Below are 134,930 nucleotides of genomic sequence, written 5' to 3'. Positions count from 1 at the left end.
CAACTTCTATAAGAAATTGCATTCAGCATTGTTAGACTGTAGTTTTTAGCATCATACTTTTACACCTTTTATGTAATGAACAGAGGCAGGAGACCCAGAATTCAGCCAGACCAGCAGAGGTTCCGAACACCTTTTTTTAATAACCAAAATCTAGTGATGTTACGTGATGTGACGAGGCTTCGAGGCGTGTGTCGAGTAATGGAGGGGGCATTTTCGTAAAGCGCGTATTGAAGCTTGCTTCATTTAGGGGAGGAGCCAAAAACGATGACGTCCGAAGCCTCGCTGCCCGGCTGTACCACGTGACTGCTTCGGGAAATGGTTCAGATTTTGCCAGATGACCGGTTCATTCAGAACCAGCCATGGCTGCACGCTGGATCATAAAACAGTTCTGCTTACCAGATGCAGTTTAAAACGCCACTTGGTCTGTTTCTAAGTTTCGTTTTTATTAATTCTGCATTTTTTGACTACATGCACCGTATTTCTGTGCCTCAGCGCTTGCTTCTCTTCCCCCCTCCATTCCCTCGGAGCAGGTGCTTTTATCACCGTTCACCATTCAAAACGTAAATCACTACGTTTAATGTCCTCACATCGGTAGCAACGTGCGCCAGTTAAAGTCAATAGGAGAGTTAGTAGTTGATTCATGCTCTTTTGTTTTTAACAACATAGAACCAGTGGCGCTTCGGTGGGCTTGCTGCCTCGCGCTTTAATTCAGGTGCACACTTTTAAGGGTCATTTTAAAAAACTTGTAACATCAGGGGCTTCATCTCAGACCTATCAGTACCCCTGTTCCCTTTATAGAAGCCCTTTACAGTATTTAGTTATGCATTTTCCCCACTGTTTATCCATCGCACGCAGTGCACCACCGGAGGTAAAATCCGCCCACCTCACCGCCCAGAGTGCACTGACGAGAGCAATAGAGATTTGTCTGGTCAGCGCGGCGACTGACTGAGAAACCGGTTGCTGTAAAAGGTGATGATAATGTTATAAACTGCAACAGTCTAGAAGTGCATTGAGCTGAAAGGAGGGAGACATCAGCAGCTGGATCGTGCGTAAAGACGCAGCGTGAACCTCTGTGTGCTTCAGTGTTGCTGCTGAGGGGAAAATGTTGACCATAATCCTGATCCAGCTAATTGGGTTCTTCCCACACACCTGTTGTTTATGATTAATATGGCTGGATTGAGTTATCTGAGATGACTGCGCGTTCATGCGTTTGTTTAAAAGGGGAAATGTATTGATAGTAGAAACAGTGATCAGCAGTGGATTTGAAGATGGCCGCCGTGAGTAATGTGAGTTGAGACCTTCTCTACACAAATCCCAGCTTGTAATACTATATATGGCATAAATGCTCCATTGAGAAAGATTCGTAGTCGTTTTCACGACATCTATAATCGACTACATAATTGGTGAGATAATTATTATCTACGAGTGTGATTTGGCTCAAGATAAGGTGCCTCGAACGCTGAGTTGCACATTGTCTCCCTGAAGCCATGGCAAAACGCGAATCAAGGGAATCCAAACGTGTCCGTGATCAATTGTCCTCTAGTGACTTTGACGAAAATGCAACCTTTACCCCGGATGATCGGAGAATGTTGCAAGTTATGATTGACAAACTTGGAAAACTGGACATTTTGGATGAACTAAGAACTGACGTCTCAGAGCTGAAACGCTCAGTTGAATATAGTCATGCTCAAATGACGGAGATGAAAATGGAACAAACTACGCTAAAAGAAGAGGTAACGAGCCTAAAACTTGAAACAACTAGACTGGCCACGGAGAACGAGAAATTAAAGGCGGATTTGCTGGAGCTCCGCTGCAGGAGTATGCGGGACAACCTTCTGATCATGGGAATTACCGAAGTTAAAGGAGAAACTTACAGCATCGCGGAGAACCTCATCAGAGTCTTTCTGCAGGAGCAACTCCACATCCCGGAGGAAGAGGTCAGGGAGATCCAAGTGGAACGAGCACATAGGATTGGCAAGCGCAAGGAGCAAGGAAAACCGAGACCTATGGTTGTGAAGTTTATCAACTCCAAATGTAAAGATAAAGTGCTTGCTCTCTCCAAAGAACTAAAAGGCACCCCATTCTTCATAACCAGCCAATATCCAACTGAAGTGGTGGAAAAACGACGTAATTTAATTCCAATCATGAAGTCCTTTAGGCAAAAAGGACAACAAGCTCGTCTTGTTGTCGATAAACTTTATGTCAATGGTGAGCTGTACAGATGCGGGGAAACATGTGAGGAACAATAACAAAGTCGCATGGTGACTGCGTCACTGCGACGTTGCCATGGAAACGACTAGACAGGCAAGATTTGAACTTTTTGTTGGAGCTTTTCAGTTTGATCTGGGACTGACAATGTAGTTATATGTTGGGAAACGGTCAGCGGAAGTTTTATTTAATGGGGTATGTGTTAGTCTGTCTTGTGTGCTGTGAGTGTGCATGTGGTGTGGATGGGGGCTTTGTGGATTTATTTTCTGTAAAATCGGTTTCCTTGGAATTGGCATGTGATGCTGTTATTTTTAGTTACAAGACTCTCAAGTTTATGAAATTTATGGTATTAAAAGAACCAATAAAATGTAGAATTAATCTACTCAGATCTCATGGTTTATAAGAATGACAATGAAGTCGGAATAATTAGTTATAATTGTAATGGTCTTGCGGACAACAAGAAAAGAAAACTTATATTTATGTGGTTGAAAGAAAAAACCCATGATCTCTTTTGTCTTCAAGAAACACATTCAACCATTTTAGATGAGGATAAATGGAGAAAAGAATGGGATGGTCCAATTTTCTTTTCACATGGTCACAGAAACTCAAAAGGTGTTATGATTTTGATAAAAAAACAATTTCTTTTCCAATTTAATTCGATAGAAAGAGATTCACAAGGACGCTGGCTATTATTAAATATAATTATTCAGGGTCAAAAGATGTGTATTTTCAATCTGTATGGGCCAAACGTAGACGAACCTTCTTTTTATGAAGAAATATGGGATAAGTTGCAGGAACAACAAGGAGAAATTATTATTGTGGGTGACTTTAATGTTGCCTTAGATAGGGTACTGGACCGAAAAGGTAATTCTTCAATAGATTATCATCCTCAATCTTTACAAAAGATCCGAAATGTTATGGATGCATTTGATCTAATAGATATCTGGAGATTTAAAAATCCTAAGGTAGTACGGTATACTTGGAGAAGAAAAAACCAGGCAAGTCGTATTGACTATTTTCTTATATCATTTTCATTGTTAAACAAGGTAACTGCAATATCAATTGATGACAAACTGCGCTCAGATCATAATTGTATAGGTTTAAACATTGTAATTGAAGATAATATACGTGGGCCTGGATATTGGAAGTTTAATCAAATGCTTCTACAAGATGATGAATTTATTAAGAAAACTAAGTATTTTATTAGTGATTTTTTTAAACATAATGTAGGATCTTCAAATCCCCAGATAGTCTGGGAAGCCTTCAAATGTTGTTTTAGGGGCCATGCCATTGCTTATTCTTCGTGGAAAAAACAACAACATAAAATAGCAAAACAGGTATTAAAGAAAGAAATTGAGGATCTACAACAGGTTATTGATGATAATGATTATCCGACAAATGAACAATTGAATTCATTAACAACCAAACAAGAGGAGTTAGCCGATTTGGTTGAAAAACAGTTACTGAAAAGTTATGATTGCAACAAAGCAATTTGGATGAAAAAAGGTGAGAAGTGTTCAAAGTTTTTTTTTAATATCCAAACAAGAAATCGTTCAAAAAAGAACATTTCTAAGCTTATTCAAACAAATGGAAAAGTATTGACTACAAACACCATATTGTTGAATGAAATAGAAAATTATTTTAAAAATATTTTTTCGAATCCGGTAACTCATTCTGACACAATACAATTTTTTCCAGAAATTTATGAAAAAAAATTGAGTTCTGAAGAAAGTAGTTCCTGTGAAGGCCTCATTAAAGAAAAAGAACTTATGGAAGCTATTAAGTCTTTCCATCCAGGGAAAACACCAGGATTAGATGGAATACCTATTGAGGTTTATCAAATATTTTATGAAGAGGTTAAGAAGCCATTACTGGCTAGTTTTAATTATTCATACATAACAGGTGTTTTGTCAAACTCTCAAACAGAAGGTCTTATTTCACTGCTTTTGAAACAGGAAGCAAATGGCCAATATAAAGACCCAGCATATTTAAAAAATTGGAGACCAATAACACTTCAATGTTATGATGCTAAGATCCTGGCAAAATGTTTGGCTTTACGACTTAAGTCTGTTTTACCAAATATTATCCATCAAGACCAATCAGGTTTCTTACAAGGAAGAAATATAGGAAATAATATTAGACAGTTATTAGAAATCATAGAAAATTATAATATAGAGAATAAAAAAGGATTAATTTTTGTTGCCGATTTGGAGAAGGCATTTGACAAAATTAGCTTAGATTTTATATGTAAAAGTTTATCCTTTTTCAGTTTTGGCAACTCAATACTACACTGGATCAAGACGCTATATAAAAAAGCTAATTGTAGAATTATAAATAATGGAAACATGTCGGGGAAAATACCTTTAGTAAGAGGTCTTAAACAAGGGTGTCCTTTGTCTCCATACTTATTTATTATTGCAATGGAAATATTAGCGATTAAAGTCAGATTAAATAAAAATATTGAAGGGCTCATTAATGATAATATTGAAAGTAAAATAACAATGTATGCGGATGATACAAGTTTCTTCATTAGCCCTGATCCTCTTTGTTTACAGAACCTTATAAATCTTTTGGACATCTTTTCAGAGCAATCTGGGCTTAAACTTAACTATGATAAATGTAAAATATTAAGGATTGGAAGTTTAAAGAAAACATCTTTTCAAATGAAATGTAAAGTGCCTGTTATGTGGACAGATGGACCAGTTAACATACTTGGTGTTGTGATCCCAGAGAATCTGGAAGATATAAATTCAGTAAATTATGAAAATCGACTAAGAAAGTTGGATAAAATTCTGCAATTGTGGAAAGGGAAATATTTAACTTTGTATGGTAAAATATCTATTGTTAATTCTTTAATTATTCCTCAATTTATTTATTTATTTTTGTCTTTACCAGCTCCATCACAAATTTTCTTTAAGTGTTATGAGCAGAAAATCTTCGATTTTATCTGGGATGGCAAGCCAGAAAAGATAAAAAGAAAAGTTTTGTACAATAACCTTAACCTTGAAGCTATGTGTTTGTCTTTAAAAGCATCAATTGTTTCAAAGATGTACATTAACAATGAGTGGTACACAAGTGTCCTATTGGACAAAAAACATAACATGTATCATAAAAACTGTATCCTTTTTTACAAGTGATACCTTCCCATTTTCCATATGTAGAGAGTCTGTTGGGAAACATCTCAGGGTTCATAAAGGAAACAATCCACTCATGGTGGTGCTTTCAATTTTATGTACCAGAAAAAAGAGAGGACATTTTGCAGCAGATAATATGGATGAATTCCAATATACTAATAGACGGAAAACCTTTCTTTTGGAAAAACATGTTTGAAAGAGGTGTTATCTTTGTTAATGACATTATCAATGAGAACGGTAAAATTATGGAGTATGAGGAATTTAGAACTTTGTATGGTGATGCTTGTTCAAAGTTTTTCTTTAACCAGCTCATTGGAGTAATTGGAAAAAAATGGAAAAAGATAATTAACAATGGAACTACTAAACTATATGTTTGTAAACCTCCAATAAGTAACTCTAATTGGCAAAAGGGAATTAAAATAAATAAAAAAATATATAATTTTTATTTAATAAAAAAGTCACTGAGGGTTGCCCCATATAACACATATAGAAAATGGGAGGACTACTTTGACTGCCCGCTGCCGTGGGATAAAATATTTAAACTAATCTATAAAACTACTGTTGATGTACAAAATCGTTATTTTCAAATTAAAATTATATATAATTTCTTACCCACTGGAAAAATGTTAAAATTATGGAATATGACAGAGTCAGATGACTGCCGTTTCTGTTGTCAGGAGTCTGAATCCACCCTGCATTTGTTTTGGTATTGTCATATTGTGTCTCAATTTTGGGTGGAAGTTGAAAAAATGTGTTTAAAGATTGGTTTGTCTATCAAGCTTGATGTGGTTTCTGTTTTACTGGGAGAGTTCATCAACAGTCATGATTTAGTTAATTTAATCATTGTACTTGGTAAAAGGTTTATTTTTAAAGCCAAAAATAGTTTCTCACTTAGTATTAATTTCTTTAAAACATTTATTCAGCATTTCATAACTTTAGAAAGCTATATGGTTGAAACCGATAATGAAGCTAGAAAACATAACAATAGATGGGAAGTTCTCAAATGTTTATACTGAAAATGTAATTTGTGGATGAATGATTTCATTCAATGTGGGTGAATGAATGTGAATAAGTGTGTGTGTGTGTGTGTGTATGTGTGGGGGGGAGGGAGTGTGGGAGGGAGGTTTTTTGGGTTGGTACATTAACTGTGTAAACGTATTCTGTGTTGTGATTTATGTTGATTTAATAAAAAAAAAAAAAAAAAAAAAAAAAAAAAAAAAAAACAGTGATCAGCAACGCTGCTATTGGCTGTTCAGCATGGCCAAAGAACGCCCACAGTTTTTCTACCAAGCAGAACACGAGCTTTTAATGGAAGGTTATGCCGAATTTGAGTCATTAATTAAAACCACAGGGAACACCTCAAAGTCTGCTAAAGCCAGGAGAGAGGGCTGGCAAAAAGTAGCAGACAAATTAATGCGTAAATACTGTCTATGGTAGATGTTTCTATCACATTCTACAGTATGTATTTTTGCTTTTTAATAATTTCATATTTACTTTGTTCTTTTATGTCAGAGCCTCCAAAGGACCCACTAGAATATGGGGACTAGTAAAAGTGAAATACAAGAATATTCTACAAAATGACAAAAACTTGTTGTCAGGACCCAGGTGGCATAGTTCTGTATGAGCTGGGGTTTTTGCAGGCTTTTGCCTGGGATCCAAATGAGGAGGGCATTGCAATACATTGCAAACTTGACCTTAAAGTACTTTATTTAATTGTTAGTTTGTTGTTTACATGTGCAGATTTGTATCTGCATGCTTTCATTTGCCGCAGCTATACTTGAATCTCTCCATCGTGGAACGGTGAAGGATATTTTTATTCCACTCTATGCATGAAGGTTGTTAGAAGCATTACAGTCAGCTGAGGATAACAGAATTGGATTAGGCCATTTATAGCCCCTAAAATGGTCACATTGACTAAAAGAGTAAGATTCAGTTTCAATTCAATTTTATATATATAGCGCCAATTCATGAAACATGTCATCTCGAGGCATGTTACAAAGTCAAAATCAATCAGATTATACACATTGGGTCAGATTATACAGACTGGTCAAAAGTTTCCTATATAAGGGAAGCCAGTTGATTGCTTCAAAGTCCCGACAAGCAGCATTCACTCCTGGAGAAACATAGAGCTACAGGGAGAGTCGTCTGCATTGTCCATGACTTTGCAGCAATCCCTCATACTGAGCAAGCATGAAGCGACAGCGGAAAGAAAAACTCCCCATTAACGGGAAGGAAAAACATCCAGCAGAACCAGGTTCAATATGAACGGTCATCTGCCTCGACCGACTGGGGGTTACAGAAGACAGAGCAGAGACACAATAAGACAGACAAAAGCACACATTGATCCAGTAATCTGTTCTATATTAGATGGTAATAGCGGGTGATCTGTCTTCCCTGTATGATGTCACAGCTAACAGAACACCACACCAGATGTACCTACTATGAAGAAAAAAAAGAGAGAGAACAAAAAGTTATAAGCAGAAATGATGACAAGCAATGCATAATTGAAGAACAGTAGAACTCGATAGAGTAAGAAAAATAGATCCTGATGTCCTCCAGTAGCCTAAGCCCATAGAAGCACATAGGTAGCTCAGGGCAACATAAGCCACTCTAACTATAAGCTTTGTCAAAAAGGAAAGTTTTAAGATTAGTCTTAAAAGTAGACAGGGTCTCTGCCTCAAGGACCAAAACTGGGAGTTGGTTCCACATGAGAGGAGCCTGATAGCTAAAGGATCTTCCTCCCATTCTACTTTTAGAGACTCTAGGAACCACCAGCAGACCTGCAGTCTGAGAGCGAAGTGCTCTGTTAGGAACAGATGGGGTAATCAGAGCTCTGATATATGATGAAGCTTGATTATTAAGGGCTTTATATGTTAGAAGAATAATTTTAAATTCTATTCTTGATTTAACAGGAAGCCAATGAAGGGAAGCTAAAATTGGAGAAATATGATCCCTCTTGTTGATTTTCATCAGAACTCTTGCTGCAGCATTTTGGATCAGCTGAAGTCTTTGAACTGCATTTTGTGGACTTCCTGATAGCAAAGAATTACAATAGTCCAGCCTTGAAGTAACAAATGCATGGACTAGTTTTTCCAGCATCGCTCCTGGACAGAATGTTTCTAATTTTGGCGATATTCCTGAGGTGAAGAAAGGAAACTCTGGAAATCTGTTTAATATGGGATTTAAATGACATGTCGTGGTCAAAAATAACACCAGGATTTTTTACTTTATTACCAGAGGCCAAGTTAATGCCATCCAGATTAAGTGATTAAGAACTTTATTTTTTGAGGACTCTGGTCCAAAGATTACAACTTCTGTCTTGTCAGAATTTAAATGCAGAAAATTTAAAGTCATCCAGCTTTTGATGTCATCAAGACATGCCTGCAGTCGAAGTAATTGATTGGATTCATCAGGATTTATGGATAAATATAGCTGAGTGTCATCAGCATAACAGTGGAAATTAATCCCATGCTGTCTGATAGTTTTTCCAATCGGAAGCATATATATAGTAAAAAGAATTGGTCCAAGGACTGAACCCTGTGGTACTCCACAGGTGATCCTAGAGTTTGAGGAAGATTTATTAAAAACATAAACAAACTGGAATCTGTCCGACAGATAAGATTTAAACCAGCCTAATGCTTTCCCCTTAATCCCTACAGTATGCTCAAATCTTTGTAGGAGAATATTGTGATCAACTGTATCAAATGCAGCACTGAGATCTAACAGGACAAGTACAGACACAAGTCCATTATCTGAGGCCATGAGAATATCATTAGTGACTGTTATAGAATACAGGTACACAGGCCTGCTCCTACATATCTATTGAAAGCCCATCTTACCCCGATTCCAGATTTGGCCACAAGTGAGAAAACATTGATCAAGAGGTAGAACAGTGTAATATGCATATTTAATTTATTAGAAATTAAATATGGAGACAAAAATTTACATTACCAGTCATCTATGTCCATTCCCTGGCCCATGCAGCTTTTTGTCTGATCTAAGTTTTGCCAAGACATCCTTTTTTATCCACTTAATGCTCCTCGCGCTCAGGTCAGGGGGAGGATGGTTGACCCCCTCTCCTTCTGACCCCCCCCGGGGCAATAAAACGCCTTGTTATTCTACCCAGCAACAGAGGGGAGACACACCTTCTGCCTGACTAAGATATTTTCTTAACAATTTCCCTCTGTTTTGATCCCACAGATCAAACTAATAACTAGGCCAAACTAAGGTTATATCCGGGAACCCTTAAACAAAGTGTAAAAGGTAAGATGCAAAATTGTAACCCACTGTCCCCTCTGTTGGCGGCTTATGAAATCAAAGTAAGTTCAAATTTACCCCTTAAATATAAAATAACCCAAGTATAAGCTAATAAACTACTAAACCTATCTGAATCTCAAGCATACTAGAATTAAGAAAAGTAAGCACCTTTATCAGGGAGGTGCAAGGCTAAAATAACTTTGCAACTACCAAAAAACTGTTATATGACCTAAATATAACTCTAGGAGTGCTAACCTAGATTAGCAAGATGTCTTTTTAGAAATTAATATAACCTGTGAAAGCACTACACTCAGATCAAACCACAAAATAAAGACCAAATTATCATGCAATGCAAAACCAAGATTCTAACACTACTGGCATTTAACATCTTAGGAATATGTAACTTATAAGACAAATACAGTGATTACAAAATTCTTTTTTTTTTACACAATGCATTCAATTGTTGTCATGAGGTCTTGCGTCTCAGAGATGTCTTCTTCTTGCCCTTAAATATAATGGTTTATAGAGTCATTGTTCCAACCGCCGATCCCCACACATCTGTATGTGAATAATTTTATTAAAAATACAAAACAGAAACAAAATAAAAATCCAGCAGCCTCATGCGTGAGTGGCAATTCGGCACTTCAATTAGCTCCAGTGATGTTTTCCTGGAACCCTCTGGTGGCTGGTACACACGGCTCCACCATTTGATGGGCCCCTGATCCTTGGCCCCCACATCCATCTTCCGATGACCTTAGCGCACACTCCTTCAAGGTCGGGGGTAGGTGGACCCTCCTTCACATTCTATGTCTCCAATACAACCTGAAACTTACACAACAATCTTTTAGATATCAAATATCGTGTGTTACCTGTAATTCCAGGAGCTGACGTTGGCCCCGAAAAACTCCTTTCAGTCATATTGAATTGTATCCTATAATGAAATTAACTGAACACTCCCACAAGAAACAAACATCACAGCTTTTTACCCCATTTTCAATTTTAGTCTGTGCACAGACTTTAGCCAATTGTTTTTAGAATCCCCATTAATCCTTACCACCTTCCATTGTTCCATCTTCATCCTATGGGAAACCTATATTAGAAATGTAATAGTTAATGAGACACTTTATCACAATTTCTCTCTCCTCTCCTTCCGTAAACTATGGGCCTGTTTTTGTAAAGTGCCTTCAGATGACATGTTTCATGATTTGGCGCTATATTTGTCGCTTCAGCTAAAAACCACTAATCAGGCCCGAAATCTGGGAGTAGTGATGGACTCAGACATGAACCTCCAAAAGCATCTAAAGACAGTTACAAGGTCAGCTTTCTATCACCTGAAGAACATTTCTAGGATTAAAGGACTGATGTCTCAGCAGGATCTAGAAAAACTAATCCATGCGTTTATTTTTAGTCGAATTGATTACTGCAACGGTGTCTTCACAGGTCTGCCTAAAAAGTGGATCAGACAGCTGCAGTTGATCCAGAACGCTGCTGCCCGCGTCCTCACTAATACTAAGAAAGTAGAGCACATCACACCAGTTCTAAAGTCCTTACGCTGGCTCCCTGTATCTCAGAGAATAGACTTTAAAATACTTCTGTTAGTCTATAAATCCTTAAATGGCTTAGCTCCTAAAAATATCACAGACTTGTTATCAGTGTATCAACCATCCAGACCACTAAGGTCTTCTGGCTCCAGCCTACTCTGCATACTTAGAACCAGAACCAAACATGGAGAAGCAGCATTTAGTTCCTATGCTCCAATTATCTGGAACAAACTTCCAGAAAACTGTAAAGATGTGGAAAACCTTAGTTCCTTTAAATCAAGATTAAAAACACATTTGTTTAAAATTGCCTTCAACTGTCCTAGTTAACTGAATCGCCACTTTTTTGTTCTATTTTCTATCTATATTTTATTCCTACTTGCTTTTATTCTGTTTTATTTTGCTATATTTTAATCATGTAAAGCACTTTGCATTGTCTTTGTACTGAATTGTGCTATATAAATAAATTTGCCTTGCCTTGCCTTTGCCTAAATAAAATTGAATTGAATTGAATTGAATTGTTTCCAAAACCTATCTGTTTAACCCTTCCAGGAACCCCGAGGGGGCTGAGCTAACCGGCCTCATGCAGTCTTTGTCTGACACTTCGCCTATTAAATCGAATTTATGGTCCCGGCCTGTTTCTTAGGAGTCAACTGAACAAACATTCAGAGAGCAATGGGAGAATTCTTTCGGGTTTTTTTTAAACAACCGTTATCTAATTTTTTATCTAATTTACAAAGCAGTCACATACCTCCCATTGGGTCCTGGAAAGGACCCCCCCCATCCAAGTTTCTGTTCTCTATCCCTCTGTTTGAGAACAAAATTAATTTTGTGACAAAACATTAACAATGAGCAGTATTTAGTCATCATAGGGAGTGAATTAACTGCAAATGCTCACCCGTGGTAAAGCAGGCAGAAGTTGCATAACATCAGTGTATCTAAATGAAATAATAACTACGAGTTTATGTTCTCAGTGGCACACAGCAATTCAGCTTTGTGAGAATGCTGGATGTTCCAAGTTATTTACATACTGAGACAGGGTGGTGTATCTGGGCAAAAGACATATAAAACATTGTTTTTAACCTGAATGAAACACCTGGTAATATAGCAAATCCTGGTAAATAGCTGGTTTAACATAGCTGACAACTGTTATATGTACAATAGAAAAATCTCAATACTTGTGAGCCAATAAGGAATAACCTAAAAGATTGTTTAACCTAAAAAGTGTGTCTGGTAAGGAATAATATTTGGTTTAGAAACAGAATGTGTATCTCAGGGCAGATGTGCATACCAGAGAGAGGCCTCGTCGTAAAAATGGCTCCAGGAAGTCCGAAGCTGATAACAACTCCCATTCTGGAAATTTATGGCATGCAGTTGTTAACCAGAGAGACAGTTCCACCCAGTAAATCTCCTGCTCATAGTTGTACACTGTCCACTGTTTAATTGTGTACATAACAAAAAGTGAATAAACATGAATATATTGTCAAAACCGCAAACCTGTGCACTGGGATACGCTCAATTGGCTGCCTTAAGACATTATTAACCAGCTCCGATCCATCTGCCCAGGAACTTAAAAGATGGAGAGAAAGAGAACACAGGCCATCCAGATCACATCCCATTAAATTTGTTCAGTAGTATATGGCTAGAAATAACTGTATGTGTTTTACCTTAAAGATATTTGTTACCAGACTGTGTGTGGCTCCTGAGATGGACTCGGATTGACATGCAACAGTTTAGGCAAACATGAGATTGGAATTAACACTTCATATTCAAGGCTTCCATGTGTGGAACTCTACATTTCTTCCCCACGTGTTGCAGTGGCAGCTCAGCGAAGCACCTCAGTTACAAAAGTCCCCTTTTCACAACTCAGTGGCTCCAATATGTGCAGAAAGTTCATACAGTCACTTCCCTTGACAGCTTGGGATCTGCGCTGTTCATGAGCGTGGGCCACTTTTGCAGGGTGTGTAAACATTGTTCATGGGAGCGTTATCCCCTTGCTGGGGTACTGTCCTTCTGGATGTGAGGTCGTATTGGGACTTCATGCCAGGATTCGGTGACTCGATGCCAGGCTGACTTGCTGGAGGTGTGAAACAGCATCATGCCCAGTGTCCAGCGTGAGTGACTGTAGGTGTTCGAAAAGTTCTGACATGTCCACCTCATCCTTTCAGTCCTCTGCTCCTGTCTGCGCTGATCCGTCACAATGCCATCCGCGTCCATGTGCAGGAACAACAAATCTATAATGAACTTGAAGGACAAAAAGGAACAGGAACATTATTTCTCCAAATAATTCACCCATAATGGACTGATTTGTTTTAGGATCCACACCTGTGTGTCTGATCTATCCTACTGATTTTTTCCGGTAGATGTTGTGAGTCCCAGCTGCTAAAGTGTATAAAGAAAATGCTGCGTAACTACATCTATCAAGGAAGAAAGTATAAAAAACACTAAAGTTAGATTTTAAAATGGCTCTAAAATCAGTTTTGTGCCTTTGTTTAGAAAATTTTTAAGTTAAATTCTGCCAGCCACGATTGATCACCAGCAACGATGTTGAAAAGTTAGCTACTCATTTGAGGATGACTTCAAAACTGACTCATGACTAAATGCAGGGTTAACAAAATCTGTCAAATCAACCGCAATATCCTTTTGCCCACACCATTAAGCTTCATTTTAACCTCAATTTTAAACTTTTTTAGTTTTGCTTACTCGTGTTTTTCCAGGCCTGCAAATGAGCAGAAGCTGAAAGGGTGCTATTTTCTGCTCTCTATTAATCAGCTAGATTTAAGTCTGACTAATTATATCTATCTATTTATTTATGTATTATAACTAGGGCTATCAAACAATGAAAACATTTTAATCACTATTTAATTGCAAATTATATTTTATTTCTGAAAGTATATACATTCATTAGGCATTTTAAAATGCTATTTTGCAATAGATAACGCTAATTAAAATTATACTCCTACAGAAGGTATCTTCCCTTTTTTGTTTTTTCCCAATTTATAATCCTATAAACAGATGTTTAATGTTCTCCCAAATTCCCAACAACTTTTCCAAACTTCTAACCTCTTTCTAACTTTTAGGCTACAGTTTAAAATAAAAAGTTTCTCCAAAACTCGCCGAGATGCAGCCGGCAGTGCGCTTTCCAATGCAACTCACCCAATCAGCTTGCAGCCAATACCTCAAATCGCATTTCTCCGTTCAAACTTCTCTTGCACTTCAACAAACATCATTAATGCATCAACCTTTTTTTTCAATAATTTCTAAATTCATAGTTTTTACCCATATCTTTAGCCAGATTCTTGCTCCATAATGAACACTTTTAACTTAACCAAATGAAATCTGCTCCACAATCACTTATCTTATTTTGAGGCCCAGAGCCAGGGAGAGGGGAATTCACACCCCAGCAGAAACACACACAGAGACACCCACACTTTGCTGAGCCGCAGGACTCAATCAGTCTGTGCTTCTCACTCACACTCCGTGGATCCCATTCACAACAGAGACATTCAAAATGTTGGACAAGACATAACAAACATTAATATTTAGACACAGACAGCTTTGCACACGAGGAGGGTCTACTCTAGTACCCTTCCGCTTGACGGAACGTTGTTTTATTTTAATATCTCCTCGTCTAACCGTCGTAATCCTATTGTTTTCCTGGGGCCCCTTTAAAATCTCTTATTCTTCTATAACAGCTTCACTATTTAGGATCTTAACTGTTCTTAGCCTCAACTTTTAAAGATGTTACATATTCTCCGCAGTTCTCTATTCCCTGCTTCTTTATGAGTGTCCCAAATTCTCAAGAGGTAGCGCACCCATCAGCCCTAAAATCACCAGTTTGTCAGTCTGGTTTGCGTGTGGCCAATCCTCCAGACATATTTTTTGTCTTTGTTTTTTTTATCTTTTTAATTTTGTTTTATTTTATTTTTCGACAGCCTCACCATTTAAGATTTGTTGTATTTTATTCTCTTTTATCATTTCTATCTTATTTTACGTTTGTCTGACGCAGACACATAAATCCCATTCAGTCCTTTCTCGGTTTCAACATAAATTCTTTTCAATCCTATCATATTAATAGCTCTGTTCAACCTCTGATATTTTGAGAAGAAAGCGTCTCATCCACAGCACCACATGATAATTTTGCTTAAGCATCTAACATTTCGCCAATGGAGAATAAATGTCTCCTTACCCGTTTTGGGTCGACCCTGTGGTAATGCAAATGATTACTTATCCGTGCCCAAAGTCAAGATGTCTCTTTACCCACAGCCAAATCTGACATCACGGCACCATGTTATAGATTGGGTACACCGGCCTGCTCCAACATATCTATTGAAAGCCCATCTTACCCCGGTTCCAGATTTGTCCGCAAGTGAGAAAACATTGATCAAGAGGTAGAACAGTGTAATATGCATATTTAATTTATTAGAAATTAAATATGGAGACAAAATTTTACATTACCAGTCATCTATGTCCATTCCCTGGCCCATGCAGCTTTTTGTCTGATCTATGTTTTGCCAAGACATCCTTTTTCATCCATTTAATGCTCCTCCCGCTCAGGTCAGGGGGAGGATGGTTGACCCCCTCTCCTTCCGACCCCCCCCCCCCACCCTTCCCAGGGGCAATAAAACGCCTTGTTATTCTACACAGCAACAGAGGGGAGACACACCTTCTGCCTGACTAAGATATTTTCTTAACATGACCTTCACCAGAGCTGTTTCAGTGCTATGATGAGCTCTGAAGCCTGACTGAAACTCCTCAAGTAGGTCATTACTTTGTAAATGTTCACATAGTTGATTAGCAACTACTTTCTTAAGAATTTTAGATAAGAAAAGAAGATTAGATATAGGTCTGTAATTTACTAACTCGTTTTGATCAAGAGAAGGTTTCTTAAGTAAAGGTTTAATAACAGCTACTTTAAAAGCCTGTGGTACATATCCATTTACTAAAGATAGATTATTCATGTCCAAAATAGGGCCACTGATCAATGGGAATATCTCCTTAAACAACTTGGTTGGGTCCAACATGCAGGTAGAAGGTTTAGATGAAGCTAAAATTTTAGATAGCTCAGAAAGCGCTACTGCTTTTAAACAGTTCAGACACTTTGCAGGTACTAAATATTCCTCCAACGCTGCCTCACTTACTGAGGATGAGGTAATCGTGGTTGGGAGGATGCCAATTATTTTATTTTTAATGGCATCAATTTTATTCATGAAGAATCCCATAAAGTCATCACTGCTAAGAGCTAAGGGAATGGATGGATCAACAGAGCTGTGGCTCTGGGTAAGTTTAGCAACCGTACTAAAGAGAAATCTAGGATTATTTTTATTCTCCTCAATTAATGATGAAAAATATGCTGCTCTAACTCTGCGAAGGCTCTTTTTATACAACAATAGACTGTCTTTCCAGATTAGGTAGGATTCCTCTTGGTGTGTAGGACGCCATTTTCTCTCCAATTTCCTAACATTGTGCATCAAGGAACGCAGCTCTGAATTAAATCAGGGAGCCAGCTTCCTGTGAATTATCAGCTTCTTTTTCAAGGAGCTACATAATCTAATTAAGAACGTAATGAGGAAGTCACACCGGTAACAAAGGTGTCGATTTGTGAATGGGAAGAAACAGCATTGCTGCCATCTACCGGGCATTTCTGCAATACTGACGATATTAAAAGGGGGACAGACTCTTTAAGTTTTGATACAGCATTATCCGATAAAGATGTACTATAATGGAACGCTCTTTTGGGGTGGAGAACTCAGATTAAACTCAAAGGTTATTAAAAAACGGTCAGATAGGACAGGGTTGTGATGAAATATTGTTAATTCTTCACAATCAATGCCATATGTCAGCACAAGGTCTAAAGTATGTAACCAAGAGTGCATCGGTTTATGCACATTTTGAACAAAACCAATTGAATCTAGGATAGTTTTAAAGGCTACATTACCTTGTCAGTGTTTAACACCAAATCAGATAAGAAGTCTGACAGCTGATCCAGAAACTGAGTGTAAGGGCCTGGTGGACGATACAAAACAACAAACAGAAGAGGTTTTATTGCTTTGCAGTTTGAATGAGGGAAACTGAGGGCTAAATGTTCAAAAGAACTGTAGTTATTGTCAGGACTCAGCCGGCAGGGCAATGCAGCCTGCTGCCGTCTCTGCTTTCTCCACAGGTGTTTGTGGTTGGCTGGTGGGTGGAGTGCGCACACCTGCAGCTCGTTCAGCAGCACCGGAGCTGCATTATAAGAACTGCGCTCGAACAGCGGGAGGATGCCAGAGTGTTACCGTTGTGGTATGCCTACTAGCCACGACCTCTCGCCAGTAAACCTAGCTCCCGTGCTAACAATCGCCCTTTGTGTCTCCCAGGTACCTCCTTGTGTTCCTACGTCCTCCCTCGTGCTCTGCTGTCTCCCTCGAGGCGACTCCTCCTGTGTTCTCCTGTTTCTTCTCGAGTCGACCCCTGTTCCCTGGACATAAGGCTCCTTCTGACGTTTCCCTGGTTCCTCCCGCTGTTCTGGATCCTTGAGTCCCCCGGTGCTGCTCGGACCTCCTCACTCCGTTCCCCAGCTGCCCGGACACCTGCTGCCCATACCTGAGCTGAGTCCACACTGCCATCCTCCCCAGTCGGGTCTATTGCACCTCGTGGTAAGCTTACGTCCCCTAGTTATTTACTTAGTTACTTCCCGAGAATTAATTATTTCCCTTACCTCCCAGATTGATCCAGTTCCCTGGTCCTGGGTTCTCGTTCGAGCCATCTCCTGCCTTCGCTGATTAGCTCTGCATCCGTGTATACTCCTGAGTCAAATAAAACCTTTAAATCTTACCTGTTGTCACGGAGTGTATTCTGCATGTGGGCCCGACATCTTAAGGCAAACATGACAGTTATTAATTGGCCTGGGACTAATTAATAAATCAGACTGAAAGATGGTTGCCACTCCTCCTCTTCCCACAGATCTGGGAATGTGAAAATTTGAATAATTGGAGGGAGTTGACTCATTTATACTAACGTAGTCCTCTTGTAGCCAGGTTTCTGTGAGACAACAACATTTGACATGTGTTTCAACCCATTCACAATGCAAAGTACAAGTTAACCAGAACATTATTTTATGAAATAATATTCTGAGGACCGGTTTGTCCAGTAAAATCATTTAATTCAGAATTGCTTGCCTTTGTTTATGCAATTCTACCTCCGGGAGCTAGGGGTCGCTGCAGCGAATCGGTGGCTAAGTGGTTACAACATAAATTTATCAAAATTGCCTTTACCAACATTAATATTCGATAGTAATGCGGGGATAAGGCTTATAGCACCATTGACGGATGGCGGAGCCGAACGATTAGACTTTGTGCTTTAAACAAACTCCTTTTGAAATGTCCGAAACCGGATGTTAGCGAGGCTAATAGCATTAAGGCTAGCGTGAGCTACCCATTAGCCCTTTTGTTCTAAACATCATGTGTCCAACGGTTTACAAAACATTTCCCAATAAACCTTTCACTTCACCCTCAGCTCGCTGCCCAAACCTGTCCTTTGTCCCGTGTCAGTTCTGTCCAGTTTGGCCATTCACGGAAGGAGCGTTGAAGGAGGGAAGTTGTTGGTGGGCTAGCGTTAGCTCTGCAGCAGCATGTGGGCTAACCACAGCATGGGGATGGAATGGAGGTCTGTAGGTCCTCCAGGCAGCCTCTTATGCGGTTGCAGTCCGATCTAAGCAGATTATCCTTGTGAGCATTTAACATTGGCTCTGCTGCTGGCTTTCAGCAGAATCTGGGGTTCTCTTCCCGGTACAGGCTAAGAAAAAAAATATAACAGAGCTGTTTCACATGCAGGATCTTTTGCTCCTGCTACCGGTGATGATGTTAAACAGCATACTTTGTATTTCCTGTGTTGTTTATCCGGATTCAGTCAGGTCCTCTATTAAAATCGGCAGACGACCCTGGATCAAGCATGGCTGGTCCAGGCACCTTCCTTCAGATGCTGGCTTGTGTATTGGTCAGGCACGTGCAGGGCCCATGGTCCTAAGCAGCTCATTCCTGGTCTGAGCAGGAGGTGACCTGCGCAGCTTGGAGTCTGAAGAAGTCTGAGAGGTGAAGAGAGAGAGTCTGTGTCTGTGGGAGGAAGGTTTTATAGCAGCAGGACCCCTGGTGAGATGAAGGGCCGTCCAAGCCTTGAGGGTCTCATGCAGTGGCGGCTGGTGCTAAAAAAACTGAGGGGGCGCATACAAACAAACAAATGAAAAACAAACAAAACAAATCTTAAAAAATAGCACTATTTGAACATGAATTTTGCCCTCCTTTCCTTCTGCCCAGCAAATTTCTCAATTATATTGAGAAATCTAAGTCAGCCTCAGATCACGTGCTTGCCCAAGTCAGTCATCTCTGTGACTAGTCTTTTCTCCATTGACAACATGGCCAATGCATTCAGCCTGTCCTGAGTCATTGAGTTTCTCAGAAAAGTCTTGATTCTTTTCAGAGTTGAAAAGCACCTTTCAGCTTCTGCTGTGTTCATGGGTGTGGTGATGAGGACCTTCAAGAGCGTGACAGTTTCTGAAAAGACTTCTTCTAGATTGTTTTCCTGATTATAATAACATTTACTGCCATTTTTAAGGTTGTGTTATGAAATGTGTTACAGGATTTTTGTGGGACAAGATTATACAAAATTCAGTAACCAAATGTTTTATTCCCCATTACCCATAAACTTAAGTACAACTTAAATAATTAAATATCTTGCTGACAAACATATCAACATACCTACACAGCATAGACACAACTAAAGGTATTTCTAACTACAAAGCACATCTTCCTAATATATAAAATAACATTACTATAAACCATGGGCGTAGGTTTGTATAGGGACCATAGGGACATGTCCCTACCAATAATTCGATGTGAATAACATGTTTATAATTTACAATACATCGTTGTTACAGCAGTCGCTTATTTTCCTCTCGCAGCTCCGCTGCTTGGCGGCTGCTGCTGCAGCTCCGTCTGCCAGCCTGCGTGTCCAGTCGGTCTTTCCTGTCGCTTTAACTTAGCAGCGCACGTAACTGTGCTGTTTAACTCCACTCTCATTGGTTGTTTTGCCTTAAGTCCCGCCTTCTCTCTCCTTGGTTGGCTGTTTTCTAGTGCGTGCATGTGCGTGCATGCTTGCAGCGCGGAATTTAAATTTAATTCACACTAGAATACTGTGGTTACTACAACGAATATTAGACTACGAAACTAGTCCCAATAAAAAATATATATATATTATCCACGCTATAACAGGCGATAGAAGAAGCAGGAGAGAGTAGTTTTCATTTGTGGAAATGTAAGTAACCAACGTTAGCATCTTAAAATAATATTTAATTCTGAAGTATAATACATTTTATCAACAAATATATTCTGTGTCAGGCAGGAGTTCTGAAGACTGCTGGAAAAATCGACAAGCAAAGAATGTAAGCTTTCAAAAAATCCCTTTAAGGCGGTTCAGATATAAATAGCAGGTGTTATTCGTTTTATAGAGTATAACAATACGAGATGGTGCCTAAACATTGCTATTTTTTGTTTAGAAAGCATAATTAGGGTTCCACATAATAATAGTGCTATTTAATTGACTATTTCTACTTTTGGAAGTAGGATAAAGTACAAACAGAGGAACACATTGGTTTGATTTTACATAGATTTCCACACAGTCCATAAGTAAATTAGTACAAACATTAGTGTCCGGTAAAAATGCTTGAATCTGGCTGTTTATTTTGCATATTATTACATTATGGATAAGATGGTGTTATATTTTCTTTTAATAATTGTTAAAAGCGATTTTATATTTGAATAAACTTAGGCTCATGCTTAGTGTTGTGATTGTAGATGATGCCACCAAAAATGAAAAGAGACATAAGGAGCTATTTTAACACTCAGACAGTAAGTATCATAGAATGATATAAAAGGTTGTGTTACATTTAATCCTTTAATACTAAAAACACACTTGTATAATAGTAACATTATATGATTATAGGAAACACAGATATCCAGTAATAATGATGCAGGACAGCTTGGAGGTGAAGCAGCTGGCCCTTCAGTGCTTCAGGTGATGTCTAATTTATTTTAATTGCAAATTAAGGAGCAGCTTTTTATTTATATACAATATATATATATAGTGCTTATAAAATTTGTATTAATGTAGCAAAAAATGCTGCTTTTCTCTTTAAACGAAATGTCCCCTGATGCTCACGTCAACTATAAAAAAATAGTGGCATGCATATTGCGTAGGACCAATGACATCAAACCAATGAAACTTGAGACCAGTAGTGTCCCTACCAAAGTTGAAATCAAACCTACGCCCATGCTATAAACCAGTGTAACAGTGATTTTCCACAACAACTCACCTCTGCAGCAATCCTTTCATGGTCTTCTACACTGAGTGTCCGACGGTTCTTCACTGGCTGACTACTACCTACACTGCTTTGTCCAACCATGGAGTGGAGAGATCACTTGCCTGCTGCTGAATTTGTAAATTAAGACGATCCGGTCCAAGCTCCTTTATCCTGTTTTTTTCTTCAAGTGAACGCTTTGTAAAAGCATTTTTTTGTAAAGACAAAATAGAATTTTCTCTCATTTTGAAACTACTCCACTTTGCAAACGTAAACGTGAATCAACCTAACGAACTGCAGCTCCGCTAATGAGTCGAATCGGGGATTGTCCAATCACACAATGTTGTTGTGCAATTTTACACTGTTTAAAGTTATTTAATGTTTCATAAATAACTCTCTGTCTGTTAAGTATTGTCTGGTGATGATCAGCTCTTAAGCTGATATCAAGACGACGGTTGAAAGGGATGAATTCGAGCACTAGCGATCTTTTAACAGCAAAACCTGCACACACATAGAATAAAGGAGTGACAGCTTCTTTTCAAGTTCAAGAATTTAATAACAGAAATAAAATGAACATCCAGAGAGCATCACTATGTAATGCTGTTTACCTGAATTAACACAATATTTCGATTAATCCTCTCTACTAGGCTAGTGAAACTTAACTAAACTACTAAGCAAAATGAAGATAAAAAGCTAAGCTAAGGAACTATTTACATGCAGAAACAAACAAAAGACAAACAAAAGTGGTTGGTCATAATCAGAATACTTCAGTGAATCCTGGTTCACTGCAGATCTGATTAACAAAAAAAATGGAATGGAGTTAAAACATTTGCCATGTATTTCAATCCATTCACAATGCAAAGCCCAAATTGAACAAAACATTATTTGTTAAAATAATATTCTGAGGGCCGGTTTGTCCTGTAAAATGATTTAAACCCTTACAACCGAGTTTGTTAATGCGATTCTCCCTCCGGGCGCATGGGGTCGCTGTGGCAACTCGGTGGCTAAGAGGTTACAACATAACATTGCCGAAATTGCCTTGAAAACCGGCATTAATATACCATATTGATGCGGGAATGAGGCTTATAACACCATCGGAGGATGGCAGAGCAGAACAGTTACGCTTTATGCTTTAAAACGGACTCCTTTTTAGGGGTCCGAAACCGAATGTTAGCAAGGCTGATATCCTGTTAGCTAGCGGACGCTCGGCGTTAACAAATGAAAGCTTTTGCTTTAATTTTAGTCGTATTGAGTGGTTGGATAACATAAACATTAATGTCCCATCAATGTATGAAACCCTTGTGGAGGTAACCTTTCTGGTAAAACCTTAAAACGCACTCGACAGTGACATGGTACCAAATGCTAGCAATGCTATATTGTTAGCCTTTTGTTCAACACGCCAGGTGTACAATGGTTTACAAACATTTCCCAATAAACCTTTTTACTTCACCCTCAGCCCGCTGCCCAAACCTGTCCTTTCAGTTCTGTTCAGTTTGGCCATTCACGGAAGGGGCGTTGAAGGAGGAAGTTGTTGGTTTCTTCTTGGCAGGCTAGCGTTAGCCTTGCAGCAGCATGTGGCTAACGGCGTGGTCTGAATCGGAGGCCTGGTCCTCCATGCAGACTCTGACCCCGGTTGCAGTCACAAATTAAGCAGATCTCTCCTCGGCATGGGGACGTTGCTTCTGTGCCGGCTTTTCAGCTCTGCATTGCCTGGAACCAGCTCCGTCTGTGGTGCGCTGAGAAAGCAGAACAAAGCTGGCATAGACGGATTCCTTCACTTCGGCATCTGTTTTAAGCAGAAGTGAGAGACTTATCTTTGAATTGGCTGGCAGTTTCTCCCTATGCCAGGGAGGAACTGAGTTTCAGAAAGGCTCATTCTGACTTAGCTCGAGGCCTCTTCCAGGCCCCATCGATGGTTCCCGGAGGCCTTCAGTCACATGGCTCCCCCCTCTCCTTGAGTGCTGGTCCTCAGTGTGTCTCAGCAGCTTGGAGTCAGGAGAAGAGACGAAGAGAAGAGCGGGCAGAGGTGTGCTGTGTCTTTTATCTGTAAGGAGGTGGTCATAGCTGACCTCCTGGCGAGAAGAAGGGACGAGCGAGAGAGGGGGAGAGGAAGGCTTCTCCTGGCCCCCCCTTATCCTTTGCAGCAGGAGTGGACTTTCTTTGTTGAATCATCCACTGTTCAGGATTCAATCTGAGATCACTATCATGGCATAACAATGTTTTTTAAAAAATTAGCCAGTACTGACACTCTACCAGTAATGACACAACAGAATGGGTGTGTCCGGGACGCAGAGCGCAGCGCCCTTTGGAAAACCCTAAATAATCAATTAAAAGTCAGCCTCAGATCACGTGCTTGCCCAAGTTGCTGCGCCTACATTCACTCCCATTAGACCGGCGCCCTGCACATAGGAAGGGAAGTGTGCACAATGTGAGCAATTAAATAGAATTATGTATTTACTATTTTAATAAATTCTAACATGTCTATTGGACACACAGTATGAATAAATACATTGCTAAGTACTTTGCAGTTCAGAAATCATTTATTATCTAAACGATTTAAAGGGGGCGGCGCCCGAGCGCCCCCTACTGGCCAGCCGCCACTGGTCTCATGTTGCAGCCAGAGTGGAGTTCCTTTGTTAAACTCCTCCACTGTTTAGAATTCAATCTGAGATCAATTATTCATTATGACGTTATTATAGCATAACAAACAACATCAGTCACATTGACATTGGAAACGTTTAGACCTTAGTGATGATCAAGTCTAAAATATGTCCCTTTTTGTGTTTGGTTGTTTTTACATGTTGAGTCACATCAAAATGTCTAAGTGTGTCATACACTTCTTTTGCACCTCTGTCTTAAGGACTACAGTTGTAATCAACACAGATCACAGATAGAGGTCAATAAAACCATTGAAAACATTTGTTTTGTCAACTAGGTTCAAGTGTGTATTCTGAGTTTTTCCAAGATTGGACACTATTTTGTGATCCTTAGAATACTCTGAGATATAAGACACCAGGTCAAGGTCATAGATCATCAGTTTTGTGTTTTTCTTGTTGCATGAGTGTTTATTCCCGTTACAACTACACTGCCTAATATCAATGTTTGTGGCCCTGTAGCTGGCATTTCCATACCCATCATTTGCTTTTACATTCATTTCCAGTGGATGGATTTTCATTACCATAACTGCTATTTTATATAGAAGCTTGTTGTAGTCCTCTGTGGTGAAGGGAAGCATCTTGTACTAATTATCTGGCATTGGGTGGTCCTTCTCCATATTAACTTCAGGGTGATGGACTATCATTTCTGTAATAGCTTTTTCTCAGACAAGTTTGTCTAAGTCCACTGTGGTGTAAAGAAACATCTTGTGCAGATTAGCTGACATTGGCTGGACCTTCTCTCAGATGCAATTTGAAAAAAGTAAAGTAGCCCACACAGCGGAAAAAATAAATAAAGATCCTTGAGAGTCACTGAATTAGAGTTGTTTAGTCCAACTTTTATGTATTTTTGACAAAGATTTAAAATAGTTTAGAGCAAAAGAATGCAAGCAACAGGGAACCCAGTAAAGACTGTCCTCTCGTCACATGCCATTATTCTAGCAATATAAACACAGTATTCAAAAATTACTAAATGAAAATAATTGCATACAGAAATAATTTTCATTCTTACTCTCAAAACTGATAGGAAGGTTTTGAATTTCTGGATAATGGTAATGTGACAGCATACATTATATGTACTTTTGCATCAACAAAGAAGCAGATTTCTTACGTATAAACCTTCATAAAACTTAAATAAAGATTGAGGCTTTTATTGCGGTGAAACAGTAATAAATAGTCTGCAAATTCTCAGTTATCCGGGTCATAGCAACAACAAGCGGGCTTAAATTGGAGGCAACCGGTAAATCCTTTTGTCTCAGATTTAAGCCCGTTTGCAGTCATAAATAGGCTTAAATTGGAGGCAACCGAAAAGTCCTTTTGTCTCAGATTTAAGCCCGTTTGCAGTCATAAATAAGCATATCTGAATGGAATATGCAGAAAATTTTGTGATTCCAACAGGCATGTCATCAGACCCTTAGTGGCTGAAAAAATTGGATCTATAAAAATGTACTGTTTGTGTTTTTGTATAGATGGTATACTGGACACAGAACATAAAATACATAAAAACATAGGGTTTTGTTATTCAAATTTGGCTACATCCATACAGAGCCAAAACTGTATGCACACAGAAAATTTTGAGCATGAAGATGAAACCACATTAGGCCATAGGCGCCATAATAGGCGTTGTAAACGCTATGCCATGGTGGTGAGCAGTGAAGTGATGCTGCCATATATGTAAACAAGGAAGAAAGAAGAAGAACAAGGAAAGCTTAAGGAGAAAGAAAAGAGGCATTTTTGTGGACTGATGACAAGGTGGTTTTCACGAAAACAAAAAGCTTTAGTGTAAAATCCTCAATAAATTCAATAGTGTCTAAAACAAAACTGCAACTCCGAAGTCCACTAGTATTGTTGTTTGTTAGCGGGTCTGTGTTAAGAAAGAGGCACAGTCTATGTTAGCTTGCATACTCAGCCTCAGACTTATCCAGCCTGGGAGCAGATTTCAAATGTCGTCAATTTAACGGCTGCTTCATCTGGATGGGACTCCTGTCAGAACAAGACATTTGTTGCATACAGCAGAACATGGTTTCATCCGGAGGGGGCCAAGTCATCACTGTTAATAAGTGCAACCACTAGATGGTTGCAAACTGCTTCCAAAATAATCCTTGGTTTGTGTGGAATGTATAATTTAGGATTAGTTGTAAAATATAGGCTAGTCTTGTTTATATGCCCTCATAGGCTACACTGGTTTTATAGGAAACTCTATAGGCAACAGAAATGGTAAACCATTCTTAATTTAACATCTTTTGTTAAATTAAGACATGACCTTAAACCAAGATTTGTGTTTGTGAGTCTTGATGGCCATGAACATATAGCTGACAAAAATGAAGCTTACAAAAGGAAGATCATCAATGTCCCATGAAAGTCTAAGGAATGGAGACAATTCATTGAAACTCTCTGATGTGAGACATTCTGACAATGGAAGATACAGATGCTTCTTACCGAAGGAGAAGAAAAAACATTTTGTCGAGCTCATTGTTGGTAAGTGAAGAATAAGGTACGACAGAATATTTGTTGTTCTTATTTCATACCATGGCCTTTGCAAAGATGTTTTCCCTAAAAACTACATCAGTTGTGTCAAACAGCTACAGATACAATATAGCAGACACCATTTTAAACAAACACACACTTCTTCGGGCTGATAAGTGGACTAAGACCCACTGATTTAAACCAGTAGATCAATTTGCTTGTTCAACGTTCACTGTCCTAATTGCAAATGTGTTTTCACATATGGGTTATTATTGCAATTCATAAATACAGTGCATACTTCAAAGAAATTTGGAGTGATGATTCTGAAGTAGGGAAAAAGCTTCCCCACAGCTTTGGTTGGCTGTTCCTCTTTTTTTTTTATTAGTGAATTTATTAATTACTTTGAAGTTTAAAATGTTTTTAGGAAACTAAGAGCTCAACGTTGACCGCAGATGCAAGGTTATCAGTGGCAGGTTTATTTAATATAATTGTTTTGGAAATATAAATAAAAATCAAGTGAATAAATTAATCAGTATTTTTAAATAAAATGATTAATTTTACTTTTTAAAGTATTGTTGCACAAAATAGAGTAAATTTTAGTTTTCAAAGTAACCTTCTGAAAACCACATTCCGACTGCTCACGACTACTCAATGGATTCTGTTTTAAAAATAGCAATACTTTCAACATCTTAAATGCTGAGTTTAGAAGCTCTGCTGTTCAATCACTCCCAAAATCTAACAGGGAGCATCTAGTGGCAGATCACAATGACTCTTGAAGGATGTGATTCTTCAGCTTATCTCTCTTCTCTGATTGTCAGGGTCCGTCTCCTCACCTGGTATCAGTTTAGCAGAACTTGATCCAAGCAACAGTGGAGTGATGCTGGACTGCAGCTCTGCAGATTGGTATCCAGAACCTGAAATCTTCTGGCTGGACGGGGAGGGAACCATCATGTCTGCTGGAGCTTCAGAGAAAACCAGAAGTCCTGATGGTCTCTACACTGTCAGCAGCAGAGCTACTGTGGAAAACAGACACAACAACAACGTTACCTGCAGAGTCCAGCAGAAGGACATCAACCAGACCAGGGAGACACACTTTTAAGTCCAAGGTAGAACTTTTAGCAGACTTTGATCCCCAGACAGTTCAGTTATTATTTATTTACTTGGTTCTCTTCATAGATGTTTCAGATGGTTCCTTCGTTCCTCAGCCTGACTGTAATGTTTCTGTCAGCTTTACTGTGATTTTGGGCATCATGGTTCTTCTAGGAGCTGCTGCTTTCCGCTGGAAATGCCAACAATCTAGACTCTGTAAGTTAATATATTTTTATCATACAAGGAGGTTTCATCTGTGACACTGTGTTTAGGTACTTTCAAATTGTCCCACAATAAATGAAGTTCTCTAACGTATTATACATACTTTGTTAAATAAAAACTTAACAAATTCTAAACCTGATTAACCTAATTAATCACATTTTATTTCCTGTTTCTGCAGTGATGAAGAAGCTGGAAAAAAAGTGAATGAAGAGCAGCGGCAGCAGGAGGAGGAGCAGGAATAGCAGCAGCAGCAGCTCTAGGAGGTAGAAAAGAGGAAATTGGCTGAGAAAAAGTCCAACTTGGAGAAGGAGTTAGAAAAGAGAAATGAGGACCAGAGAAGCATTGATCAGCAGATTGAAGCATTAATGAAGATGTCAGAGGAACTGAAGGAGCAGAATAAACGTCTCACTGATCAAAGAGAAGAGGCAGAGAAAATGGCTAACGAGAACGACAGGAAGCTTAGGGCAGTTGATGATAAAGTAGAAAACCAGACGGAGAACAAGACAGAAAAGAAAGCACAAGGATACTTAAAACTGAAATAAATCATATCAGAGAGCAATGATAGACTGGATAAGACAAAGCAAAGTCATCAACAGATGGAACTGATGACACAGGAACTAATGAATAGAACTTCTGATGAGGTCACCAAGCTGAAGGAGTTCCAAAAAAAGTAAAAAACAAAGCAACTGGACTTGTTTTCCATTGTTGAAGACGTTTCACTTCCTCTCCCGGAAGCTTTCTCAATTCAAAAAGTCTGGAGTAATGTGGAGTAACAAGCTTTATACCATTACCAAACAAAGGCCTTGCAATGGCTTAGATAACATGCAAATTCAATCGAAACAGGTTCACCCCTTAGTAATGGGCGGTCGTTAAAGCCATTAAGCCAGCAGATTGAACCGAAACTGGTTCACTCCTTTGTAACAAGGAGTCGTTAGGGTTGTTATTGGCTTGGCTTAAAGGAGCGATGTTTTGATCATTCGAATGAGGGTGAGAATTGAGGTGATTGTCCGGAATTAATCCTATAGCTGGATTGTAAGTTTTTGAGAGTTGGAACCTAAGGCCTCCTCCTCGGTTTAAGGTTGGTTTTTCTCTCTTGACGTAGATGGCTTCCTTCACACCCCTTTCACACCATCTGTCTTCTTTGTCCAAAATGTGAACATGTTGGTCCTCAAAGAGTGTCCTTTGTCCTTAAGGTGTAAGTGGACAGCAGAGTCTTGTCCCGAGGAGGTAGCTCTCCTGTGTTGAGCCATGCGTCTTTGGAGAGGTTGTTTGGTTTCTCCAATATAAAGATCAGAACAATATTGGAGAATCCAAACAACCTTGTCTCAACTCAGTAGATTTGATTATATTTCATATAAGGGGCCTTTTTCTGTTTAAAATATATAAAATGTTGACGTTTTCTGAGGTTCAACAATAAAATAATTTACATGATGATACAAACACTTATGGCACAACACTAGAAAATTCACTTATACAGGAATGTAATGGGACTGATATCTTTTTCAATAATTTATCTGTAGCCTTCGCTTTTTTGTTCTTAATTTCAAGGCACAGAATAAGATGTGACCTCTTCACTTACAGTATATCAGGAACACAGTTTAGTTTAGACAAAACAGTATCAATGCATGAAATGTGATACCATTTGATTTTTTTATTAATAGGAATACATTTTTTTCTTGTTTTGTTTGATTTGTGATATTTACCTTTCTATATTTTTTTTATTTTATTTTATTGAGCCTTTGAAATTCTGTGCATCAAGAAGGTTACATTTCTTGATGCACAGAAAGGATTCATAGGACCAACCGGAGTTGTTCCAATTAATCTTTTAAAATTCCATTCCCTTCCTATTTGTCTTGTCTTTTGTTTTAATCTTATCCTTTCCTTATATTTCCTATAATATAATAAAATATGTTCTACATTTTCTATTAATTTACATTCTATACATTCATCTGTTTCACTTCCTCTTAATAAAAAAAATGTTTTATTTAACCCAGTATGATCAAACCTTAGTCTTGTCAAAATAGTCTCCTCTCTTAAATTCTTTCTAATCACACCCTTGGCATTAATAGATTTTTGTACACTATAATAATTTCTTCCACTTTTTTCCATGTTCCATCTATCCTGCCATATTTTCCTTATTTCTTTTTTTGATTATTGTCTTAGCTTCTCCTTTCCCATACGGTATGTTTATAATATTATTTGTTCTAATGATTTTTTTTGCCATTTGTTCTGCTCTTTCATTTCAGTTTATTCCTACATGGGCTGGATCCCAACAAAACTTTACATTTATATAAAGTTTTTGTATTCTGAATAAACTTTGATGAATTTCTAATAATAAATCTTCTCTTTCTGATTTCATATTTTGGATACTGTGAAGGGCTGCCAAAGAATCGACACAACAAACTGCTCTATCCAGTTTTTAATTTTTTTTTCTTCTTCTTCGAGTGGGAGGAGTGTGAGTGAAGGAGCGGAAGAGAGAGTGCGTGAGAAAACTCTGAGTGGTTTTTCTTACTTTTTTTCTGTCCTTTTTCACTGGGTGAGTGTAAATATTGTGTATATAGTTGTTTTACTTTGGTTGTTGGAGTTTTTTGGTGGGGTTTGGTGGCCGTCGGGTTTTGCCCGGCGGCAGGTCGGCGTCTTGAACGCCATGATGGTGGGTGGTGGTGCTGGCGTCTTCTCCGCGCTGACACGGAGGAACGGCATCAAGGTGGGTGCCTGGTCTCCGTGCAGCGTGGAGGACGCTTGTTTGTCGGTAGGTGAGGTTATTGGACATGGTTCCATCAAGTCAGGTGTTGTTTGTTGAGCGGGTTGAGCAGGCGAACCTGTTGGTCGAGTCGGGCATTTCTGTGAACGGCTTGTTCCTTCAGGTGTCGCCGCTCACGCAGCCCGCTACCAGGGTGATTTTATCAAATGTCCCTCCGTTCATCAGCGACGAGTTTCTCGTTAAAGAGCTCTCTCGTCACAGAAAGGTGGTTTCCCCCGTTAAAAAGATTCTGTCGGGGTGTAAATCACCTTTGTTGAAGCATGTTGTCTCCCACCGGAGACAACTCTTCATGATCCTCAACAAACGTGACGAGGAGCTAAATCTGCGTTTCCGGGTGAGAGTGGATGAATTTGACTACGTCTTGTTCGCCACCTCGTCCGGCATGAAGTGTTTCAGCTGTGGACAGGAGAGACATTTGATAAAATCGTGCCCAAACAGAGCCGGGTCGGCTCCGTTGGGCTCCGCGGAGCAGCAGCCTGCAGCAGCCGGGGAGCAGGTGGGTGTGTCTAGCGAGGCTGGAGCTCCTGCCGCGGCGGAGGAGTCTGGCGGTGCGGGGAACTCCAGCGTAGCCGCGGAGGAAGCTGTAGCGTCGGCTCCGGTCGCTGGAGATCAGCAGAGGAGTTTAGTGGAGAAAAACTCTGTGGATGGAACATCTGATCCACAAAGGAGTGATTGTGTGGTGAGTGAGGGGAGCACGGTGGTCATGTGTGGTGGTGGAGAAAATTGTGTGACTGGTGAGGAGGTGGAGAATCAGGGTGAGATGGAGCAGGATGGTGTGTGTGAAGATCAGGAGGGTGAGACTAGTGTTAAGGTGACTGGTGTGTGTGAAGAGCAGGGAGGGAAAGGTGAGGCGGTGGCAGGTGGAGGAGAGGCGAGTGTGGAGGAGCCTGTAGTGGCTCCTGTGGAGGAGAAAGGTGAGGGGGTGCAGTTGATGGAACAGGAGGCGCCTATGAATTTAAAAAGGCGTAGTAGAAGGAAAAATGTGATGACTGCTGTTCAGAGCAGTAAGCAGGTCAGCAAGCTGGCTACAGAGAGAAAGGAGGTGTCAGACAGCAGCGACAGTGAGGGTGAGCTGTCTGACAGCAGTGAGGTGTCTCTGTCCCAGGGTAGCAGTGCAGAGGCACGTTATCCTGTTGAATCTTTTAATAATTTTCTTCAGGAAACAAAAGGATTAAGAGGGATAAAAGTAGAAAAATATTTTCCCAATTTAAAAATATTTTATTTCTCTGCAAGGTATTATATTAGAAGAAAAGAAGAGTCTGGGTTTTCTGATCAGGAGGTTTTTAGACTAAAGAAAATTATGGGAAAAGTGAGAAAACAATTTTGAATATAATGATGAACACTAGCTTCTTATTATTAATTTTATTGTGCATATTTTATTATGGTGTTGTTTTTAGCCTTTTACCCAACATGGATAATTTTAAAATAGCTTCTTTAAATGTTAATGGAGCTAGGGAGGCTGTTAATCGCACCATGATTTATGAAATAGCAAAACAGAAAAGAATCAGTGTTTTATTTTTACAAGAAACGCATAGTGATATTAGTAATGAACCAGACTGGCGCAAAGAATGGAAGGGAGAAGCTTTTTTTAGCCACGGCACCTCCCAGAGTTCTGGGGTGGGCCTCCTCTTTTCCTCGGCTTTTACCCCAAACTCTTTTAATGTAGAAAGTATCGTCCAGGGAAGGTGTCTTTTAGTAAAGGCTCAGTTTGACCATTTTAACGTAGTTTTTATCAATATTTATGCTCCTAACGTCGGTGCAGAGAGGAAGCGTTTTTTAGAGAAAATTGGGGAGAGGTTGGGAGATTGTGGGTTTGATGATTATGTTTTTTTTAGGTGGGGATTTTGATTGTACAGGAAACGAATTGTTAGACAGAAATGACAAAGAGCCTCACCAAGCTTCCCAGCAAGCCATGCGGCAGCTGGTCTCGTCTCACGGCCTGGTGGATGTATGGAGGAGGATGCACACAGGCTCCAGACAGTACACTTGGTCCCACAGTAAAGAAAACCGCCTCTCTTTAGCACGTATTGGTCGTTTTTATTGTTTTAAACATCATTTTAATGTGTTTAAAACATGTCAGATTTTACCAGTAGCTTTTACAGACCACTCTTTGCTTTTAGGGAATGTTTTTATCACAAACATTTTACCTAAAAGCGCCTACTGGCATTTTAATCTGGCTTTAACTTATGATCGTAGTTTTAGAGAAGCTCTAAGTTATTTTTGGACTGTTTTTAGACAAAGAAAGGGTGATTTTACTTGTCTAAGGCAGTGGTGGGACCATTGAAAAGTTCAGATCAAGCAACTTTGTCAACAGCATACTCTTAATGTCACTCGTGACGTCACCAGATCTATCAGAGATCTGGAGATGAATATAGTGGAACTAGAACATTTAAGTGAGTCCACAGGAAATCGAGAGCATATTGAAGCTCTCAAATCCAAAAGGCTAGTTTTAGCCAACCTGCTGGAGTCTAAAGTCCAAGGCGTGTTGGTCAGGTCTCGGGTTCAGAACATCACAGAGATGGATGCTCCCTCTAGCTTCTTCTTCAGCTTGGAGAGGAAACGCGGGCAGAGGAAGGTGATCCATTCCCTACTATCTGACACAGGGCAGCAGGTGAGTGAACCGGGCCAGATTAGGAGGAGGGCTGTTGAGTTTTACTCCTCTCTGTTCGAGAGAGAGTATAAGGAGAATGAGGAGCTGTTTGGGGAGTTCTGTGGTGGGCTGCCCCAGGTCTCTGAGGACACCAACCTGCAGCTGGAGCGCCCTCTGGGGGTACAAGAGCTCCACACAGCCCTCCTGAATATGCAGGGTCAGAAGGCCCCAGGCATCAATGGTCTCACGGTAGAGTTTTATAAAGCCTACTGGGACATCCTGGCGAAAGACCTGCTAGAAGCTATGGAGCAGGTCATCCACCGGGACCAGACCTACTGCGTCCCTGGCAGGTCCATGGTAGATAACGTCTACCTAATTCGGGATGTTTTGGAGGTCTCCGGTTCATTGGGTTTAAGAACAGGCTTGATCGCATTAGATCAAGAAAAGGCATTTGATCGCGTCAAACACGGCTTCCTGTGGAAAACAATGGAGAGGTTTGGGTTCGGTGCTGGTCTGATCGCCAAGATCAAGGTGATGTACAGTGGAATTGAGAGTATGCTAAAGTTTAACGGTGGTCTGTGTGCTCCTTTTAGGGTGCGTAGAGGTGTTCGCCAAGGCTACGCCCTGTCCGGGATGCTCTACGCGCTCTCCCTGGAACCCCTGCTTCAAAAGATACGTTCTAGTGTTCATGGTTTGGTTTTACCTGGTTTTAACAGTAGAGTGGTTTTATCTGCCTATGCTGATGACGTCGTTGTTTTTACTAAAAACCAGCAAGATGTCGACGTACTGAACGAGATAACAACTAAGTTCTCTGTTTTATCTTCTGCGAGGGTGAACTGGGGGAAAAGTGAAGCCCTGGCAGTGGGCGAATGGCGTGAAGGGCTCCCGGTTCTCCCTCAGGGACTTTTATGGAAAAAAGATGGTTTTAAATATCTCGGTCTGTTTTTAGGCAGTGAAAACACTGAAAAAAAGAACTGGGAAAACATGGAACAGAAAATAGAATGTAAACTAGAAAAGTGGAGATGGCTACACTCCCACATGTCATACAAGGGAAGGGTTTTGGTTTTAAATAACCTTGTAGCATTTCAGCTGTGGCACAAACTTTCCTGTTTAGACCCACCGTCTGGTTTGTTGGCCAACATACAAGCAAAAATGGTAAACTTTTTTTGGAACTGGTTTCATTGGGTGCCACAGTCTGTGTTGTTTTTACCCAGAGAAGAGGGGGACCAGGGCCTTTTCCACCTGGCCGGGAGAACAGCGGTTTTTAGATTACGTTTTGTTCAGGAATACCTGGCAGAGCCCTCTGACTTAGTGTGGAGGGACGTGGCCAGCTGCATTTTTAGACGTGTAAATAACCTGGGGCTGGATGCAGCTGTTTTTAACTGATTTAAATCTTTTAAAGTTAAGGTGATTGCCGAGGTTTTATCAGGGTGTTTTTAAATCATGTGCCCAGTCCCTCCGGCTACCTCTGTTTGGCTGACGTCACTTCCTGTTTGCGGTAAGGCGTATTGTATCACTTCCTGTTTTTACTGCGTGAGCAACGGTTTGTTGCTCCAGATTCTCTCGCTTTTATCTTTAATCTCTTTGCTGTAACATCTGTTTCTAACACATAAGCACTTTTAAAACATTTTCTGTTGCTGCACATCACGCTTGGGAACTCCTCGTGTTTCACGGTTTGCTCTCTTGGCGTGGTAGAAGGGCGCTAGCCTAGCTTTAGCCTTGCCTAGCTTTAGCTCCACAATGGCTTCCTCTCCTACTATTACTTCAGCTTCTCCGTCTCTGACTAAGTCTCCCCTTATCTCCTGCTCTCTGTGTCAGATGTTTAGCTATTCCCCTGCCTCCTTTAGTGATAATGGTACTTGTAATAAATGTAGTGTTTTTGTAGCTTTGGAGGCGAGGGTGTCAAAATTAGAGTCCCGGCTCCGTGCTATGGAAAGACCAGCTGATAGCCGCCCCTCTGCTAGCACGGAGCCACATAGACCTAGCGTTAGTTCACTTAGTGGTCCTCCAGAAGCACCCGAGCAGCCGGGTAAGCAGGCCGGCTGGGTGACAGTTCGTAGGAAGCATAGCTCTAGATTACAGCCCCCAGTTCACCACCAACCCGTCTGCATTTCAAACAAATTTTCCCCACTCAGCGACACACCCGCTGAGAAGCCGGTCCTGGTGATTGGGAGCTCAATAGTCAGAAACGTGGCACTAGAGACACCAGGGACCATAGTTAAATGCCTGCCAGGGGCCAGAACGGGCAACATAGAATCTTACCTAAAACTGCTGGCTAAGGATAAGCGTAAATACAGTAAGATTGTTATTCACGCTGGCGGTAATGACACCCGATCACGCCGATCGGAGGTCACTAAAGTTGGTGTTGCTTCGGTGTGTGAGTTTGCTAAAGCAATGTCGGACTCCGTAATTTTCTCTGGTCCCCTGCCTGATTTGACCAGTGATGACATGTTTAGCCGCATGTCATCATTCAACCGCTGGTTGTCTAGGTGGTGTCCTGAAAACGACGTGGGCTACATTGATAACTGGAGAACTTTCTGGGGAAAACCTGGTCTGATCCAGAGAGACGGCATTCATCCTACTTTGGATGGTGCAGCTCTTCTTTCTAGAAATCTGGCCGGATTTATTAGTCCTCCTAAATGCTGACAACCCAGGGTCCAGACCAGGAAGCAGAGCCGTAGTTTAACACACCTCTCTGCAGCTTCTGTACTGTTACCCATCCATTATCCTATTGAGACGGTGTCTTTCCCACGGCCAAAACTTAACAGATCAAAAACTTATCTAAAAGGAACAAATCATAAAAACCTAATAAAAATCAATACGGTTCACCTTGAACCTAAAAGTAAAACAATTAAATGTGGTCTATTAATTATAAGGTCTCTCCCTCCAAAGACTTTGTTAGTTAACAAATTGATTTCTGATAAACAGATTGATTTGTTTTGTCTCACAGAAACCTGGCTACAAGAGGACTACGTTAGTATAAATGAGTCAACTCCCTCCAATTATTCAAATTTCCACATTCCCAGATCTGTGGGAAGAGGAGGAGGAGTGGCAACCATCTTTCAGTCTGATTTATTAATTAGTCCCAGGCCAATTAATAACTACAGTTCTTTTGAACATTTAACCCTCAGTTTCCCTAATCCAAACTGCAAAGCAATAAAACCTCTTCTGTTTGTTGTTTTGTATCATCCACCAGGCCCTTACACTCAGTTTTTGGATGAGTTGTCAGATTTCTTATCTGATTTGGTGTTAAATACTGATAAGGCTATTATAGTGGGTGATTTTAACATCCATGTTGACACTGAATGTGATAACCTTAGTGTAGCCTTTAAAACTATCCTAGATTCAATTGGTTTTGCTCAAAATGTGCATAAACCGACACACTCTTGGCTCCATACTTTAGACCTTGTGCTGACATATGGCATTGATTGTGAAGAATTAACAGTATTTCCTCACAACCCTGTCCTATCTGATCATTTTTTAATAACATTTGAGTTTAATCTAACTGAGTTCTCCACCCCCAAAAAAGGGTTCCATTACAGTAGATCTTTATCGGATAATGCTGTATCAAAACTTAAAGAGTCTGTCCCCTTTTTAATATCCTCCGTATTGCAGAAATGCCCTGTAGATGGCAGCAATGTTGTTTCTTCCAATTCACAAATAGTTTGTAAACGGTATGACTTCGTCATTGCGTTCTGAATTAGACAATGTAGCTCCCTTGAAAAAGAAGGTGATTATTCACAGGATGCTGGCTCCTTGGTTTAATTCAGAGCTGCGTTCCTTGAAGCACAATGTTAGGAAATTGGAGAGAAAATGGCGCTCTACACACCAAGAGGAATCCTACCTAATCTGGAAGAACAGTCTATTGTTGTATAACAAGACCCTTCGCAGAGTTAGAGCAGCATATTTTTCATCATTAATTGAGGAGAATAAGAATAATCCTAGATTTCTCTTCAGTACAGTTGCCAAACTTACCCAGAGCCACAGCTCTGTTGATCCATCCATTCCCTTAGCTCTTAGCAGTAATGATTTTATGGGATTCTTCATAAATAAAATTGATTCCATTAAAAATAAAATAATTGGCATCCTCCCAAACATGATTACCTCGTCCTCAGTAAGTGAGGCAGCATTGGAGGAATCCTTAGAACCTGCGCAGTGTCTGAACTGTTTAAAAGCAGTAGAGCTTTCTGAGCTATCTTAAATTTTAGCTTCATCTAAACCTTCTACCTGTATGTTAGACCCAATCCTAACCAAGTTGTTTAAGGAGGTATTCCCTCTGATCAGTGGTCCTATTTTAGACATGATTAATCTATCCTTGGTAAATGGATATGTACCACAGGCTTTTAAAGTAGCTGTTATTAAACCTTTACTTAAGAAACCATCTCTTGATCAAGATGAGTTAGTAAATTACAGACCTATATCTAATCTTCTTTTCTTATCTAAAATTCTTGAGAAAGTAGTTGCTAATCAACTATGTGAACATTTACAAAGTAATGACCTACTTGAGGAGTTTCAGTCAGGCTTCAGAGCTCATCATAGCACTGAAACAGCTCTGGTGAAGGTCACCAATGATATTCTCATGACCTCAGATAATGGACTTGTGTCTATACTTGTCCTGTTAGATCTCAGTGCTGCATTTGATACAGTTGATCACAATATTCTCCTACAAAGACTTGAGCATACTGTAGGGATTAAGGGAAAAGCATTAGGCTGGTTTAAATCTTATCTGCCGGATAGATTCCAGTTTGTTCATGTTAATAATAAATCTTCCTCAAACTCTAGGGTCACTTTTGGAGTACCACAGGGTTCAGTCCTTGGACCAATTCAATTTACTATATATATGCTTCCGATCGGCAAAATTATCAGACAGCATGGGATTAATTTCCACTGTTATGCTGATGACACTCAGCTATATTTATCCATAAATCCTGATGAATCCAATCAGTTACTTCGACTGCAGTCATGTCTTGATGACATCAAAAGCTGGATGACTTTAAATTTCCTGCATTTAAATTCTGACAAGACAGAAGTTGTAATCTTTGGGCCAGAGTCTTCAAAAAATAAAGTTCTTAATCAATCACTTAATCTGGATGGCATTAACTTGGCCTCTGGTAATAAAGTTAAAAATCTTGGTGTTGTTTTCGACCAAGACATGTCATTTAAATCCCATATTAAACAGATTTCCAGAGTTTCCTTTTTTCACCTCCGGAATATCGCCAAAATTAGAAACATTCTGTCCAGGAGTGATGCTGAAAAACTAGTCCATGCATTTGTTACTTCAAGGCTGGACTATTGTAATTCTTTACTATCAGGAAGTCTTCAGCTGATTCAAAATGCTGCGGCAAGAGTTCTGATGAAAATCAACAAGAGGGATCATATTTCTCCAATTTTAGCTTCCCTTCATTGGCTTCCTGTTAAATCAAGAATAGACTTTAAAATTCTCCTTCTAACGTATAAAGCCCTTAATAATCAAGCTCCATCATATATCAGAGCTCTGATTACCCCGTATGTTCCTAACAGAGCACTTCGCTCTCAGACTGCAGGTCTGCTGGTGGTTCCTAGAGTCTCTAAAAGTAGAATGGGAGGCAGATCCTTTAGCTATCAGGCTCCTCTCCTGTGGAACCAACTCCCAGTTTTGGTCCGTGAGGCAGACACCCTATCTATTTTTAAGACTAATGTTAAAACTTTCCTTTTTGACAAAGCTTATAGTTAGAGTGGCTCATACCCTGAGCTATCTCTATAGTTGTGCTGTGATAGGCCTAGGCTGCTGGAGGACATCAGGGTCTAATTTTCTCACTCTACTGATTTCTACTGTTCTTCAGTCTACTGTTCTCCAGTTTTGCATTGTATTACATTGAAATGACTGTCGTCATTTCAGCTTTTAACTTTTTGCTCTCTCTCTTTTTCTTCATAGTAGGTACACCTGGTCTGGCGTTTTGTTAACTGTGACATCATCCAGAGAAGACGGCTCACCCGCTACTACCATCTAATGTAGAACAGATTACTAGATCAATGTGTGCTTCTGTGCTTTTTTTGTCTCTCTTGTTATGTCTCTGCTCTGTCTTCTGTAACCCCAGTCGGTCGAGGCAGATGGCCGTTCATACTGAGCCCGGTTCTGCCGGAGGTTTTCCTTCCCGTTAATGGGGAGTTTTTCTTCCCACTGTCGCTTCATGCTTGCTCAGTATGAGGGATTGCAGCAAAGCCATGTACAATGCAGACGACTCTCCCTGTGGCTCTACGGTTCCCCAGGAGTGAATGCTGCTTGTCGGGACTTTGATGCAATCAACTGGTTTCCTTATATAGGACATTTTTGACCAATCTGTATAATCTGACCCAATCTGTATAATATGATTGAACTTGATTTTGTAAAGTGCCTTGAGATGACATGTTTCATGATTTGGCGCTATATAAATAAAATTGAATTGAATTGAATTGAATTGTTTAAATTAAAGCCATCCCAAATGACTAACTCTCTGCACTGGCTTTTACAGGAGCCTTTAATCTGTGGGTCCAGGCTGGACATGTGTGACGGCGCGGGACCAGGGCTGTCGGAGGTGCTGCGCCGAACCAAGACTATAACTATGAAACAACTGGTGGAGACTGCAGGACTGTCCCTCTCCAACATCGAGGCCATGGGTTCCGTGATGGTGGTACGGTCTGCCAGGCTGGTGCGGCGCTTCCTGGACCTCCTGAGGGGAAAGATGTCGGCCAAGGAGAGGAGCCTCCTCCGTGACTACTGTGAGGGACAGAGCCAACCAGACCCGATGGACTCCTTTCCTGGCCTGATCTTGGATCCTGGGTTCCCAGAGAGAAGTGGACCTCTGCTCTCCAGCCTGGACCCACAGAAGATGGTTTTATCCACTATGGACCAGAAAACTGTTTATAGAGTTTGCTCCAAAGTGATGAATCGAAGACACTTCGAGAGCCGCGCAGTCTGTGTATGGACTGATAGACTTGCTGGTAGAGCACCCCAGTGGAGGACTTCATATAAGCCTCCAATAAAAAAGAGAACTGGTGATCTCCAATGGAGGATTTTACACGGTGCCATCGCCACAAACTCTTTTTTATCCGTTATTAATCGGGCTGTTTTAAATGAGTGTCCTTTCTGCAGTATGTCTGAAAATGTTTTTCATGTTTTTACGGACTGTAACAGACTAAAGACCATTTTTAGCCTTTTAACAAATGTTTTTAGTCTTTTTGGCACTGTTTTTACTACTTCTTTATTTATTGGAGGAGTGTGCCAAAATAAAAGTAATAAGGCAAAGGCCAGACTTTTAAACTTTTTAATCAGTGAGGCGAAGATGGCTATTTATTTGTCCCGTAGAGACAGACTGCAGGGAGGACCTCACCTTGATGCTTTGGCTCTGTGGAAGTGCAACGTTAAAGCCAGAATTAGGCTGGAGTTTCACTTCCACAGAGCCACGCAGAACATGGAGGATTTTATGCAGTTGTGGGGTTTTAAAAAGATTTTATGTGAAGTGTCTGAAAGAGGAGAACTTCAATTTAACAAGCTCCTGATTTGAGAATTTTATATAAATGACACTTGTTTTTAACTAAACTGTTTAATTGTTTGACCTTTTGTAATTAAAGTTTTGTTAAAAGTTTATTGGCGGATTGCAAACAACTTATAGGTGCATACCGCCACCTACTGTACATGAGTGTGTAGCTCTATGGTTCCACCTACTATATTCTATTTTTTAATTTTGTGTTATGTAAAAATAAAAACAATGCTTTATTAATTACCATATTTTCTTCCATATCTCCATCTGTCCCTAAAATTCCTTTAATACTCCAATCTATCCCTTTTTCCATAATTACTTTCCTCATCCTCTCTTGCCGTTGCATATTTAATACAATTGATCAAAACATGATCCACATTTTCTTTTTCTGCACAACCCTCACATATATCATTATTTCTCTTCCCTATTATATACAAAAACTCATTCAAGTACGTGTGTCCAGTTCTTAGTCTAGTAAAAATTATCTCTTCCCTTCTGCTTCTTTCTCCATAATTTTTACATATTACAGATTTTTGAACCCTATATAATCTTCTTCCTTCCTCATCTTCATCCCATATTTTTTGGCATATATTTTTGTTTTTCTTTTTAATTATTGATTTACCTTCCCCTTTCCCAAATGAAATCTGATCTTTATTCTGCTTTCCTAAAGTCTTTTTAGCTAGCTTGTCTGCTGTTTCATTTCCTTTCACCCCTTCATGTGCCGGTACCCAACAGAACTGAACATCTATTCCACATCTAAATAACCTAAATAAATTCTGATAAATTTCTATTACCAGGTCTTTCCTATTATTTCCTCCTGAATGAATACTTTCTATTGCAGCTTTTGAATCTGTACAAATTACCACCCTATCCGGTCTAACCTCCTCCACCCACTGTGAACTAAAAATAATTGCAACCATTTCTGCTGTGTATATAGATAAAAGGTCTGTTAATCTTTCACATATACATATATTAAACTCTGGAATAAATATCCCTATTCCCACATTTCCCTTTGAATTTTTTGACCCGTCTGTGTATATTTTTAAATAACTATAATACGATTGTCTGATATATATGCTAGATTTAACCCCAACTTCATTATGTTTCCATTCTCTTTTCATTTCATGTATTTTTAAGTCAACTTTTGTTTCTGAAAACAACCATGGTGGCATAGCACTAATTGGGTTATTTTGTGAGAATGTCTTATCCTCCAACTCGTACATTTTTGCCCTTTCATTCACATTCCATCCAAATCCCTTTCTTGTGAATTTAGAATATTCCCAACAATTCTTTATTATGCTTTTTGCTGGATTTCCTTCACTACTGCTTTTAACTCTGATCCAGTGATATTCTGACCCGTCTTATTTCTAACAGAGTTTCTCCAGCCTCTACTAAAAGAGCATTAATGGGGGTAGTCTTAGTTACTCCAGTAGCTATTCGTAATGCCCTATATTGTAATTTGTCTACAATTTGTAATGATGTTTTTGCTGCTGCTTCATATACTATACAACCATAATCTATTGCTGATCTCATAAGAGCTCTATATATATTCAATAGTGACTGCTTATCAACCCCCCAATCATTCCCAGCCACGGCTTTCATGAGATTTATTACTTTCTTGCATTTTGTTTCTAGCTGCTTAATATGCATTTTCCAAGTATATGAACTATCTAACCATAATCCTAAATATTTGAATTAATTTACTCTTTTTATAGGTTGATCATATAACTTTATCTCTCCTATATCAATATTTATTTTATTACTAAAAATCCTATAACAGGATTTACTTACCGTCAATTTAAATCCCCATTCATATGACCATTTTTCTATTTTATTAACAGCTATTTTAATATTTTTAACTAAATGTGAGACATTCCTTCCCCTCATCCATATAGCTCCATCATCTGCATAAAGTGCTGATTTAATCCATTCATCTAGATTTAAGAATATATCATTAATCATAATATTAAAAAATAAAGGACCAATTACACTCCCTTGAGGAGTGCCGTTTTCTACATTAAAATCTTTTAAACATTCGTCCCCAACTTTGACTCTAATTTTCCTTTCTGTAAAGAAAATTGCTATCCAGTTATACATTCTTCCACCTATTCCCATATTTTCCAACTTTATCAATAAACCTTCCCTCCACATTGAGTCATACGCTTTTTCAATGTCAAAGAATACTGCTATTATTAATTCCTTCATTTTTAATCTTTTTTCTATATCATTACTAATTCTCACTAATGCATCCATTGTAGACTTTCCTGTTCTGAATCCACATTGATAACTACTTTTTATCTGCCTCTGCTCTAACATATACCCCAATCTTTTTACTAATATTTTCTTCATCCATTTACATAAGTGAGATGTCAATGCTATTGGTCTAATTATTTGGATCTAAAGAATCTTTTCCTGATTTATTAAATGGGAGGATTGTTGCAGTTTTCCATTTATTTGGAACGTCACCTTCTCTCCAAATTTTATTAAAAAATTGTAATATTAATTTTAATGTTGCTTCTGGTAACCTTCTAAACATTGCATAACATAAATTATCCTTCCCTGGAGCTGAATATCCAGTATCTTTAATAACTGTTTTTATTTCATTCATACTTATTTCTTCATCTAATGCTGAAACCGATCTTTCTTTTTATAAATATCATTAGATTCTTTTAGTTTTTGTTCTTTTTGATTTCTATGTATATTTCCTAGATGCTCCCCACTATGCACTGCTGCAAATGCCTCACCCAAAACGTCTGCCTTATCTTTATTTAACACCACAATTTCTTGACCACTAACCAGTGCTGGAATTCTAACTTGATTTCTTCGGTTTTTCTTCTTCTTCTTCTTTTCCTTTTGTTGGCGGATCGCAAACAACTTATAGGTGCATACCGCCACCTACTGTACATGAGTGTGTAGCTCTATGGTTCCACCTACTATATTCTATTTTTTAATTTTGTGTTATGTAAAAATAAAAACAATGCTTTATTAATGACCATATTTTCCTCTATATCTCCATCTCGCCCTAATATTTGTTGTGCCAGTTCAGACGTGACAGAAAGCGGTAACGGACTACGTTACCCATGATGCAATGTGGTCAAAATGGCCACCAACTCATGTGGTCAAAATGGCCACCAACTCCCATCACGCAACACGGCAAAATGGCCGCCGATCAAGGAAACGGCATCAATTCGGGACGTAACGGACTGCGTTACCCATGATGCAATGTGGTCAAAATGGCCACCAACTCCCATCACGCAACACGGCAAAATGGCCGCCGATCAAGATAAGGTTGCTATGGTGATGGCTATAAAAGCCGATCACACACGATGAGCTTCCTTCTTCCCTGGCTTTTGGCCAACCCGAGAAGACACACACACACAGCTGATTCCGTTGGGGTGATTCCCACGCCACGTGTTCGATTGCTCGCTGGACCGAGATTTTTCGACGCAACGTTTATTCCCTGCTTTATAACAGGAGGTCGACTTAAATAAGTACTTTTAAATTCCCTCTGATCAAAAGACTGAGAGACGCCGCATCTCCCACTGATCGAAGAGGACCCCGCTTTTGTCTGGCCAACAAAGCGACCGAACCCGGAGGAAGAAACGAAGGAGCTTTTTTTTTTTTTTCCCCCGTGCCGCTGCAGCCTGCGGTCAACTGCGCTCGTCAAGACGCGTCCAGAAAGCCGCACACTCGGAGCGCTCCAAATCCAGCCCCGAGGCACCTCAAAGTAACGGGGTTTTCCCCTTTTATTGCTGTCTCACCAACAGGGTGTTTAGAAGTGCCTGGGCAGGCGGTAGAACTTTGTAGGTGTTGGTTAATGCTTTTATTCCACGACGAAGTTGGAATTATTTTGCTGAACATTTTCTTTGTATGTGCATGCATTTTACAATTGATTTGCTGTGTTGATTTGTGATTCATCAATAACCCCGCCGTGGGTCACTGTTTCAGTTTCTTTTCCATCTTCTTCCCTGCTTCCCCCCCTCTCTCTCTCTTCGCTTCTTATCAGTTTAATCTCTTTGTCCGAGCTCAAGTCGCGGGCTTTGCTTTAAACTCCCAGTTAGCTGCGCCCTCTCTAAGCGAAGCATTATCCCATCAGCGAAGCGTGGTTACGTCATTAGGACCTCCCCTCATACGTCATCGTAGCAGCCATCTTGGGAGGGTCACGGGTATCTGGACTGTAGGGAGCTTAGCTGAACTAGCTTTGTGTAAGACATCAAAGCGTCCAGTGAGATTCCCGAAGCTGTTCTGTCTATCAATGCTGATACGTGAAATGCCGGTGTTTCGAGGGCGGTGTTAAACAACTTTGAGTTAAGTTAAGATCTGCTAACCGCTCATTTTAATCCATTGTTTATTTTTGTTTTGTTCTTTATTTCCACATATATATTTTGCATGTTTTAGTTTAGTAATGAGTAAGAATTCCAAAGTTGTTTGAATCAGAGAATTACTGTAACAGGGAATTGCTTTTGATTCAATAAAACCAACCACTGCGGAATAGACATTGTTTTGTGTTCAGTCCAATTCACAGTTGCCTGGGTATTCAGAAATCAGAGCTAACCTCCTTTGGAGTTAACATCTGACATTAATACAGAGACAATATCATTGGATGGTGATAAGGAATAAGGATTTAAACTCTAATTGCAGTTACATTGGGGTACTCACAGCCTGCTGGATAAACCTGGTCGGTTAACAGTCCGACCTGATCATTTATTCCAGCATAAATGAGTTCATAACAGCAAATTAACTAATGCATTAGTGACATAAATACTTACAAGCTTATAGCTAACATCACCACCATTTGAACTATATTTGTTATAGCGGAAATTTGAGTTGAATGATTTATTATTTAAATTATAATACCAAATTATAATTAATAATAATAATAAGCATATTCAACCAGCTTATGGCATAGCATAAATTGGCGTCCCTGGTGTGGGCTGGAGTCTACTTATTGGCGTTCCTTTAGACTAAATCGAATAACCAGCAACTTATGAATTTAATGAACACAATCCATATTCCAGCATTTTGACTGCTCACCTTGCCAAAAGGGCTATTCAGTCATAATTGATTAAGGAGGTATCATTACTAAATATATACGTGTTTGTGGTGGTTTGAGGTTGTTAACCTGAGGTTTGAATATTGATTTCTGGACTGGAAGTCAGCTAGATTGAAATAGACAGCAGCCAGCGTCTGCTACTTGTCAATCAGAGTCTGTGTCGTGTTCTGCTTTGAAAAGAGAGACCTTGCCTCCATCTGGTGGACGTTGTTTGTAATTGCAGCATAATTGTTTGAAAGAGGGATACGATTCCCCATCTGCTAGACATTGTGTGTAATTACGGCTCAGTCTTCCCAAAGTGAAGGGCACCCTGCCTCCATCTGGCGGCCAGGATAGGTAGTTGCAGTCACGGTTTTAAAGACAGCTTAGATCGCTCAGTGTTAATTTTCCCCAACTTATTATCATATCTTAAAAAATTTTTTTTCCCTTCTTGAATTTTTTTTTTTCTACTTTTATTATTATTTTATTTTGAAATTTTTTTTCTTTCCTCTCTTATCCCTTTCTGCTCATCATAAGTGGTCAAAATTGAGCTGTGATTTTGAAACTAGGGATGCAATTTAGCGGTTTTTAACTGTCATTCTTTGCCACCTCTGAAGCTCCAAAACACTGCTATTTTTCCACACATGTGTAGAGCACCTGTTCTTAAATAACTTGCATCACAAATAAAGCCACAGCTTTATCACTTAGTTACTGACCGAAAGGTTAGTGGTCCATGTCACTCAAAGTTAATATTCTCAAAGTTAAACACGCATATTAACCGTTCCTAAAACTAAGGAGTTGTAAGTCGCAGGGTTGATTTTCCCTTGCGCAGCCTAATTAAACGCACATATTTGAATCCACTTCCCGCGGTAAAGTGAGTCATAGTGCGTGTTTGCTGTTAACAGTTAAAGTGAAGCCACTTAACAGTTGTTGTTAGCAGTTTGTTGTTTAGCGCTGAGCTAAATTAAAGTGTATGCGTTGTTGCTTAGTGCTAAGCTAAAATACAGCGTTGTTATTTGTTGTCTGTCGTTTAGCGCTGAGCTAAACTACAGTGTTGTTACTTGTTGTGTTGTTATCCATAGCTGACACAGAATGGATAGTGAAGATTCTTCAGTGTTTAGGTCTGAAGGAGCTGAAGGTCCAAACCATTCCATTGGAATGGAGGCCCAGGATGTCATTAGCTCACTGCTTAAAATGACACCGGACGAACAAACCCGTCTGAATCAGTTTAACATAGGAGACTGTGAGAGGAGAATTCAGAAATTGGTGGAGGAGGTCCAGAGCAAACCTAAACATAGATTGGTAGCAGATGTTTTGGGTGAATTAACTGCGTTATACCACCGAAGGTTAGCGCTAGAGACCGATCTGCGTAACAGAGAGGTTGAGATGCGGATCGCAGCTGAGGAAAGAGTTAGGGAGCTAGAACAGAGAAGTGTTCAGGGCAGCTGTCATCTCACAGAGGAGCGAGAGGAGGATCGCATTAGCTTGCAGACAGAAGGATCTGAGTGTGAGAACTCCAAAGGAAAACATGGAGATCACACCTGGAGGACATTGGATGAACTGGGCCCTCAGACACCTTCTGAGCGAAGGGTAAGCGAAGGTCAGGACAGATATAGCAGTGTGATACAGAAAGAAATGCCTAAACAACTTACGGTGGCAATCAGGACTGATCCACATGATGTAAATCATGGGAAAACACCTGTTTCCCACCTGACCCCTGACACGGCTCGCTATGATCTTTTCCCCCCACCAGGGCGACGAGAGCACCGTTCCTGGGACGCAGGTGAACCCCACTCCTCTGAACTGCGTCCACAGACAAGAGTTCATGACAGGGGGGGTCCCCCGGCGTCCCACGAACGGCCGCCGATGCCAGGTAGGTGGTCAGAACTGGAGCCTCCCTCCCACCGTGGTTACCACAGGCAAGAGTCGTCAGGAGAGGACTCAGATGGACCAGCTCCGATCCCTGAACAGGGACTGCGGATGCGTCAACTTGAGTCCCTGGCCCGAGACATAGAGCGTTTTGATCCTAGCAATACAGAATCCACCATTGATGACTATCTCAGAGAGGTAGAGCGCTGTCTGCTAGACTTATATAGCCCCTCAGCTCGAGAAAAGTTGAAGCTTATCTGGAAAACCACGTCCAGAAGTGTCCATGTTTTCATAGAAAGCCTCCCTCCAGCTACACGTGACCGTTATTCAGCTCTTTGTCAGGCTTTAAGAGAAGAATATTCGGCGTTTACAGACCCAGCTTCGGCCACTCTTGGAGCTTTTGCAATTCAGCAAAAGAGAACGGAAGCACCAAAAGAGTACTACCGTCGCTTGCGGGCTGCTTACTTTCAGGGACGAAATGCTCCCGGCTTGGAGGAAGACCACACTTTCAAATCTTTGTTCCTCCATAATCTTCATGAAAGCGTGCGTTATGAGGTTACCATGCATTGTAGAACCAAGAAACTTACCATGCAGGAAATCAGGAAATATGCGCAGGTGGCATGGGAAACACGTGTACGGCCCTACAAAGGAGTCGACAGTGATAAAAAGGTTCTGCAGATTCAAGCCGAACCAGAAAAGAGTTTAGGTCTGGAGGGACATGAGATGCCTCCCTTCAAACCTAAAACTAGATTTGGTCCTAAGAAGCAACATGGTTTTGAGCCGCAGCAGAAGAAAGCTTCCCAGGATAAGAGAGGTCAGCATGGCAGCATGGAAGGTGAGAGGTTTCAAAAATGGCACAGGCCGGATCCAGCTCGATACGGTAAGCAAACTGACAGGCCAGAAAGGTCGAAAAGCACACATGACAACAAAGGCTGGAACCTGCGCATGGAGGAGTCAATGAGAAAGGAGATGGAGGAGACTTTTCGCAGGTTGCTCGCCGAAACAGTGCGTCAGATCGCGCCGCAGCCGTCCCAGCCATCATCCAATCCTGCCGACCCTCCAGGTAAGCCAGGCCCAAAACCCCCGTCAGCATGACTAGGCGTGGACCAGGCTTCCCCTTCTAACAGAGTTTATCTGATTAAGTGGGGGAACCAACCGAAAATTCACCAACAGCCTTCTAAGATCCCATCAGCAGGTGATCAGAAAACCACTTTTCTAAGGTTTTTAGGTGAGCTAAACCATCATGAAAATGCACACCGCTTATACTGCTCGACAGTTATCGGAGGATGTGTAACTGCAAATGCTCTTTTAGACACGGGTTCCGAGATCAGTCTAATGTGCTCAGATTTGTTTGATGAGGTGACCAGAGCTATGGTGTCTCTTGGGAAACCGTTCCAGGTGGAGACCTGTAACGTGGGCATCACTAGCTACACTCAGGATCAGTCATGCATCACCAAACGGGCGTGGTTAGACATCACTTTCCGTGACATGACCCTGGTGCACCCCATCTACATATGTACTTTGGACACAGAACCTTTTCTTGTGGGTCAGGACCTGTTGAACAGGTTAGCCCCACTCATTGACTGCTATCATGGTCATCTTTGGGCCCAAGTGGGGACTCCCAAGCCCCTCACTTCTGGAAGTGGACTGTCCGTCCCTATCCACCAGGTGACCTGCTCAGAAGAGCCCAAAGAACTTTTAGCACCATTTCTGCCTTCCACAGAGCCGATTTCGAAATCCTCTGACACACCCCTGCTTGAGCTGAACAATCGCTCAGCTTACCTGTTAGTGGAGAATCCAACCCACATGCCGATCCAAGTGGTGGCGAAGGAACCTCTTGGGGTGCTCATCGAAAGCTCTTTCCACGACTTTGAGCTGAGCATTCCCGTCATCGGAGACCTGCCCTTATCCTTGACCGGCAGACAGGACTCTCCAGACACCGTGTTTACTTTTCCTTCCAACATGATCCAAATCAGGCGACACGAAGCTCTGCCTGCTGGATCTATTTGTGCTGCAACGCTTGAAGCTGAAGGAAATCTGTTGGTGTATGCGACAGCAACCGACCCAACAGAACCAGCACCAAATCAACCAGGAGACCGGGACTCACCCACTGAGCCCTACCCTGGTTTCGAAACAGAAATTATGCAACAGCTGGAAAAAGCTGATGCACTGACCACTGAAACAGAGGAAACAGCACTTAAGGAGCTGTTTTATGAGTTTCAGCCCATTCAGCCCAAAGATTCAAACGAACTTGGGATCACATTGACACATGTCCACGACTCACCAGTAGGAGAACACAGAAGCTGCAAAGCTAATCTGAAAACTCTCCCACAGGTGACGTCCCGGCCTTCAACGGCCCAGGACACCCAGGAGTATGTACAAGGCTGCTTAACCTGCAGCCAGTTACAACCCACACGACCACTAGACCAAGCCCTGCTTCAGCGAAGGGGGGTTATATTTCCATGGTCACATTTGCAGACTGACTGGATCAGTCCAGTCCCCAAATCGTCAAGAAATAACAAATATCTTTTGACAATAACAGGCAGTTTCACAGAATGGGTCGAATGTTTGCCGGCACCGAATGACACCGCTGTCACCACAGCAGCCCTGCTGCTAAATCACGTTTTCAGCCGGTGGGGCCTTCCCCTGTCCATCGACTCGGACAGAGGAACGTCAAACATTATGACCGTGCTTTTCAACATGTTGGGCGTGGAAGTTAAATTCCACATCACCTACCGCCCACAGTCATCCGGACAGGTGGAGCGAATGAACTGCACCGTGGCCAGCATGTCAAAGGAACATGCCAGCAGCCATGACAGGGACCGGGATACAAAGCTTCCCCTGGTCCTAATGCTAGTCCGCTCTACCTCACCATGCTCCACAGGGGTGACACTTTTCCAGATGATGACAGGAAGACAAAGGACACTTCCCCTGAATCTCATCTACCAGCCCGAAGGCGTCAGTGTGACAACCGTCTACACTGCACACCAGTCCGTCACTGACTTAAAAGACCGTCTCCGAATGACTTTCGCGTGGCCTCGAAAGAACCTAGGAGCCCGCGTGCAAAGTCCAGAGTACACATGGGTTCATTCGAACCGAACTAAACCGTCCACCAAACTCTCCTCACAGGGAACGGAGCCTAACTCCGCCCCCGCCGAAGAGAACAATGCATAGCATTAAATAGGACAAGTGCATGTTTAATTAGGACATTTTAAACATGCACTAACAAAGCAAATGTCCATACATAACTTCACGTCTATAATTTCACACTCAGCCATAACACCATGCATTGCTTTGGAAACGCTCACAGAAGTGGTAAAGAATGACATGATGTATACTCAGGTTGTTAGAGATTTAATGCAGGACCTCACTCGAGAGGTTAGTTCATCCATAAATAGCCTTACTGAAGGACTTTGGTTGAAAAGGTTCTCAAATCTGCCTCTAGTGAAACACTGCAACCACCACAAATACACCTGGCGTACAGCCTAGGTAGTGCAATTCCAATATTTGTAAATCCTGACAACTTGGAGATAGGATTTATGCTAAACCTTCCCATCATTGAAAGAGCTAATGTGTATAGGCTTAAATCAGTATTGAATGTCGGTTTTTGGCAAGGTGAGACCCACGTACACCTACAAACTCCCTCAATATTGGCCTATCATGATGCTGACCCCAAACTTTATTTAGTCCCTAATTTGGATTTGTGTACCAAAACCAAAGACATCCACTGGGTATGCCCAAGCAACCCATTTATCAGAGACGTTACCCATTACCTGTGTGGTCTAAGGAATGAATCTCCTGAACAAAACTGTCAGGCTAGAATGACCCTTAAAGATGCAGGTGTGGAAACCAAAATTGAGCGGGCAGGTAACCGCTGGCTCGTTAGCACCCCAGAGGCAGAAGCCCTGTTATCCTACGAGCAGCATGACACAGTTACTAGACTAAAACTGCCCAACCAAACCATTTTCTGTTCCCCACCTCAAGGTGCTCCAGTCCACATTGGAAACATGGTTCTGCATCACCTTGACGTTGATAAATATGACTCAGAGATTGAAATAATAGATGTCTTTAAGGGATACAATTTCAGCATTGATGTCGGCATTGAAAGACAGCTTTTACTTGCAGGCACCCAGCTGATTAAATTCAGTCTCACTCCATCAGAGTTGAGCTCGGTCCCTCTGCTTCGCTTCCCCAGAGCTACAGAGCCGACCGACACTCACATTATGACCATTATTGTGGTTCTCCTTGTATTTGGATGGGCCATCACTACCGCGATGGCGTATGCAGCATACAAGCAGATCAAACAGTTGCAAACCAGGATTGACGCCCTCACCTTTGTCGCTCCCAGGTTCGTAGCACCAGCTCCTTGAAGGCCATAAGCTGATTAAAGTACGAACCACTGTCTCTTTCCTTTCCCTTTTTCCCTCTCTCCTTTCTTTGGTTCAAAGTTCAAACCTGATGACCAATGAATGTATTGACAATGGTGATTGTGAAGTTTGCATTTCTTTTTTTTTTTATTACTTTATTGTTGCCTTATTAGCCAATAGAAATGACTAGCTATAGCTTAGTCCTGCCCAGGCTAGGTCACTGACCCAGGCACAATGAATGCTTCGTTTTTCCTCCTCTTGGATGATGAACTGAACTGCATGAATCCCAATGGACTACTAGAAAGACTATTAGGTTGTTCCACTCATGCACAACGGATTTTCGTCACGCCAGAATGGACTTGGTTGTAGCTTTAAAGACTGTGACCAGCATCCCACTCTTCAAAGCTAAAGGGGGGTATGTTGTGCCAGTTCAGACGTGACAGAAAGCGGTAACGGACTACGTTACCCATGATGCAATGTGGTCAAAATGGCCACCAACTCATGTGGTCAAAATGGCCACCAACTCCCATCACGCAACACGGCAAAATGGCCGCCGATCAAGGAAACGGCATCAATTCGGGACGTAACGGACTGTGTTACCCATGATGCAATGTGGTCAAAATGGCCACCAACTCCCATCACGCAACACGGCAAAATGGCCGCCGATCAAGATAAGGTTGCTATGGTGATGGCTATAAAAGCCGATCACACACGATGAGCTTCCTTCTTCCCTGGCTTTTGGCCAACCCGAGAAGACACACACACACAGCTGATTCCGTTGGGGTGATTCCCACGCCACGTGTTCGATTGCTCGCTGGACCGAGATTTTTCGACGCAACGTTTATTCCCTGCTTTATAACAGGAGGTCGACTTAAATAAGTACTTTTAAATTCCCTCTGATCAAAAGACTGAGAGACGCCGCATCTCCCACTGATCGAAGAGGACCCCGCTTTTGTCTGGCCAACAAAGCGACCGAACCCGGAGGAAGAAACGAAGGAGCTTTTTTTTTTTTTCCCCCGTGCCGCTGCAGCCTGCGGTCAACTGCGCTCGTCAAGACGCGTCCAGAAAGCCGCACACTCGGAGCGCTCCAAATCCAGCCCCGAGGCACCTCAAAGTAACGGGGTTTTCCCCTTTTATTGCTGTCTCACCAACAGGGTGTTTAGAAGTGCCTGGGCAGGCGGTAGAACTTTGTAGGTGTTGGTTAATGCTTTTATTCCACGACGAAGTTGGAATTATTTTGCTGAACATTTTCTTTGTATGTGCATGCATTTTACAATTGATTTGCTGTGTTGATTTGTGATTCATCAATAACCCCGCCGTGGGTCACTGTTTCAGTTTCTTTTCCATCTTCTTCCCTGCTTCCCCCCCTCTCTCTCTCTCCGCTTCTCATCAGTTTAATTTCTTTGTCCGAGCTCAAGTCGCGGGCTTTGCTTTAAACTCCCAGTTAGCTGCGCCCTCTCTAAGCGAAGCATTATCCCATCAGCGAAGCGTGGTTACGTCATTAGGACCTCCCCTCATACGTCATCGTAGCAGCCATCTTGGGAGGGTCACGGGTATCTGGACTGTAGGGAGCTTAGCTGAACTAGCTTTGTGTAAGACATCAAAGCGTCCAGTGAGATTCCCGAAGCTGTTCTGTCTATCAATGCTGATACGTGAAATGCCGGTGTTTCGAGGGCGGTGTTAAACAACTTTGAGTTAAGTTAAGATCTGCTAACCGCTCATTTTAATCCATTGTTTATTTTTGTTTTGTTCTTTATTTCCACATATATATTTTGCATGTTTTAGTTTAGTAATGAGTAAGAATTCCAAAGTTGTTTGAATCAGAGAATTACTGTAACAGGGAATTGCTTTTGATTCAATAAAACCAACCACTGCGGAATAGACATTGTTTTGTGTTCAGTCCAATTCACAGTTGCCTGGGTATTCAGAAATCAGAGCTAACCTCCTTTGGAGTTAACATCTGACATTAATACAGAGACAATATCATTGGATGGTGATAAGGAATAAGGATTTAAACTCTAATTGCAGTTACATTGGGGTACTCACAGCCTGCTGGATAAACCTGGTCGGTTAACAGTCCGACCTGATCATTTATTCCAGCATAAATGAGTTCATAACAGCAAATTAACTAATGCATTAGTGGCATAAATACTTACAAGCTTATAGCTAACATCACCACCATTTGAACTATATTTGTTATAGCGGAAATTTGAGTTGAATGATTTATTATTTAAATTATAATACCAAATTATAATTAATAATAATAATAAGCATATTCAACCAGCTTATGGCATAGCATATTCCTTTAATACTCCATTCTCTCCCATTTTCCATAATTACTTTCCTCATCCTCTCTCTTTCCGTTGCATATTTAATGCATTTCATCAGAACATGATCCACATTTTCTTTTCCTCCACAACCCTCACATATATCATCATTTCTCTTCCGTAGTATATACAAAAACTCATTCAGATATGTGTGTCCAGTTCTTAATCTAGTAAAAATGATCTCTTCCCTTCTGCTTCTTTCTCCATAATTTTTAATTATTACTGATTTTTGAATCCTATGTAATCTTCTTCCTTTCTCATCTTCATCCCATATTTTTTGCCACATTTCTGTTCGTCGTTTTTTCTTTCTCTATCCATCGTAGTCCTATAATTATCGCCTCCTTCTGCTCTGCTCCACTCTGCTGATTTGTGGAGTAGTTTCACCTGCGCTGAGCTAATTATCCCTGTGTAAGTCTCACCTGCTGCCTTGTCTACTTATGCCTGCCTCTCACAGCCATTCAGCAGCAGATTGTCTCATGAAGTTTAGACCAAAGTTCAAGCTGGATGACTCCCCCTTGGGCACCTGCATCTATTAATTGCCTGGTCAAGCATCCGTGCGCCAGCGAATCTTTGTCCTCATTTTACAATCACACAAGGCTGTTTAACACCTGCTCCACACATGGATTCTACTGCTCTTCAACTGAGCTTTGATCCTCCAAGTCATCTCCTCCTTCACGCCCTCTAGCTTCATCTGATTAATCCTCCCCTACAGCCTCCACCACTTGTGTCCAGACCCCGGGGGAAGACTTAACTAAACCTAAAATGAAAATCCAAGCTCATGGACATTTGCATCTTTCACGTCTTCTGCCAGGGTGTGAACACCAGAGAACTTTTGCCTCTTTTGTGTCTGTGTGAGTCTCTCCAGATTAAACTTGCATGGTGTGAGCTGCATCCCAGTATAATGTGCAATGCCTGCCCTGATATTGTTCCTGTTTGGACTGGATACCTCATCGGCTTTTTGTTCTGGTCACTATCTTGCACAATATTGGTTCCTGCAATTCTCTGTATATCTCCTGCCTGGGCCTCTGCTCCACTTTCTGCCTCCAGCCTGTCACCAGCCTGTTCAGCCATCATCACTGCTGTGAGCAGCCTTTTATTCTGCAACCTGCTCACCCTGGACCCTAGATCGCTATATCAACTTAAGGTTCACAAGTCAAGAGGTTTTATCAATATTTGTCATGGTGCAGCCTTGTCTGCTGCACCATGGACATTTCATGGCACTCTCCACCTTCCATACAGCTCCTGATTCCATGCTCAGTAATCATCTACACCTGTCAGTCACTAATCAGCCAGCACTCAGCACACCTGTCAGCCTCCCTATTTAAGCTCCCTGCATTCAGTCCTCCCCTGTCGGTTCGTTCTGTTGGTTTCTGATTACTCTTGTGGATTTTGCTCTTTGCTGCTCACCTCATCTTGTTCTCATCCAGCCTGAGTTCTCTGCCTGTTTGCTGTGACTCTGGTCCTGCTCTCACTCCAGTCGTGCAAGTATTCATCCAGTCGTGCTGCTGATCAAGCCCGGTTCCCAAGTCTCCATTCTGCTGTGCTCTTGATCAAGTTCCGGTTCTCAAGTCTCCATGCTGCTGTGCTGCTGGTCCAGCTGTCTTCATGCTCTGGCTCCGTCCTGCTCGCCAGCTCCAGCCATTTACAGCTCCAGCCTGGTCTGAACTCTGGTCATCTTCCTCCACAATTCATCGTCTTCAATAAACTCTCTTTTTAACTGTACTCTGTGTGTGGTTACGTTCAGGTTCATCTAAAAACATGACAGAATGAACCGACCATTTGAACCCGAAACCCGCAGTTTCATTGCAGGAACCGGCAAAATGGATCCTGCCCGGACAGCAGCGCAGCGAGCACATTCTCCAGGAGAACGCGGGTCTCCTCATGGAACAGGTTCGAGGTTGTCTGGATATGATCGCCACGCTCAGTCCACCTTCGAGGCGGGTGAGTGCAGTGGCTCAGGTGCGGAACATGCTGAGGAGTGAAACAGAGCTCTTACCATATTTTGAATTCTCGGGGGTGTACGAAGAGCTCGACTGGAATCAACAGGCTGCAGTTGCCCAGCTCTTCAGCAGGCCACTTCCACCCAGACCTCCGCCCTCCAGCCTGTCCGTCTTGGCAGCTGTTTTTGGCGCTGCTGATTCGGCCTCCTCCACGTCAGCGGCTCCTGCTGCACCTGTTGCTGAAGCTGCTGCTTAGTCTGCCGCTGTTCCAGTCACAGATCCAGCCTCTGTCCCTCTCGCTGTTGAGGCTCCTACTGCTGCTGTCTCTGCCACAGCTCCTGCTGCCTCATCACCACCTCATCCCTCCCGGCGCAGACGCCGGGTCCGCCGGCACATGACCTCCCCCGAAGCCCAGCCAGATGCTGCTGTTGCAGCCGCACCAGCTGAAGTTGACGTCACCTCTCTTCCCCTACTCGGTCACCACCTCCACGACACTCAGCTTGCTCCCCGGGTGAAGTCTTCAGCTGCTGCTCGGAGGTCCATGCCTCGTCCAGCCAAAGCGCCCCAGATCCATGAGACCCAGCTGTGGGACTTCTTTTACGGGGATAGGGATGACCTGCTTCCCTATCGGGCCACATCAACATCAGAGGCTGAGGTCTCCGTAACCCAACCACCGGCTTCATCAGAAAGCCCTGTCCCTGCTCAGCCCGCAGCCAAAGCCTCTGCACCTGCTCAGCCCGCAGCCAAAGCCTCTGCACCTGCTCAGCCCGCAGCCAAAGCCTCTGCACCTGCTCAGCCCGCAGCCAAAGCCTCTGCACCTGCTCAGCCCGCAGCCAAAGCCTCTGCACCTGCTCAGCCCGCAGCCAAAGCCTCTGCACCTGCTCAGCCCGCAGCCAAAGCCTCTGCACCTGCTCAGCCCGCAGCCAAAGCCTCTGCACCTGCTCAGCCCGCAGCCAAAGACTTAGTTGTTGCCCAGACGGCCACAGAAAGCCCTGGTCCTGCTTCGCTGGCTGCACCAGAGGAGCCTGGTACAGAGAATCTGGTTGATGCCAGTACGGCATCCAAGGCGGCTCTCGAGCACGGCAGTCTGCCGTCCAACGTGGAGACCCAGGAGGGTCCGTCGCCTACATGTGACGCAGTAACCCAGGAGGGTTCACCGCTTACCATCAACACGGGGACCCAGGTGTGTCCGCCGTCGACGCAGAGACCCAGGAGGGTCCGCTGCCCGCCGTCGACGCGGGGACCAGTTCTGTAGGAATCTCTAATATGATTCAACTCAGTTTGGCAATCAGCTCAGTTTCCTCGTAGATGCAAGGAAGCATCACATCCAATCCTTCCAGCTCAGGTTGCGTTAGAATTTCCAGAATCACCAGAGCAGCTGAAAACACACACATGCTAGTTTGTCAACTTCCTGCACTGCTACTTACATTTCTATGCTTATCATTAAAATATTTTTACTGACTGTTCTGCACATGTGGCTTTCACTGAAATGTGGCAAACCTGGGGAGTGGGTGTGATTTCTTTCTTAGGTTTCTTAGGAACAACTTTATTCTGGAGTTCTCTGACATTTCAAGAAGTTTAGTTCCTGTTTGGACTACTGAGGTTGTCCTGGACCACACCCCTAGCTTTACAGTCTTTATCTGAGACTTTGCTCCCTGCAGTCAATGTAGAAGAAAAGAGACATGATACGGCTGAGCAGGTACAGTTTATTAACGTTATATATATTTTTTTTATTTCTTTATTATTGTATTTTGCAATTTATGTTGATGAAATCCTGTAGTGAAGGTAAACAAATGTGATGTCTGGAGAGGAAAGAAAGTAAAAACTTAAACTATTCTGTTTGGTACTTGTGGTCATCAGCAGTGCTAGTGCTCAATCTTCCTAATACCATGTTTTATCAGAAAATATGTTTCTATGACCTCATGCAGCATATAAATTCAAGTTATTTGGTTATGTGAAAACCTTTGTAACACCTTCGATCCTAATGCATGAAACTGTTTTATGATCAAGAAACGTTTATGGCACAAACCTCTAAAAGCATTTTGTCAATGTTATATGTTCTTTCATTTTTACCTACAGGATGGTTCAAATGCTGGAACAGTTGTCTTTAAACCCCGTATTCAAAGAAGTTCTTATTGGCAACGTCATGTTTGGATTCCTTCTTCTCATAAACACCTGCAATGGTAATTTACTGGAAATAATGGTGAAAGTTAATTAGTTACTGTCAGCTGCCAAATAAATGAATTATTGTATTTATTGCAAGGAAACAAATGCTAGGTGGTTAAAATCTCTGCCTGAGATGACTTCCAAAGCATTTTATTATTATAATCAGGTTTTCTTTTGCAGGTCAGTCCCTGGAGACAAACCAGCCTCAGCTGGTGACAGCAATGGTCGGTGAAGACGTTGTCTTGCCGTGTCACCTGGGAGTTGCTGTGAACGTTGATGAGTTGGTTCTGGAATGGGGAGACTGGACCTCAGTCCCAAATTTGTGAATGTGTGGTTTGAAGGGAGTGAATATACAGATGACATAAATACGGCCTACAGGTGAAGAACGTCACTGTTCACAGACAGACTGAGAGATGGAGATGTTTCACTGAGACTCACCGGTGTACGACTCTCTGACAACGCAAGATTTAGATGCTACTATCCAAAAGAGAATAAAGAATATTTTATTAACCTTCTTGTTGGTAAGTAAACACGGTACAATTAGTGCAGGTAATTGCTGTTTATTTTTGCATGGAGATGTGGAAAACAATGTACTGAGCTTCAAATAAGAGACACGATTTCTGTTTAAGTCTTTAACGGCAACACCTAAATTTGTTTGCTACCTTAAATAAATTGTGCTGTACAGTGGTGCTGTTTGCATTGTTGCCCCGCATCAAGATGGTCCTGGGTTAAAATCCCAGAATTAACCTTTTCTGGACTGTGCTTGCATGTTCTCCTTGTTCCTCTGAGGGCTTCTCTCCATCATCTATCCACAGCCTAAAAGCGGAACTGTTAAGTTTTGTTATTGCCCCGGACTCTTTATTCGAGAGGAAACAGTTCTCCGAATTGTGCACAAGGAGACAGAAGGTTAAGATTAACAACATTTCTTCCATAATAGGCCAAATAAAAGTAACAATGTAGTGACACAATCTGAATAATACAGAGAATCAGTTTTACAGCCCCGGCGCTGGACCACTGGTCGGAATTCTTTAGAAGAACTGACAAAGAGTGGCAAAAAGACAACACTTTCAATCTCTTCTTATACTCTAAGCTCCATCCCTTCAGTATGTTTCCCTTTGTGTGTGTCTCAGCCCTATCTATTAGTAACCAGACACACATCTGGTCTTTATAAAGAATATAGTGTTGCTGCAGCTGTATGCATGAAAAGCAAAAAGCGGGAGCTTATTCCAAATAAGGCCAACATCCTACAGTCTAAAGACAATACAGAGCGTACAGTCATGGTAGAGGTTAACATTAACAGTATCCACTTGTAACAGTTTATTGGCTACTCTTTTTTTTTAAGTCTGCGTGATTTTCTGGGCTGTGTGGCTCTTGTTGCCCTGTGATAGACTGGCAACCCATCCAGGGTGTTAGAGACAGATACCAGAAGACTAAATGACTCTGAACTTTTGGCTATGATTTACTTTGTGGTGTGTATTTAGTTAAATTCCTCATCTATTCTTCTTCCTTCTGGTCTAAATACATACTTGCCGTATTTAGACTTTTCTAAAGTTTTTTTAAATCCTCAACTCACACAAGGGAGGTATTTGCTAAAATCATTCAAAGGAACTCCTTTTAACTGAACTGTAGATGAAGAGACAGGAATCCAGAATGTATGAGAAGTAATTTATTCTTGTTTGCTGCACTTTGATTTAGAAACTACTTTTTCATTTAGACTGGTTTTCAAACATGTTCCTGAACTATCCATCCACTTTGCATATGTGCTTAATTTCTGAAAAGATGTTGGTCCTTCTCTCAAGTAGTCAATAGAGAGAGGCAGGGCACATTCTGGAAATCATTCCCCCCAAAAGGGAAAGAAAAACAAAACAAACCACCACCAGAAACACATGGGGAACACAACCATGCACACAGACATTGAGAAGAAGGAAAAGAACATCAGACCAACAGTAGAACATGGTGGGGTTAGTGTGATGGTCTGGAGATGTTTTGCTGCTGCAGGACGTGAGACCTATTTCACAAAAGCTGAATTTGGAAATCCGGGAGATAAAGTCAGGCTTGACATAATATGATCAGCACAACCCATCTTTATCTTTAAAACCCAATAACAACTCAGTAGGTGCAACTACTCAAGCTAGGTGTAAGTAATCCAGCTAAATGTGCGTCCCCGGCTGTCTTCAGACAAAGAGGTCGATCCCAGATTTACTAATGCTACAGTAGATGAGTTGTGGGCAGCAATCTTCAAACCAAACCAGCAGCATGTTTTGATGGAGGCTGATGAGTAACTGAAGAAGGAAAGAAACACTGCTGCTATTACAAGGAAAACACGTTTTTTTGGAGCTACTTGTATTGCAAAAAAAGTTAGACCACTTTCTCTGATCTATCCGATACTGACTTTAGAGGGCGGTGTTCCAATGATCTTTCTATAACTCCTGAATCAGTAGACCAGAGGGATGAAACTTTTTTCAGCAGACAGCCTTTGCAAAGCAATGTTCACCTCATGTTAGATTTTAATAAAGGCATTTATTGTTAATACTAATAATGTTTGCATTTAAAACACTAAGTATGGACTCTAAAACAAATTGACAGAAGCAACATTATTGCTTCTTTATCAGCCATTTCTCTAATTCCCTCAAAAAATTAAATAGTCTATTAAAGGCCTTTCTGTCAAACTGAGAACAGCAGTGGTCAAAAACATCACTGAACAGTAACAATAAATTGTTGACTTTATAATTGAATAAAGTCAATAATGGTGTAGGTTATATTAATTTTTAATTAATAAAAGTAGTTGAAAAAGTACTTAATACCAATGTGTATGAGTGGTATTTTAATGCAGGCTCATACCAAATACCCATAAAATACCAAAACACACAGTTAAGGAAACATGATCACTGATAAACTCATTGGTGTCTGATCAGTGTAACCAATTACTGAACAGAGAAGGTCCAGGATCAACTAAGCCTGGCTGTCAGCCTGGTCAGGAGCAGCTGGCTCTACAGGGTAAACCGCCATGGCATTTTGTGTTGGTGAGTTCAGGCTTAATTCAGCCAGTATATCTGGAACATCCTGGCTTAAAGGCATACTATGCAACATTTTTCAGTTAATTAATATGTTCCATACCGTTTTGGATGATTAAATGAGTCATTTCAGGTTGAACAAAGGTTTTCTCGGCCGCCCTGGTGGTCTGTGGGGGAAATACCGCAGGAGCCCTCGGCCCGCACCCACAGGCTCAGAAGTCTCGTGTGCATCGTGAGAGTCTGTCTTACTTTACGGCGACAACTGCTACACGCCCCCAGTGAAAGGCATGCTCGTTGCTAGCGCAGTGGCGATATTTGTGCAGTTATTATGGCGGAACCAGCGAGAAAACAGCGAAAGCCCATGTCGGAGCAGGCAAGAAAGAGGAAAAGGGTTCTGGACAGAGAGAGGAGTCGTACACGGGTGAACATCGGGCAAGCTTTTTCTGAATGGCGAGAACTAAAAGAAAAAGATTGCTGCAAGGCTGACGCGGACCTCGCCTTTCTGCTGATGCGATTGTAAGTAACATTGTAGGGTTTCCCTCACGCTACCGCCTCGCCGACATTCCAAAAAAATAATAATAAAAAAATAAAACTAACTCGATATGCGCACAAAGCTTGTCTCCCCCCGCTCCGCTCAGCAAAGTTTCTCCCCCCCCCCCCCCCACTCAGCGGCGAAAAGTTTTTCTCTCTCTCTCCCCCCCCCCCCCCGCTCCGCTCTGCTGGTCAGCGGCGCAAAGTTTTTTTATTCATCTCAGACGTTTTAGTATGAATCTTATCATACAGAAGAATTTAGCCAGGGTTAAATATTTGTTTCATTGATCTGAACTGCACTGAAGCATAACCTTTATCTCGCTGTACTACTACTTTCTGTAGAGATGAAGAAGCTCAAGGAAAAAGTGAAGCAACTCATGAATGAAGAGAAACAGAATTTTGCAGCGAAAAAGTCAAACCTTGAAGAGGAGTTAAAAAAGAGAAGCAAGGATCAGAGAAGCATTGATCAGCAGATTGAAGCATTAATGAAGATGTCAGAGGAACTAAAGGAGGAGAAAAAATGTCTCACTGATCAAAGATGGGAGACAGAGAAAATGTTAGAAGAGAACGAGAGGAAGCTTAGGGCAGTTGATGATGAAATAAAAAACCAGAAGGAGAACAAGACAGAAAATAAAGCACTACAACTCTTAAAACTAAAACAAATCATGACAGAGAGCAATCACCAACTGCTTGACAGAAATATGAGGTCACCAAGCTGAAGGAGAGAAAACAGGAATTAGATAAACATGTTGAGGAAATAAAAACACAGCTGGAAGAAATGGAGACACAGATGTGATTTTAGAGCTGAAACAGAAATAAAGCTTGAGTTTTACATAATTTAAGAAAATAAACAATATATGCATAACTTTAGTTTACATTACTTGGGAAGAAAAGGGAAAAAAAACATGTATTGAAACATAATACACTTTATTGATCTCAGTTAATGTTCTGGAAAAACTCTTTTATAAAACAATACAAGCCACAAAAACAAAGCTGTTAGGGTTATTAAAGATAACCCCCTTTTATCCTAGAACGAAAACCACACAACACAAGTTTAGACTGTTCTATAGAAAAGGACAGAGGATAAACCCAAACGGAGAACCTTTCTCCCTGAAAGTCTGGAATCATCTGTGCCAGGCCATCTCTGTCCTTTTGCCTTTATTGTCACACATCAAAGAAGGGGTCAGGAGGATTCAGGAATTTACAACATGGGGGTTGAAAACAAACATGGGAGCAAGCTTTGTTGCGGCCTTATCTGGGAGGACCATTTGTTCTCCCTGTGTAAGGTTAAATACAACAGAACCTTCCTGAAAGCAAACTCTTAAAACAAACCAAATGCTGTAACTTAGATAGAAATAAAATGATTGCATTCATATGTCTCCAACAAAAGCTGTGATAATCAAATAAAAACAAAGTTAAACAATGCTAACATATAAATTATCCACATGTATTTTGAAAAGAGGATTTTATTTAATGAAGAATCTAATTGACTTAATTCAACTTTATTCTTTTGGCATTTCAAAATACAATTCATTCGGTCAAAGGCTCTTACACATCCTAAAATGCTAATGATTCAAATAAAGTGACAAAATCTAAAGTGCAAAAGATATAAAAAACACAATAAAGCTCGCAAAATCGAGAGCAGATACATAAAACTAGCAATAAAAGCACTACTCATAAAAAGTGACCTGCTGACCTGAGTAAGCGAGAAAAAGCGTTCAGATGAAGCAGAGCTACAGATCCTGGTGGTCACTGACAACAAATGTTTACTGAGCTAAAAATATGTGACTGTCAGTGTTAGAAAAATATAAATGTAATAATTTTATTTTTATCAAGCTACAGGCATTTGGTTTGTTTTAAGAGTTTGCTTTCAGGAAAGTTCTGTTGTTTTTAACCTTAGATAAGGGAGAGCAAATGGTTTTCCCATATAAGGAATGTCTCCTTTATCCAACTTTGCATGAAGCTGGTGATTTGATCATCACCCGCAATGAAACTTGCTCCCTTCTTTGTTTTCCAACCCCCATGTTGTAAACTCAAGACTGTGATTAAATCCTCCTGACCCCCATGTGATGTGTGACAATAAAAGGCAGAAAAGACATAGGTAGCGGGGCAGTCGAACTCAAGCTTGTGAAAGAACAAGTCTCATGCTCCTGGTTCTTCTGCCCTCTTTCTGATGGAAGAGTCAAAACTTGTGTTTGTGTTGGTTTTCTTTCCAGGATAAGGGGGTTATTAAACTTAACTCTATCAGCCAGTAAAGAAAAGACATCATTAGCATATTATTGAGTAGCATGAATAGTTAAACAGTTCCCAAACTGAAGTTATGATACAAGAACATATTATTCTTAATTTTTTTTTGAATTTTTTCCAATGTTATGAGGGAAGGAACCAAATATTTCAGGCAGTATTTGATATTTCCTAAAAATGTTTGTTTGTTTTTCATCCCTTTTAAAAAGGGAGGAAATATGTTCTCTTACTTCAGTGACAGCATGTTTGATAGCGGAATATGTAAAGTACTTAATTAACATAGTAGCTAAAGCTGATTATTCTATACAAAACACAATGATCAGATATTATATTATCCTGGATTATTTCATTAATCCAGGAATGTGTCTTGTTTTACAAAAGAATCCACAATTTATCAGAACAATAGGCTACAATCATCTTTTCAGGAAATCATAGTGATCTTTGATCCTTTTTATATCAGTCGTAAATACATATATTAATAAACATGATTTGTGGGAAAACCATGTTTGGTAGCTGACTGATTTCTGTCAAGTTAAAGTGAACATGGCAAGGTGGAAAAGAGTCTCTCTCATGCTGTTCACCAGGTGGGCCACAATTGGGCGAAATGCTCCACCATCGCTAACGGCGAGAAAAATCTGCTTCTATTTCATGATTTGAAAATACTTAGTAAGTTAGCCTTTTTTGAAAAACAATTACTAAGATTGTTTGACTAAGAATGCATCTGAGTGAGAATGTTCCTTGGAGGATGGGCCTCCATGTCCTTAAAGACAGCAGCGCACCAACTACGGGTTGCTCAAGTGTGAGTCACCAGAACTGACAAAGGCTCCTGGATAGATCTCAGCCAAATCTCTCTAAGGAAAATCCTTCAGCTTTGCCTCACTGGCATCAAGGAGGAGGGTGTCACCAGATCAGGTGTAGCAGCCGAGATGACACCAGTGGTGTTTTTTTGAAAGCTGTAGCTCTGATAGCTCCAGACTTTTCACTGAATGTGAGATTCACATTGGTGGTGCTGTTGTTGGACAACATCTTTTTTATGGAAAGAGGTGGCTCGCAGTCCATGAAAGGAGCTGCTTTGGTTGTGACCAGGATAGCATCTGCTTGGACCTCCAAAGGAAAGAGTTCATCCTCTTTCTGGTACCATGCAGTGACACCACCATCTGATTGGATGATACACCGAACCTTAGACTTCAGATGAATGAATGATGAATGATTGAGACATGAGATGATCCTTCCCATAGGGTTAGGGTTAGTATTGTCAAAGATTGGGTTTACCGGCCTGCTATTACATGTCTATTGAAACCCATCTTATCCCGGTTCCGGATTTGGCCACAAGTAAGAAAACATTAATCAAGAGGTAGAACAGTTTAAATGCATATTTAATTCATGGAAATTAAATATGGAGACAGAGTTTACATTACCAATCAAGATGATTTCACCGCGCGGTCGAGAAGTCTGTCTGAAGTAAGTTTTGGACAAACACTCTTTTTATCAACTTTAAAACTCCTCCTGCTCGCTCAAGGGGAGGAGGACTGACCCCTCTCCTTCTGACCACCCCAATAAAACTCTATGTTTATCTTACGCTGGAGCAGGGAGAGACAGACACCACTCTGCTTAACTAAGATATTTTCTTAACAGTACCTTTTTATCAAAACGATAAACTGGTGTTAATAGATGCATTCACACCATATAAAAGCCACTTTCAGTAATATTAATTCTTGACATAGTTTGACACACATCAACACATATATTTTCACACAGAGCTGCAGTTTAATCATAATTCTACTGTTGATGTAGACTTCAGGGTTGTGATTCCTCATTTATTTACAGGTCAATAAAACTCAACCACCACCATGTTTACCATTACCAAAACCCATTATCCCTACGGATCACCTCAGAGAAATATTCGCTTAAACATAGTAAACTGGAGGTATTTATTATGAAATACAATCAATCATTTTGTAAGGAAAAATCTTCAATACATAAACCACGTAAAGTTTGACAGTGTTGACGTCATGATCTTAAGTGGTTGTCAGGCTTCGCTTGATGGTGTCATGGATGTTAGATTAACTAACAAACTCCCTGTGCTGATGCATTTTACACATATTTATGTGAGAAGACACACATTTGAAGTAAAGTCAACCCTATATTGATGATGCACAGCTGGAGCAAATTGCATGCCATTCTCCAATACCAAAGCTGTCTGCATAAAGATAATGTCTTGATAAAGGTGTTATTTTGGGTTTAAATGTGATGTACCGGATTCGGACCCAAGATTCAACCACGACAGGTCAGTGACGTTTTCAATGTTTATTAAAAAGCAGGGTTGATCAGCGCTGGCTCTAGAGCGTGCAGCTCTCGCTAACGGGTTGGAGCTTCCTGGAGGCAGAGGGACAGGTTAGAGGCTGCAGTGACGGGTTAGCAATGTGGAGCAGACTGAGAGACTAACCTGATAACGAGAGGAGCCTGGGCGCAGAGAATCAGCCAGAAACAGGGGGGAGAGTTCGGGGACAGGAGCCGTAGAGCGACCCTCCGGCAGTAAGGGACTTTTCAGAGGCGTTGTCCAGGGGCAGTCCGGGTCCGGTAACGGGGAGTCCAATAATCCAGCAGAGGTACAGAGGGGAAATCCGAAGAGCAGGTCCAGGTCCGGTCCAGGTCCAAAAAACAGGCAAGCTCAGAATAATCGCAGGGGCAAGGCAGAAATCCGGTAATCTCAGGCAGGGGTCAGAACAGGGAACAGGCAGGCTCGGAAACGGAGGGCAGAATCGGGTCAGACACAGACAGGCAGAATAAGGAACGCTGGAATGCTCTTACGGGTGGCTTGAGACAATCTGGCACTGGAGGCTAACTTGGACGGAGCTTATATGCAGGTGAAAACAGGTGAAGCGACTTTTGGGGGTTTGGAAGAGGCGGCCAAAGTGGCGGGCAGTAACAGATTCGGGGTGACGGAGAGTCTTGTACGACTCAGCAGGAATCTCCCCTCCCCTACTGAGCCTGAGCCCTTAACTGGACAGGTTTGGACGGCATGACCCTCTCCACCGCAGTAGAGGCAGAGTCCTTGTTGCCGTCTGCGTTGTCGCTCCTCCTTCGTCAGGGCTGACCTCCCCAATTGCATGGGCTCGGGGTCAGTTAAAACCCTAGGGGGTGAGAGCGCGGCTGGGACGGCCTCAGAAAGGCGGGGAGGAGCGGTCCGTACTGCACGGCGGTCCCTTCGCCGCTCCATGAGGCGGAGGTCAATTCGAGAGGCCAAATCCTCTAATTGCTTAAGAGAAACGGGAAAATCTCGAGTGGCGAGTTCATCTTTAATCCGGTCGTTTAACCCCGTTAAAAACACATCCATAAGAGCGTGTTCTTTCCAAAGACTCTCTGCAGCCAACAAATGAAAGTCTATGATGTACTCGGAGACTGTTCTATCCCCCTGCCTAAGGGATAAGAGCCCCCTGGTGGACTCACGACAGGGTAAAATGGGGCTAAACACTCTTATAAGCTCTCGGGAGAATCCATGATAGGAGTGGCAGATGTGGGAGCCGCTCTGCCACTCGGAAGTACCCCAGAGCTTGGCTTTACCGGCCAGTAAGGAGATAACATAGGTTATTCTGGCTCTGTCAGTAGGGAATGAGGACGGTTGTAATTCAAAATGTATCTCACATTGAGTGAGAAAAGCCCTACATTGGTCTGGATCTCCTCGAAAGGGGTCGGGTGGAGCGAGACGCGGCTCAGGGATTGTCTGCGTCCCCGGGCGTGACGTGGCAGCCGGCGATGACGTTTGCGGAAGTGCGGAAGCAGCCTGGCCGCGGAGATGATTTAAAATCTCGGCGACTCCGGCTTCTAACAAAGTAATGGATTTATCAACCCCTGCTCGCCACTGACCATCAGGTGAAGGATCCATTTATTTGCCAGATTGTACTGTCATGTACCGGATTCGGACCCAAGATTCAACCACGACAGGTCAGTGACGTTTTCAATGTTTATTAAAAAGCAGGGTTGATCAGCGCTGGCTCTAGAGCGTGCAGCTCTCGCTAACGGGTTGGAGCTTCCTGGAGGCAGAGGGACAGGTTAGAGGCTGCAGTGACGGGTTAGCAATGTGGAGCAGACTGAGAGACTAACCTGATAACGAGAGGAGCCTGGGCGCAGAGAATCAGCCAGAGACAGGGGGGAGAGTTCGGGGACAGGAGCCGTAGAGCGACCCTCCGGCAGTAAGGGACTTTTCAGAGGCAGTCCGGGTCCGGTAACGGGGAGTCCAATAATCCAGCAGAGGTACAGAGGGGAAATCCGAAGAGCAGGTCCAGGTCCGGTCCAGGTCCAAAAAACAGGCAAGCTCAGAATAATCGCAGGGGCAAGGCAGAAATCCGGTAATCTCAGGCAGGGGTCAGAACAGGGAACAGGCAGGCTCGGAAACGGAGGGCAGAATTGGGTCAGACACAGACAGGCAGAATAAGGAACGCTGGAATGCTCTTACGGGTGGCTTGAGACAATCTGGCACTGGAGGCTAACTTGGACGGAGCTTATATGCAGGTGAAAACAGGTGAAGCCAGTAGAAGTTGATTGCAGAGGGGTGGAGACTGGACAGGGGTGTGAATTGTGAGCAGAATCAGCTCCAGTGCCAGAATCATTACATTAAAAGAAAAAAACAGCTGCCTTTAAAAAAAATCCTGTCTCTGATGCCACAGGAGGTGGAATTTACTTTGTCTGCTTTAAGGGACATCTATCACTCTTGACTGTTGCACTGAAGGTGACATAATCGTGTTGGCAGTGGGGAGGATTTTGTGGGACGGTGAATTAGCTTCCAGCAAGAGAAATAGAATTGAAATTAACAGGATGTAATCACATGTTTCTTTTTTATCTAGACATATACACAATACTATATAGCAGGGGTCGGGAACCTATGGCTCGCGAGCCAGTTATGGCTCTTTTGATAATTTCATCTGGCTCGCAGATAAAACAAAATATCACCGCTATTGTTTTCATCCGGGTTTTTCGCGCATGCGCGCCGGACTGGAAGACAGAAGGCGGGCGCAAACAAAGGAAACGACAAGTTCTCTACGTATTTTTCTTCTTTAGATAACGTATCACAAGATCGTTTTAAGAGTAAGTTGATGGTTGATATCACGACATAGGCACCAGAAACCCCCGCAACCCCATGAGGGATTAAGCGGGTCAGAAAATGGATGGATGTTCACGGACACAGACCGCTCATCAGCAGAGAGGAAGACCCGCCCGGTAGGTTAAAAAAAATTGTTCACAAAGGATTATTTAGGTGTTTTTGTCTTATTAAAATGGGTGAAGGTGTCGGCAACGTTGCAACGGAAACACAGAAGTACTAGCGCGCGTAAACCAGGGCGTAATGCAGCCGCCGGGAGAAGCAGAGCAGCAGGCTGCTGCAGTCTGCGGCTCTGCTTCTCCCGGCCCCATCTAGGGATCGCCACCTCCCCACGCCGCTATTTCAGTAAAACAATGACCAGTGCAAAATGAAGTTGTATTTACCGGAGATGAAGTGTAGACTGCACATTCTGTCGGGGTGTGATGGCTCCCCCAGTCGACTGGGATTGTGTGCCTGGGTCTTTCTTCATTGAAAATATCCATTTCTTTTGTCTTTCTTCGTCCTTCGGTAAACGACAGAAACGTACATCCAACGAATTGGAATGCCTCTGTGTGCAACCGGGAGCACAACAAGTCGTAGGCACTGTTTACATTTCGAAAATAAACTAACTAAAAGCACGCTCTAATTCACCCGTTTTGTAATGATAGAATGCGAGAACAGTCCTGTGTTTGCCTACAAGCGGGACCCGGAAGTAGCGCGGACGTCGTGACGCGTGACGTCACATGTGACGTCACGCGTGAACTACCCTATTGGCTCTCACTGAAATGAATTTCCAGATTTTTTGCTTTCATGGCTCTCTGAGTCAAAAAGGTTCCCGACCCCTGCTATATAGTGTACATAGCGTGGATCGCACAGCAGTAGTTAGTAGCACTAATCTTTTTGCATGGTGTTTGCATGTGCTCCTTTTTTAAGTGTGAGTTCTCTCATGGTCCTGTAACGTCCTCCCACCGTCCAAGAACATCACTGTTAGGTTATTTGGTTACTGTAAATTGCCCTGTGGCATGTGTGTTTGCTTTGATGTCTGTCCTGTATGCCTTGTGGTAGACTGGTGACCAGTCCTCTGACCCAACAACCGCTGGAGACAAGCACCAGCCTCCCCACCCCACCACCTCGCATGGATAAGCAGGTAGAGAAAATGGATGGATGATAATGAGTTTTCACGTGCATAGAAGGTTATTATTGACAATGTATAATATTTTACACTCTGAAACATTTTTTCATCAATTGTTGCTTTTTGTTTCAAATAAAGCAGTGAAAGCAGATAATTATATCACAGTCTTCTGATCAGCAGCATCACTGTTTTGAAGGCACCCCTAACATTATCCTCTAGGTCAGCTGAAAACTGTTCTCATGTAAGGTCCCAGAGCTTTCTGCTAGGTAAATGTAATTAATCCTAGGAGCCGGAACCGATCGTTCACACAACACGGGAGTACGTTTTAATAAGTTTATTGAAAAGGAAAGAAAAGCCGCACTGACTGGTTTCAGGAAGTGGGACTGGCAGCACTGCGGGGGAGAGAGGCAGGTTAGTGGCTGAAGGCTGGCATGGGGAGAATGTGACAGCTTCAGAGTAGCCACTAATCCTAATTGGATCCAAAAGTGGCGTTGAATACTATGAGAAAACATCTCTTTCGAACGGGGCAGGCGATGAGGGAGAATACAGAGACAGTCTGAGATCAAACACAGATGAGCGAGGAAAGGCAGAGGCACATAAAGAGAAATCCAGCAGGCCAATTCCAAGGTCCAAATCCAAATTCCACGTTTGACAAGCAGAGACACAGACGGGCTGGGCTGAGAGGCAGAGTCAGGGAGCAGGAAAGGGTCGATGTCCAGAAACTGAGAACCATCGGAGTGATCCGACAAGGACAAGGCAAACAGAAGGAATCCAAAACTATAATCCAACGCAGACAAGCAGGCAGGCTAGGAATGCTGGAAGGTCTACTCACACGAGGGCTTTCAAGAATCTGGCACTGGCACTCTGAAGTAGGCAGGCTTAAATAGTGCCAAACACAGGTGCCAGTATTCATAGGATAGAGCAGGCACCATCCTGACTGCTGAGAAAGACTACAGCAGACAGCCATGGGAACCAATCACTGCAGGAACAGTAAGCTTGGCTGTGAAATGATTAATAAAGAAAGAAAATCCATCTTCTTATTTATTCTAAATGTGTGGCTGAAGAGGGCGTTGCTGTAGCAAGACGAGACAAAGAAAGGTGTAAAATCTTCTAATCTGCAAAATGTTCTGGGCAGGATTCTCCATCATGTATTTACTGCTTTGTGAAACCTGTTTAGAAAGGATTAGTGAGAGTAAAATTCTCCAGAAAATGGCAGAGATGTCACTCCCTCATGAAATGCCTGTTCACTGGTTAACGACAATAAAACCTGACAGCTTCATGTCTTCATCCAAGTGAAATATGTTGGAATTGCAAGAATTTTCTAACTTCGTTTCAGACACGTTCATTCAGAACTTTGTGGTTTGGAGTAACTGATGCCGTTTACAGGTTACAAGGTATGAAAAGCATGTCTTTGTTTATGAATTATTCCTGACATTACATCATAACCGTTCAGGCAAAGAGAATGACTCACCTTTCTAACCTCAGCTTACTCAATGTGCTGTAGGCTTTTGCCTTAAATCACATAAACTTACCTAACAGAATACTTAGGTCGGCACTGCGCTGTCAAAGTCACATACATTTATCTTTAATCCAATAACTCATTCAAAAAGATCTAATAATGTCAGAAATATCTTGATAATTTTCTTAATTTTTTTCTTAACTCTTTATAATTTTAGACATTATGGTGCTGTGCTCTAGTAAGTTTTAACATGTCCTAGCTCTTGTAAAAGGGGGCCACCTTTATTAATAAAGGATTTAGCTCCTCTTTTATGCAAGAAGTTGCTAATCATGTTTCATGTAATCCTACAGAATAAAGGTGTGTTGCTAATTTTAACAGCTTTTCTTCATCAGTTTCCTTGGAATTTCTTTGATGTTTTCTTGTGAAAGGCAGTTAGGCTGGCGACGGTTAACTCTGTGAATTTCCTGGAACATTTCCTTTTTTTTTTGGTCTACTCCAAGGATTGTTTGACAAATTTATGTATGAATAATTAAATTAAGTAACTTCACATATTTATTTTACTATGTTCACACCATGTAAAAAAAAATTTAAGTTTTGTGACTTGGAAAACATGCAAACATAAAATAATCTCCACAGAACAAAGGTGTGTCTACAGAACTGCTGTCATAAACCGTGTTGATTGATAAACGGCCACACAAATACAGCAGTTAATGACTCAAGAAGATGTGTGGAAGGCTTAAAGTGGATCTATCTTTTACTCTGGTGCCATAATATAAAGAACAGAAAAGAATAGACAACTTTACTGAATCTATCTACTGTGGAAAACAATTCTGTAATTTTTATTTGTTGTTGTTATAATCACTAATGTGACACTCATTAATACCTTTAATAATTTCTACAAAATAAACAGATCTGTTTCTTTTACTTTTGTAGATTGTCATAACATGTAGGTATTTTTAAATAGTAGCTATTATCCTCCTTCTACCTAGGGACATAAAAATATATAATTCAGAGGTGAAGTGCTCTTAAAAAAGCAGATGACCATAAGAAGACTCCGTCTAAAATATCATCTAAAGTGGTTGCAAAAATGTAATGTTTTAAACAACTGGATCTGTGAGAAGTAATGCTAGAGAGGGACCTGAATTCAGTGAAAAGCATAATAAAAGCATGTCAAATGGTTGAGAAAAGTTTTAGGTCCTACTGGAGGGATTGAAAAAGTCCAAACATTGCACCTTTTGTACAACATGCAAGACATTGAATAAGAGTTAAAACTAACACTGCACATCACCCAAACACATTGTGAATATGGGTGACCCATGCTGGTAACAGAATCATGCTGTGAGGATGCTTTTCAGGGAAGCTTGCCAGACTTTCTGGTAAAATGAGCGGATGGAAAAAAGAGAATTCCTGCAGGAAATCAGCTAGAAGTTGCAAAAGACTTGAAACTGGGGAAAGGTTCACCTTTCTGTTTTGTTTTGTTTTGCTTCAACATACCTAAATCTAGTATTTTGATAATTAGCGAGGTTCAGTGGCTCTTCAATGCACAATGAGGACGTAATTCACTCATGTCTCCCGGGTGCATTGAACCAGAGACATATGTAAACTTTATATGACATTGGCTGGGAGGACTGGAGTTTGAAACCACTGGTTGAGATCAAGGCATAGTCACATATAAAATGGGTTATTCAAAGTCTAGACCTGAATCCAACTGAGAATCTGTAGCAAACATTTCCATTCACAGATGTTTTGCACCCAATCTGACTGAGCTTGAGGTAATTTGAAGGAAGCATTACTGCTCTCCCAGCATCTTAGGCACCCATAAAAATCATTCTCTGTATCAAGCAAATAAGGTTGAACCCCTTCTCAGATGATCTTTATAGTCCATCCATTCATCCATTATCTATGCACGCTTATGCCTCATGGGGTCATGAGGGGTGCTGGTGCTTATCTCCAGCATTCAATGGGAGAGAGGTGGGGTACACCCTGGACAGGTCGCCAGTCTGTCGCAGGATCTTTATTGTATTATTCTCTATATGTCAGTTCTAATGACCCCCTCTTAAGTCTGTGATCTAAATATTCACCATGCAGATTCTTTTTTCACATGAAAATATGCAATTTTTAAAAAATCACACTATGTTTTCATGATTGTAGTGATGTTGACCATCCAGGGGGAAGAAAACGGAGAAATAAAAACAATACCAAAAGAAGACTAGTCATCCAGCCCACCCGAACAATTCAGACCTCTCCGGATAGAACCATCACCGAGAGCTGGGAGGAAGGGGGGGGGGGCATTACCATACGATATTAATGTCCATACATTCCCCGCGCTCAGGTATCATTCCAACGCCCCCTTGGAGTTAACAAACCAGATTGAGGATTTCACTGGATCGCCCTGGTTCCTCCAACTTTCATCGGACCACCTACCACCCCGCCGCTGCTCGGGCCCCTCATGGATTCCACCTGCAGCCCAACGGCCGCTCTGCCACCTACTGCCATCTAACACCATCTCGGGACCTCAATCACCGGGTCCGTCTCTCCACTCTTACCACTCTCCACTGCTAGGTCGCAGTGCTCGGTGGTAAGCCTAGGTCCGTTATTCACATTTCTCTGCGTAAAACCGAACTCTCTCCCTCTCACCCACAGATCGCTCGAGCCGGTCCTCGCGTCTTCTCATGGGGTCGCGGGGGGTGCTGGTGCCTATCTCCAGCATTTCAATGGGCGAGAGGCGGGGTACATCCTGGACAGGTTGCCAGTCTGTCGCAGGAATAAGTAAGTAATTCTAGTTAAAACATTTTTAATTGAAACAATCCTTCACATTAGTGAGATTGGTAAAGATTTCCATCTGCCAGATCATCTTATTTCTTCTTTAAAAGCGGGATTTGGTTAAGTTTTGTTAAATCTACCAAATTAAACAACAATGTAATACCCAAATATCTGTAACTCCCTGACTGTAGTTGTAAATCTGGGCAATTCTGTAAAGTGCAGTTAATTGGCACTATTGTAGATGTTGACCAATGTATAGAGTAATCTCACACTTTTGAGAAAGATTCTAGTTATCAAATAACTTGAGAGAAAGTGTTGGAGTACTGAAGATAGAGTAATACATCATCTGCATAAAGACTGCTTCTATGGTAGATTTCCAATCATTTTATATGGTAAATAACATTTGTTTGTCTATAACAATAACAATTGTTGTGAGGGGGAAGTGACCATCCTTGCCTAGTGCCCCTCTGGAGACAAAAGCTGGAAAATGTTTGGTTATTTGTCCTGATACAGGCTGTTGAGAAACTGTATAAAATATTTAACACATTTATGAAAAAGTCCCCAAACCAAATTTAATCAGCAAATACTGCTCATTAAGAAGTAGTCCAAATGAACGTAGAAATCATGGACATTTGAAAAGAAAGTATCTTCCTTATTATTAGGATGAAGAGATTGAGATGCATCTCAACAACCATAATCACTCCTGTATTGTTTGACTGTATTTAATGATTGCCAGCTGTGGTGAGTCCTTGCTATATTCAACATATCTATTCCTCATTTAGACAAAAGTTGAGGTCGCCCCCAATAAATGGAGAGCAATCCAGGTGTTTTGAAAGTGTATGGAAATGTTTGTGAAATAAGGAGGGGTCATCAACGTTTTGGCCATATATAATGATAGCTTTTAGGTATGAACATAGTTTTCTATTATTATAAATCTACCCTATGATCTATAATTTTGTCTAATATTGTAAAACTAACGTTTTTGTGGATCAAAATTGCTACTCCTCTTTGTCTAGAGTTATAGCAGGCCGCAAACACATTAGGGAACTCAGGTAAGTTAAGATGATTTACAGTTGTAGCTGATTTATGAATGTTTTTGCAAAAAGACAACGTCTGTCTTTAATCTTTTAATCTGGTTAAAAATCTTCAACTTTTTTTATTTGGTGCCAGCTCCATGCACATTCCATGTCACAAACCTTAGATTCACCATAGGTGTGAGTGGAAAGCTGACGTTGGAAAGTGCATGTCCCTATGGAAATAGATATACATATACCTAGATGACATCAGATAAAGTGTGTGTGGTTGTCTGATCAACAGGAAAGCAGCAGATGAATAACATAAAGCAAGACAGATAATTAAGAAGATGCAGATTGTAAGAACAAATTTCAGCATCAATGACTCGTTTCCTTTGGAAACATTGATGCTAAAATTTGTTCCTTGCAGCTCTCCTCCATGACTTACGACCTGCTCTTTTTGTTTGTGATCAGCTGAGGCCTGGTTTTATTGGGTGTCTTATCTCTCAGCCGATGAATGTGGTAGAAATTGATGTGTTGTACCTCATCAATCGGGATTTTCAGCAGCTGCCGTAAGAACTCACAGACTATTTCCTATGCATCTTCCTCTTGCTGCTCCGGGATACTGGCAAAGACCAGGTTATCTCTCATACATATTTATCCCATCGGTGAGCTTCCTGACTTTATCCCTCAGCCATTAATTCTGGAATGAATGGCTAGTTAGCTTCTTATCTATGGATTCCAGAACGTCGCTGCATCTGGAGATGTAGTGGAAACAGCACTGGTTGAACTGGAACAGGACTGTTTGGTTGATGGTGTGTTTGTCGTTGTGGTACTTTTCAGCTTCCCAATTACAATGCTTTCAAAACACTCATCCACGTAACTCGCAAGGTTAGTCAAGGTCTCCTCATCCTGTGTGTTTTATTATGAAATGCGTGATCTGCAGCACCTTTTGAAAAGCGGAGCCATACTTTCGACCGATTTCTATCAGCCATGCTTCATGCATGCTTTCTTTACTGGACCAGCAGCTACTAATGTCATTACACTCTTTTGCGTATAATGATGTGTTCATTTACACTCACTCTTCCAGTGCCACAGTGACGCATTTAGGTACCGAAACATGGTGCCGTTTGATCGTACGTCAATCGGTACTCGGTAGTATCAACGGGATTCAGTTGGTGCCTATAAAAGTACCAAATTCAGTGTCCATCCCTAATGCTGAAGTAAATTTTTATGTCCTAATGTAAATTTTACAGTGTTGAATGTGAGCTGAAAGAAATTGTCCCTTTCTATGTACAAATTTTGTAAACATTTGCATGCACTGAAGACTTCATGGTCTAATTGTAATGGTTAATTGCTTTATTCATCTAAACCTTCTGTTAGACAGTCTGAAATATGTGCTGTTATGTGTAAGTGTGGGAATGTACAGAAAGTGTATGATCCCTGCAATTTTAATCACGCTGCTTCTCGGGCCACACCTATAGTTTCATGGAAAGGCAGGCAGGTCCGTTGGATCTCAGATCAGTTGTGAAACAATATTGCTCAATTTCCAGAGAAACATTATTTCAACATAATTTTGCAGGCGGAGCTAACACATTTGCTAGCAGAAGTTTTGGTACATTTTCAAAATATGTATTTATGTAGCATAACCGCTGGAAAAATTTTGATTTCTAAAAAAGTGACTTGTATTCTGTTTTGTTTAATGCATAATTTAGAAAAACATGACGACGTCAGAATATGACAGCTTTGGCTGTACTGTTCTTTTAAGTGTTTTATTCACTTGATCATGGCCTGACAATTGGTGCTGGAGCAGTGTTGAAAGAAAAAGCATGGCAAGAAGTTTGCTTTATGGCAGTCACTTCTCTCCAACATGCAGCACAATATATGCTACCCATGGTGAATGATAATGCTACTCATGGCTAGTTTCACCAAAAGAAAGTACCTTTATAGTCCCTCAGATGAAGAATTTACCTCTGTTTTTAACCCATCCCTTTGTGTGTAATGTGTTACTACACTGAGTGGTGAATGGGGAGCAATCTGTGTTCAAGAGGTTTGTTTAGAGACCCATGGTGGCAGCTTGTGGGGGTCAAACCAGGGTCTTGCATCCTTTTAAGAACAGAAACATGCTGCTTTAACCACTGAGCTATCATTCCTCCAGGAGAGGATCTGTTCTTGGCTAACCAAGTGCAGAAGGTCTGTTACTACCACCACTGAAGAAAACACCTGGAGCAGACATCCACTTAAAGCAAGAGAAAGTCCATGCGCTACACCACAGTGGAGTGCAGAGTCCAAATGGTCTCAGGTCGCCCCTGACCTCACACTTTATCTATTGTGTGGGGCTGTAAAAGTAATGCAGCTAATAACTCTGCTAATAAGTCCAGTAACCCGTCACAACTCATATGAAAAAAATATGATCAAGTTGCAGTAATGTCGGGGGTGAGATCTCTGTTTCTGAAGGCAGCACGAAGCTGACTAAAATGGACACACTTGTGTGGAGTTATCCAGCTAGACTTGTGTTATGTTAGAGCATGATGGCAAGCCATCTCGGTGAAGTGAAGTAAATTTTTAATTCTTCATGCTGAAAGTATTTAAATTATAATTTTTATGAATAAAATCAGAGACACCAGTTTATGTGTGTATGTGTGTTTTTAAGTCATTCAGATGACAGCAGATTAAAAAAGACAATGAGGATATGATGGAATGTAATGGAATAAAAACAGAGAACAGAGACAGGAAAATCAGTTTCATGTTGGTGTGGACGAGAAATTTAATGAGCAAACAATTCAAAAAATTTAAATACACAGTTGGGACACAAATGAAAAAGCTTAACTCAGAGAACTAACCCTAAACTAACCCTAAACCTAACCCATATCAGTATATACATAACGCCTAATCTTCCCCTAAATCTAATTGACACCCTAGTCGTAAACCTAATGCCTAGCCCAAGAAAAATATCCTTAGTTTAGTAGTAAAACATGCAAAAAATGTTCTTGCTCAAGTACACACACAACACAACACCATCCTTTTCCAATGAATATTGAGCAACTTTACAAAACCTGATTGATCACTATCTTGCTTTTCCGCCCTCTTTCAGGTATATAAGAGGATGGGTTCATTGCACAGAAATTAATTCTGGGTCCTTGCTTCTGAAAAACCACAGACCGGTAAGAAATATTTATTCTGTCACAATTGTCAGTCTTTGTAATTAGAGAGAAACATACGTCCCATAAAATAAGAGGTTATAGTAGTTGTTTAAAAGCTTTCATAATTTTAAACTATGAAATTCTAAATTTTATTCAGCAAAAAGATGTTTTAGTTTCTACACATTTTTGTCACAGAACAATTTGAGTTATGCAAAATGTTAACATATAAACATATTTACTAATCTTATTCAGATGTTTAAGAACATTTTAGATACATGTTGCAAGTTAAATGGAATAGCTATATACCAGGTAAACATATTTCCCAAACAGACAAACATAAAAACATTAAATTCAAAAAAGCTTTATTTAACTCTGCACTGTAGGCTTATCTGTCTAATATTTGTATCAATGTGTTTATCCATCAGAAAGGACCTGCATCCCGACAAAACAATGAACCAAATTAAAATAAAACAGCATTTCTGTGAGTATTTTATTCATCAAATATTTTTTTTAAACATGTTTAATTTAGCAACAGTGTTTCAGCAACAGAACTGTTTGGGTTTTATTTTGAAAAGTAGGGGTGAGTACAAACCAGAGTAGTCTTAGGCCCGCTCTAAAGTCCAGATAAATGGGGAGTGTGGTGTGTTGCTAAAAAAAATTGTTTATGAAAAAAGTAACATGCAGCAAGATGTTTATATACAGTATATCTATGTAATTTCGAAAGGAATTAGTATCAGAATTAGTATCAGATGGTGAAAATTAGAAGCTAACCAGAGAGACAGGTTAGGCTGACCAGTGTGGGGACAAGGTTCGAGAAGCACTCAGAAATGTGCTGAGGAAGAATGTTAGGGTGTGAAGGAGACGGGGTCACCTGTAGGCAAGTACAAGCCAATTACCCCCTGAAATGGTAAATGGCTTCCATTTAAACCTCCAAAGCGAGTCACACTATGGTTTTAGTCATTCACCCATTCACACACACCTTCACACCCTGGTGAGCTATGTAAGTAGCTAAAGCTGCCCTGGGGCAGACTGACAGAGGCGAGGCTGCCACACAACAGCGCCACCAGGCCCTCTGACCACCCCCAGCAGGCAATGCGGGTGAAGTGTCTCGTCTAAGGACACAACGATGGAGACAGAGGAGGGGATCGTATCTCAACCAGCGACCAGCCAATTACAGGATGAACTCCCTAACCTCTGCGCCACTGTCGCTGCTGAAGGAAGCAGTCAGACTATACAACAGACTGTACAACTGAAATTATTTTACTGTATTAGATGGATAGCTAGATCATCACTTCCCTCGCTGCAGGTGAAAAATACACTGATATGCTAACAAATGCTTGTGACTTATTTTGCTCTTTGTACCTCCAGTTGCCTTTGGCTTGTTGCTGCTGCTGCTGACTCTGCAACAAAGTCACTCTTCTTCTTCTTCTTCTGCCAACCAAACATTGGAGCAATGTTTAAGTGATACAGACTATGAGGAAATGATGAACATACTAGAAAAGGGGCTCCCAAAGACACAAACGCCGTCTCGTTTCGTTATTGTTGGGGCTGGCATGGCCGGACTCACTGCGGCCAAACTGCTGCAAGATGCTGGACATAAGGTACGAGTGACACAAGAACTCATCTTATTTTGTGGTTTTTGGGACAAAATCTGGAATTTGTTGTCACAGCGACATAATAACTTAGGAATTTTCCCATGATCTTTCAGAAGCAGCATTTAATGATCTGTTTTGTTATTTCTAAATAAGGTCACCATATTGGAGGCGACTGAGCGAGTTGGAGGACGGGTGTTGACCCACAGGAACGAAGAAGAGGGCTGGTATGTCGAATTAGGGGCCATGAGGATTCCATCTTCTCATCAGTGAGTTAAAATGGTTTCAGATATATTACGTTTCCAACTGACTGCATCAAAACCTGTTGATATGTTGGTTTAAAGCTGTACTTGGAAATAAAATTTCAGATTGAGGTTAAAGTCACCATGATAAAATCTCTTAACAGAATTCTCCACAAGTTAATCCAGCAACTGAATACTACCGCAACGCCTATTTACTTGAATGCCTTCAACATGACTGAAGGAAACACCTTTTACCTGGTGAATGGGAAGAAGCACAGGACTTCTGAAGTAATTAAAAACCCCGACATCCTGGGTTATAATCTACTCCCTGGTGAGAGGAATAAATCAGCCAGTGATCTGCTGGATGAGGCTTTGGAGGAGGTAAATGAGAGGGCACCCCACACCCAGCGCTTTTTGATAAACAATTCTGATTTTTTTTGTTTACAAGATCACAAAACAACTCTGAAAATTAACATGTTTTGTGGATCTTCTTTCACATGTTAGTCGGGCACGGGTTAAATCTGGTAAATTTATCCTAAACCATTTTCTGCATCCTGTAGGTGAGGCGTGTGGTGGAAAGCAAAGGGTGCATTGAAGCGCTGAATCAGTTTGATCCCTTCTCTGTAAAGGCAAGTTTTATTTTGTTCAATCCAGGGTTAGGTAGTAGCAGAAAACTGATTTACATATGTATTTATTCATTTGTGTTGTGTTTTGTGTTGTTCTTTCTGTTAATTATCCTAAAAGCTTTTCGTATGGACAGTAAATACTAAAAGAGATTTTTCTCAACAGCAATATCTGGACGAAAAAACCAATTTGAGTTCAGAGGCAATCAGGATGATCGGCGACATACTGAATGAAAACAGCATCATGGACAAGGCTCTGACTGAGATGATCATTTTTCAGCATAAAGGCAAAAATGTGACGTAAGAAAAAAAAACATGTTTTATGTAAGAAAGTACATATTGATGTCATATTTCCCTAGGTACCCATGTACCAGAGGTCTTAAGAAATTATTTTTTTAAGGGATGAGAGTGTGCAGAGTACTGCTTTTATAAGGTACCAATAAAGACCAGTTATCCATCAGTGGTGAGAAGAATTCCCTGTATTCTAGCTGCCTTCCTCAGAGATCCAATTATACTATGCTGCCATAGATTTTTGTCCGATTTTTTTTGCCAGGTCAAAAAACATCTGTGGTATCAGAGTCACAACTTATACTGAACATCATTAAAATTGCTTTTATTTTTTCACCAGATCTGTGCAAAATGTTGCAGCAATGACCCCATGATTACTAAAATTATTACTACACTGATAAAGAGTCGTCCACCTTGGTTTGATGAAAGGGTTTTAATTGCTAGGATGGTGTGAAGTAGTTTTGTCCCCCCTGATTAACTCTGCCATCATAACCATTTGATCGCTAGTGATCGCTTATGGTCCACACAAAAGGAAAATGGCTGTCCCTGTGCAGCAGAATATGTCAAACTTTGCACTTTCCATCCCTATACACAGAGAAAACATACAAACCGAGGTTGTGTTTAAAACAAATCTGGTCTCGAATAAAATGTGGTTTAAGATACATAGGGTTAGAGTTTTTATAAGACCACAGGTGGGTAGGTTATGTTGGACTAAATGCTTCTCTTTGATTGGTAGCAGGGATTTAAAACTTAGCTCTAAATGTCTGCGAACAAAATCAACAAGCAAAATATTCACTAATATCCTTACTAAATGGTGTAAAAATATTTACTCTAGAGATTATCACCCTTTGCCTGCAACATAGCATGTTTTCCGATAAATCACTGCTGCAGTTACATTTTTATCACGCCCCTCATCCCAGCCTTTAAACTTTTGTATTAAACTTTTTTATATTAAACTAAATGTATTCCTCTGTTATTCCTCTTTTAATTGGCATTGTTAAAAAAGGCCAAAGGTATTGCGGAGTCACGTTTGTAAAACGATTAACGAAGGAATTGTTTTTAAATTTACCTTCAGGCAAGTTTGTTTGTAGCACATTTTTATAACAAGATAGTTGATGAACAGAACACAAGGAAACACTACAGAGGAAAGCAGATTGCAGTGGAGTAGTAGCAGCAGGTTGAGAAATTAGACAAGTTAGACTACAAACTTCCACATTAACATTTAAAGGCAACTCTAGACAAAAAGGTTTTTAACCTTGATTTGAAGAAACGTTTACAGTCATCCAGGAGTTTGTTTCAGATAAGTGTAGCATAGGAACTGAATGCTGCTTCTCCATGTTTGGTTCTGGTTCTGGTTCTGCAGAGCAGGCTGGAGCCAGAAGACCTTAATGGTCTGGATGGTTTATACGCTGATAACAAGTCTGTGATGTATTTAGGTGCTAGGCCATTCAGAGATTTATAGACTAACAGAAGGATTTTAAAGTCTATTCTCTGAGATACAGAGAGCCAGTGGAAGGACTTTAGAACCAGGTCCATGTTCTCTATGTTCTTAGTCTTAGTGGAGTAGTGTTCTGGATCAACTGCTTAGTGACATTCTAAGCATGAAGGACAAATAAATCTTGGTTGTAGTAATAACCTGAGTGATTCAGGTCTAGATAAGTCATATGTAGGTAGCTAATGTTTGTGATCACACACATCTAGTAGATGCCCTTTGTTCTCTGAACTTAACTAACTAATCTTCTGGAAGGGTTGCCCATAAATCTAATTTTTATACAAACTCAATCATAATGTAAGATTAGGGTCAATAATATTTGTTAAGAGTTGTAATGTGTCGGCTTGAATGCATCAAAATCTACTAAATTATTTTCTGAATGATTGTTAAACACATTTTTAGACTTAGACTTTTTGACTTAGACAAACTTTATTGTCATTTTGTATGCACAGAGTGCGTACAGAACAACATTTCTTTTGCGTACATCTTGAGAATTTCAGTGAATTGCAGTGGATTTCAGAATAAAGTAACTTTGCAGGATAGTTTCAGGATAAAGTGCAGCAATGGTTTCACAGTACAGCAATTGAAATGTAAACCATGTGGTAGAGTCCAGTTATAGCTTCAGCAGTTCAACATTTACAGGGCAAAATCACACAAAGAAAGTAAAAGAAACCCACTGAACACATTTGGTAACAACATTTTTCTTTAATCTCCAGATTAAGTGAAGTGACTGGTGGGATGGATCTGATCCCCAAAGCTTTGTTCCAAGCTCTTAAAAGTAACACCACCATTTTCAACGCTAAAGTCAAGAAGATCAGCCACTCAAACAAAACAGTAACAGTGTCTTATCAGCCTGAAAACGCACAAAGCAGCCTCAAGAGCATCGAAGCTGATGCTGTTCTGGTCACATCCTCTGCTAAAGCAACTCTCTTTATTGATTTTGAACCACCTCTTACAAAGCCTAAAATGGCGGCTTTGAAGTATATGCACTATGGAAGCTCCACCAAAGTAATCCTCACCTTCAGCGAGAGATTCTGGGAGAGAGATGGCATCTATGGAGGAAAGAGCGTCACAGACCGGCCATCTCGATTCATCTACTACCCCAGTCATGGATTCCCAGGAAACAAAACGATTGGCGTCCTCCTGGCTTCCTACACCTGGGCTGAAGACTCCCGCAACTTTGTGAGTTTGACGGATGAAGACCTGAAAGAGGTTATTTTGAAAGACCTGGCACTGATCCACGGCGAGAAGGTTTGGTCTCTCTGCACGGGCGTGCTGGTCAAGAAGTGGATTCTGGACCCTCACAGCATGGGCGCCTTCGCTCTCTTTGCACCCTATCAGCACGTGGAGTACGCCAAGCTGCTCTTCAAGAGCGAGGGCCAGATTCATTTTGCTGGTGAGCACACAGCGTTCCCTCACGCTTGGATTGAGACGGCTATGAAATCTGCAATCAGGGCTGCTAAGAACATGACGAAGGCACCAAGTCCTGCGGATACAGACACGGCCAGAGATGAGCTGTGAGCTCTTTAACCTTGTATCAGTAGCTGTTTTTGGGAACTTTTTTTAATTTGTTATTAATGATTTTTAACTGAAACCTTTTCACCATCATTACCTCTGTATGTTTTAAAGTAGTATAAATGTTGGTGGTTTTCACTACCCGACTGGCTCCAGATTTTTGGTCCAAGTCACTGATGCAATAAACTAACATTAAGCAGATAAGAGTTCAAATTAAAACATCTGTAAAAAAGTATAAATTGCTTTATTATTTTAGTCACATTAAATAAATAAGAACTATAAGGTCAAAAACGTTCTGTAGTATATGTCCTTAAATGAGTTTTTCCTTTCTCATCTTTCTTTTTTCAAGATTCAAAGTTCCCATTAACAAAAGAATCCTTGCAACATTGTTCTGAGTTTCTGCATTTAAAAAAATAATTAAAAAATAACTGCATGTGTGAAGTATGACTCTTTTTCTTATTTATGGATCAGGATCCACTACTGTAGCCCCACTAGACACGGTAAATTATTGTGATGTGCTTAGATGCATTTAGTTTGAATTAAGTTTCTCACCTGAACAGAACAGAGACAGTGCAATCCAAAAGGTCTATTCATCTTGAGCCTTTCCATATTTTGTCATTTTCCAACCACCGGCTTTATGGTAAATTACCAGGTTTACTTAAACTGGGTGGAGCAAGAGTGTAGATAAACCCATGGTGCATCTCGAGAACCTGCAGATTGACAGTTGTTGGTTAGAACAACAGTTAGTTGTTCTAATAATCTGGTTTTCTGAAAAGGCAAGGCACTTATCCCCACATTGCCTACCGAGCTGCGTCTCAGTGTATGGGGAGTGTTGGCCTAGCGTTTAGAGCAGTGTGCTTGCACTCAGAGAAGGATGCAAGTACCAGGTTCGATACCCGGTCCCGGCACTCTGGGTCCCTGAGCAAGACCCTTAACCCCCGATTGCTCCCTGGGAGCCGCACATGGCAGTGAACAAATTTCGTTGTAATGTATGTTTCAATGACAATAAAGATGATATTACCATTATTTTGTGCTTAATAAATGAATTTTAATAATGTATGCCTTCGCTTTGTGTGTGTTTTTTGTTCTATTCCCTGTTCGTCTTTGTAAAAAAAAAAAAAAAACAATGTGGCTACTGTAATGACGAGGTCTTCTCTAGTTTATGATGTGTACACCAGAGGGCGCTAAAATCTCAATTGATAATTTAAATTTTCTAATAAAATAAATGTTTAGAACAAGATTATTTGTATAATGAAATTCACCGTATATTTAAGGATGAAATATTTTTTTCCGGTCCTGTTTGAACAAGCAATAAAACTAACAGAGTGCATTCAGACAATACAGATAAACGTTACGCAATGATATGTTCCCGGACTTCTTTTTTTTTTTTTTTTTTTTTTTTTTTCCAGTGTCCTGTCTAGCAATGTGGCAATAAGAATTGATATCTTAATGCCAAGTAGAGCTCGACAGATTTTGCTTTCACAAGTGGAGCAAACAGCTTTCGCCATAATGCTCCGCTTGATTTGTGCATGTAAATAGCTTTATTGTGATTCCTGCAGGGAGAATTTCAAATTATATGGACACTACAATGGGAAAGTAGGAGAGTAAAAGAAAAACAAGAAGAGAAAAAAAAGAAAGAGAAGAGGTGAAAGAAAGAAGAGATAAAAGGAAGAGAATGATAAAACGTCCTCTGTCTGCTTCATCACCTGGAAAGAGACGCAAAAAGAACAGCACAACCAACAGACATAAAGCAACAGATACAATCGAGTAACACCTTGATACCATTGCTAAATCATATGTATTATTATTTAAGCTGACATGTGTAATGTGATACCTGAAAAAAGAAAGTAAAAGAAAATAAATAAATAAATTATAGCCTTTCTGTTTATAAGTGAACATTTAACCCCCCCCCCCCCCCCCGAGGAAAGAGGAGAGACGACCCCGAGGAAATCCCCTAGCCACCGCAATGCCAACGCCCCCAAGAGCCGCGGGGACATGCCCGTGGGCTCCGCTGGCAGCCAGCCGCGCTGAAGTGGTCCTGGCCATGGGCCCCGGGGGGCCAGGCCCCGGGGGGCCAGGCCCCGCGAAGCCGCCGCCGGTAATGGGCCGGAACCCGCCCCAAACCCGAGGACGTCAATGCGCCAGAGGGCCAAGGCCCCCGCCAGCGCAGCGGAGGAGGGCAGGACGTGGGGCGATGGGCTCCGCACCTAGCGGAGACTTGAAATGTTCTTGGGAGAGGGAGCGGACCACACCCATACCTGGGGGAAAAAAAAAAAAAAGGGAAAACTCATTCACACCATCCCTCCCTTGTGCCCCATTCGCCACACACAGACAAAAAAAAAGGATGCTGTACACACATTCCCACATAGCATTCACATCCAAAAATCCCAAGTGGGGTGGGGTCACCATAATTCAACAATACGACTGCCTGTGCCCGACCCCCGGTCCTGCCCCCAGACCAGACGCCCCCCGGATCAGGCCCCCCCAAAGAGGGGGGGGCCAACACGACCCGTACAGGCCACCCGACCAGAACCCCCCCCTCACCCACTATATAAACCCCCTCCCACCCCGGCATTACCCTAGCCACCCCTGCCCCCCATCCCTTCCTGGGGAGAGCAGAGGCGTCAGCCCCAGACCCGGCAAGCCGCTGGCTACCCGCAGCAGCCCCCCGCCAAGACCCTGGACACAGTGGCCCGCACCTCCTCCAGGCCCCAGACTCCATGCCGCGATCGGAGATCGGGGGTGTGCAAAAGACCCCCGATCCTCCCTAAACCTGCTCAGATGTTGTGTTGTTGCATGTTGTTCTCAAGTGCGTTTGAAAACTGGGAGCGCTGAAGGGGGTGCACGGCACAGCCCACCCCTCTCCGGAAGGAAGCTGGTGCCAGCGCCCCCCCTCCAAGCAACTACCCAGAAACCCTCAATGTCTAAATGCGAGAGGGGGTGAAGGGAGCCGCCCAAGGCGAGGCTCACACAACATAAGCCCCCCCCCCCCCCCCCCCCATATCGTGGCCTACATGAATGTGCGTTGTGAAAATGTTTTAAGTGAGAGTGTGTCTAAAATGCATGATAAAATTGGGGAGAGGGACGTCACCAGAAGGTGGCAACCTCCAGTAACGCACCCTCCCCAGGGACCTACATGTGTGGCGGCGTAATGGAGCAGGCAGAGGGAGGAGTCCGGGGATGGGGAGCAAAGGACTGGGAAGCAATCCCAGGGAGCCAGCGGCACCACCATAGCCTGGGGCTGGGTAGAGGCCGCAGGGCCCACCAGCAAACCACCCACCAGGACCAACACCTCAACCCCCCCCCCCAGCCCACCCACCAAGCCTACTGGCTTTAACCCCCCCCCCCCAAAATAATAATAATAATAATAATAGTAATAATAATAATAATAATAATTATAATTATATATATATATATATATATATATATATATATATATATATATAAATAAATAAATAAATAAATAAATAAATTAATTAATTAATTAATTAATTAATTAATAAGATGGGGGACCATGGCCAGCCAGCCCGCATGGGCCATCCAAAACCCCACCCCCCAGGCGAAACCCGCACCGGGAGACTACACGGACCAGGACCGGGACAGGGGGCTGGACACAAGCCCACCAGAACCACCAAACCACCCACCAGGACCAACACCTCAACCCCCCCCCCCCCAGCCCACCCACCAAGCCTACTGGCTTTAACCCCCCCTCCCCCCCCCAAATAATAATAATAATAATAATAATAATAATAATAATAATAATAATAATAATTATATATATATATATATATATATATATATATATATATATATATATATATATATAAATAAAAATAAATAAATAAACAAATAAATTAATAAGATGGGGGACCCTGGCCAGCCAGCCCCCACGGGCCATCCAAAACCCCACCCCCCAGGCGAAACCCGCACCGGGAGACTACACGGACCAGGACCGGGACAGGGGGCTGGACACAAGCCCACCAGAACCACCAAACCACCCACCAGGACCAACACCTCAACCCCCCCCCCCCCCCCAGCCCACCCACCAAGCCTACTGGCTTTAACCCCCCCTCCCCCCCCAAATAATAATAATAATAATTATATATATATATATATATATATATATATATATATATATATATATATATATATATATATATATATATAAATAAAAATAAATAAATAAACAAATAAATTAATAAGATGGGGGACCCTGGCCAGCCAGCCCGCACGGGCCATCCAAAACCCCACCCCTCAGGCGAAACCCGCACCGGGAGACTACACGGACCAGGACCGGGACAGGGGGCTGGACACAAGCCCACCAGAACGTCCACCAACGTCCATTGCTTCATTTTGCGTATCATTTTTCAAAATAAAAGCATGATGAACCCTGTTTAACAGTTAAACCTAAAATCCAGAAATTTCTAAATTTTCTTTTGTTTGATCAGGAGATGCATCAGAATCACATATCAAAAGCAGACTAAAAGCCATTGGAAGAGGCAAACTCTATGTGTAACTTAATATTAAGAACCAGAACTCCCAGGAAGAGATGATTTTAAACAAATTCTGTTTTTCAGGAAGCAAGTTTCAAGCTCAAAGGGTCTGCCCCAACAATCACTCAATTCCCAATACACTAAAGTAACACGTATCTTCATTGTCAAGTAAGTCCATGACATAAAAGAAAACCCAATACAACCACTGATGGTAAAGGATTAGATTGGCTACAAATTATTTTAATAATTCAAACATGACAATTAAATATGATTTACTAAACATGAGTTTGATGAAAACTTTGTAACAATATTGCATTTACTAATTTTTGGAAGTTTGATCAGACTAAGTGACAAGGCTTTTACAGTTTCACCAGCAGATGTCACTAGTGAGCGATGAATGAAGCATTGAGTAAAGAACCTTTTTCCAAAGCAAAGTGTTGGAAAGCTTCATGAGGCTTCATTTGCCCATCATCACAGGAAGAATCCAGCAGCAGGCAAAGACTTAACTTGAGAAACAGAGGTGGCAGGATTCCAACAGCAAGCAGAGGCAAATCAGGTAGACAGGCGAGGACAGAGTGGAGTCTGAAGACGGACCAGTAGGGAAGCGAAGACTGAGGGAGGCTTATGTAGGGAGGCTGGCAGGTGGAGTGAGTCTGACGAATTAATGACCAACAGGTGTGACTGACTGTAGAGGAAGTGAAGAGTAAGCTGAGTGAGAGGAGGAGGAGGAACTGAAAACTAACAGTAAAAAGGTCCGATCAAAACTAAACCCTGACAGTATTAACAATTTTAGGTCAGTGGCCTTGTTTTCATTCCTCAATTGAATGCTTTCCTGTCTTTTCCTCCTGGAAATGGTTCAACATATAGATTAAAAAGTGTAAAGTTTCTATGCTAGTCAACCTTAAATATTAAACACTGAATAAATGTACTAATATTGGTAGTTGGAATTGCAAGAATGTCTTGTTGGGCTTTGTGGTTAAAATTGTGTAAACTGCAACGGCATAATTTTGACACTGTGGGAAAAGTTGAACTTGACAAACTGAACATAAAAGATACTTTATTTTAGGGGGAAACACTTTATTACAATGTTGCCTTTCATTATAGGCTTATCTAAGAGTAAATGAAAAATAATGTACCATTCAATATTCAGTGTTACAGTATCTTAACAATAGTTTGGCTTCCACCACAGGTTGGAGTCATGGAACTCTATGGAATGGTTATCAATGCTGAATGGTGTTTTTTACACTTCCTTTAACGTACAACAAGCAAATAAGGAAAGAAAAAAACATAACTTTCTGTAGGAAAGCCCAAAGGTACCACAGTATGTACAAGAGTGAGTTTGTGTATTTATTTTAAAATAAGAATACAAAACAAGTGTATGATTTTAAAAGGTCTTAGCTTAACCACATACAATCCATGCAAATCACTGTAGAATAAAACTGAATAACTTTCCCTTCAGCCCATTAAATGACTCCTGGGCTTGCTACAAAGGAAGTGGGTTTCATAGATTCTGCATGTTGTCCCAACCCGCCATTATTCTGATGTAGAGGGCTTTCACTATCCCACATACTACATGTAATGTTAATGTTTATTTTATTCAGTTAGCACATTTAACTCAGCACAAAGTTGACCAAAGCGCTTCACATAAGTATCACTAGAGACAAGTGCAACCCAAACAACAAATGGAAGCAGAAAATCACTGTAGCCTCCAACGTTAACAACACAATTATGATAAAAGAAAGCTACATTATAAAACATCTCAACCTAACCTAAAAAACTCATGCGCATCATCTTCTAAATGATGGCGGTGACTGTAAATGACTTAAGTATTCTGTAACCATATTAGTTTGGATATGAGCCACTGCAGTGGAGCATATCTCACAGAGCTCTGAGTTTAGAGCTCATCTCTCCCTTGGTTGGAATCAGAATGCTTGCGTGCCTCTTTGTTAATATTCACAGCTGCCCGAATTGCAGATTTCATAGATGTCTCGATCCAAGCATGAGGGAAGGCCGTGTGCTCCCCGGCAAAGTGAATGCGGCCTTCGCTCCTGAAGAGCTCTGCAGCGTAGTCCACGTGTTGATAGGGTGTGAACAATGCAAAAGCACCGTGGCTGTAAGGATCCTGACTCCACTTCTTCACCAGTATTCCGGTGCAGAGTTTCCGAACACGGTCACCATGGATTGCAGCTAAATCTTTCAGAAGAACCTCCTTCAGCTCTTCATCACTGGCACCGAGAAACAGGAGCGAGTCGTCGGACCAGGTGTAGGAGGCCAGGATGACGCCGATGGTGGGATTCTTTGGGAAGCTGTAGCTCTGGTAGTAGATGAAACGAGAGGGTCGGTCTGTGACGCTCTTTCCGCCTTTGATGCCGTCATTCTCCCAGAACTTTTCACTGAATGTGAGAGTGATCCTGGTGGCGCTGTCGTAGTGAACCGACCTTAACGCCACCATCTTTGGAACAGACAGGGGGGGATTAAAGTCCATGTAAAGAGCAGCTTTGGCGGTAGTTGTAACCAGAGCAGCATCTGCTTGCACTTTGGTGAGCTGTTGATTTTCCTTGTAGACTACAGTAACATTGTCATTGGTATGGTCGATACCCTGAACTTTAGCGTTCAAATGAATGACAGGAGGAAGCACACTAAGGAAAGCATTCGGGAGAAGGTCCGATCCACCAATTACCTCAAGGTACCTTCAGATGAAAAACATTAAGCTGTGTTATCACGTGCCTTACACAATATTGACTATTTGGACAGGGAATCACATTTAGACCTCAAAAACCTCATCAGTGTAAAGTCTTACCATAACTTTGCCTTTTTTTGGATCAGGGATGCAATTACAAATTTATTATTGAGATAAAAGCTTTCAGTACCATAATCATGTCCAGCATTAATAAACTATTTGGCTACCCTGGCTGTGTTAAACAAACGTTCCCTCAACCTGCACCAAAAATCTGCGACTGGTTAAAATGAATATGGTTTAAATAAAATTCAGCTCCATCAACAACATATGAATCAAAACGTTTCATGGTCTTGAGCTTGAATAATCTTAAGCAGCTATTCAGCCTTACTCGACTTTATCATTGACGTCCGCTTGGTCACGGAGCATCTCAGTCAATGCTGTGTACATGAGGCTCTGCTCATTAAGTAGGTCTCCAATCATCCTGATCGCCTCGTTGCTCAGACCTCCAACTTCTTTTAAATATTCCTGTTGGACAAACACACTTCCATGCTTTACGCAGATTTTGTAGCAATTGAAAAACATTTACATAGCTGCACAAAAGATGCGAAAAAGAATCTCACCAATAATTAAATCTCAAATTAACTGTACTAAATCAAAACCTTTTGAAATGCTGGGTTCATCACATATGCGTCATCATATAAAGAAATTCAGTAACAGATATGAAACTGTCATGATTTAGGTTTTGTTATGGTTTATGTTTATTTGATTAATTAGTTCACTCACCAGCCTTTATTCAGTTCACCTGCCATCATTCTTTCAACTCTTAGTCACCACCTTGTTACTCCCCTTCTCCAGTCACCATCCAATCAGCTTCAGTTTTATTTACAGTCATTTCCCTTCCCCTGATTAGCTCCACCCATTCCAGTAATTAGTTTCACTCCATTCACCTGCTCACTCCCCTACTTATACCTGCCTCTGCCTCCTGCAATCTGCCAGATCAATTCAAGCTTTTTGGTGAGTTTTATCCAGCAGGTTTTTCTGAGTAGTCCTGTGAACATTGACCCAATCGGCATTTTTGACTTCTGAGCCAGCCTGATCCTTGAACCTGTGTTTCCTGCCCTGTCTGACTGATTTTGCCAACCTGATTCTGCCTTTTGATTATCTGAGCTTGCCTAGTCCCTGTCTGTATTCCTGCCTTTTTTTGGACTGCCATTTTGTGTATACGACCCTGGAGCCTGCTTATCCCTGTGTGACCTATTTTTGAGCTTTATTAAAGCCTTTTTATTTACCTCACTTGTTTTGGTTTAAATACTGGGTCTCTCTGTCTCTGATTCATGACATGGAACAGTCATCTACTCTTTTCCATCTAGAAAGAAGTACAGCCTGAGGGGTGGAGGTACGTCATGTGGCTTGGAACTGATCATTAATTAACTGGTCAGATTGATCAAATCTTAGATGATCTTGGGGAACCCGTGACAATGGTCACACTGCAGGTCTTGATGCTCAATTCCAACTTTTTTGCTCTAATCGGATTTTTCTTTTGAGGTGGCCGTTCTTACTATGATTAAATGTGGCTGCTGTCGTACTTCTGTCTGAACAGTTCAAGGCCACAAAGCGACCCACATGCAGAGATGACAGAAGGAGACGTCACAGAACAGCTGCACTGTTTACAGTAGTGATGGTGAACTAGTAGTGTTCAATAAAGTTTTGTTAAGAAAATCACCTCAATAACATAAAAAATATGGATACCGGCCAACATCTCTCCTTGTTTTTATTAGACAGTTGTTTAGTAATGTGAGCCAACAACATTAAGACCACATTATAGCAAGACCAAATAAGGTAAGAAAATAGCAGCACTGCTATTGACCATGGTCTTCTATGGAGTGCTAACTGCTACTATTGTACGTGGATAAGTAGTTGAAGCCAGGAGAGAGACAGATTAAATGTGATATGATCATTCAGACTTTGGAGGCTTTACAAAATATCTGATACGTATGCAAATTATTAACACATATGGAAGTGGCACAAAGCAGATTTTTGGGGGTGGATTTGGGGGATTGGATTACAGCCACAATTCCCTGCAGTGTGAATGTAACCTTAGTCTAGGATTGTGAGACTTTCAACATCATTTAACATGCCCCTCAGGAAGACAAGTTGGAAGCAGAGAATGGCTCATCGAAACCCCACAGATCATCTAGGATGACTAAAGGGCAGCATTCTAACCCATTTAGTCTGCTCACGTGTGAATAAATGAATTTTGTTGTTTGTGTTTTGTGTTTTGGTTCATCGTCAGGTCGCCAATGCACTTTGAAGGAGAGGGATGTACCCAATGGCACCTTTTGTTGCTCCACCCCTCTGATTGGAAGAAGGGTAAATAACGAAGTGGTTGTAGCATCTTCAGAAATGTTTGTCAGTGCTCTGCTGATTGTGCCTCATGACTGTTTGGTAAGAAATCACTTCTTTAATCATGGTTTTGTGGTTTTTTATATTGAACACAAGGACCTCTTGTTAATGTTTTTTATTAAGGATATTGCAGTGTGGCCACAGAATTTTGTAACAGGGTGCTTGCATTTCACTCAGCTACACATGGGCTTGACGACATGTCAGGCATAGTTTGTAATAAAATGTATTGTATAAAATGTTTTCTATCATGAAGTGTCTGATATTGACTTGATTTTCGTGTTTTAATTGCAGAATGACTGTCTCCTGCTGTCCTTTTTATGGGTTAGATTAGCTTGTTGGTTATTGTTTGTCCGTCCTGCCCTGCACTGTAGACCAGAAGATCTGGGGGTGCATCTTGTATGGGTGGACTAACAACTTCCTGTTATGTATGTTTGTTTTTGTCTTTTAGGGCAACATCTCCACTTTATAGTAAATACATTTCTTGCATTTATTTAACAGGGCTGTCTGGATTGTTTTTTTAAATCGCTCCACAAATTTTTTTATACATGTGTGTGTGTGTTTGTGTGTGTGTGTGTGTGTGTGTGAGAGAGAGAGAGAGAGAGAGTGTGTGACTTACAACATTAAGTAATATGTTAAAATGGATACTTTATGTGTAAACAGATTAATATTTGATGAAATATGTTTAATTGAGTTATTTCTTCCAGACAATACATCATAACAAGTAAAACACATGCAGGTAACAGTAAAGTCATTAAATAAATATGTGTTGTTTCTTATAACGTTTTACAAAAGATATTTTGTTACCTTAACAGAATATCTGTCATATTTCTTCAGGGCTTTCTCACAGCCATGCTGTTTGATATCGTTTTTGATCTGCAAAACAAAATAAACATTTGCTTTAATAGATGGAACTCGGAAGGAGCTTCAAACTTGTTATAGTGATAAGAAAAAAAAAACAGGAATAATTTGTGATTTCCTCCAAAATGTAAAACTTGTTTTAATTAAAACAGTCCTAAAAGGCCTATTTAACTTTGACTGTGTCATTCTTTTGAATTTATCATGTTTCTGTGTGTAACAGTCCTAGTAAGTTAATTTCAATGAATGATTACTATAACTGTAACTATAACTAACTGCAATAACTAATGTGCAATTCTATTTAATATACTGTGCAATAATCCTGAAAGAAGTGACTTCTGCTGCTATTACACCTGAATATATGTCAATACAAATGTGTATAAGTCACCGTGAATGTACATAAGACATCCTCTGCCTTATTTCTCTTTGTATTTTTATTCTTTTTCTTTTTTACTTTTTTTTTATCCACTGTATAAACGAGGACACACTGTATATAACCTATGTACCTTTTCCTACTTTTGGCACCTTCTTCTGATTATTGACTACTGAGCCGATGTGTCAAGTGAATTTCTCCAATGTGAAATCAATAAAGCCTATCTTATCTTAACTTCACTGAATACAGCACACATATATATTTAAACAAAAATTGCACCACAGACACAAACATCTACAATTGATGCTAAAGTGAGATTTTTATTCAAAAGTCATTGATTTCATTCAGAGACTTTTGAATGTTATTTTTTTATCTGCTCAGCTCACTGAGCCATTTCAAGGTCAAGTGAACGTTCAGTAAACAGTAGATATTGTTATTGGAAACTCTCTGCACTGTTTTAACATACAGTATATATACTGTATGTTAAAACAGTGCAGAGAGTTATACATCAATTCCTGTAAATATTGGTTTTAGTTTTTTTTTATTAAATCAATGCTCTAATCCTGCATTCATTTTGTAGTGTTTATACAGTATATATATATTTTTATTATAGTCTAATAAAACAGAATGCATAGATAACTTTATATTATGTCCGATTACATGGGTTTTGTTCTTTTGTTTCTTTGGTGTGTACATAGTTCTTTAGCTTTCTTTTTATCTTCATTTTGCTTAGTAGTTTAGTTAAGTTTCACTAGCCTAGTAGAGGATTTGTTGATTGAAATATAGTGTTCAGATAAACAGCATTACATGGTGATGTTCTCTGGATGTTCATTTTATTTCTGTTATTAAATTCTTGAACTTGAAGAGAAGTTGTCACTCCTTTATTCTATGTGTGTGCAGAGTTTGCTGTTAAAAGATTGCCATTGCTTGTCTTCATCCCTTTCAACCATTGTCCTGATATCAGCTCTAAAGCTGATATTCACCAGACAATACTTAAAAGACAGTTATTTAGTAAACATTAAATAACTATAAACACTGTATAATTCCACAAAAGGTGTATTCACACATGGAAAGTCCTCTTGACCACTTTTTTGGTCTGGACAAACAGTGGACTTTATCTCTTTATTTTTTCGTTTGCTGCAGTTTGTGTGTACACTGAACTTTTTGCAAGTGAACTCATTTTTCTTTTTGTTAAGTTTGGAACAGTGTCAGAGAATGCGTTATTGAAGCCACAGCAATCCCGTGGCATGCAGGAAATGGTGTTGCTAAACAAAAGGTATGACTATGCTCACCACTGGGGTGGCTTGGTCCAAAGAGATGTATGTTTTCTGCTGTTGAGTTGGATCAAGGCAGTTTCATATTCACGCCAGAAGAGAACCAATTCAGAGTCCATTTGTAAGCGGACCACAACCACCTCAAAAAGTGGATCTCATTCAGGTTTTTTGTTTTGAACCAGGGTCCGCTTGAGTGTATTCACACCTGCTCAAAAGGTCCAGAGCAAAAGGGGAAACCAACTTGGATCCGTTTACAGCGGACCAAATTTGGCTGGTGAGATACACCCTCAGCATTTGAGTGGTGATTTAAAAAAAATGAATACCGAATATTTTTGTGATGTGGAAAATAGGAAAAAGTTCAATCGTACATTCATTTTAATACTGTCCCACGCACAATTTTATCATCCTTCATCAGTCCTTTGTTAGTTAAATATAAAGACCTCGGAGAGTCTCATTTATAAAACTTTCGTACACACAGAATTGGGCCTGAAATGTTCGTACATAATTTTCCATAAAAAAGCTGGGATCTATAAAAAAAACAATGGGAAAATGTGCGGTCCTCACCCATGTGTACGCCCATTTTGGCTAAAACAAACTGAGGAATCTTGGGGTAAATTTCACAAGGCCATTTCACTAGCTCACCATACTAAGCAACTGGTTAAGACCTCTATCATCTGCGTAACATCGCTAAACTCAGATCCACGGCATCCAGAAATGAGCCTGAAATGATAATTTATGCATTTGTTTCCTTGAGGTTGGATTGTTGCAATAGTCTTTTCTTGTCAAAATAAGAAAGAGCTGGCCTGTCTGCAGTTAGTTCAAAAGTCAGCTGCGAGACATTTGACAAGAACCAACAGGAGGGCTCACATCACACCTGCGTTAAAATCTTCTCTGGCTCCATGTTGTGAAACCATGTACAATTTAAAATCTTAGTGCTGAATTTTTTAACTCAACATCGTGAGGCTCCTGCCTACATCTGTGACCGAATTAACCCCTAGAGCTGACTTGGAGTTGGAGGTTGTCTGGACAGAACCTGTTGTTGGTTCCACGAACCGGTTTTAAAACTAGGGGCAACCATTCCTTTAAAGCCGCCTCTCCTCGACTTTGGAAAAACGTCCTGACGAGCTGCGTTTTCTGTACTCTATAGAGATGTTTAAAAAGCTCCTTAAAACCTATTTGTTTAGACAAGCATTGTAGTCCTAGCAGGCTCAGTGTTTTAATGTCTTGTATCTTTTCATTACTGTGCAGCACTTAGTGACTGTGTCTGCGAAAATCGCTATAGAAATAAACATTTACTTGGATCCAAAATTACCCAGTGATTTATAGTGGTGAAAACATTCGGGCTTTATTGCATGTAGTTTATCTGAGTTTATCAGACTACTATGTTTTTAAAAATTGCTAGAGTGTGACTTAACTTTCACAAACAGATAAAAGTTTATACATATTCGGATTGACAAAAAATTTTCCACTCACATCTTTGCATCTCTATGCAGACGATGATATATCGGTCGGATATCCTTGCTTTGTAAGTACTGTCAATAAAAGATTGACTATTCCTTAAAGTGTTGCACTGACATTTTTACCTCATCTTTCTTCACGTACCGTCTCCAGAGCTCGTTGCAGGAGTTCCTCAGCTGACTTCCCCTTCTCACTCTTATTCACGTTGTATTCAAGAATGTCCGGATTTTCTTTCACTTCATAATTCCTTTTCTTCACTCCGTTAACCAGATAATATGTCATGTTGTTGTCCATAGTAAAAGTCCTGAACTCCAAGCCCAACTTTTTTGCAAAGGTAAGAACAATACTGTTGACAAATAGCAGTTTTAGCAGTAAAAAAAACAGTAAAAATGTTATTGATGACACATTTGCGTTGTGAAAAAGTATGTAAATATTGTAGCACTTACGAGTGAGATTTCGGGAACCTCATCGCCCCGATTTCTGCGTACCAGTGTTCTTTTACATTCCTGTAGGTTTCCACTCGTCCACCAACACGACCACTGGCCTCCAATATGGTGACCTCGTTTAAAAAAAAAGTATACAATTTAATGTTTATAGAAAATTCTTCTTAAGTTTCCCAAAATGTTGAACATAACACCAAATGTTAAAAATAATGTGGAAAGAAAAGCATGCATACTTGCATAATTCCTTTTACAAAGAAAATTATAAGGAATGTCCTGTGCTCCTTTTTCTCTGAAACCCCTTAACTTCATTAATTTTAAACAAACATAACTAAGTTATTATCATCTTTTATTTGTCTTTCCAATTTACATTCAAATGAAATTTATCCTCTGCATTCAACCCATCCCACGGAGCAGTGACCTCCCACTGGGTGGCGCTGGGGGGACCATTCTGTGGGCTAAAGGCTAATTCCGGCTGCTTCTTTTTCAATCATCTTTTTGAAGATTTTTGAGGCTTTTTTTATTCTAGTAAATTCTTCCCATGTGGACTCAGCAGTCGTTATCTCTGTGTTGAGAAGCTGTGGGCGAGGAGCCCTCGCCTCTTAAACAGTTCTGAAAGCTGTGTAGGCTAGTTATGTGTGACTTGTCCTAGCCTGTACTGTCCTGTTTTTAGTTTATCATCCAATGACTTTACCCCCCCGCCCCCAGTTCTCTGCCGCTAAGTTTCATCAGTAGGAATGACAACCGCTCTTTGAAAAACTGAATCGTCCCAAAGTTCCATTCAAAAGTAAACATCATTTTGAGCTGAATCAGGATGCAAACTTAGTCCAGTATTATTGTGAGAGTTCAAAACTTTCTACAAAAGATCAATGGAATTAATAAATATTATGGTTAATCAATTCCCACCTCTGCTGACAACACCTTCAATTCCAAGTATCAGACAGGTATTCCGGTCTGAAGTTGTTGAAAAGATTTGATGCATTGAAAGTGAAAAAAATACATATACGAACGTTTCTTTCCTCCCTGCAGGGAGACTTGGACCAGGGATCACCGACTTTTTTGAAACTGAGAGCTACTTCATCAATACTGTGTCATACAGAGGGCTACCTGTACTGACCTTTGAACTAGAAGAATCAGAGCTCACCGTAACTTTATATAATATAAACATGTTAAAATGCTTTTGTTATTTTTATATCTATGTAAATACAAGTGTGGCGTTTTACATGAAGCTCACTAAAAGGTTGTGCTATTTTTTGAACAGGCTTGAGGGCACCACATATCGTCCTTGCCCACGGCACCATGTTGGTGGCCCCTGACTTAGACTTTATAAACATTACTGCTCTCAACAAGACTTTAATCACTACTGTTATCTGCAAACCTTTTTTTTACTTTTTGTCTTTCACTTTGCTGCTCGCAAAGCTCAATTTTCCCGATAAAAGACATTTAAGGATATTTCCACTGTATTTTTTTTAAATTCATTCCATTTACTTCAACTACACAGCAATATACTAAACTCCTTCCACTTTGTTAGTTATTGATCCCTTATCTAATTGAAAACATCAATAGATTTTAACATTTTAAAGGTAGAGTTGTGCTTGTTTTGGTGCTTAAACATTATTATATCAAACATTTTCAGTGTTTCGTCTACCGTATGTCCAGCATCGTGTAGCAGCTTGGCCGCTGTCAGTCCAGCCATGCCAGCTCCGACAATAGCAACATGATGAGGCTTGTCTATCTTTGGGAGGCCCTGATCCACTATTTTCATCCATTCATTGTAGTTAGAGTCCTTCAGGCATTCAGCCAGAGTCTTCTTCAGGTTGGACCCAGAGGAATGGCTTTGGTGTGCAGTGTAAAGCAGCACAAGCAAGCCAAGGGCAACTGGAGATATAAAAGAAGAAAGACAGTAGTATTTCAGATTTTAACCAGTTATTCATATAACAGAAATAAGAATGAAATAAAAGCAATCTGAAAATAAAGGCAGCATTGCCAAATTTTGGAAAATTATAAATCATAGAATATAAAGTTATAGTGTGCTCTAAAACAGCAGGTACTGTAAATAATTATGTATGAAACACATTCTATTAGAACTAGCCTGTCTTACTGACACAAATATTTACCAAGAAAAAAAAGGTATTTCATTTACATAGACTTAAAATCATATCTATTTCAACTGCAAATCAAATTAATATATTCAGTAGAAATACTCACATGGAAAAAGTGGTGGATTCATGTTGTCAAGGTAATCCTGTATCTGCTGGAATAAAAACACCTAAATCCAACTTTACAACATAAACATTTAAAAAAAACATCCCTTTCATTATTTAGTATCCTTTAGATATTCTCTCCATTTTATAGGTAATATTTGGATAGGTCAGTTCAAGAATCAATTCTTACCTTTCAGCTGGATTCTCAAACAGGAACTCGCCGCGGTTCCCTAAATCCATCTTCTTTTAAACGCTGGCAAAAAAATAAAGGGGAGGATCTTTCGAATATGCAACGGTTACTTGGGTTTATTTGGAAAGGTGCGTCTTTGTGTGGGAGCCGCTATTATTGTATAAGTACGTCAGGTCTCTTGGAATGTTCTGATTAATTTCTTTGTAACTCTCACACTGTTGGATATGTCGTGTTGTGGAAAACAACAAACTTCAGGAATGGTCTCCAAAGCAGTAGTTTGGTAAATGGTTATGTTCTCTTCAAAGAGTTAATAGTTTGCCGTGAGGATTCATTTTTTTTTCTTCCACTAATTTCTGGATCTTATACAATATATCAGGTGGACCTAAGAGCAATTCATAAGAAATGTTTCCCATTTGGCATTCAGAAATGTTTCTGTGTCTAATTTTTACCTGAATGCTGCAAGTTGGGACTGTGGGAAGTCAAATAACCAGATACTATCATGCTGCCATTTATTAACTGGAGATATCCGAGAGGTCTGCACCCCTTTTGCAACCTTGCATTTCCAACAGAATGTATGCAACTATCTCTTCAACAATGCGTCAGGCCTATTTTTTATTGAGTAGGCCTATCTTGTAAAATCGTCTCTGTCTCATAGTTGTTGGTGTCCAGATAGCCCTCTATCCTCCTCCTGTAGTCGGATTTGGGCATTCTAAACCCTCTCTTCAGGTTAGCTCATGTGGTGCTGTAGATGGTTCTGTCCCCCGACATGAACGCAGTATTACTGATCTTTAGCAGTAGCTGAACCTCAACCTAAGTCATCCAGGGCTTCTGGTTGGGGAAGATCCAGACTGGTTTTTCCACAGTAACAGTATCTATACAGTTCTTGATGCAGCACAGCACACTGTCTGTGAATACATCCAGGTCCTGATGTTCAATGACATCCCAGTTTGTCCCTTCGAAACAGTCCTGCAGCTGCTGTGAGGTATCGTCAGGCCACAATTTGATTGTTCTTGTGATGGTTGGAGCAGTTTTCCTGAGGGGGGCATAAGCTGGAATTGAATACAGGGACAAGTGATCGGACTGACACAGACGTGAAAGTGGTATAGCCTGCAGCCTAACTTGATCCTCAAGTAGACTTTACCGAAGGTGTTAGCTCCTCAAGTAGCACACTTTACATGCTGGTGGAATTTAGGGAGCACTGTCTTCAAGTATGTATGTATGTATGTATCTATCTATCTATCTATCTATCTATCTATCTATCTATCTATCTATCTATCTATCTATCTACCTACCTACCTACCTACCTACCTACCTACCTACCTACCTACCTACCTGGGACATATGTATATAGTGGGGTTATAACATAACGTGTTGGTCATTGGGCAAGCCCATTAAGGCAAACTTCCTACCTGACCTAAGAGATAAGATCACAGCTAAATTAAGAGCCTGTCAAGGTAAGTTTGTTTATATAACACTTTTCAGTAACAAGTCATTCAAAGTGCTGTACATGAACAGAAAAACATTACAGACATACATAGGAAAAGAAATAAGCTAAATAAATCATTGATTTGAAACATTTCATACATTCATCACTAAAAATTCTAATAAAGCTGCAGCTTGAGGTCTCCGGTCTGACCTTTTTGACACTACAGCTAAAACACAAAGCAGCAGCATAAGTGAAGAAATCACAGTAGAGGCAGTGTGTGTGTGTGTGTGTGTGTGTGTGTGTGTGTGTGTGTGTGTGTGTGTGTGTGTGTGTTAGTCTATGAACTGTCCCAGATAGCGATAGAACTTGACATTAGTCTTTCACAGTGGTGGAATGTTATCAGGCGGTTCAGTTCAGTATGCTCTGTTCAAGCTCACACACTGTCTTGTTTACATAACATCCAGGATAAATTAAGATTGCAGAGGATTGGATAGCAGCAATTGTTTTAAAGTCTCACTGGTACATCTCAACGGTGATTCCCAAACAGCTAAATTGTGATCATTCTGCCAGGATACAGCTTCCAGCTTTCTCCAAGATTGTTCCCAACCTACCAGCAAGTTCAGAAACCACAGCTCTCCTGCAGTTCTACTTATACAGCATTTCAGTCTGAGTGCTGGTAGCGGACATCTAACTCACATTGATCAGACAGCCTTGACATGGGCTGAAAACAGCTGCCGACGTTTTCACAATTTCTCAATTCTCCAAGTAACTGCCAGCTCACAAAAGCAGAAATCTTGTCATCATAAAGCCAATTTTTAACAGATTTTTCACATACTTAACAGATCAAATTTGATTCAGAAATGGGGCCACCGTCAGCCACCTCATGTACATGGATGACATAAAGCTGTATGCTAAGAGTGAACGAGACATTGACTCACTGTTCCACACCACCAGGATCTACAGCAGGGACGTCGGAATGTCATTTGGTCTTGAGAAATGTGAACGGATGGTCACAATGAGAGGGATGGTAATCCCTCTCATTGTCACAGAGGGGATTGGAACAGAGGGGATTACACTCCCAGAAACAAAAATAGAGTACCTTAGAATACCACTACCAAATGACAACCTAGAAGAGGCCACAAGGAAAACAGTGATAGCCAAATATCTGTAACAAGTGAGGCAATTTCTGAGAAGTCAACTCAATGGCAAGAACAAGGTCTCGTCAATCAACTGCTATGCTTTGCCAGTAATCAGATACCCTGCTGGCATAATAAGTTGGCCAAAGGAGGAAATCCAGACCACTCATGTTAAGACATGAAACTATTCACCATGCATGCTGGATTCCACCCCAAATCCAGTATCCACAGGCTATACCCTAAGTTCAAAGAAGGGCATTAGAGCCACAATTGAATATAAAAGATCCAAGTTCAAGCCTATAACAGAAAGATGGCCCCTAGGGATGAAGCGATCAGTGAATGTCTCTGACAATGGAAGCTGGAAGAGAAGGAACCATTGTGGGTGGAAAATCCCCTGAATGGAACGTACCACCAACAGATAGCTGAAGTGGCTGATATGACCAAATCCTACCAATTGCTAGAGATGGCTGGACTAAAGGACAGCACTGAGCCAGTGATAATGGCAGCACAGGAGCAGGCCTTGAGCACAAGAGAAATACAGGCCCAGATCTACCATACCAAGCAAGATCCCAGGTGCAGGCTATGGAAAGAGGCCCCAGAAACACGGGGCAGTAACCCCCACTCTGGAGAAGTTGGCTCCCACAGACATCTCAGTCCAGAAGAGTACAATCTAAGGAACAGCTAAGATCTTAAGAAGAGCCTTCAAGCTCCCAGGTTGGAGAGCCACTTTTCAGTGTACAAAAGATAATAAGGGCCTCTTGTGGGGTGCCAAAACATACTGAGATGAAAAATAAATTTCAAATGTTTATCATAAAATTTCTCTTCCTGTTAAAGTCAGTGAAATAACTTTAGCTGCAATAAGGGAAAGATGTTGCTAGCAGGCCGCTTTTAACTGAACCCTTGCATTACACAGAAATCTGAGTCATTGTGTGACAACATATTTCTACTTGTACCTCTAGCGTTTGTACATGTTCAAACAAATCCATAAGATGAAAAGAACTGCAGAGGAACAAACAGACATGTACCTGCCTGCAGTCACTGTCTATGTCACTCCGATTGTCACTTAGCTGAGCAAAGGTGGACAATGTTGCTTTTTTCCTATCATGTTGCTATGCACAAGAGGGTGTGCATGAAGCCTTAAAGTGGAAATAATGGGTGCTAAATGTCCAAAATAAAATAAGTAATCATGGGATGTTATCAAAAATCCAAGTAGGTGGGTGGAGTAGTCAAAAATTGTACTCAAGCAGGAGTAGCACTACTTTAACATGTTTTTACTCAAGTAAAAGTACAAAGTGGCCAGCCAAGAAATTATTCAAGTTTAAAAAAAGTACTCAGTATGAAGGCTACTCAAGTACTGAGCAAATATCATAACATCTGATTATTTATATTTGAAAAATATGTAATCGGACAGACAAAAATATAAAGTTATGTGCTATTTTTTTATTTTAAAGACAAAAGAAACAAATACCATAACAACTGATGATTTAATATTTAAAAAATATGTAATCGAACAGACAAAAATATAAGGTTATGTGCTAATTTTTGTATTTTAAAGACAGAAGAAACACTTTTTAAAATGGTGAGTCACATGGACGGGAGGCAAAGAGTAATTTCACAAGAATCTTGCTGTTTAACACACTGCAGCATCCTCAAGGGAAGGAAAAAGTGTGGTACAAAAAGGAGGAAAAGCAATGAGGATAACTGCCCTGACCGGTGCAAAGGTTTCCTGGTAGATTTTTGGTAGATTCACCATCCACAGATTATATTTTTCCTTTTTTTAACCGACCTAGAGGCACCATTAGAAGCCTTTTATCCAGTCTATAGAGTCTGCAGACTAACCTGTTCAATTTTAAGTTTCCTTATTTTGGATTTTCTGCTTGCTCTAAGCTATAGTCATCAAAATAAAAAGTATTTCAAAACCATCTAAGCCTTTAAAAAAACAGTCTGTCTGCTGATTAAATTGAGAGAGTAATTTAAGTTTGTCGTTTCATAGATTATCTGCTCTGATGAGATAACTAAACCCCTCAGGCTCTGCTCTACACCCTTTTAAGGTGCCGGTTATTGTTTCACAATCCTTGTAACCTGTCAACTGTACTTAGAGTTCCTCTGAAAATAAGCTGGAACTGTGACATCTCAGGTTACAACGGAAAAAAAATACTGACAGCACAACATGGAAAAATGAGGAATTTGGAAACGTTTGTTACATTGTAATGGAATACCTCTGAACACATCTCAGTTTCTCGTACATAATTACATTTGCACCTGAGAAGAAGAGAGCGTTGAAACCCCTTTTATAACCGCTAACCAGCTTTTTGCATCTTTCTGCTGTTATTTTGTCAATTTTCTTTGGTAAAGAACGCTGAGTCTTCTGTCATTAAAGTCCTCCTTGCAACATCATAATCTCCAAATCCTTGCCCAGATTCTAATTCAGACTGAAGATGGGACTCTGGCAGGTCAACTCCAAAAGCCTGTCTCCCCCAGTTTTGAACTGTAATGCCAGAGCAGGCAGAAAACCTGACTTTCAGCCAGGCACAGTGTTTGCATTTTTAAAGGATAAAATAGACCAGCGCTAGTGCAGGTAGTGACCAGACCTAGATGGAGCAGATAGCTCACAGCAGCAGATGACAAGCAAATAGGGCTCAGGCTTCAGACAGGTGTGTAAGACAGGCTTGATATTTGACAGGTAGAAAGAACAAAAGACCTCTGCAACAATCATGGTCATGAAGCAGTCCTAGCTGATGTCCAGAAAAGCAGAAAGCAAATAAGGGATCCGACAGAGAGAGAGAGTTCTTAGAGTCCCGAGATAGGCAACAGAGTCCGCAGCTCAGCAGAGAGCTAGCCAGAGCACAGCAGCAGGCCTCTCAGCACGGCAGAGAATCCACAGGAAGTGAGTTATTGAAGGCCAGAGTAACAGCCGGATTAGCAGCAGGACAGGGTAGAATCTTGAGGACCAGAACCATAGCAGGATTACAGCAAATCAAGGTGAATTCTTGCAGGTCGAGTCACCACGGACAAGAAGCTCAGCCTGAGATGCAGAGGGGAGACAAGTGGATCCAGAAGCAAGCAAAGATACAAAACATAACACTAAGGCAGGAAACTAGTGATGTTACGTGATGTGCCGAGGCTTCGAGGCGTGTGTCGAGTAATGGAGGGGGCGTTTCCGTAAAGCGCGTATCAAAGCTTGCTTCATTTAGGGGAGGAGCCGAAAACGATGACGTCCGAAGCCTCGCTGGCCGGCTGTACCACGTGACTGCTTCGGGAAGTGGTTCAGATGTTGGCGCGGCTTCGACAGCTTTAGAAACCCCACAGGCTCCATTCAAAATGTGGGTTGTTGTAGGCGAGTTGGGATCAGTTGAGAGAGTCGCCCCCCGCCAGTCATCCGCGCAAAACTTGTCCCCCGCGCTCCACCGGTCATCCACACAAAACTTGTTCCGGCCACCAACTCACCGCCTCGCCTAAGCAAATTCCTGCGGGAAACACTATCCAAACAGCTGTTTGGAGAGTTTAGGAGAGAGATAGATAGATAGCAGATTTAGTGCGAGGACAGGATAGGAGTAGGATGGAGCCGGCGAGAAAGAGGAGGATTTCCCCTATGGAGAAATTGTTGTTTCTTAATAAAAATGCATGAAATTATCCAAGTTACACAAGCAGTAGCCTATTCACTACTCCCTCCCTAGTTCCACAAGCACTTTCACGGTCCTCTAATTACACAGAGAGAATGCATTCAAACAATATTTTATTATACACATATGTGTATACATAATTTATGTAGACAAATGATTTCGTCCTACACCTTTTGTGAAGTCATTCCCAAGAGCCATAATAGACAAAAAATCAATGCATCACACGTGTTAAGATACAGCTGGCTGTGATTATACATCTGGCCAGTAGGGGGTTTCGTGTGCACATGAAGCTCCAAGAAATGAACCCTTTCTCGAACCAGTTGGCTCAAGTGGTTCAATGCCTCATGAGGCTTCATCTCACCATCACTACAGGAAAAAAACGGCCAGAAGGAACAAACCAGGCAGACAGGCGAGGAGTAGGTGTAGAATGATGACGGACAGGCAGAGAACTAAGAACAGAGGGAGGCTTAAATAGGGAGGCTAGCAGGTGAAATGAGTCTGATTGATTAATTACCAACAGGTGTGACTGACTGCAAAGGGATTGAAGGGAAGGCTGAGTGAGAAGGGGAGGAGGAAACTGAAAACTAACAATAAATAAAGTCAAATCTGAAAACTAATGTTAAACAAAAGCCAAATCAAAACTAAACCTTGACATGCCTCACCAGCATGTTGTCAAGCTCTGCAGAACTCTGCAAATGTCCTCAAAGTGGAGTCAGGTGTGTTGAAGCAGCATCTAAGGCTTCGGGACACCGGCCCTCTTGGACTGGAGTTTGAGACCACTGGTGGAGGGTGTTAGTTTAACGAGCAGCTGCCAGAGGACCACAGGAAAACGGGACAAAGTAAATTAGCATGGAGCAGAGGACTGACAGATAGCCAGCAAGGATCATAACATGAACTACTCAATGTGACCTGGATCGTTCCCCATCTGTACTGTGAGCAGTAATCTACAGACCACCAAAGTATATCAAAAATATTCAAATGACATTTTGTCCGTTAGTCTAAAATTGTGCTTCCATGAAAACAGAGTTTAATCGCTGAAGGAGGGGACATTTGTGACCTGGTTTTATCTTATTGTTTATCGATTCTCCAATTTGGTGCAGTGTTTTCTGACCACAAACCTCATTTATTTGACATTTCTTTTGTTCATGTGCTTAAAACTTAAAACTGTGCTCTGAACAGGCATTGTTGTATATTTAATTATTCCACTGCTGCTCTCATGCCATCTGGTTTCATAAATTTGAGATCTTTGAGATCTCCATTGGTTTCACAAAAGCTGAGATTCTTTAAGTTTCACTTGTACTGAGGCCCTAAACACTGTGGTCCATTAAAAGCCAGGCGCCCCAAACTTTAAACAACTTCACCTCAGCTGTCAAACATCAGTGTAGGAAAGAAGAGCAAGAGTAGAAAATCTTGATCTTTTGAAATCTTAAAACTAATCCATTTGTTGATTATATTTATAGAAATATATGGTCTTTATTTTGGCACTAAAATCAAGCCATACCAGAGGGAACCCCAGACATTCCTCTCCCGACTGACATCCTTCTGCTCATTTCGGGGAATTTCAAGGCGTTCCCTGACCAGAAGGGATATATAGTCCCTCTAACAGGTTTTGGGTCATCCCTGGGGTCTCCTCCCAGTGAGAAATGCTTAGGAAACCACTAATGGGAAGCGCCCAGGGGGCATCCTGATCAGATGTATCAAAGATGCATACAGTTTTATTTGATAGTTCATCTTTTAGAGAGAACTCACTTTGTTAGAATTGCTTCCTTTTTTAAATAATAAGGTTGATAAGTTAATAATGCATTATAATATAATAAAGTAAAGTGCATTGTTTGGCTCGTCACAGTCTTACATTGGTAGAACCGAATGTGCTGCTTCAGAGAAGAAATTATTGTGGATCTGGAATTCATTGCACAATAATTTTTAGTAATCGATATTTCTACCAACACATTTCTTAAAAAGGCAGAATTTAAATGTTGAAAAGACTAGACAAATATATTCAACATATCAAGGAAGTCCCTATAAAACTCTCGAAAACTGATACAAAATGTTCAGCTTTTTTACCTGTCATTCCTGTTCACAGAGACATTTGGAAAGGTTTTCAGCCTCGGGGTCTGTCGACAAGACGTTGGTGACAGTTTTATTGTAGCTTTACAAACCGTCCTTCCATTCTCTGGAAAATTCAAGAGAAATCTTGCCACATCGTTTACCTTTCATGCAATGCAGAAGTTTTAGCAGTTTGAGTTGTACATTTATTCACAAATCTGTGTTGAGAAGAGATTTTTAGTTTTTGGCACATAGCAGCGGTTCATAAATATACTGAAAAAGTCAGACTTTGATTCGGAGATATGTTGAAAACAATGTTCTTTATAAATATTGTATTTGTCTTGACAAAATGTAAAAGGCTAAAGCAATTTTGGAATTTCCTAAAGTAAATGCATAAATTAGGTGTCAAAGTTTGGATATTAAAGTTACATAATGAGGATTTCAGACTGATTTGCTTTGGCACCTAGAAACATGCTACACACCTGGACAAAAGTGTTGGCACCCCTCGCTTAGTGAAAGAAAAACCTGCAATGGCCACAGAAATAACTTGAATCTGACAAAAGTAATAATAAATACACATTCAATGAAAATGATCAAATGAAAGTCAAACTTGCTTTTCAACCATGCATCAACATAATTATTTAAAAAAAATAAACTCACGAAACAGGCCTGTACAAAAATGATGGTACCCCTAGACAAGAATGAACATAATGTGACCAAATGGACGTGTTAGATCAAGGTGTGTCTACTAATAAGCATCACAGGTGTCTACAATCTTGTAATCAGTCAGGGCCTATATATAGGGCCACAGGTAGCCACTGTGCTGTTTGGTGACATGGTGTGTAGTAAACTCAACATAGACTAAAGGAAGTGAAGGAGAGAGAATTGTTTCAGGAGATTATAAAGAAAATTATTGAAAAGAATATTAAAATTATAGGCTCTAAGACCATCTCCAAGCAGCTTGATGTTCCTGTGACTACATTTGCACATATTATTCATATATGTAAGATCCATGGGACTGTAGCCAACCTCCCTGGACATGGCCGCAGGAGGACAATTTATGACAAATCAAAGAAGTGGATAATACGAACGGTTACAAAAGAGCTCAGAAAAACGTATAAAGATTAAAGTTAATTTCAAGCTCCAGGAAGATCAGTGTCAGGTCGCACCATTTGTTGTTGTTTGAGTCAGAAGTGGATTTAATGGGAAAATGTCAATGTCATTGTTGAAAATAAATCATAAAAAAGCCAGACAGGAATTTGCCAAACTACATGTTGACGAGCCAAAAACGCTTCTGGGAAAATATCCTATGGACAGATAAGACAAAAATGCTACTTTTTCTTGCCAAGGCACATCAGCTTTATGTTCACAGAAGGAAAAATTAAGCATATCAAGAACAGAACCCTGTCCCTACTGTGAAACATTGAGGATGATCTGTTCTGGGGCCGCTATGACCCGGAATGATTTCCAATTCAATTGAGAGTTTTATTTGCAGGCGAAAGGAACTGCCATGTGAAAAAGGTTTGCACCGGTTTATGCCAACATATTCATGGCTGCCCTGAATAAGTGTGTTAAAAATCTTTGCTTTTTCCCTGATATTTGGATGATATCTGGGGTCTCTGCACGTATTCAGAGGAGGACTTTAATCATTTACTACACACTCTAAACATTCACAATGCTTTAATTAGGTTAAAGTCATCCACCAGGATTACTGCTGTGGATTTTCTGAACATCACAATCGCTAAAAGTCCAAATGTCAGCACTACATGCCAATTAGACATCAAAAGTTATTTAAAAAAAACTTACTAATACACACATGTCTTTATTTAAATCAAGTTTTCATCAGTTTGCAAGATTGGTCAAGTCACAATTATTGGGATCTAATAGAATTTGGACACAAGAATCAGACTTTTATTCAGACTGTTCTCTGTCTTTTTTCTGTTCATAGAAGGTACACCTGGTCTGGCGTTCTGTTAGCTGTGAAATCTTCCAGGGAAGACAGATCATCCACTATTACCATCTAATGTAGAACAGATTACTGGATCAATTTGTGCTTCTGTGCTTTTTTGTCTCTCTTGTTGTGTCTCTGCTCTGTCTTCTGTAACCCCAGTCGGTCGAGGCAGATGACCGTTCATACAGAGCCCGGTTCTGCCGGAGGTTTTTCCTTCCTGTTAATGGGGAGTTTTTCTTTCCACTGTCGCTTCATGCATGCTCAGTATGAGGGATTGCTGCAAAGCCATCAACAATGCAGACGACTCTCCCTGTGGCTCTACGCTCTTTCAGGAGGAGTGAATGCTGCTTGGAGAGACTTGATGCAATCAACTGGTTTCCTTATATAGGACATTCTTCACCAATCTGTATAATATGATTGAATTTGACTTTGTAAAGTGCCTTGAGATGACATGTTTCATGGATTGGCGCTATATAAATAAAATTGAATTGAAAATTGGATTGAATTTCATGAAGCAGTTAGGGTGCTGTTTGCAATTTTGTCCAGCAGAGGGTAGCAGCGATCCTTTCTATATGTAGATGGTTGAAGTCCTTTTCTGAATCCACACTAGCTGATGAGACCATGATACTTCTTTTTATCACCTACTCACCTGTGAATGTTCAGCTGGTGAGACAGCTGGGAAGGAACTTTGAGGGGTTCATATGTGTTAGTGAAGGGCCGACAATAGGAAGATCAGAGCTGCTTTCAGGAGGAACAGGAACCTAAAGCACCACCTGATCCAAGCCAAGGTCTGGTCAGACCTGCAGCCTTAGGCCGACGGCTTTGGACACTTTTTCAGACACCAACCATGACTGCTAAATGAGGAAACTCAAATTGTTTACTATGTTCCTCTCAAAGGTGGTAAGAAACCTATTTGGTTTATTTAATAGCATGATATAGCTGTGGGATCAGATTTGTGGGTGAGACGGCCAACACCTTGCTAACCAGACTGACTTTGCACTCATATAATGTGCGTAATAAAAAGGAAAGAAAACCACAAATTGTGTTTATGAAGCATTTTAGTGAACATCAGTGTCTTTCAGTCAGGGTTATGATCCTGGAGTGTTGTTACACTTGGATCATGGGACAGAGACAGAAGGCAGCCAGAATCTGGATCCATGGGCTTGGTACTAAAACTCCCCCAGGGCCTAAATGAGGGGTGAAGTTTGAAATTTGGGGGACAGTAGGACCCATGCATGACATTTCTTAGTTAATATTAGTCTGATATTTCTGTTCATACACAGGGAGTAAAAGTAAAAGTTTGTCAAAGGAATAATTACTTGAGTTAAGTACAGATACCTGAAAAAGCTACTTAAATACTGAAAATAAGTATTGGTGCTTTGTTTCTTCCCACCTCTGCTCATATTGTTTTCTTCCTGGCTCATTTTGAGTCTTTGTTGAAGACCATTAAATTCTTTAATAGCCTCTGTGCCCCTCATTTTGGTCCATTTCATCAGAAAGAAATCATGACACCGTCAGCATTTGAGGAAGTTGCTTATTGCGGCTGTTCTTCCTTCTGTGTCATAGCAGTTTACGGCCAGTGGAGGGCACAGCGGAGCGAAAACTGAGCTTCTGCTTCTGCACACCTGCCATCTACTCATCAGGAGGTTACAACAGGAGTTGACTGCCATTTTATATATCTATATCTATATATCTATCTATATATAGATATATAGATTTATAGATATAGATATTGCTAAAGGGCCCTTTTTGTGATATCCTCCTGGCTTGTCTAGCTTGTCTCCTTGTGACCTCCTGTAAGGAACCTCCCACTGCATCACCTCAAAACCCATTGGACAATTCTCTCCTTGACTGTTAAAACTATCCTGGGATCATAGACTTTATCTCCAGCTCATCTTTGTCTTGCTCTCTGAAGCAAATTGTCTTCTCTCCATCACCATCTGCTCCACCGTCCTGCTTCCAGCACTCCAGCTAAACCACACAACTCAAACCAGCTTCCCGGTCCTCCTGACTTTCCCCGCGGCATCATCACCTGTTTCCACAGCAGTAAGACAAAGTTATTTACCTCCTGTCCTTCTAAATTGCAAGTCTCATCTAAATCTCTTTTCTACAGTAGAATCCTGTCTTCCTGTTCCAGAAGAACCCCCTCGGCTCAGCTCCTCCTCATCATCATCATTACTTGTATTATTAAACCTATAGAATTTTCTTTCTGGTCTAATCTAGTATATCAGTTAGAAGCCAAATCCACTCATGACAGACGTGTGGGGGGGGGGGGGGGGGGGCTTGGTGGTGCTTTTGCTCCACCTGGAAAAGTCATAGCACCCCCAAGAAAATATTAGATTATTCTATTTTACTTTTAACTAAATATTCTTTAATGTTTAGATGTGATATTTTCCTCAACAAAACATCCCATTTTAATAAAAACTCAATTATTATATGCTGTAAACAAAATTAGGCAACAGGATATTGAACCTTGCTTCTGCATATTTTCCCCCACAGTAAACAGATGAAAGGAACACTTTTACTACCCAAATCTCCATGTAAAGAAAACGAATATTATCTTTTATTTAAAGCAGACTCCGACTAACAAAAAAAAAAAAAAAAGTATTAAGGAGATCAACCGTGCAGCCATCCTTCCACCGCTGCTCTGAAGGCTGATAGTAGTGGACAGCTAGAGGATCTAAGCAGAAGTCCCCAGGATGGACCAAGACGAGATTCAGTGATTCAGTGACATTTGCTGGGCATGCCGGTACGATTCCATATGTGCTGCAACATAAACTCTCCCAGCAGTTATGGCCACTCAGCATGACGTTGTTCACAAGAGAAAAAAAAGGTGAAACAAAGGCTAAAGCGCTTTCTGCATTTATAGACTAGATGTTTGTCCTTTCTCTTATCAGTTTTGAGGATAGTTTCAAAACAACTAAATTAATGTCTGATCAGTTAGGGTTAGGGTTAGGGTTAGGTTACAGTCTCCTAATTTATAGATCTAGAAGGGACAAATGATCTGACCCATGCTGTAATCACTGGTTTAGCAGAAAAAAACGTAAACAAAAAATTGGAGACACTCAGAAAGGAAGCAGATCTCTGCATCAAGACAGGAATAACACCAGCGACTATACAATGGCAGAAAAGGCAGAGCCAAACAGCTAAACAGCTGGTGTATCTTACTGTGGACTTCCTGATAGAAAGAAAAGGTGCAGAAAGCATAAATGACCTAAAGACAAAATCCTTCTAGAAAGTTCTTCAGAAACAAAAAAAAAGTTTATTAGTAACGACAGAAAACACACTTCAGCTGCTGGAAAGGAAAGAAAGAACAGGGACACACGATTAAAGAGGCGCAGGACTTACTCTCTGTAATGTGGCCCAACAAAGATGCTTCCTGGACGTCCTATCCATCGTAGCACTCTCTGTTAAATACTAAGCTCACCTTTAGCACCTGCCGGGGAAAATCTCTGGAACCGCCACTCAGCTGGATTTATAGGCGATATCTAAAAAACCTGGAGGATGTGTTTAACGCAAACATGTATTTATTAGCATTCTGAGTTTAGACAATTTATTTTAAAATAATCCTGTAAATCTTTTTGTAAATTACATATCCTGATGACTTTGCATGTTTAAAAAACCTCCAAAGTCTTTAGACCTGCTGAGGCACGAGTTCAGGATTTTTCAGCAGTTCCCCGATGCCTGCTGCACGTATCAGCTCTAAACCTTAACAGAATATTTTCATTCAAACACTTTATTTTGAGGTGGAGACGATACTTGTAAGTCATATTTGCTGCATTATCACACAGTTATCCTGTCAGCTTCAAATGAAACACCTACAACGTGCTATCAGAGTCATCAGCCTTTGCAAATTCATAAAAAGACAGCAATTTTAAACCGCTGCTTGATGTGGTCCATTTAAATAACAAAAAAAAAAACAAGCTGAAGGTGAGTTTGTTATTGTTTCAGCCAAATTACATGTTGTATATAATTCAATGACCATAATCAATCCTAACGATAAAAGATTATATCAAATTAATTTGACTGAGTTTATTTTTTTTTCCACCCAAATCTGTGAACACACTAAAGAACTTTCAGTCTTCACAGATATTCAAGACAGTTGAGTTCCGACCTTGGCTCCATCCAAATACCCAAAATAGAAGCTTATAGCTCCTGTTTCTGTCATGATTTGGGTTTGGTTATGGTTTGTGTTTGTTATTTGATTAATTACTTCACTCTCCTGAGTTCAGTTTCTGTTTTAGGTTCTGTCTTAGTTTTTGAATAAGTTGGGTTTTCTTGTGGTTTGATTTTGTTTTATGTTATAAGTTTATCCGGCCTGCTCCGACCATTTCTGTCACCAGTCTTAATTCAGTTCACCTGCCAGCATTCTTCCACCCTGTCACTCCCCTTCTCCAGTCACCATCGTTTCAGCTTCAGTTTTACTCCCAAGCACTTCCCTGTTCCTGATTAGCTCCACCCATGCTAGTAATTATTTTCACTCCATTCACCTGATCACTCTCTTACTTATACCTGCCTCTGCCCCCTGCAATCTGCCACATCATTGTTTTTTTTTCTGTGCCAAGTGGTGAGTCTAGTCCAGCTTTCTATGCTCTCTGTTTGCCTCTGGATATTTGAGTTAGCCTGTCCCCTGTTTTTGCATATAGTTTTGTCTGTGACTGCTTTTTTTTTTTTTTTTTTTTTTTGGTTATTGGATGCAATCTTCCCATTTTTGGCTTGATGCCCGTTTTGTTTTTTGCATTTTGTTAATAAATTATCTTTTACCTAACCTCTGCTTGTCTGGTTGAATACTGGGTCCCTCTGTCTCTGGTGCATGACAGTTTCTGACCTTTCATGGAGTAAGAACTCTATCGTGGGGAGGAAAGGGGCTTCGGACTGCTGTGCTGGATTAGGACAGCCTTTAACTCCGAAGTCATTACGTGACAGAAACGCTGATGGATGATTGAGTCAAATCCCGGCCTACAGCACCTCCGAAAATAAACGACATAGTCTTTGTGAAACTAAGAAAGACTGTAGTTGAAAATTGCTAAGAACTGCATTAACATTACAATCTAAACTAGGGTGACAAAGGCAAGAAATAGAATAAACTATAATTAGCTTTTAAAACATAATTTTGAATCACTGTCGAGGAAAAAAACAGACCTCACATTAACAGTGAGTGAATATAATTCTAGGATTTTTTTTTTTTTTTTTATATGAGGAACTGCATTTCCCCATACTGGAGAGAAACTGGTTTCCTGTATGTGCCAGAGTGACGATAAGGACAGAAACTCTGCAGCACTCATGACCAAGGAGCAGCGAGGGCTGGTCAGGACCATTAAAATTGAGTGGTAGGATGGGTCCTAACAAAGCTAGACGTATGAGCAAGGTGAATGTGTCTTTGGAGTAAAGCACTTTGCTGGTCAGTAGTAAAAGTTCATCCCATCCATACATCCATTTTCCAACACGCAAGGGGTCCTGCTGTCAATGCCAGTCCATTGCACATTTAAAAAAATGCTTTAGGCCCCAAAGCAACATTTTCTGCTCATGTATCTTTATATAAATAAACTGTTTTCACCTACACGCAGCCATAATTATACAGGTGGGTTTCATTCACTCCTGACGGGTGTAAACTGTTTCTGTTCGTACCATGCCACTATAAACTCAGTGTGTAGATGCGTAAAAAAAACGTCCCTTTTTAATTGTCTTAAATGCGACATGCATTGGACTGTGTTCTGCTAGGTTTGTAGATTCTTTGCTTACAAACCTCGATCCAGCAGATGCAGACATTTCTGATTTTCCCTGGAATATTGTACTCAAATTCACAAGTTTTAACAGCTTATCATGGGAGGGCACAGATTCATCACATTCAAAACAGGAACACTTGAGAAAGACGTTGGGGCTCTTATCCGTCTCAAAATCTGTACATTTGGATAAATGGGGACTCAGGAGTGGAGCTGGTGCCAAACAACTTTTTACCCAGATTAGAACGAATAAAAACATTTATGTCTCACTGCTTTTCTTTTCAGGACACGGGTTTTAACCTGTGGTTGTACGTTGGAAGCAACGTGGCAGAACTGCAGGCCGTGGATCAGAGCAGAGATTAAACCTGGCCGTAGTGTCGGAGCAGCAGGAAAATGGAGGAGCCGGCTGAGGTGTTGACGGCTGCCAGGTGTCCTGAAGCACAAACAAAAGGCCGGTTCAGGTGTCCAAAAAAAACGTTGTGCCGTTAGAGACAAATGGAGACATGATGGAGACATGATTGAAGATAATGAAAAGCAGACATAGAGCTCAGTGATGAGCTGATAGAGCTGCCGACGAACGTTTAACATCACGCTATCAAACACATACCGTTCAGGTAAAGACATACAGGGGGTGGGATAGGAGGGAAGGAGGAAGCGGGAAAACAACAGAGAACCGAAGGCTCAGGACACTGGATGAGGCAGTAACACAGCTTTTTTTCAGCCGTTCCCATCAGTTTGATCATCGTCAAAGTAAGTAAGGCACCGTTCAGGAACAACTTCATCTTTCTGCATTTGCCTTTTAACTTTGCATTTTGCAGATTTACAATTACCGGGGCATCTAAGTGTGGGAAGGTTGCAGCGCCTCATTTTATAAAGATCTGTGTTTGGGCTCTTTGAGAACTGATGGGATTGGTTGAAACTAGAGCCAAACATTAATTAGAAGACAATTTCATCTGAAAGTGAAACATCTTTGTTGAAACCTATGTTAAACTTCATGGTTTAATGCTGCCTTTGCAACACACATTGCTACATTGTGTTATTATCACAGCTAGATCTCAACGAAATGGGTGCATTGAAAAGTTTTTTTTTTTTTTTTTGGACTGGACTACATTCTGGACTTCCATTGGGTTGCTCTGTTGAAGAAAAGACCAGAACCATAGAATATGCTGGTTGTTCCTTAATGCAGCTTGTTGGCAGACGCCTCCACAAATGAAAATAAAAGAAATGTTCAGTAGCAGTTCTTTCATTCATGCAAGGCTTTTTGTCTCCATTCGCCCAAATTGTTGCACTACTGACTGCAGCGCTGCAATAACAGCGCCATTCAGCTATCACCCTTCCAGCTGCTGCTTATCTCAACACTAATCTGCTGCTGGAAAATTAAACGTTACTGATCCAATCTGTTGTCCAGGTGAACGGTGAATTCATACTCCTCCACACCTCTGCTTCTCCTGTCTTGATGTAAACGGCGTTTGACGCATTCCTGCGTCTCCTGAAATCCACAATCGTCTCCTTTTGCTGTGTTCAGAAAAGGAGACGATTGTTGTGACCTGTAGATTCTGGAGCGGGAAGGTTTTAAAAGTGTTCAAATCCAATGTGCATCTGCATTTTTCCTCGTTTTATAAATGATAAAAATCATAAAAGTAAGAATTAAAACTGAAAGTATTTTGGTTTAAAAAGCATGCTATTTCTGCACATAATTGTTTGCAATTGGATTTGCAGGATCAGAGTGTTCCTGAATACAGAACATTTTTATAAAAATAAAACATTGGAACTAAAATTTGAATGCAGTCAAAGATGTATTTTTTAAAGAGCGATAAGCGAAATATTCCCACAGGGGGAATTTGTGAACAAAAGACTGGAGAACGACACAGAGAGATGGTGTGTGACTTTATATCATATTCCAACTAAAAACATACCTTTAGTTCTTCACATCACTATTTTCTTATTATTTCTATCTAAACAATAAAATTTATCTCATTGCTCCTTCAAATTTTTGTTATTTAGCAGGAGAATATGCTAGTGACAACAGAAATCAGTTTAGTTATGATGAATATACCGAGGCACTCTGCATAGTCATCATAACCCAGAAATAAATCTAATTTTAGCTCTGGGAGAGGTCAGATGTTGTAAACCAGTACTTTACTCCCAAAGCAGCTGACTTTTGTGTCACAGGTCTTGCGTAAGACACACTTGCTGTACAGTTTTTTTCTTTCTGTAACTCTACGACCAAACCGCAAGCGTCTTTACGCAGAACCAGGCGGGCTGATCTTGCATAATACTTTTCCTCACATGAGTGAAATCTCAGACACTGATGTTCTAATTTAGTTTGGAAAAAAACATATTTATTCTCTTTATACTGCATGCTAATGTCATTGTTTGTAGTTTTAAGTGGAGTTCGGTGGTGGTTTTAACAGGAGTCACCTGCAAAAAAAAAAACGTGATCTGAAGTTTAAACCAGATAGTTCAGCACCTGAAAAACATCACTGCAGTGTAGTTGTGCACTTTTCCATAAGCCTGTAGCCTCCAGTCATGGTTTCATGGTTGGTTGCTTACATTGGGCATGTTGGAAATCCAAACATCTGCTGGAGGTAAGGCATTGCCTGCTAATTGGACCTTCTCATTGGGTGCAGTGCATGGTGGTTCATCCTTTAACCGGTGGGTTGCCGGTTTGTTCCTACCCTCTCCGTCATTGTGTCCATGGGAAAGACGCTTCACCTGCTTTGCCTGCTGTCAGTCATCAGAGTGGCATCATCTATATGGCAGCGTGTGAATGTGTGGTGTCCTCAGGACTTGATAAAGCGCTAGGCCGTTCACAAACAGGATGTGAAAGTATGTCATTCACCTTTCATTAAGCGAAACGAGTCAACAACTGTTCAGCTGCCGAGCCTTCACTTTCATGCCAAGCATGTGACCTGGCACAAAGTCAGGAACAGGTCAGATCCAATAAAACTTTATTTTACCGTATTGGCAATGAAGTGGATCTTTGTTTTCTCATTAATATTGTTTTCACAGATTATTTGAGACTTAATAAATGATGGAGGAGACGGCGGTATGAAAAGATGAGTCATTTACTCATGCAGGCTAACTTGTTTGACAAAGACATAATTCAGCACAAACCGAAAGTGTTTATTACAAACTCTCAGACGAGTGGCAGCAGCACGTCTGACGTTTGACTTCATCTGTAGGTAAGAAGCTGTTATTTTTTTTTCACATTTTGATTTGTGTCAGTTAACATTTTCTTTTTTTTCTCAGTCTGTGTTTTATAGATTTTCCATTTTAAAGTAATTTTTTCTTAGAAAAGCCAGAACAGAGAGAGTTTACATCAGTTACAATGTACATAAATGAAGCCAAGAGCTATTTAGATTTTAGATGTGGTCTTTTTAACTTGTGTTGGAGGAAAAAAAACATTTAAATGATAATAATTTTCATTGTAATTCTTGCCATTTAAATGTAGTATATATACACACACATCTGTATAGATTCAGAGATAAAAATGTAAGATATTATTGAGATTATATTCCTCAATTCATTCTTTTCATTCATTTTATGAAATCCATGGACATTCATGTGAAATTATTTAGTAAGATCTAGCAAAATATATTTAAATATGTGTTTAATCTTAAAAAAATGCACTGCTTTGAAGTATTATCACATTAAAAAGTGAGACTGAAACATAATTTCTGACCTTTGTTACGTTTCATTTTCTTCACCAAACAGAGCGGAGATAAGAAAACTAAACCCGAGATGGGACCGCAGGAGAGGAAATCCAAATCATGTAAATATTTACACTTGAAATCGCTTGATAGGTGCTTGAGCTGAATATCACATTTAGGGTGTATTTATGAATGAAGCAAAATACTTGATTTGCTGGGATCGTACATCAGCAATCTCTCTTTAGTTGTTTCATTTCCTGTCTGTGGGTAAAAGAAATTACAGAAAAAGGTTCAGTTCTGCTTTGGGGTTAAAATGATCAAAGCTTGGATTTTCGATTGTTGCTGAACATCCACTAAAAAAACGTGATCCAGTGTAGAGGAGTCAGGCTCTTCTTCTCCTTTTATTCTTAGACAGGAAATTCAGTTTTGAATTTCTAGCATAATTTAATTGTGAAGTTTAAAAGAAGGCCCACATATTTCTGAAATTTTATAGCTTCTGTTTAGATCCCAATCTGCTGTGTCAGTTTGACTAATTGGTGTTTTGTTTTATTTCTATTCCTGCATCCAGTCGCCATCGGTTTGCTGTGGCTGATGTGCTGCAGCTCCATCGCTGCCGTCCGGCTCAAGGAACATCTCGCCGAATGCTTGGAGGACAAAGACTACGACGATCTGCTGAGGACGATGAAAAACGGCCTTCCGCGTCTCAACGGCTCTAATCACGTAGTTATTGTTGGCGCTGGCATGGCCGGACTGACGGCAGCTAAACTGCTTCAAGATGCTGGGCACCAGGTACACGTAACGCACATATAAATTCATCTGCTTCCAACAACTTCACCTACATGAGAAACTGTAGTTTCAATCAAGCTTTTTAACCTGGAAGCTAATTTACCTAATAACAGATCAATTACTAATTATTATGTGTTCGAATGGGATTAGCGTTAAGCCACAAATAATTTTCAACAGACCAGGAGTTCATCCCAAAATTGACTAAGCTCCTATTTCAAATATTATTCTAACTTTTATACTTAAAGTTGTCATTCAAAAACTATTTTTGCAAGGCACTAAGGTCTGACATTGATAAACGGACTCCGTAGCTCTCACAAAGCTCATGTTTCTTTATCTGAACAAGGTGACCATACTAGAGGCCAGCGGTCGTGTTGGTGGACGAGTGGAAACCTACAGGAATAAAGAGGAGGGCTGGTACGCTGAGCTGGGCGCAATGAGAATCCCAAGTTTTCACCAGTGAGTTTTACACACAAAGGCTAGTTCTCTGCATCATCAAACCTACTATAGGCGCAGGTAGAGAAGGCTTATAGAAATTTAGTTTAAAGAGTGCAAGACCTCCTCTGGACCTTCCTAATTATTCAAGTTGTGTTATGATCAATAAATTATACGCCATATAGTTCTGCATCTTGTGCTCTTCAGCATTATACATACTTGGGAAGAAGTACATGGCTCTTAGTATAACTATATCTGGATTGATTGCACACTTTCGTTTTCAAACCATATTAAACTGCTGGTAAATCGACTTAGAATCAGGCTGGGTTTCTTTTTTCCAATTTGGGAATGTATCCATATCTGGATTGATTGCACTCTCTCCTTTGAGGCCCAGAGGAGGCTTGTTGCTGCCACAATCATGCCAACATTGGACGATGACGACGTTTTGTACCTGCACTCATCCGCTCAGAGCGATCGTCTTTGTTCAGCCGTCCAATTTTTTTATTGTCAGCTCCAAAGGTCCGGTCTGAGCTGGGAAAGAAGGGTTTTCAGTTTGCTGCTCCTTCTGCATGGAAACTTCTACAAAATGACTTTAAACTGAGGGAGCTGGTCTCCTTTGAAGCTTTTAATTGCCTTTAATGACAGAGATGCTGTCACTTTAACATGCAGTTGTTATAACTGATTATTTTATCAGTCTATCCATAAACACTGAATAGTAATCTAGATAGAAATTTGCCAGTTTTCAATCAATAAGATAAATAATATTAAACATCCCAGAAACTAAGGATAAAAATAAGCGGCAAAGCTACATGTCTATGTCCATTTGGATCAGATCAGTTTCCAAGGGGGAGGAAAAAATGGCTAAACAAGTAACATGAGAATAAAAAAATTTTATTTTTCAGAAAATCAGCACTAAAACAGGATTTATTTGACTGAAAGTTTCAGCCCAGCTTGGAGTAACAGGCTGACTCACTATCAGCTGTTTCTACCAACAGGATCGCCCTCTGGTTTGCAGAACAGCGGGGGCTAAAGTTGAAAAAGTTTAGAATGGAAGACGGTAACACCTTTTACTTGGTCAACGGGGTAAAGAAAAGAACGTATGCAGTCAAAGAAGACCCTGATATCCTCAACTACAAAGTCAGGGACAATGAGAAGGGGCTGTCGGCTGATGACCTGCTGCAAAGAGCTTTGCAAAAGGTATGTGGAAAAGAGTGAATATCCAAATAATCTCAGCTTCATGCTTAGGAAAATTAGATTGCTCAAGTCTTTTTGATAAAACTAATGACAAAGTGACAGAAAAATAGGTGTTCATCATCAGCATAAAGGAGTAGTGAAACTTAAATTTCATCTATTGGACTACTTGGTCTGTCTACGTCACCGACTTTAAATCCTCACAGTTCGTAGTTTTCAGTTGTAGCTATGCAATGATGTTGGGAGCTTGTTTTATTTTTGTATTTCTCATTCTCACACAAGCGATGCGATTTGATGCGTGCATGTGAATCCTAACCTATATATGTTGGTATCAGATAGAGATCCAAGGATTGGGTTGGATATGCATTCCTGAAAAAGATGGGGTGTACCACTGCCATCATGTTATGATATGTGATACAAATAATGCCTTGGAGTCACGCGATAAGTACATGTTTATTTTACAAGAACCACGTCCCTTGCTTTGCAAAGACCCGTCTTGTTTTCTGCCCAGAGGGTTTGTTGATTCTGCTTTGAAAACGTGTTCCTGACATATTCATTCGATAGAAACTGAACAACTGCATCAAGTAAAACCTCCGCAAATGGATCTGTTACAATGTGATAACAATATAGTTTTACGTACATTAAGCTTAGATGGTTTTGAACTGAATCTAATAGAAACCGATTCAGTTTAAACAGACTTTAAACTTCCTGTAATTTGCATTCCCTTGAAAAGCCCAGAGGGAACTCTCCTATTACTGGATAACTGCAGCGACAGCAACCACGAAGCCACAGGCTATTGCTGCTTCCACAATCTCGCTTAAGTTTTCCTTTCTTTTTTGCAGGTCAGAGACGAAGTGGAAGCTCACGGCTGCAGGGCTGCCTTTAGAAAGTACGATCATTACTCTGTGAAGGTAAAGCATCACCTGAACACATCTTGTGGATTTTTACTGGGAACAGGATGAATGGAGGACAGGAAGTGCAACAAATACAGCTTAAAATTAATGCTTATGACAATCAAAACCAACTTCAACTTTATTTATTTGGCTGATTTAACACGACTAGGGTGCTGAAAATGTGCTGAGACAGCAAAGTCCAGGAGCCAGAAAAGTAAAGCAAGTAGTTTGGGTTGGGAGACCAGCTGCAGCATTCTGGACTAACTGAGTCTCGCAAAGCAAACCTGACTAAAACCAGCTCAAACAACAACAATTATCCAGTTAGGATGGAATAAAAATGGAATAATCAATCAAAGTTTTCAAATGATAAAAATTATTTGACTCTTGATAAAAAGAAAATGTTTAAGAAAAGGATCACGGTCCAAGTGAAAGAAGAAGGTTTTAAAGTGTAATTAGAGTTAAATCTATTTCTATGGTGCATGTTAACAAAAGGCTCCATCTTATCTTGATTTGAATGAGAAGCAATTATTTGGTCACCACATAATTGCTTCAGTTTCATTCTCAATGAAAAATGAGGAAACTCGAGGCTAGACCAAAACCCACTTGAGGTGACAACTAAAAGTTGCACTTACTGAGAAGTTATAACTTCAACAAACCTCCCAAACATCCATTTCTCATTATGCCTCTTTATGTTTGGAACTAAAGAAAATGGCACCATGCAAATATTTCCTTCTTTCTATTTCTAACAGGAATATTTGAAAGAAGAAGGAAATCTGAGCCTTGAGGCCATCAGGATGATTGGAGAACTTCTCAACGAAGAGAGCCTCATGTACACGGCGCTGACTGAGATGATCTATGACCAAACAGACATCAGTGACAACGTCGCGTAAGGCCTGGCAGCTGAATGATATTGTGACACTGAGGGCGGAATATATGAATTACAGCTGACCGGAGTTGGAAATCAAACCTGATAAGTAAAAACAGAAATTTAGAAGAGCAAAAATAGATCATTGCAGCTGAACAATTTCTTAGCTTCCCATGCAAGTTTTCTATAGTACAGGTAAAATGTGCGGCTTAGTTACAGTAGAGATGAATAATGCACTCCATCAAGCCCGCACACGTTCTCTTTGCTGGGCAGGTTTCCAGAACGGAGGCCAGCATAGCAACACATACATGACTGACTGGCCTGAACTTGTTTGTTGGGTACGATGTATAGCCTGGAGTTTTTTCACTGCATCGTGAAACAGGAAATACAAAATAAAATGTATATTTCTAACCTCATCATGTAGTAGGGTCAATGCAATTTTATAAAAACATCAAAACTATTTATCATAATACTTTATAATACTACAATACTTGCATCAGTTAGTCTCAGACTCCAGGAACTTTCAGTATATACTGTATTTTTTGGACCATAAGGCGCACCTTATGAGGCACAGTGTGAATTAATGTGTCTTTGTGCACACATAAGCCACACCAGAGTATAAGGTGCATTAAATATTCTTCCCAAGTGTGTAATATCATATTGAATTAACTTACTAGGCTTATTGCTGCTAGCGCGTACTCCATGCTGCCTTACATGAATGAACTTCTAGTTTAGACATTACAGTCAGGCAGTCTGGTAGACAGCTCAGGGGTCCTATCAGGTAGTGACACAGTGTACCGTAATGCTCCAAATATCCATTGAGTGGAGCGGCTTCATCGCTTACCAAAGTCGTACTTACACATTTTAACAGATTTTAGAGCATATTGTACCACATAAAATCAGTCAGTAAGCACAACGATGATCAGTGGGACATTTTTTTATTTTTATTGCAGGGACATTCTCTTTTTAGACAATTCCCAAACTGATGCTTCTCTGAGATCATTGCTGAACTACTTCCGTCTGTGCATTACAAATTTTGTGCATCCTAAAGAGTGAAAGTATGCCTAGATACTTATTGGTTTAAAGTTCATGGATGATTCCCTCTCTTATTAAACCCTGTCTGTACTTATCATTACCAAAACATCCACAGTAACTGGAGTAATCCAAGTGATGACACCACTTTTTCTTTCTTTGTTTTTAAGGTACTATGAGGTAGTTGGTGGGTCGGACCTCCTCCCCAAAAGTTTTCTCTCCGTGCTTCATGTTCCTATTCTCCTGAACTCCAAGGTCCAGCGTATCAGCCGGTCCCACAAGGGCGTCACCGTCTTCTACCAGACGGATCAAGAGTCCTCGTTGAGCCACGTCAATGCCGACATCGTCCTGGTGACCACCACGGCGAAAGCAGCTCTTTACATGGACTTCGACCCACCGCTCTCCGCCCAAAAGATGGAAGCGCTGAGGTCTGTCCACTACGACAGCTCCACCAAAATCCTCCTGACCTTCAGTGAAAGGTTCTGGGAGAGAGATGGGATCAGAGGGGGGAAGAGCGTCACAGATGGACCGTCACGTTTCATCTACTACCCAAGCCATGGCTTCCCAGGAAACGACTCCATAGGCGTCCTCCTGGCTTCCTACACCTGGTCTGATGACTCCCTCCTCCTTCTCGGTGCTAGCGATGAAGAGCTGAAAGAGCTGGCTCTCAGAGATTTAGCAGCGTTGCATGGGGAAGGAGTAAGGTCTCTCTGCACCGGCGTTTTGGTGAAGAAGTGGAGTCAGGATCCATACAGCCACGGGGCCTTTGCTCTGTTCACCCCTTATCAACACCTGGAGTATGCCGCTGAGCTCTTTAGGAGGGAAGGAAGGGTTCATTTTGCTGGAGAACACACAGCCTTCTCTCACGCCTGGATCGAGACTGCCATGAAGTCTGCAATCAGGGCAGCTGCCAATATCAACAAGGAGGCAATAATGTTTTCAGATAGATGCAGAGGGCGAGATGAGCTCTGAAATGTGTTGGATTAGATGGATTTATTACAAAATTTTAATATATTGTTACTTTCTAATTGCTTTAAGTGAAAAATATTGTAATGCTACTTGTTTTTCAATCTATGGTGTGTTCATTTACCATTAAAGTGGGTGACTTTTTCAAGAGTTTACAACAATAAACGTCTCTATTACATTTCAAATAAGGTTTTCTAAACGGATAAACATCAAGCTACAAAAATAAAATTTGTTTCTATATTGTCCGTTTGATTAAATCGATCTGTTCTGCATATTTCTTTGTATTAAAGTATTAAGATTTTCACAACTGTAAATAAAGCTTGTTTGGCAGATTAACTGTTTACTATTTAACCGGAGTGTATTCATTATTCCACCTGTTCATTTTTATCACCTAATTAATTCATGTTCTGATTATTTATACATAGTCTATACCCGCTTCACCTTGCAGGGTCATGGGGGGGACAGGTGTCTATCTCCCGCTGATATTGGGCAAGGGGCAGGGTACACTCTGCACAAGTTGCCAGTCCATCAGAAGACATACAACCATTTGCATTCACTCATACCTTATGGCAATGTAGAGGGACCGACTAATCAAACAGGCATGGTTTTGGACTGTGGGAGGAAGCTGGAGCACCCAGAGAGAGCTCACTCCTGGATGGTGATGTCATGCAAACTACACGTATTGCTTCTGTGTATATATCCTTTTTGCTTTTTATTTTACTGTATTCTTATTTTTTGTCTGCACCATCAACACCAAGTCAAATTCCTTGTAAGTGCAAACCTACTTGGCGATTAAACTTGATTCTGATTCTGATTAGAAGAACTCCAGGCCAGTTTCATACCAGAGACCTTCTAGCGACAGTGTAACTGTGCCACCATGTCTTTATTCCACTTTGCCATATCAACGTAACAAAATGCTAAAAACCATAACAACATGTGTCCTTGCATGGGTGTTCCTGTTTGGTGTCTAGAATTAAATTAGTAAGACTTTGGAATAAGACAAGTTTCTTTTCAGTCCCAGTATTCCTGCTTTATTCATAAACTGTTCTGGTCTGATCCAGCAACACTTTAAAACTGTGAGACACTAAACAACAACGTTAGACCAGAGGGATGTCCAGGGGAACAACTCAAACAATACTGGTGAAGAGGCAAAACCTAAATAAAAAGTAGCTGCAAAATGCAGTTTTACAACTGATAAATAAGATAAGACCTCTGAAGCCAGAGGTCAACCATTGAAACCTGGTCTGACAAGTTCAAACAGGTCAGGCCCGCTTTTGAAAAAACGGGTGTCTGATAACCGAAGAACTATTCCTAAACATAGAGTCCACACGTAGCCGAATATCTGGGAGCCAAGAAATCTCCACTTTGGCCTTCCATCCAAACGAAAACTCAATTCTACATCACTAAAAACGATAATTTCTGGAAATTCCCACAAAAATGGAGATTTGAGAAAATGCCATGTTTGAGCCAATGTTTGTACAAGGCAAGATGGAGTTTTAGGTACCGGCACGTCACAGTCTGCGACAAATACTGCAAGGCTGACATCACATGTGGGATAATTTTTATAGAATTGGCACTGCAGTGGAGGAAACTGGTGTCAGAGAGGTGCTGACTTTTATAATTTACGATATGTATCCAATCAGTGTTAAACTGGACAAACTCACTGCTATGAAATCAACTGCTCCTATATGTTCAGGTTCAAAGGAGAAAGAGAGCTTGGAGGTCAAATCTTTTACACCAGCTCTCCCTTCTGATACGGAGGCACAATGCCATACAACGTCGCTGTTGTTTGGAAGGATTCTGATTGGCTAACGTAGGTTTTAGCTTATTGGTACACCGCCCCCTAGGTTTTTGGCATGTTTAAAACAAAGCTCAGAGGAATATCTGTGCGAGTTAGTGTGGGTGACAACTTTTCTGACAACCATCCCATGTGTACAATATTATTTTTAATAATGATGTGGCAGAGATATTTGATTTATGAAGACCCCGCTACATGTGAACAAGGCCATAGACACTATGAATTTTGATGATCTTACACGGTGAAGCCCTGTGAAGGGCAAACTTTAAACAAGAGATGTAAACAGACGTAGCAGAGGCCTGTCAGCCCATCCCTTGTGATGGAACTGCAACAATTATAGGACACACCCTCCAAGTTCATTTCATTAATGCTACTCAGAAAACAGGTTGGTCTACATGGGTTTAACGGCATAGAATAAAAGGCTTCAAACGCAAAGACATTTTTGTTATCAAAGGTTTTTGCAAATTTTTAATCATCCGGGCAATTACTCTGTCAAAACAATTGAGTAATGGCAAAACAGGGTTGCTGCCATTTTAAAAATAACAAAAATGTTACAGTGGTTGGGAAACCAGCAGCATGAAATGCCAGATTTCCAGAGTATTACAAAAGCATAGCGCAAGTTTCAAGATTTGTGCAGATGTCTGCCCCCTCTGGCGACAAGCTGAAATGACACCAGTGTTGTACACGCGCATGGGAGAAGAGGAAAGCATCTGCTGCTGCGACTGCAAAGGTCTTTTGTTTAAAGGTGTCTTCTGTGGTAAGAAAGCTCAACATATAAAAGTTGGCCCATGTTCTCTCGCCAATGCACCAATTAAGGCGGAGACTCAGCAGAGAATCAGAGAGCATCACACTTACGCCCAGAGTGTTAGGCCTTGAATCACTCTCTCATGAACTGACCAATCTAGCCTAAAGGCAACTAAAAAGGATAAAAGATAACCAATTTTACACGTCAGGTGATTGAAAGGGCATGTATGGGAATAAAAATAAATAACTGAACTGACAAAGACTCCTACTAGGTGGTGAAACATTTTCAGAAAAACCGAGTGAAAGCCCAGTTGCCTCCGATTTAAGCCTGTTTGCTGTTGCATTAAACCGGATAGCTGAGAATTTGCACAGCAAAATAAATAATATTTACCTTCAAAACTTGTGCTTTGTACCTTTAAGATAAGAAGATTAAAAATTCCTTCATCGTCCCACAATAGGGAAATAGGCAAAGACACAGAGTTACAAAATTTTTAATAATGTGTAGAGTTAGTTATAAAGCAATAGGGGATGAGCTTTATTAGAACAACCGATATTAAAAAGTAAGAATAAATACCAGAATTTTGCAGTAAAACATAAATACCAGCTTAAGTATTGCACAATTATTAATAATCTGACACACTCAGGTAAAAAAGATGAAATATTCTAGTTAAGCAGTAGAAACACTCTGCATTTACTTGAGCAATATGAAATAATATTCAATATGCATAATAGTACAGCAGCATCTATTGAACTAATAAGGAAGAAATAGGATAAGAGGATAAAGGGCCCTAAAACTAAGTATGAAGTGGAAGATCATATAAGGTCAATAAGCCTGGCAGAAAAAGCTTGCCTTTGGAAGTAGGAATTGAACCATTGTAGCGTCCCTGATCCCAGTTCACTGCTCCTTCCAAAAAGCAAAACTTTACGAAGTAGGCTGAATGCCGTTAGTATCTAAAGAACAGTGGTTAAAAAGAATATATGAAGAAATGGTAGCGCTTTTTACTGTGAGGATTTTCATTGTCAGATTTTTGATGTGAACATCTGATATAAAGCTGGGCAGAGCTGCATTTTAAAAAAGAGCTTTGGGAATAAATAAAGATCCATTACTCTGTTATAACATACTGTTGTACTCTTTAACGTGTCATTTTGATTGTGGAAAAAATGGTAATTCTGATGTAGAAACTGAGAAAAGCTTTGAACTTTACCAAAGAGCTGAGTCAACCAGCCTCAGTGGTTTGGCTGAAACTAAATGTGGTTTTCTCACTTCGCTTTTTCTTTCCAATCCCGACAGACATCCTCCTAACAGAGGTCAATGCAGACGTGTGCCTGGGAGAGACAAATGTTTGGTTACCACATTAAAGAATAAAGATCAATCTCTGGTATCGCTTCCCTGTTTGTGTCTAACTGATCATGAGGCTGGGATTTATGGCGCTGGTCAGCTGACTGAACAAGTCTTTCAGGCGATTTACCAAACCGTCTTCTGAAAATTCCTGGAAAGTTTCATTTTTACCCAAAGAACTGTGGCAGCAAATCAAAGCTGAACTGAAACCAGAAAGTATTTTTTTCCCCTCAATATTATTGATTTTGTTAAAGCAATCAAACATTCCTCCTTTTGGTTCAAAGTAAAAAAGAAAAAGGTTTGGGAGATTTAAGTAAGGTTGGCATGTTTAAAAAAAACTGATCTATGAATAAGAGTCACAGTTTTAGTAGCAGGTTATGCAGGTTCTTGCCTGATCATGAGATTTGATCAGCAGATTGCATGACTTGATTAAAAGTGAAACAAAGATAATAAAAAAACAGCATTTCCTTGTGTCGTTTCGATTTTAAAGGATAACACACCCCTTATGGCAAGGCCTGTGTGGTGAGGGAGGAAAGCAGGGTACAAAAGAAGCTCTGAATCCAACATCTGGGCAGAGTGGCTGCACCACCTGCTATTAAATCACCTTTTCAGGTAAGATTCTTTGATTTATCCTCCTACAGACGTAAACGCGGTAAAATCAGACGAGGGTTAGGATTTTGAGGTAGTTACAAATCATAGATAACAGATTTTCTTAAATTGAGCAGATAAAGAAAATAATATGAGACGTTGATGAAAAAGATGGAGCTCTTAAAATGTAACTATTTATGACAGGAGCATATGAAGCATTTTAGGTTGTATATTTTTAATGTGTTATGCTTTTGAGTTCATATGGTTTTAACGTTGAAGGGTCTTTTATGCTTCACTTAATATCTTCTGTTTATTTTTCCCAATCTTTTAACAGAATTAAGATGGGCGTGCATGTCCTGACATGGAGCTCATGTAAGTATTTTACAGCTGTCAATGAAAACTGGTTGATTGTCTTTCTTAAATTGGGTGTTTGATTGCTCTGCCTGTGCAGATATACCTCGACTAAACTTACTGCTGAAAATCCACAACCTATTTATTGAGCTTTCAGGAGAATTTGTTACTTTGGTGTTATGACAGAGTAGTTCTAAAGCTACAGATTAATTCTGCAAGTTCATTATTAAGTCCATTCCACCCTTAATGAAAGTAGCTGAAGGTTTTTTATTTTTCACAAGCTCGTCAGCCTCCCATCATTGAAAATGTCTTGAGTTGAGAAACTTTGTTTTTTAAGCAATTTCGTTGTAAAAATACAACAACAGGCAAAACCCACGCTGCTCAGAAATTAATTTTGGTTTCAGCCTGGACTTTAGACTTGACTTACATATGTGCTGTCAGGAGTCAAGACTTGACTCAGATTAATAATCTGAGGCTCATATTTTTATTATCATCTATTCCTTTCAGGTAATAAGTAGTAAAAGCAGGTTTTTGTGTAAACTGCAGACTCTGATGGGTGGTTCACCTTGTTCTCCTAATATCCTGTGAAAGTGAAAGAATTATGGGGGATTAAAGGATTTCAATCAGTCTCTTCATGTTTACTGTAGCTATATGATAATCACCACACGGATGTCTCTACAAATGAACGTACAACTGAAAGTGAAACTTAATTCAGAGTCAGATTCACATTTCTAAAGGGTGTAAATATGACCACATTTCAAAGTAATACAAAGCAGCTAACAACACTTTTGCACATTAAAACAAATGGGAACAATAAAGCTACTTGTTGATAAATGTGTTAAATTAAGCTAAAGTACAAACATGTAAGGTTTGAATATGGAAATGCAGCGTTATAGTCAGGCTATTCTATGGCATGCATTTGATGATAAAATGTTTGTTCCAGCGATTAGAGACGTCATACTTGATTTAGACTTTGGGCAAAATGCTTGAAACCTGACTTGGGCTTATGGGAATGTGACTTGTGAACAATCTGGTTGTCTGTTTCTATATGAATATGCTAAGGTAAAGAAAGCTTTTGCTTAAAACTTGAAATAAACATGTGGTTGCATCAAAATGCATGGATAACCATATGTTTTCCACGTGTAATCTTCTAGAATAAAGCTTAAATAGATTCTTTCTGTGCATCCCCAGTTTCTGTCATTCTGCTGCTGCTCACTCTGTGCCAACTCAGCGCTGCAGTCAGTGTGAAGGAACACCTGGCTGACTGCCTGAACGACACCGACTACGCTGAACTGCTGGACACACTGAACACGGGTCTCCCCAAGATCAACAAGTCCCATCATGTTGCTATAGTCGGCGCAGGCATGGCCGGGCTGACGGCTGCCAAGTTACTGCAAGACGCCGGGCACAAGGTTAGCAGAGGAGACAATGCTCACTCTATAATTCTGATTTCAGCTCTTCTGCAGAATGGCAGCTGCAGGTCAGCCGAGCTTAAAATGTTACATATATATGCTAAGTGCTTGAGTAGAAGGCAGCTGGACTTCAATGATCTTGAAGTTGCTCCTTCAGCTCTGAACTTCTAAGTTGTAGTCAGAGCTATAGAGCCAGTAAGTCACGCGTCTTTATTGGCCAATTCATGACATTAATGGTCCTGTTAGGGTGATCGCACTGACAAGAATTTTTGAGCCTGAAACAAGACGCCTGGATGCGTTCTGCTTCCTCACCGGGGGTTGTCGTGTCCTGGAAGACTGAGAACCAGCGTTTTAGTGATATGCTGCCCAGTGTCAGCAAAGAATGCTGCGAGAAATTCACATTTCTAAAGGAAGCTGGAAGAATGCACCCTAAAACCCAGACAAGAAATATTTACTTCTTAGCAGGTACTAGAATTAGAGATCATTGGAATAGAAAACACACCAAACATCCGTCGCCTCTTCCCTCTTATCCTCTTAGGTTCATGAGAATTTCTTTTTCAAAGTTTTGTTCTTTTTTTGGGAAGTTAGTGTTATATAAATAAACTCCATCAAACAGAATTAGTTTCCATCCCTTTCTGGGTAGGACCCATATGAGTCCTAGATTTCTTTCCCATTTTGAACATATTTATGCAGCTCTCAGAAATACATGAGTTAATTATTATGGGATCCTTTTGGGAAGCCTGTATTGACTCAAAATACTAACAAAATGCAAAGTGAGCTAAAAGAGTGGTTCCCCGATCTTGGCCTTCAAGTACCCCTGGTGCATCTTTTAGGTGGCTTTTTGCTGCCACACCACTGAATTAAATAAATTGGATGATTAAGAGGCGTCTGCAGAAACTTGATGGCAGCAGAGGAGGCCATGAAGTCATTTGATTCAGGAGAATCTGGAGCAGAGACACATCTAAAGCATGCAGGGCAGGGAAACCACTGGCCTAGAGGTCAAAACAGAGTTTAGGGCATTCTACAGCCAGTACAAAACCCTTATATATTGTTATATTGAATAGAAATTGTATCCAGAGTCCCAAAGCTGACAGAGCACAGGCTCCACCTAGGGGACAGAGGCAGAATTACAATGGGACAAACAAAACCTGGAACACCATGTCTTTTCAGTCATGTTTATTAAATTTAAATATTATTGAAACATTTTAGTTACTCAATTTACTAAGAATAACATCATGTAGATTAATTACATTTAACAGGATTCAAGCACTGACCTCCATGACCACAGCAATTTCCCCTTTTAAAAAATATAGATTTTTTTTTACATGCATCAAACCTTAATAACATTAAAACCAAGTATGTTTTCCTAAAGTTCCAATTAAATACCCAAAAAGAGTAACAAGTAACAAGTATTTCCCAAGTGAAAGCAGGGACGGGCTTAAGTAAAAAAAAACTGGATTACAAATTGTACTCATAACAAAAGCCACTATACTGCATGACAAAGACAAAAAGTTCTGAGATCTATCTATCTATCTATCTATCTATCTATCTATCTATCTATCTATATAACTATATATATATTTAACCACATGTTATCTAGTTAAACATAAATAATACAATACCTCTGGCAGTATGGTGGGCCCTAACCCTGTAACCGTTTTATTCCTGTGTGTGGGAAAGGTTACTATCCTGGAGGCCAGTGGTCGGCCAGGAGGCCGTGTGCAGACCTACAGGAATGAAAAAGAAGGCTGGTACGCCGACCTGGGAGCCATGCGGATCCCAAACTATCACTAGTAAGTCATTCTTTCACATTAATGCATATTTGTTTCGCCTACGGAGTCAGAAATCATCTTTCAAGTTCTTCATTCCAGAAGAAGAAGCTTCTTGACTAAAATGCTTGATAACGTTGAAATGGCACGTGCAACTTTAACAGCTGTTTTCTGGTCATCGATGCAGGGCAGGAAAAATAAAGTAGCCCCTTGGCCAAAGTCTCATAATCACTTCTTTTAACAGCATCGTCCGTTG

At 40.7% G+C, this 134,930-nt stretch overlaps 4 protein-coding genes across 4 annotated transcripts in view; 3 read left to right on the top strand and 1 right to left on the bottom strand.

Moving 5' to 3' along the window:
• Positions 1-80,210: 80,210 nt before the first annotated feature.
• On the top strand, positions 80,211-85,417 carry LOC110366396 (L-amino-acid oxidase). Its single transcript, XM_036129014.1, has 6 exons — positions 80,211-80,429; positions 80,577-80,689; positions 80,827-81,043; positions 81,223-81,291; positions 81,452-81,585; positions 83,782-85,417. Exons 1-6 carry the CDS (start codon positions 80,310-80,312, stop codon positions 84,584-84,586), a joined length of 1,458 nt encoding a protein of 485 aa, XP_035984907.1. The 5' UTR covers positions 80,211-80,309; the 3' UTR covers positions 84,587-85,417.
• A 4,716-nt stretch (positions 85,418-90,133) lies between these two features.
• Positions 90,134-101,014, bottom strand: LOC105923848 (L-amino-acid oxidase). Its single transcript, XM_036129013.1, has 8 exons — positions 100,951-101,014; positions 100,765-100,810; positions 100,205-100,434; positions 98,563-98,675; positions 98,261-98,462; positions 94,961-95,029; positions 92,142-92,278; positions 90,134-91,763 (listed from the first exon to the last, which is right to left on the bottom strand). The coding sequence occupies exons 2-8, from the start codon at positions 100,784-100,786 to the stop codon at positions 90,968-90,970; spliced, it is 1,569 nt and encodes a 522-aa protein (XP_035984906.1). The 5' UTR covers positions 100,787-100,810; positions 100,951-101,014; the 3' UTR covers positions 90,134-90,967.
• Positions 101,015-120,003: 18,989 nt separating this feature from the next.
• On the top strand, positions 120,004-126,882 carry LOC118556260 (L-amino-acid oxidase-like). The gene is made up of 8 exons (XM_036129015.1): positions 120,004-120,040; positions 120,573-120,630; positions 121,077-121,297; positions 121,638-121,750; positions 122,722-122,923; positions 123,760-123,828; positions 124,560-124,696; positions 125,878-126,882. The coding sequence occupies exons 2-8, from the start codon at positions 120,600-120,602 to the stop codon at positions 126,677-126,679; spliced, it is 1,575 nt and encodes a 524-aa protein (XP_035984908.1). The 5' UTR covers positions 120,004-120,040; positions 120,573-120,599; the 3' UTR covers positions 126,680-126,882.
• Positions 126,883-131,113: 4,231 nt separating this feature from the next.
• Positions 131,114-134,930, top strand: part of LOC105918948 (L-amino-acid oxidase) — an 8,574-nt gene continuing 4,757 nt past the window's right edge. The window contains exons 1-5 of the mRNA XM_012854141.3: positions 131,114-131,166; positions 131,477-131,514; positions 132,685-132,905; positions 134,586-134,698; positions 134,919-134,930. The exon at positions 134,919-134,930 is cut by the window's right edge and continues 190 nt beyond it. Of these exons, the coding sequence (XP_012709595.2) occupies positions 131,484-131,514; positions 132,685-132,905; positions 134,586-134,698; positions 134,919-134,930 (377 nt within the window). The 5' untranslated portion in view covers positions 131,114-131,166; positions 131,477-131,483. The remainder of the gene's footprint in view (positions 131,167-131,476; positions 131,515-132,684; positions 132,906-134,585; positions 134,699-134,918) is intronic.

This window comes from Fundulus heteroclitus, unplaced genomic scaffold (assembly GCF_011125445.2).
Source record: "Fundulus heteroclitus isolate FHET01 unplaced genomic scaffold, MU-UCD_Fhet_4.1 scaffold_129, whole genome shotgun sequence".
NCBI classification, from domain to species: Eukaryota; Metazoa; Chordata; class Actinopteri; order Cyprinodontiformes; family Fundulidae; genus Fundulus; species Fundulus heteroclitus.
This window is presented reverse-complemented; position numbering and strand designations above follow the sequence as displayed.

Bases quoted from the DNA above. Each gene is read 5' to 3' on its own strand.
- LOC110366396 (XM_036129014.1), top strand. From the start codon at position 80,310: ATGATGAACATACTAGAAAAGGGGCTCCCAAAGACACAAACGCCGTCT. The intron at 81,044-81,222 runs GTAAATGAGAGG...TGCATCCTGTAG, and splicing joins TGGATGAGGCTTTGGAGGAG to GTGAGGCGTGTGGTGGAAAG. The intron at 81,586-83,781 runs GTAAGAAAAAAA...TTTAATCTCCAG, and splicing joins CATAAAGGCAAAAATGTGAC to ATTAAGTGAAGTGACTGGTG.
- LOC105923848 (XM_036129013.1), bottom strand. From the start codon at position 100,786: ATGAATCCACCACTTTTTCCAT. The intron at 92,279-94,960 runs GTAACAAAATAT...TTTGTCCAACAG, and splicing joins ATGACAGATATTCTGTTAAG to GAATATTTAAAAGAAGTTGG. The intron at 91,764-92,141 runs GTAAGGCTGAAT...TTTCATCTGAAG, and splicing joins GACGTCAATGATAAAGTCGA to GTACCTTGAGGTAATTGGTG.
- LOC118556260 (XM_036129015.1), top strand. From the start codon at position 120,600: ATGGGACCGCAGGAGAGGAAATCCAAATCAT. The intron at 121,298-121,637 runs GTACACGTAACG...TATCTGAACAAG, and splicing joins TTCAAGATGCTGGGCACCAG to GTGACCATACTAGAGGCCAG. The intron at 123,829-124,559 runs GTAAAGCATCAC...TATTTCTAACAG, and splicing joins ACGATCATTACTCTGTGAAG to GAATATTTGAAAGAAGAAGG.